At 44.9% G+C, this 144,179-nt stretch overlaps 1 protein-coding gene across 1 annotated transcript; it reads right to left on the minus strand.

The window, feature by feature from the left end:
• Positions 1-45,152: 45,152 nt before the first annotated feature.
• On the minus strand, positions 45,153-113,360 carry TMEM35B (transmembrane protein 35B). The gene is made up of 3 exons (XM_077295796.1): positions 113,134-113,360; positions 56,467-56,647; positions 45,153-45,581 (listed from the first exon to the last, which is right to left on the minus strand). Exons 1-3 carry the CDS (start codon positions 113,239-113,241, stop codon positions 45,451-45,453), a joined length of 420 nt encoding a protein of 139 aa, XP_077151911.1. The 5' UTR covers positions 113,242-113,360; the 3' UTR covers positions 45,153-45,450.
• Positions 113,361-144,179: the final 30,819 nt, after the last annotated feature.

A 144,179-nucleotide genomic window follows, 5' to 3' on the forward strand; every position in this document is an offset into this window, starting at 1 on the left:
TGACTTAGGATAAAAGCCAAATCAGTATCTCAATTCGCAGACACGGTGTTTCGGGCTGTTGGCCCTCGTCAGTGCGAAGCATGAGAACTGATTTGGCTAGGTGAGAGGCTCTGGACTGGGGTCTAAGGGGTAACGTTTCTCCTTATGGAGAGTGACATACCAGCTGGCTTGTCAAGGTAAGGAGGCTTATTCGCCGTGCAATGCTCCTCTGGGAATTTAAATATGCAAATTGCCTCTGCTGAAAAAAAGAGGACTTAACTCTATAGCACCACCAACAGCCCAAAACACCGTGTCTGCGAATTGAGATACTGATTTGGCTTTTATCCTAAGTCATATTGCACGACTCGTTAAAGGGTTGATTGTGACTTGTAGGATCACTACTTCCAATAGGTGGTGCTATAGAGTTAAGTCCTCTTTTTTTCAGCAGTGGCAATTTGCATATGTGGTCTGTGAACATTTTTGTGATCTGTAAAATTGCATAAAAGCTTTTAAAAATTTGTAGGCCTCCATTACTCAGACATACAGTGATACATGGTCTGTAAACATTTCTGTGATCTCTAAAACTGAGAAAAAGCATTGAAACATTTTTCTCGACTGAATTTGATTGTCATCCATACATTTTTGCGTTCTTTATGTTAAATTATGGTGGAGTAAACTCACAAAAACTGCTTTGATTGCTGCAGGTGACTAATTTTTTACTCTTATTAAAAATGAATTTGGTTTCAAGAGACCTAGCAATAACAAAATGCATAAGACGTGCAAGTAGAAGTGCTGATGATTCTGCACGCAGTGTTAGGCTTCTTTTACACTTGCCATGTTTTTTGCAGCCCATTTCTGCGGGTCGTATTGCCGCAATTTTCAATGTCTGCCGCAATAACGGACCACAGAACACTTGCAGATCGCCGTTTTTCGAGTTCCCAATACTATAGCAAAAGTATTGGAAAAAAACAGTGGTCCGCAAAATCAGAAGTCATTGTGCACAGCAAAAACAACCTTCCATTGTTTTTGCAGTCCCATTGAGCAGGCTCGATCTTTTTTCACAGCCGTAAATACGGCCCTCATGGCCATACGGCGCACCGTGAAATTATTGCGTCCCATTTTTGTAGCCCCATAGAAATCTATTGCGGCCGCAAAAATGGGACGCAAAATCACGGCAAGTGTAAAAGAGGCTAATGGCCGCATAATCAATGGGAGGTATGTATCACAAGAGATGGCTGCTGTCTGTGATATAACTCAGAGTATTTTCTTTAGTGCATATGTAAGGAGGAGAGCCAGACTCGGCGTGCTTTATCCGGGTCAGCGGGATGGATTTGGAACCACAGGTGCTGTCACCCGAGTTGCAGGGGGAAGAGTTTGGTTCCCCAGACCGACCCTTGAACCCAGAACGAGGGGAGTGAATAGGATAAAAGGGCGGCAGTGCGCAGGAACACAGGCTGTTATGGTGGGAAGGTACAGAGCGCAGAAGCTAAGTGTTAGGCTCCCTGCACTGCAGTGTCAGGAGAAAGTAGGCCCAAGCCATAGGGGCCCGCAGGTGGCTGCCAGAGACTACCACCGGAGATGCATCCAGATACCGCTGTCCCTGCCTACTTCTGTGACATTGCTTAGCGTGAGTGACTTTTTCCTACGCCTGGGCCCTCATTTGCACATTCCCAAAAGGGGAAACCAGGCCGCTTGCAAAGTGTGGCTGTCTGATCTACCTGCTCACAGACAGGCACGGGCAGTGCCGGCCGTGAACAAGAAGGACTGCTCCCATCCCGGGTTTTCTTCTTCTGAACGCAAGGACTGTGACTGTACATCAGAGGATCACTGATGACACCGGAACCTTGGACTCCTTCCTCAGCGGGATGACATCACATTCTTCAAGCGTCCAGGCCAGGACGCCACCGCCATCATCTCAGCCTATGCAGATTCCTCCCTACCATTTATTCTTCACACCGATGGAAGTCTGCATGGGCTTGGAGCTGTCTTATCACAAATTCAAGGCGGAAAAGAATGAGTGATTGCCTACGTCCCTCCATGACACTGAGCAAAATCCCAACAACTACAGTTCATTCAAGCTGGAGCTGCTGGCGTGGGCCATGACTGAGAAGTTTGCGGAGTACTTGTCGGGGTCCAAAGTCCTGGTACGCACCGACAATCCTTTGGCTCACTTGAAAAACGTGAGGCTAGGGGCCCTGAAGCAGCACTAGGTGGCTTGGATGGCGAAGTTTCGATATATAATGGCCTAAAAGAGGGGGGCTGAGAATACTCACACAGCCGCCTTGTCCCGAGTAACTCACGAGAGACCTGGACCCAATCGGGATGAAGAACTGGAGGCTGAAGACATCCCTGTCCCCGGGGACTCTACGGATCCTTCGACAGTGGGAAAGGCTCCACCTCAAAGATGGACTGTTATACCGGGAGATTCAGCTGCAATGGGAACTGGGTGTTACCTGGCAAGTGGTGATTCCTGAGATGTTGCTTCATAAGGTAGCCACGGAGGCACACAAAAGAGGAGCTCATTTCGGACAAGAGAAGACCTTTCAGTGGCTACAGAAGCTAGTCTACCATCCTCAACTAAAGGCTGTGGTAGAAGAAGCATGTCGACAATTCAGAAGCTGTGAGTTAACTAAACCTCCTAAAGATTGAGCTCCCACGCAGACCATCATGACTACTGCTCCCCTGGAAGTGTTAATGATAGATTATCTGATGATATGTCAGGCCTCCTTTGGATATGAACACTGCCTGCTGATGACTGACCACTTCACCAAATTTGCTATTGTGACTCGGGATCAAACTGCTGAATCAGCGGCAAAAGCCATTTGCAGTAATTTCATTCAAGTGTATGGCTGCCCAAAGAGGATTCACTCTGATCAAGGCGCCTGTTTCCATGGGCGAGTAATGGAAGGATTACAATGCATTTATCAGCAAGTCCCTGGCGACGCCCTACCATCCACAAGGAAATGGAGCCTGTGAACGGTTCAACCGTACTTTGATTCAAATGTTGAGGATGCTAGAGGAAGACAGAAAGGCCCGTTGGCCTGAATTCAGAACTGAATTAGTTTGGGTGTACAATAACCGAATACATCGCATCACCGGGTACACGCCATATACCCTGCTATTCGGCCGACCGGGAAGAGAGATTACTGAGCTGGAATTGGATCCCGAGGAGGACTACCCGCGGAAGGGGGTGTCCACCTGGGTTCGAGAACATCATCACCGGCTGCAAACATCACCTTGTGCAGACTAAGTTTTGGGAACTTGAGCATACAGAAACAGCTCCCCTGCGAGGGACAGCTCTTTAAGCCGGAGACCATGTGTTGGTCCTAGACAAGCGCCCTTGGGACAAGCTAGAGTACCGATGAGAGAAGACTCCGTATAGAGTGAAATGAGGAATGAGCACCGAAGGTCCCATCTACGAAGTCCAATCTGATGGGGAGAAAGACGCCCCTACTTGAGTGGTTCATTGGAACATGCTACGTCCTTGCTTATCAAGAAATCCTGATCAAGTGGAGGAGGTGCACAATGCTCCCAATGTACACTACCTCCTCCCACAGCTGTTGATTGTGAAGATGAAAAATTCCCTGATCTACTACATGAAGTCCCAGAAGAGGGGCAGGCACCTGATGTTCCCGAAGAAGATGCTCCATTGGGTTCGGGCATGTCCCCGCCCTTGCCTATTCAACCTGACTCAACCACTTAGCCTGATTCGACTACCCCATCTGACTTACGGCACACTGAACGAACAATGGCCGAAATACCTCCCAACAGATACAATCAAGACCAATTTATTTGGCAATGGATCATCCAAAAAATAGGGAAATGTCAATGCTTGCTACAAGAAATCTTACCCTTGGAATGGTGAGAGAAAGGAGAGGGGGAGTGTAAAAAGAAAGACCGGACCGGGGGTACCTATCTTGTACCGGCTGCAGAACTGTCGGGTCTGTCACCTCTGTTGTCCGGGGGAAAGAATAGAGACCCGGACTGACTTTTGCACGACAGTGCAGGGGGTGAGGCGAATAATAAAAAGCCTGAGAGTGCAAGTAAGCAGACAGACTAGGTGGGAAGTGGCAGCGCGCGGCAGGGACAAGAGAGTGCTCCAACTACTGAGCACCGAAATAGCGCGGGCCCACACTCGTGCTTCCCTGTGGTAACTCACAAGACTGTGACCAGCATCTTGCTGTGTGCCCGCTGGCCCCTGCGACACGAGGTGCTAGACGCTACGGGCCCTTGAGTAACGCGCATGCACCGCTTGGTAAAGACTGGGTGACTCACTGACAACTGTGCTTTCATCCCCCGGTATACATCTGTTGAGCCACGTTAGGCTCTGTTAGTGATGTGGACTGTACTGCACCCTGCGCAGCAAACTCTGGACCAAGGAACTCATTAAAGATGCTGAGGAGAAGCCGCTGCCGTCGGGATTCGACTCAAGTACACCTACAGGATGACACCGGATCCATCCTGCGCTGACCGTGTTGGCACCACCGTACCTATTGTACCTATTGTGCCTATTGACTCTCCAGTCAGGAAGCCGTCAGACTGATAAGTCAGGCACTTCCAAATCCTTATCCCAGCCCATCATTCAGCTGTCCCTACCCCAGGCCTTAGAATGAAAAAGAAAGTTCCCGGCCACCCACCCACAGGCCCAAATGCTAAACGGGCACATTTCTCACACACTGGGTGAACATTGTGAGTCACAATCTGGCATGGCACATGTGCCCCCAATGCGGAGAATTGCTGGCCCTACTTCTATCAGGGTTACCTCCACCTCCTACAGCAGTTCCTGCACCCCCTCCTGCTCCTCCTCATCCTCCATCTCCAATGTGCTATCTCTGAGCACATCGTCCACTTGAAGCTCTATAGCAAAGCACTCAACAGGCTCTGCTAAAGCTAATTTTTCTAGAAGACAAACCACACACTGCAGCAGAGTTACTTAAAGCAATAACAAACCAGATAGATATGTGGTTTTTGCCGCTGAACCTCCAACCAGATATGGTCATATGTGATAAGAGGTGTAATCTGGTGGCTGTTGTGATGCTTGGCAAACTCACACACGTACCATGCTTGGCACATGTACTCAACTTTGTAGTTCAGCAGTTTCTGAAAACATACCCAGTTTTACAAGAGCTTTCTGGTCAAGGCACGCCACGTCAGCACCCTTACCGGCATGTCAGCTACAGGTGCCGCAGCTTTGGCGGTGCTGCAGCAGCGCATGCAAGTAGAAGCTCACAGACTGATGTGCAACATCACCACATGCTGCAACTCTACACTGCACATGCTAGCAAGGCTTTTTGAGCAGAAGAGGCCAGTGGTTAAGTAATGGCTCCAACACGCCCGTCAGTATTCTGGTCAGCCTCCACAGATAACAACTGAAAAGTGGGCATGGATGTCTGACATTTGTTTGGTTCTCCAAGACCTTGATGGCTCCATAAAGATGGTGAGCGGTGATGACACCATTGTCAGTGCAACTATCACACTTCTTTGAGATCCAATAAGCACCAAAAGCGGAAGTCAATGTCATATTTTTCATAAACCGGTAAATTTTATTAAATATTTTTAAAAACAACAAAAAAATTAAATATATCAAGCAATTAAAATAAATAATTCTAACAGTGGAGACAACATATGCAAGTACACCGCATAATACCTGTTCATGTAGCACATACAGTACAAGGAGTATGCACCAAACTAATGAGGTACATGAGTAATATGTATAGCTAGATTTTATATTGCTGAGGTTCTAAGTATAGGGATAAGTTGTAAGTACATATATAACTGTCCCAACAGTGGACCATACTAAATAACCCTATAGGGAATATATGTGGTGGTATATATAACCTAATAAAGTGCATAGTGCATTGTGCTCAACTATTGCCACCACATAGCCTCCATACCAACAGCATAGCTGCCCTCAATGAACAAACTTCCTATTCATCAAAAATCCTACAGATCCCATAAGTCAGTATAATCAAACATAAGGATAATAGTGCTACATAACTTGTATATGCGGTCCTGAGCCCCAATGCACGTTTCACGTTTAGCTTCGTCCGGGGGAATGTATGTTAATGTGCCCAAAGTAGATCTTTTTATAGTGGCTGGCTAATTGAACAATTGGTGTACTTTCTCTTTGCTGGGGCCGGCCATTGCACACGCACAAGTCGGCGTCTGATATCACTTTCACATTCCCCCGTTCAAGGCATCAATACAGGGGGTGGAGCCAACATCGCCATGGACGTGTTGCCATAGTAGCGCAATAGTCCATGCGAAAATGAATAAAAATGCCTGCTGATGTAAATTAATGGAAGCGAAAATAAAGCGAGGTGTAAATGAGGGATATTTATGTCCCTTTTATGGTTCCAAAACGGCAGCGGCACTCAGCCGCCAGATACGGCCACCACGCATGCACCGGCAAGCATCCCCCGTCACCGCCACACACCCCAGTCTGACGCGTCAGGACCGGGGGCGGGGTCAGAGGCGGCACGGATGCGTTGCCATGGCAGCGCGGCGATCCGATCAGCGGCAGAGAGATCCCCGCCGGTAAGGACACCACAAGGAGACAAATACTATCGTGAGTATAACTACACATCGAAAGGGAACCACCGTATTTAATTGGATGTCAAATGTATCATACGTTTTAATGGTTCCATTACGTGGCTTAAACCCAGAAGTGGATATCTAATAAATAATTAGGTGAATGGATAGGAAATAATAATCCTATTCAAATAAATAAGGTGAATCTATAATAAGTCTATTAATAAAGATCTACATTGGATCATAGCCTATATGAAATATGGGAACTTGGTGTGTGCCGATATAAATAAATTAAGGACAATCTCAATTGCATAAAAGGGTCCATATAGGACCATTGCTCATAAATTAGTAGACCAATGAGTGATAAGGTAAAACTGCAAAAGTCAAAGTCCAACGTGGCCTATGACTTTTGAGTGAATAAATAACAAATACTACTTAAGTGAAAGCCAATAACAAAAAATCCGTGAAGTATAAATTTAGTGCAAAATACATCCACTTCAGGGATATGTTGTATTATAATTACATATCCTCGCTCACTGTATAAATCCCATAGTGGGTATGGCTCACATTCCAAAGAAATGTTCATTAGTGTCCATAGTTAGTCCATGTCCTTTTTTCAATATATTGTATATAGTCTTCAGTTCTTTCCCTTCTGATGTTGTTCCCTCTTTTATTTTCTTCTTCTGTCTGTAGGTTTTAGAGGAGTCCCCCATCCACCTACACGAGGTCTCAGATGAAGACAATCTCCCACGACGGTGCACAGCCCTCCAGCCAGTCCAAGTCCACATACGCAGCCAAATCACCACCAAATGGTAAGTATATCTAAATAAAAACTAAACAGAAGCAGAATTAATAAAATATAATAAGACAAAAACATACATAGACAATTAAAATTAAAGAAAAGGGGCAAAACTCAATTTCTCATTTTATCCTTTTGGATGGATACAATCAATCTTTTTGATCCATCTGGTTTCCAACTGAGCCAGTGTTTTTCTCCAATTCCCACCCCTCTGATCAATAAATACTCTATCAATCCCTGATACTTTTAGATGTCTTGCATTGCAATCATGGACACGCTTAAAGTGCCTAGGTATTGGTTTAAGCTCTGACATATCCGTTACTCCTTGTGCATTCACAATGTCTCTGTGATGTTCTCTTACTCGAATTTTTAATGGTCTAGACGTAAGGCCGACATAAATCTTACCACATGGGCAGGTGGCATAATATATGACACCTACCGTGTTGCATGTTATATTCTGTGTGATGGTGAAAGTTCTAGTTCCATCACTTGATTTAAATGACTCCAGTATCTGGTCAAATGGAAGGGATACGGTCAGGAGGATAATTCTTGGGTCACTGCCTCTGATGTTCATGCCTCCGATCTTGTCCGTGCCTTTCATAGGGCTCATCCTGATCGCCCTGGTGGTTCTGGTGAGGGTTCGGTGCCCCCTCCTTGAGGGGGGGGTACTGTTGTGAAATTGGATTCTGGGCTCCCCCGGTGGCCACTTGTGGAATTGAACTTGTGTGCATCATCCCCTCTGTTCACCTGCTCCTATCAGGATGTGGGAGTCGCTATATAACCTTGCTCCTCTGTCAGTTTCTTGCCGGTCAACAATGTAATCAGAAGCCTTCTGTGCTTGTTCCTGCTACTAGACAACTCCCAGCTAAGTTGGACTTTTGTCCTTGTGTGTTTTTGCATTTTGTTCCTGTTCACAGCTGCTGTCTCGTTACTGTGTCTGGAAAGCTCTTGTGATCGGAAATTGCCACTCTGGTGTTATGAGTTAATGCTAGAGTCTTAAAGGAATTTCTGGATGGTGTTTTGATAGGGTTTTCTGCTGACCATGAAAGTGTCCTTTCTGTCTTCCTGCTATCTAGAAAGCGGACCTCGATTTTGCTAAACCTATTTTCATACTACGTTTGTCATTTCATCTAAAATCACCGCCAATATATGTGGGGGCCTCTGTCTGCCTTTTGGGAAAATTTCTCTAGAGGTGAGCCAGGACTGTCTTTTCCTCTGCTAGGATTAGGTAGTTCTCCGGCTGGCGCTGGGCATCTAGGGTTAAAAAACGTAGGCATGCTACCCGGCCACTTCTAGTTGTGCGGCAGGTTTAGTTCATGGTCAGTATAGTTTCCATCTTCCAAGAGCTAGTTCTCATATATGCTGGGCTATGTTCTCTCGCCATTGAGAACCATGACAGGTTTATTACCACCGCCGGGACTCCAGTGAAGAATGCTGAAGCTGTTAAAACCCTCATGGACTCAATCAAATTACCCACTGATGGTCCATACCCCACACGATGTATATAGTATCCCTAACCAAGTATAATCTAGCCACATGTCCATGACCAGACAGCTGCGACTTCGGTGTGCTATTCTCATGCCTACTAATGTGACTTTGAAAAGGTGCACTGTCCTAAACCCCGCTACTCTTCTCCTAGTTCCTATGGATCCAAAGGGGGGAGGAGTAGGTGACATGAAAAAGGACACTCTTTTTCTTTCTAAAATGGATCCAGAGGAACAAGATTAGGTTTCCAAACCATATGATGTCTAGAATTGATGTCTCAGGAAACGGCTGGTCTCTAGTGTGCCCATTCTAATGCTGATTTTGAGCTTTTTGTAGATGGATCCTGTCACCAAGATGACCAAGGACGCTACTGTACCAGATATGCTGTGGTCTCAGAACATGAGGTAATCAAGGCAGAGTCAATGCCAGCTCATATGTCTGCACAAGAAGCAGAGCAAACTAGCAGAAGGTAAGACTGTAAATATCTACACTGATTCCAGGTATGCTTTTGGCATTGCACACGATTATGGGCCTATCTGGAGAGCCAGGGCTTTCCTGACAGCAAATGGCCACCCCATTAAACGTGCTGAGGCAGTCCAGCAACTTATGAATGCACTACAGCTTCCCACCCAAGCAGGCATCATAAAGGTAAAGGCACATACCAAAGGCACTGATGGACGGACAAAAGGGTAACGCACTGGCAGACCAGGCTGCCAAGAAAGAAGCAAGCACTCCTGTAGCCTCTCAAGTACATCACCTAGACACCCCACCATCTCCATTTGTGTTGAAAGACATCTTAGCCCAGTTACAAGAACAGGCAAGTAAGGAGGAGAAAAATAGGTGGCAAAGGATAGGGGCTTGCTCTGATACCGTCACTGGGCTATGGGGGAGGGGTGAAAAGGTCTGCCTACCACAGGTACTGTACCCAATGATGGCACAGGTTCTGCACGGGAATGTGCACCACTCGAAGACGGCCATGTGTGACACCCTACAGAAACAATGGATTGCCCCCGGGTTTTCCACCTGCGCAGAAAGGCAGGTACAGAGCTGCATGATATGTGCCACACATAATCAGGGTAGGACAGTGAAAACCCCATCCAAACACACTCCCCGGCCCTTTAACCAATTCCAGAGACTGCAGAATGATTATATTCAGTTACCCAGGGTAGGGACGTATGAGTATGTGTTGGTCTGCATTGATTTATTTTCAGGTTGGCCAGAAGCCTACCCAGTTGCCAAAGCTACGGCTAAGACAACGGCGAAGAAACTGATGGCTGAGATCATATGCAGGTATGGAATTCCTGAAGTCATTGAAAGCGATCAGGGTTCCCATTTTACTGGAGAGATCATGTCAGAGGTAATGGCAGCACTGGGGGTAAGTCAAGCATTGCATACTCCATCCGCAGAGTAGTGGAAGAGTGGAGAGACTAAATGGAATTTTTAAGCTTAAAATCCAGAAGGCAATGACAGAGACTGGTAAACCACGGACAGAATGCCTTCCTCTAGCTTTGTTTCCAGTAAGATATACCCCAAACAGGAAGACAGGACTGTCACCGTATAAGATTCTGTTTGGCAGGAGCCCCAATCTTGAATGTTTCTTTCCACAACAGTTGCAGCTCAAGTACCAGGACTGACTAGCTATGTGCAGGCCTTACATGGACACCTTGCCAAAGTGCATTTAACTGTCTTCAGTTCTCTTCCAGACCCAGACAAGGTTCCTGGACACCATCCCTTTGTGCCAGGAGACCTGGTGTATGTGAAAAAGTTTGTGTGCAGAGATTGTCTCCAGCCGAGATTTGAAGGACTTCACACGGTGATCCTGGTTACCCCCACTGCAGTAAAATTTGAAGGAAAGAGCACCTGGATCCATGCCTCACACTGTAAAAGAGACCGAACCAGTGTTTAGTCACAGTAGTGACTGAAGGGAAATGTTGCTGTTGTTTTTGATCCTGGAACTGAGGGCCATCCTTGCCCCTACCTCTTCGGCCCCTATTGTAAATAAGAATGCTGGCCCCACTATTCTCTGGGTAAACCTGACAGCCCCGGTGAATATCTGGCGATTTGATTTCTGTGATGTAGTCAAGTGCCTCGAGACTGAACGGGTGGTAGAGGGGATCATCCAGTTTTATATATGTGTTACCAGAAATGACAACAATAATTGTTATTATTGGACAGATGCTGCCTGGAATACGGGAGATGATTGGGGATATAAATCTATTGAAGCCATGTTCCCAAGGATGGGACGGGTAGCAGTCTTTGTGAGAGAATGCATCTAACAGCCCTTCTGCAACCACTTAGGGGCTGTAAATGGGGTAGAAGCTGTCACCCCCTCCTCCTAAATCTTGAAAGCCCCCAATCTGCTGACCTGCAGACATTTGTACTGGGAAGGCATTATAATTATGTATTTAGTAGTGGATACCATGGGAATTTAGGCCATATACAGCTCCGGGATATTAGCTTCAGACCAACCATGACCCCTGTTGCCAGTACAGCTAAAACAGGCCCAGGTGAGCGTTTGCAAAATGTAGTTAATGAAGTGATACCCATTCCAGGTCTCAGTTGGCAAGAAGTTTTCTCCATAGAAACACAAACAGCCCCAAGGAAAAACCTATGGTTAGAATGGGTGAGATACAATGTAAGAGTCCAGAATATCTCTGTAGGATGTATTGCTTGTGCTGCTGCGAATACACACCTATACACACATGCATTGCTTTTCCCTGATGACAACACCACTGCCTGTGTCATGAATCGTTTGAAAGGTCTGAAGTCCACTGATTGTCCAGATTATGTCCTACTAATTCATGAGAAACCCAAACTAAAGGTTCCAGGAGGAGTAACCGTATTAGCTGACAATTACACCTGCTATAATTCCCACACCACAGGTACACCAGTAGGGATCTTCGAGACAAGTTTCTGCAAAGAGAACAGTTCTCTAGATACTGATTTGCTAATTAAATATACACAATATATGTACACCAAAGATACCTGATGAACCTACCAGAAAAGAGGAGAAGTTTTGATCAGCTCCACATGAGTTATGAAGAAGATCCACTAGTATATATTGATGCCATTGGAGTGCCAAGGGGGGTGCCTGACCAGTTTAAAGCCCAGAACCAGATTTATGCCGGCATTGCTTCTATAATCCCATAGGTGCAGATTAATAAAAATGTTGAATGGATCAAATATATATATATTACAGTGAACAAAGATTTGTCAATTATAGCTGTGATGCCTTCCAGGGTATAGTTGAGGATTTGGGCCCTAACACTTGTATGACCCGTGCTGCAACCCGACCTAAGAGAATTACACTGAATCCTGTCCAGACAAGATCACATGCAGTGATATAAGAAGCTGACACAGGATTGTGGTTGGTGGATAGTGGGGACATTAACTTTTGGGAGTAGGCTGACAGTAATCCTTTTGGGAAGGAGCTGTAGACCAGTATGTCATGTCGCTCCCACCACCAGGGAACCAACCACATCAGGTAGGGTAAGACAGATACAGGAATATTATCCCTGGAGGCCCTCTGACTAGCTAGCTATGCAAAAACAATTGGCTGACCCTGAGAACCAACCTTTCTCATTTTACAAACAAATAATGACAATATGATAGATGTATAAGTACACCTGGGCAGGCCTAGGTAGTTAGTGAAAGCAATCTCGACTGGCACCTTCCTCAATCAAGAAGTAGACCCACCAGAGTACGATGGTACTGATCCAAGGGAGATCCCTAAGTATGTCCCCCTCAAGAGAGTAGACAAAACCCCCCATTCTCAAATGATGCTAAGAGATTTAGTTTAGGGACAGTGGGAGAACTCCATGTGAGGTTAGTGAAGGGTTCAGCTGCCTGGAGGCCTCTCGCTAGGGGAGAGTTTCTGAGGTGTCTGGATGAAGAAATCCACCTCCCCTTTTCCCATCACATGGACAGTCTCGAAGGATCTTTCTTTAAGGGAAAAAAAAAAACTTAGTGTTTAGGGGGATTGTCAAGGTGAAAATATATTTTCTTATATACTTTTTGTACTGCTATATCTTAGACTGTGAAATAATAAGATTTTTCCCTCGCTTGTAGATATTAATGAAACTGTATTTAAAATGGCTGGTAACATGGCACCAGTCATGTGAAGACCAGTACCCCTCGAGCTTAGAGCTTGGGATAGTATCTCTGATGCTGGATATTGATTAACAAAATTTATCTAGGGGGGAATGTGAAGGAACAAATTATGAAAGGTTCTCCATTTTGTGCTAGATTCTCCATTTTGTGTTTTTGACTCCATTTTCTTGTTGCTTAAAGATAAATTCTGTTATTTAATTAGGTAAAAGGTTACAGCTGCCATGAAGTAACTTTATCTTGTTGTTCACAAGCCTGGTATGCAACTAGGCTATTGTTCATAATTGGTATAAAGACCTCGAGTCTTCTGTCTCGAGCCAGATAAGAGATTCGGGGGTGTATCACTATACAAGACTGAGGCATCTGTTAGAAAAACACATACTGTGCCAAAAAGATATGACCATATCTGTAGTTTCCATTTTTCCTGTATCCTCATGGGTTAAGTTTTTCCTGCATTCTTATAGGTTAAGAACTGTGAGCGTGTTCTTATGCTGATTGGTTGAAGTATAATTTCTGTGACAATGAAAACTGATATACAAAATAAACGGGGGCCAGAGATCAGCTCGATCCCCCATACAGAGACACACGTCTCCGTCTGGTCATTTTCAGTTGCCGGCAACACCTTGTATATTAATTTGGAAATCACTGGGTTAACCGTGAAGGATAAATTTAAATCCTCCCTCTACAGGTGGAGACAGGGAAGTGTTGGCTGTATGGAGCTTGGCACATATCGCCTACTTTATGTACCGCTGCCTCTCCTGTGACCCTCGCATTACATTCATCTTGGCCAAAAAAGAGTACTGGTTGTTCACCCTGCTAGATCCATTCTACAATGAGAACTTTGCATCTCTTCTTCCTGAGAAGTAGTAGTCTTCAAAAATGATGCTATACCAGAAGGCCATTGTTGAAAATATGTTGAAAAAATTCCCATTAGCATACAATGCTAGTGGCAGGGGGCAAGCCTTCCTGCCCAACCAAGAAGGAGAGGCATGGGAGACACACAGCAGAGGCAGTGGTACACTGTTAAAGGCATGGGCCAATCTTAAGACACCAGCCCAGTAACCAGATCCTGATGACTGAATATTTTTGTCAAGGAGGAAATAGTTTTTAAAGATTGTCAAGCAATACCTAGCTGACCAAACCAGCGTACTCCATAATTCCGCTGCGACTTTGAACTATTGGGTTTCAAAGCTGGACACTTGACACTAACTGTCCCTCAAAATATTGGAGGTGTTGTGCTGCTTTGCTGCTAGCATCTTATCTGAGAAGGTTTTTAGTGGGGTCATAACAGACAAATGCATTCACCTACAACCGGAATTGCAGACAGGCTCACTCTCAAAACAATGAACAAAGCCTGGATTAGCCCACACCACTAGATGACTGCAGCTCATAAAGTGTTAGTAATATTCAATATTTTAATGAGGCCAGCCAGTTGTTGCTTTTCAGGGGTCTATGGATGACCCTAATTACTTTCTGCAAAGCTTTCTGAACTCTATAAGTACATCAACTACACTTTCAAAATATTTTCATTCAAAATATTGTTATGGATTCAATGACTAATCCATACAGTTTGACACGGTTGTTGTTGCATTACGGTGGTATGTAAAACATACAAAAAGTGTTGAAAAATAGTTCAGGATTAGATTACTCATCCATACAGTATTACTTGCTTTATGTCACATTTTTGTGGTATATAGCAGTAGAAAAAAGTGTTTGAAAATTGTACTTATTTCTTCATATTTCTTACCCATACACTGTTCCATGTTCTGGGGCACATTGTTGAGATATACAAGATTAAAAAACAATGTTTACAAATTTTGCTGGGTTACATTTCTCAGCCATACAGTATTACGTGTTCTTGGGTACATTTCGTTGGTATATAACCCTCCAAATAATTGTTCAAAATGTTATTGTTATTATATTGATCACTCATAAATTATTCCTTGGTCTGGAGTAAATTTTGTTGCTATATAAGCCTCAAATAAACTTGTTCAAAATGTGTCAGTATCATTTTGCTCACCCATGTTGTATTACATCTTCTTGGATACATTTAGTTGCTATATAAGCCTCCAAAAACTTGTTTCAGATTTATTGGTATCATATTGCTCACAAATAGGGCATTACATGTTTTTGGGTACATTTAGTTGCTATATAAGCCTCCCAAAACTTGTTCAAAATTTATTAGTATCATATTGCCCACCCATAGGGTATTACATCTTCTTGGGAACATTTTGTTGCTGTAAAAGCATCAAAAACATGTTAAAAATACATTGGTATTATAATTCTCACCTATAGGCTATTCCGTGGTCTGGAATACATTTTATTTTATTGCTATATAAGCCTCATAAAAATTGTTCAAAATTGTATCTTTATTATATTGCTCATGGAGCGCCCCCAGACGCAGGGCCGCGGGGTACTCGGTACCGGGTCTCTTCTCTCAGTTCTGGGGATGTCACGGTGGCTAGACCCGGTCCGTGACCCTGCTAAGGGGCGTCCAATTAAAGGTGATGGTAGGTGGTGCAAGGCGCAATGAATAACGAGGACACAGGGTTGCAGTCTCTTTACCTCTTTACTGAAGGCTTCGGGATCCGGAATCCAGAGCACAGCTAACCGGGCTGGCTGAGACCGGCCGGTCCGAAGGCACATCCAGAGTTCCCTTTGCAGGTGGAAATCAGTGCCTACCTACTAGCGCCTGGGTGTTGTAGTACTTCCCTGCTGAGCACCACGGGATAGTCCTCACAACTGTCATGTATGTTTCTGATGTTCTCTCTCTCTGTCCCCCAGATGATATGGATAGGACGCACCCGTATGACGGGGTAGGCCTGGAGTTATTCTGGGACCCTAGAGACGCCCCTCTCCCACAATTGCCTCCGTTGTCTGCTTAGATGATTTAGGTGAGACAGCCAACCTAAAATTAACTGCCCTGCCGTTGATTTGAAGTAATGCGTAGAGCCCAATACTTCCTCGGCGTTCCGGCCACCGGCTACGTGCCTCAGTAGGATGTTGCCGATCTCGGGGCACGACTCCTACTGGTTCTATCGCCTTTGTGCTGTGATCTCGTTTCTCACTTCTCCACAATATACTTCGCTTCGTGTCCTTTCTTAAGATGCCGCCGCAATGAAGTGCAGGCGCGGCTCCGTAACGATCTGTCCTGTTCGCTAGGCCCCGGTCAGGATCCCACCCCTGAATCTTCCCAAGTAACGCTCTCCTCTCACTAGGTGTTACCTGGGCAAAACCCAGTCAGCTTCTCCCTAACTTCCTATCCAACCCCCAGTTTTACCAGAGTGTGAGGAGTGGCCTAATACATAGAACCCTTTGCTCCCCCTGGTGGCCGGAGAGTGAATTGTAATGTGTGACTGTGATACCTGGTCAGGTGAACTCCTTTAGTGCAATCAGACGTAACATCACTCCCCTTAGTGGCAGAGCGACATTACTGCAACGACCAGAACTCTGGGGCGCTGCACTCACCCAGAGGGTATTCCGGGGTCTGGATGACATTTTGATGGTATATAACCCTCAAAATACTTGTTCAAAATTTATCGATTTCATATTGCTTACCCATAGGGTATTACGTGTTCTTGGGTACATTTAATTGCTGTAAAACCCTCAAAAAATGTGTTCAAAATTTATTGGTATTATATTTCTCACCCATAGGGTATTACATCTTCTTAGGTACAAAAAATTATTCAAAATGTATCAGTATCATAGTGCTTACCCATAGGATATTACATCTTCTTGAGTACATTTTGTTGCTATAAAATCCTCAAAAAACTTGTTCAAAATTTATCGGTATTAAATTTCTCACCCATAGACTATTCTGTAGTCTTTAGTCTCTTTTGTTGGTATATTACCCTCAAAAAACTTGATTAAAATGTATTGGTTTTTGTATTGCTCATCCATAGGGTATTACATATTCTTGGGTACATTTTATTGCTATATAACCCTCAAAAAACTTGTTCAAAATTTATTGGTATAAAATTGCTCACCCATAGGGGATTACATCTTCTTGGGTTACATTTCGTTGGTATATAACCTGCAAAAAACATGTTACATTTTTTTTCGGTATTATATTGCTCACCTATAGACTAATCCGTGGTCTGGAGTCCATTTTGTTGGACATAACTCTCAAAAAATTGTTTCAAAATGACAATTTGAACAGAATGTGTATGAGGCCCTCCTTTATGTGTAATACAGGGTGTATCTGAGTTCCTCAGAGTCCCTAATTTTAGCAGTTCTTGCTTCCTTTATAAATGCAACTGAAATTTCCTATTTTTTAAAAAAACTAATCAATTTTGGTTTACTAAAATTATAAATATAATTTTTTAAAATTTTTGTTTCATTGCAGCCATTTGGTAAATTCAAAAAATATTTTTTTTCTCATTAATATACACTCTGCACCCCATCTTCACTGAAAAAAACAAATGTAGAAATTTTTGCAAATTTATTAAAAAAGAAAAACTAAAATATCACATGGTCATAAGTATTCAGACCCTTTGCCCAGTGTTGAGTAGAAGCACCCTTTTGAGCTAGTACAGCCATGAGTCTTCTTGGGATTGATGCAACAAGTTTTTCACACCTGGATTTGGGGATCCTCTGCTATTCTTCCTTGGAGAGCTTCTCCAGTTTTGTCAGGTTGGATGGTGAACGTTGGTGGACAGCCATTTTCAAATCTCTCCAGAGATGCTCAGTTGGATTTAGGTCAGGGTTCTGGCTGGGCCAGTCAAGAATGGTCCCAGAGTTGTTCTGAAGCCACTCCTTTGTTATTTTAGCTATGTGCTTAGGATCATTGTCTTGTTGAAAGGTGAATCTTCGGCCAAGTCCGAGATCCAGAGAACTCTGGAAGAGGTTTTCATCCAGGATATCTCTGTACTTGGCCACATTCATGTTTCCTTCAATGGAAGCCAATCATCCTGTCCCTGCAGCTGAAAACACCTACGTAGCATGATGCTGCCACCACCATGTTTCACTGTTGGGATTGTGTTGCTCAGGTGATGAGCAGTGCCTGGTTTTCTCCACACATAGCGCTTAGAATTATCACCAAAAAGGTCTATCTTTGACTCATTAGACCAGAGAATCTTATTTCTCATAGTCTGGGAGTCCTTCATGTGTTGTTTGGCAAACACTATGGGGGCTTTCATATGTCTTGCACTTAGGAGAGGCTTCCATTGGGTCACTCTGCCATAAAGGCCCGACTGTTGGCGGTCTGCAATGATAGTTGACTTTGTGGAACTTTCACCCATCTCCTTACTGCATCTCTGGAGCTCAGCCACAGTGATCTTTGGGTTCTTCTTTACCTCTCTCACCAAGGCTCTTCTCCCATTATTGCTCAGTGTGGCTGGATGGCTAGGTCTAGAAAGAATTCTGGTGGTCCCAAACGTCTTCCATTTAAGGACTATGGAGGCCACTGTGCTTTTAGTAACCTTGAGTACTGCAGAAATTTTGTTGTAAGCTTGGCCAGATCTGTGCCTTGCCACAATTCTGTCTCTGAGGTTCTTGGCCAGTTCCTTTGCTCTCATGATTCTCATTTGGTCTGACATGCACTGTGAGCTCTTATATAGACAGGGATGTGCCTTTCCAAAACAAGTCCTATCAGTTTAATCAAACACAGCTGGACTCCAATGAAGGAGTAGAACTATCTCAAGGAAATAGACAGCATGTGACTTAAATGAGTGTCTGAGCAAAGGGTCTGAATACTTATGACCATGTGATATTTTAGTTTTTCTTTTTTAATAAATATGCAAAAAGTTCTACATTTCTGATTTTTTTTTTCAGTCAAGATGAGGTGCAGAGTGTACTTTTTGGAATTTACCAAATGGCTGCAATGAAACAAAGAGTGAAAAAGTTAAAGGGGTCTGAATACTTTCTGTACCCACTGTATAACCATTGTGTATATAGTGTATTGTCTAGAGTGCCCTTAAAGTGATTAAATTAATTTAAACTTGCACTGCTCTTTGAGCTCCATCCACAAATCCACATGTTCATGTTCTTGGTTTTGACTTTCCATGCTATTGGGGCTGCTTTCTGGCCTGTTATAATCCCGTTAACAGACTATTCTTATATCTAACAAGGAACTGGCGGCAGACCTACCAAGCTAATAAGGTTCTCTTTCACTTGTGTTAGTGAAAGCGGCCTCTCAGCCTGTCAGGGTTGTGAGAGAGTATGGTGTTTTGAAGTGGCCTTCTCAAAGCCCATACCTTATTCCAATTGAGAATCTGTGGTCAAATTTGAAGATAGATGGTTTCCTCTGGTGAATAGAAAACTTAAAGGAGCTGGAGCAATTTTGCCTTGAGGAATGGTTGTAAGGTGTGGAAAGCTCACTGAGACTTATCCAAAGTGACTTGCAGCTGTAAATGCTGCAAAAGGAGGCTCTACAAAGTACTGACTTTGGGAGGGTACTGTTTTCAGTTATTTTGTCTTATTTGTTGTTTGCTTCATAATAAAAAGAAAAACAAATGTTCACAGTCGTTGGAATGTTCTTAACATGAACTGATGCAAAATCTCAAAAAAAGCAAAAAAAAGAAACAGATAAAATCTATGTTGTGAGGTAGCAAGACATGAAAAATGCCAAAGCGATGAACACTTTCACAAGCCACTGAAGATAAATAGGTAGATAAACAGATAGAATAGATATATATCCTGTAGATATATAATTCACAAGCCCCCTACATATTATAAACTTGCACCCTTTACTGCCTTTCATGTGGAGTTTATTCTACAGCTTTTGCGCTTGTTTAACCTAATAACTAAATAAATTAATTTAAAAAAATTACTTAGGATTCCCCCCATTTTATGAAACAAGCAAAGGTAAAGCACACAGCTGAGAGCTGATACTATCAGGCTGGGAAAATCCTTGGTTATTGGTCCCTTCCCAGCCTAAAATACCAGCCATCAGCCATCCTAGAAGTGGCACATCACAAGACATGCCAATTCTGGCGCTTTGCTCTTTCTTTTCTCTGGTGTAGTGGCAACCGAGGTAATGGGACTTGGGGTTGATGTCAGCTGTGAATTGTCCAAAAACACAGCTGGCATCAAGCTCGTGTCAGTAATGAAGAGATAGCTGAGATCCATGTGCGAGTCTACCTTGTATATAAATCCCAGCAGACTGACACTAGCTGTCAGTTATTAGTTAAATTATATTCAGATACTGACATAGGCTCTGACCCTGCTCTGACTTGGCTCTAGTTATCTATTTTGTCTTTCCCATGTTCTTACTCCAGCTTGTAATCTGACTACCCACATGCCTCCTGATTTTGACTTGACGCAACTTCTCGGCTTGAACCTGCTTGGTGACGATTCCTGCCTCTGGACGGCAACACAGACTCCGTGGAGGTAGCATTTTGAGCCCGTGGCCTCAGATAGACGTAACACGTAATAAACAGTATACTTACAGCAATCCTTTATATTCATTGCCTGCTGATTAACTCCAATTCTTAATCACACAAAGGATCAATTCTAGAACTGGTGCTTCCATTGCTCAATCACCGCCGACAAGTGGCATGAAGCCCACCCTTCCACTATGCAAAGGAGTAATTTATACAATATTAAAGGGATATTCCTATCTCCGACAGACATCCACAGCGACTTTAATACAAAGTCTAAAGCAGATTTGCTGCAATCAAAACTGACGCATATGCAGGGACCTTTAAGGGTGTATATTTTAGATTTTTGCTTTTTTATTGACGACATTTTTTATAGGATATGTAGCAGGTTTTTTTTATTTCTCCTAAAACTGAATAACATTTTAGGGTTCAAAATACGGCTCCATATGTGATGAATTGTTGCATAGTATAAGCATATTGTATTGAACAAACAGAGACCTTGACTTCTAGCTTCATGTCACTTATATGTTGCTATGACAACAAACCAAAAGAAACAATGAGGGTCAATACCAGCTTAATGGTATAAAAAGTCTTATTTCAGTTTGTACTGTATATGCAAATATCTCTTCCCAATGAACAAATTCACAAACTTGTGTAAGCGACATTACCAATAACAGTGGTGTCTCACATGGTTACGTGAATGAGGAGACACACTTTTTTTTTTTCAAAGTTTAATGCAACATAACATTTAAAATGTTCATAAAAATACAATGCATTCTTGTTTTTTGAAAAAATGACAAAACCCTCTTAAAAAAATAAAAATGTTCTATAAACCTTAAAGGAGTTGTCTTATATTCTTGTGTGACCGCAGACTTTTTAATCCTCCCAGAGCACGCACACTGTGCGCTGTGAGGACTCGCTGATTTCTGAGCCGGGAATGGCAGTGGTGCAAGAGTTATACATACTCCTGGGCAAAAGCCCATCTAATGGGCATGGTCTTGCTCCATACACTGTTATTGTGCAAGGCCACTCCCACTAGACGGGCTTTGGCCAGGAGTATGTAAATGCATCCATCACTGCTGTTCCAGGCCCAGAAATCAGCGAAACCTCGCAGCGCACGGTGCATACGCTGGGGGGACTCAAAAGTCTGCAGTCACACAGTGACTGCAGATTTTTCATTTTAGACCAGAGAACCCCTTTAACCTCTTAAAAGTGATATAACAAAGGCAACTGCCGGCCTGTTCTACCTGGTGCTGGTCCAGAGCGGTCACCGATCACTCCTGGCGGTAATTCAGCTGCTACATGTAAACAGAACAGCTCTTCTTCTGGACTGTTCTGTAGACGGGGTGTGACTGACGATATCAGACGTAACATCAGCAGAAGCAGCTGAATCACCGGCAGGAGCTGTCTATGACCACTCTGTGCCGGCAGAGATCCATGCTGGGCACAACAGGCAGATAGGAAGTAACTACCTGCTTTTTAGTTCTTAGGCCCATAGTAATAAAATTATATAGTCCTTAATAACCATTAAGGAACAGGCAATTTTCAGTTTTTGCACTTTAGTTTTTATCTCCACTCCTTCCAAGAGCCATAACTTTTTTTTTTCTTTATAGTTAACATAGCTGTATGTTCATTGTACAGCTAAAAATGACCTGGCAATATGATTATTCAGGTCAGTATGATTATGGCAATACCACACGTGTTTTTTATCTATATTTTAGTGGTTAAAAAATTCTTAGTAAAAAAAAAAAATCTTGTGTTGTCATTTTCTGAAACCCGTAACTATTGTTGATGGTCCAGTAAGAGTGCCTGTTATTTTATGCACCAAGCTGTAGTTCTTTCTTGTGACCATTTGGGGGAGCATGATGTATCAATCACTTTTTATTGAAGTGTGGCATACGTGACAACAGAAAACAAGTTTTAGCATTTGAATGATTTTTTTTGTTTCACCGCTCACCTTATGTGATAAATATCTTTATATTTTATTGTTTTCAGTAATTATGCACGCAGCCATGCCAAATAGGTCAAGTTTCTTTTCTTTTTTACAGTTTGCATTTTACGTTTGGAGACAAGAGGGGTAGGAGTACTGAGCAAAAGTTTTAGGCACGTGTGCAAAAAAATCCTGAGAAGTAAGAATGCTTTGAAAAATAGAATTGTTAATAGTGTTACTTTCATCATTTAACAGAATGTAATTTGAATGAATAAATGAAAAATCTAAATAAATTCACTATTTGGTGCGATCACCCTTTTTCTTTGCAGCAACATCAATTCTTCTAGGTACACTTGCCCACAGTCTTTGAAGGAACTCTGCAGGGACATTGTCCTAAACATTTTGGAGAACTAACCACAGATCTTCTGTGAATGTAGGCTTAGACAAATCCTTCGGTCTCTTCATGTAATCCCAAACAGACTTTATGTTGAGAACAGAGATCTGTGGGGCCTTAGAATCACTTCCAGGATTCCTTGTTCTTTAAACCGAAGATAGTTGATAATGACATTATTAGTATGTTTCGGGTCATTGTCATGTTGCAGAATAATTTTGAAGCTAATCAGATACTTCCCTGATGGTATTGCATAAAGGATAAATATCTGTTTGAATTTCACTGCATTGAAGATACCATAAAATGGGTAATGTTAAAGATCATCAATGCAATTGTTGGTCAAGGAAACTAAGTGCAGCAGATAGAAGACACATAGCAAATCCCTTGGATTAGAACTGACAGCAACCAGTGGAACTCAACTATACCCATCTACTGACCAGAGAAGACTGTCCAGAGATGGTCTTCATGGAGAAATTATGGCCAAACATTATGCTTTTGAAAGGGAAACAAGGTCAAGTTGCTCAACTATACAAGAAAACACGAAAACTGGACTACAGAAAAATGACAGCAAATGCTTTTAATGTTTTAAAATTTGAATCATTTGGCTGTAACAGAAGGGTTAATTTGCCGAAAGACTGGAGAGCTATGTGCAACCTGTGAGATCACACAAGATGCTTGCTGTGAAACTACAGTGAGGGGCACTATTTCATGGAGAAGATGCGCCACGATTCAGTTCTCTTTAATATTCAGTTAAGCGACTGCTTAGTTTCTGTATAATGTCTCCTCACTGAATGCTTTAGGTAGAATGATGCTGACCGTGCAGCATATTACAGGGGAGAAGCAAAGTACAGAGCTGTCAGAGCAAGGATGTAGCAATGTAATGCCTCTATGTATATAAAGCCAAGGGTATGTGTTTTGGCCCTATTCCAGTGGCCTCATCAGCGGAATATATGGTACTTGGGGTGGGTATAGGCAGGGCCGTATTTGCCACTAGGCACTTGAGGGCACGTGCCTAGGGCACCAGGATACGGGGGACGCACTTGAGCAAGGTTTTTTTTTTTTTTTATATATAAAGTCTGGGGTCAACCGCCCGCCCCCAACACCCCCCTCCCCCACCTACCCGCTCTCCTCCCCTTCCCATCCCACCCTACCTCCTTGAAGACGTCATACTCACCCTCCTCCAGCGGTGCCTGCAACACCGTCTCAGCGCCGGCAGCTCATCCTGTCCTCAGCGGTCACGTAGTACCGCTCATTAAGGTGATGAATATAGATGCATATTCATCACCTTAATGAGCGGTACCACGTGACCGCTCATAGAGGAAGAAGCTGCGGCGGGACAGAGATGCCGGGAAGTTCAGCGCCGCGCGATGAGAGAAAGGTGAGTATGACAGGGGAGGACAAGGGATGGAGGAGGATGGGGGAGCCATGCATACAGGATGGGAGAATGGGGGAGCCATGCATACAGGATGGGAGAGCCATGCATACAGGGTGGGAGGATGGGGGAGGGGAGCCATGCATACAGGGTGGGAGGATGGGAGAGCCATGCATACAGGATGGGACGATGGGGGAGCCATGCATACAGGATGGGTGGATGGGGGAGCCATGCATACAGGATGGGGGAGCCATGCATACAGGGTGGGAGGATGGGGGAACTGAGCCATGCATACAGGGTGGGAGGATGGGGGAGGGGAGCCATGCATACAGGATGGGAGGATGGGGGAGCCATGCATACAGGATGGGAGAGCCATGCATACAGGATGGGAGGATGGGGGAGCCATGCATACAGGATGGGAGGATGGGGGAGCCATGCATACAGGATGGGGGAGCCATGCATACAGGGTGGGAGGATGGGGGAGGGGAGCCATGCATACAGGGTGGGAGGATGGGGGAGCCATGCATACAGGGTGGGAGGATGGGAGAGCCATGCATACAGGATGGGACGATGGGGGAGCCATGCATACAGGATGGGAGAATGGGGGAATCATGCATACAGGATGGGAGGATGGGGGAGCCATGCATACAGGATGGGAGGATGGGGGAGCCATGCATACAGGATGGGTGGATGGGGGAGCCGAGCCATGCATACAGGGTGGGAGAGCCATGCATACAGTGTGGGAGGATGGGGGAGCCATGCATACAGGGTGGGAGGATGGGGGAGCCATGCATACAGGGTGGGTGGATGGGGGAGCCATGCATACAGGGTGGATGGGGGAGCCATGCATACAGGGTGGGAGGATGGGGGAGGGGAGCCATGCATACAGGGTGGGAGGATGGGGGAGCCATGCATACAGGATGGGAGAATGGGGGAACCATGCATACAGGATGGGAGGATGGGGGAGCCATGCATACAGGATGGGAGGATGGGGGAGCCATGCATACAGGATGGGAGGATGGGGGAGTCGAGCCATGCATATAGGATGGGAGAGCCATGCATACAGGGTGGGAGGATGGGGGAGCCATGCATACAGGGTGGGATGATGGGGGAGCCATGCATACAGGGTAGGAGCCATGCATACAGGGTGGGAGGATGAGAGAGCCATGCATACAGGGTGGGAGGATGAGAGAGCCATGCATACAGGATGGGGGAGCCATGCATACAGGATGGGGGAGCCATGCATACAGGATGGGGGAGCCATGCATACAGGATGGGAGGATGAGGGATCCATGCATACAGGGTGGGAGGATGGGGGAGCCATGCATACAGGGTGGGAGGATGGGGGAGCCATGCATACAGGGTGGGAGGATGGGGGAGCCATGCATACAGGGTGGGAGGATGGGGGAGCCATGCATACAGGGTGGGAGGATGGGGGAGCCGTGAATACAGGATGGGAGGATGGGGGAGCCGAGCCATGCATACAGGATGGGAGGATGGAGGAGCCGAGCCATGCATACAGGATGGGAGGATGGAGGAGCCGAGCCATGCATACAGGATGGGAGGATGGAGGAGCCGAGCCATGCATACAGGATGGGAGGATGGGGGAGCCATGCATACAGGATGGGAGGATGGGGGAGCCATGCATACAGGATGGGAGGATGGGGGAGTCGAGCCATGCATATAGGATGGGAGAGCCATGCATACAGGGTGGGAGGATGGGGGAGCCATGCATACAGGGTGGGATGATGGGGGAGCCATGCATACAGGGTAGGAGCCATGCATACAGGGTGGGAGGATGAGAGAGCCATGCATACAGGGTGGGAGGATGAGAGAGCCATGCATACAGGATGGGGGAGCCATGCATACAGGATGGGGGAGCCATGCATACAGGATGGGGGAGCCATGCATACAGGATGGGAGGATGAGGGATCCATGCATACAGGGTGGGAGGATGGGGGAGCCATGCATACAGGGTGGGAGGATGGGGGAGCCATGCATACAGGGTGGGAGGATGGGGGAGCCATGCATACAGGGTGGGAGGATGGGGGAGCCATGCATACAGGGTGGGAGGATGGGGGAGCCGTGAATACAGGATGGGAGGATGGGGGAGCCGAGCCATGCATACAGGATGGGAGGATGGAGGAGCCGAGCCATGCATACAGGATGGGAGGATGGAGGAGCCGAGCAATGCATACAGGATGGGAGGATGGAGGAGCCGAGCCATGCATACAGGATGGGAGGATGGGGGAGCCGAGCCATGCATACAAGATGGGAGGGGGGAGCCGAGCCATGCATACAAGATGGGAAGATGGGGGAGCCGAGCCATGCATACAGGATGGAAGGATGGGGGAGCAATGCATACAGGATGGTAGGATGGGGGAGCCATGCATACAAGATGAGAGGGGGGAGCCGAGCCATGCATACAGGATGGGGGAGCCATGCATATAAGATGGGACTGGGGGAGCCATGCATACAACAGGGGGAGCCACACAGAGCAGGACAGGATAGGGGAACCACACATACTGGGATAGGGATGAGGGGACAATACATACCCGGCTTATACTCTAGTTGATAAGCTTAGTTTTCTGTGGCAAAATTAGGTGCCTCAGCTTATACTCGGGTCGGCTTATACTCGAGCATAAACGGTATGTAATATATACACATGTATGGGTGTGGCTATATATATATATATATATATACACTCACCGGCCACTTTATTAGGTACACCATGCCAGTAACAGGTTGGACCCCTTTTGCCTTCAGAACTGCCTCAATTCTTCGTGGCATAGATTCAACAAGGTGCTGGAAGCATTCCTCAGAGATTTTGGTCCATATTGACATGATGGCATCACACAGTTGCCGCAGATTTGTCGGCTGCACATCCCAAAGATGCTCCATACAAGGCAGGATGGATCCATGCTTTCATGTTGTTTACGCCAAATTCTGACCCTACCATCCGAATGTCGCAGCAGAAATCGAGACATCAGACCAAGCAACGTTTTTCCAATCTTCTACTGTCCAATTTCGATGAGCTTGTGCAAATTGTAGCCTCAGTTTCCTGTTCTTAGCTGAAAGGAGTGGTACCCGGTGTGGTCTTCTGCTGCTGTAGCCCATCTGCCTCAAAGTTCGACGCACTGTGCGTTCAGAGATGCTCTTAGGCCTACCTTGGTTGTAACGGGTGGCGATTTGAGTCACTGTTGCCTTTCTATCAGCTCGAACCAGTCTGCCCATTCTCCTCTGACCTCTGGCATCAACAAGGCATTTCCGCCCACAGAACTGCCGCTCAATGGATTTTTTTTCTTTTTCGGGCCATTCTCTGTAAACCCTAGAGATGGTTGTGCGTGAAAATCCCAGTAGATCAGCAGTTTCTGAAATACTCAGACCAGCCCTTCTGGCACCAACAACCATGCCACGTTCAAAGGCACTCAAATCACCTTTCTTCCCCATACTGATGCTCGGTTTGAACTGCAGGAGATTGTCTTGACCATGTCTACATGCCTAAATGCACTGAGTTGCCGCCATGTGATTGGCTGATTAGAAATTAAGTGTTAACAAGAAGTTGGACAGGTGTACCTAATAAAGTGGCCAGTGAGTGTATATATATATATATATATATATATATATATATATATATATATATATATATATATATATATATATATATATATACAGTATATATAGCTTTGTTGCCATAAAAGGAGCCAGACACATTTCTTGCACAGGGGCCCCAAGCTGTCAGTGTCCGCCTCTAGCCAGAAATCCACGAGTGTCCCACGACGATCTCCCGTGGAGAACGGCAGCATCAGCTAATGCGACCGCTTTCCAGGGGCTCCAGGAACACAATGATGGGAGGAAGGTATCCTTCTGCACTGTATTCCTCCGCCGCTGTAAAAAAAAATAGTTCCTAGTCTCACTTTTGGCATTGCTGTGTGAGAAATGTTCCCACGCAGCAATTGCCATAAAGTGAGACTCTGAGAGGTTACTATAGTTCAGTGATGCACTGCAGGAGCCATTGTCTCCTGTCAGTGTGTCACTGAAGGTCCTATAGAGCAGTGACATCACCCGATGTCAATGTTCTATAGGGGAGATTGTCGTGGGACACTCGTTATTAATTGGACTACAGCGGACAGGTAGTATGCGGTTTATTATTTTATGTTTTTTGCAGGCGCTGAAGTATGGTAAGTATGGTTAAATGAACAATATTAAAATACTTTTTTCCTAATGTGTGTGTTTTATTAACCCTTTACTAGTATTGGATGAATAATGGATAGGCGTCTTATTGACGCCTCTCCGTTATTAACCCAGCTTAATGTCTCCTTACAATAGCAGGGTGACATTAACCCCTTATTACCCCATATCCCACCGCTACACGGGAGTTGGAAGAGAGTGGCCAAGTGCCAGAATAGGCGCACCTTACAGATGTGCCTTTTCTGGGGTGGCTGGGGGCAGATGTTTTTAGCCAGGGGGGGCCAATAACCATGGTACCTCCCTAGGCTATTAATATCTGCCCTCAGTCACTGGCTTTCCCACTCTGGCGGAGAGAATTGCGCGGGAGCCCACGCCAGTTTTTTCCGCTATTTAACCCTTTATTTTACCAGCTAGAGCCCCAAAATTTTGCACACACACTACTAACATTAGTAATGAGGAATATGCAAAAAAAAAGGGATATGAAATGGTGTACTGTATGTAAACCATGTCTCATATCATGTCGGGTTTGGGAAGGAGATAGCAAAAGCCGGCTTTTCTGCTATCAAACGCTGAATTAAATATATATATATATATATATATATATATATATATATATATATATATATATATATATATATATATATATACACACACTCACCGGCCACTTTATTAGGTACACCATGCTAGTAACGGGTTGGACCCCCTTTTGCCTTCAGAACTGTCTCAATTCTTCGTGGCATAGATTCAACAAGGTGCTGGAAGCATTCCTCAGAGATTTTGGTCCATATTGACATGATGGCATCACACAGTTGCCGCAGATTTGTCGGCTGCACATCCCAAAGATGCTCCATACAAGGCAGGATGGATCCATGCTTTCATGTTGTTTACGCCAAATTCTGACCCTACCATCCGAATGTCGCAGCAGAAATCGAGACTCATCAGACCAAGCAACGTTTTTCCAATCTTCTACTGTCCAATTTCGATGAGCTTGTACAAATTGTAGCCTCAGTTTCCTGTTCTTAGCTGAAAGGAGTGGTACCCGGTGTGGTCTTCTGCTGCTGTAGCCCATCTGCCTCAAAGTTCAACGCACTGTGCGTTCAGAGATGCTCTTAGGCCTACCTTGGTTGTAACGGGTGGCGATTTGAGTCACTGTTGCCTTTCTATCAGCTCGAACCAGTCTGCCCATTCTCCTCTGACCTCTGGCATCAACAAGGCATTTCCGCCCACAGAACTGCCGCTCACTGGATTTTTTTTCTTTTTCGGGCCATTCTCTGTAAACCCTAGAGATGGTTGTGCGTGAAAATCCCAGTAGATCAGCAGTTTCTGAAATACTCAGACCAGCCCTTCTGGCACCAACAACCATGCCACGTTCAAAGGCACTCAAATCACCTTTCTTCCCCATACTGATGCTCGGTTTGAACTGCAGGAGATTGTCTTGACCATGTCTACATGCCTAAATGCACTGAGTTGCCGCCATGTGATTGGCTGATTAGAAATTAAGTGTTAACAAGAAGTTGGACAGGTGTACCTAATAAAGTGGCCGGTGAGTGTATATGTGTGTCTCACTGACATATATATTATATATATATAATATCTAATATATAAAGCTGAATGTGTGTGTATGTATGTGTGTGTATGTCCAGGATTGGCATCTGCACCGTCGCAGCTACAGCCACAAAATTTTGCACAGTCACACGTCTGGACCCCGAGAGCGTCATAGGCTATGTTGTGAGGCGAAATTTTAACCCCGCGCGTTCCAATTCACCAAACAATTTTGCCCCTATCTACATAATTGGGAAAAAGTGAAAGGAAAAGTGTTGGAGGCGAATTGACAGCTGCCAGATGTGAACAAGGGGGACTTAAAGAGTGAGAGCGATGGCGCCAAAGAGTATATACTGTACAGTTGCTAAGGTGGGGCCCCGACATGGGATACTCACCACACACGGGGATATGAACACACACACAAAATGCGCCACACACTACCACGTGCTTAAACACATATACCACCCTCAGCACACATTTCACCACACATCCACCAACCTCGCCACATAAAAGTCGAAACACAAAAGTCACCGCTCAAAACTCGCCACGCGCAAAACTCGCCACATGCAAAACTAGGCTCACGCAAAACTCGCCACACGTGCAAAACTCACCTCATGGAAAACTCGCCACACGCACACGCGGAAAAATTGCCACATGCACAAAAGTTGCAACACATGCAAAAGTTGCCTCACACAAAACTTGCATACTCAAAACGCACCACACATAAAACTCGCCACGCGCAAAACTTGCCATGCGCAAAACTTGCTGCACACAACTTGCTACACTAACCTGTCACATGCAACTCGACACACAAAAAGTTGCTACACGCATGTCGCCACACGCAACTCAACACACAACTTGACACATGAAACTCGCCCTAAAACACACACAAGTCTTGTATTATCCTCCAAAAATAAAAATCTTATTAATAAGCAGACAAACTACAAGAGCAACAACTGTACCATATAGGAAATACGGCAGCTGTCAGTCAAATGACCTGTCTATTATGTGTATGTGTGAGCTAATATATACTGCCAGGGGGGAGGACTTCCTGTTGGCTGGGGATTTATCAGGCTGCCAATTTAGCTTACAAATACTGAGGTAAAAATACTGAGTAAATAACGTGTGAACGCGGTCTAATACAGGAGGAGATGACATACAGATATATACTATATACAGGAGATGACACACAGGTATATACTATATACAGGGGAGATGACACACAGGTATATACTATATACAGGGGAGATGACACACATATATACTATATACAGGAGGAGATGACACGTATATACTATATACAGGGGAGATGACACACAGATATATACTATATACAGGAGATGACATACAAGTATATACTATATACAGGAGGAGATGAAACACACATACAGTTATATGAAAAAGTTTGGGCACCCCTATTAATCTTAAGCTTAATGTTTTATAAAAATTGTTTTTTTTGCAACAGCTATTTCAGTTTCATATATCTAATAACTGTGGGACACAGTACAATAAACCTCATTTCAAGGCAGAAACATTACTAACAGAAAATGTGCAATCTGCATTCAATCAAAATTTGACAGGTGCATAAGTATGGGCACCCTTATTTTCTTGTTTTAAATACTCCTACCTACTTTTTACTTACTTACTAAAGCACTTTTTTTGGTTTTGTAACCTCATTGAGCTTTGAACTTCATAGCCAGGTGTATGCAATCATGAGAAAAGCTACTTAAGGGTATGTGTCCACGATCAGGATGGCCGGCGGTATCGTCGGAGCGGCAAACCCGCTCGGCGCTAAGCCCCGCCCCCTTCTGGGACGCGATGATGCCGGATGTGTTCATTGCACACATCCGCCGGCATCATCGCACCCCTCGCATAGGGCCCTGTTATTCCTTGCGGTGGCGCGGCGTCGCCGCAAGGAACACGGACATGCTGCGATCTTAAAAGACGCGCAGCATGTCCGGAGTCGCAGGGCCGACGGATGCGTGTTTCCACGCATAGTGGACACGGGATTTCATAAAATCCCCTCCACTATGACAATTCAGAAGGGGAGGAGGGGGGAAGAGGAAGGGTTGAAGCTTGACACGCCGAGACAGGCATCTAAGAACCGTTGCAAATGAATATAACCGGTGGGTGCCGTACCTGCTGGTGATTAACAGCTGATGTAGACGAGAGGAGAAATGGGGATTTCCAGCACATCCATCCAGTATAAGTAAAATAACCAAAATTTATTAGGACATTTTAAAAAACAATATTAAAAAAAGAGAGAAGAACTCTCAAAGAGAGTCAAAGAGGCAAAGAGAGTTCTTCTCTCTTTTTTTAATATTGTTTTTTAAAATGTCCTAATAAATTTTGGTTATTTTACTTATACTGGATGGATGTGCTGGAAATCCCCATTTCTCCTCTCGTCCCCTCCACTATGCTGGAACATCTGGACGCTGCGTGTTTGAAGCTGCGGCCCCACGCAGCGTCAAACACGCGTTTCCTGAACGTGGACACGTACCCTAAAGTGGCCACTTGCAAGTTGTTCTCCTGTTTGAATCACCTCTGAAGAGTGGCATCATGGGCTCCTCAAAACAACTGTCAAATGATCTGAAAACAAAGATTATTCAACATAGTTGTTCAGGGGAAGGATACAAAAAGCTGTCTCAGAGATTTAACCTGTCAATTTCCACTGTGAGGAACATAGTAAGGAAATGGAAGAACACAGGTACAGTTCTTGTTAAGGCCAGAAGTGGCAGGCCAAGAAAAACATCAGAAAGGCAGAGAAGAAGAATGGTGAGATCAGTCAAGGACAATCCTCAGACCACCTCCAGAGAGCTGCAGCATCAACTTGCTGCAAATGGTGTCACTGTGCATCGGTCAACTATACAACGCACTTTGCACAAGGAGAAGCTGTATGGGAGAGTGATGCGAAAGAAGCCGTTACTGCAAGCACGCCACAAACAGAGTCGGCTGAGGTATGCAAAAGCACATTTGGAGAAGCCAATTTCTTTTTGGAAGAAGGTCCTGTGGTTATGCATGGCGGCAAAAAAACACAGCATTCCAAGAAAAACACTTGCTACTCACAGTAAAATTTGGTGGAGGTTCCATCATGCTTTGGGGCTGTGTGGCCAATGCCGGCACCGGGAATCTTGTTAAGGTTGAGGGACGCATGGATTCCTCTCAGTATCAGCAGATTCTTGACAATAATGTTCATGATTCAGTGACAAAGTTGAAGTTACGCAGGGGATGGATCTTTCAGCAAGACAATGATCCAAAACACCGCTCCAAATCTACTCAGGCATTCATGCAGAGGAACAATTACACTGTTCTGGAATGGCCATACCAGTCCCCAGACCTGAATATCATTGAACATCTGTGGGATCATTTGAAGAGGGCTGTCCATGCTCGGCGACCATCAAGCTTAACTGAACTGGAATTGTTTTGTAAAGAGGAATGGTCAAAAATACCTTCATCCAGGATCTCATTAAAAGCTACAGGAAGCGACTAGAGGCTGTTATTTTTGCAAAAGGAGGATCTACTAAATATTAATGTCACTTTTCTGGTGAGGTGCCCATACTTGTGCACCTGTCAAATTTTGTTTGAATGCAGATTTCACATTTTCTGTTAGTACAATAAACCTCATTTCAAGGCAGAAACATTACTGTGTCCAACAGTTATTAGACATATGAAACTGAAATAGCTGTTGCAAAAAAAACAATTTTTATAAAACATTAAGCTTAAGATTAATAGGGGTGCCCAAACTTTTTCATATAACTGTATATACTATATACAGGGGAGATGACACACAGGTATATGCTATATACAGGAGATGACACACAGGTATATACTATATACAGGAGGAGATGACACACACATATATACTATATACAGGGGAGATGACACACAGGTATATACTATATACAGGAGGAGATGACACACTGGTATATATTATATACAGGGGAGAGGACACACGTATATACTATATACAGGAGGAGATGACACAGGTATATACTACATACAGGAGATGACACACAGCTATATACTATATACAGGGGAGATGACACACATACTATATACAGGGGAGATGACACACAGGTATATCCTATATACAGGGGAGATGACGCACAGGTATATCCTATATACAGGGGAGATGACGCACAGGTATATCCTATATACAGGGGAGATGACGCACAGGTATATCCTATATACAGGGGAGATGACACACAGGTATATACTATATACAGGGGAGATGACACAGGTATATACTATATACAGGGGAGATGACACACAGGTATATACTATATACAGGAGAAGACATACAGGTATATACTATATATAGGAGGAGATGACATACAGGTATATACTATATATAGGAGGAGATGACATACAGGTATATACTATATATAGGAGGAGATGACATACAGGTATACACTATATACAGGAGGAGATGACATACAGCAGGTATATACTATTTACAGGGGAGATGACATAAAGGTATATACTATATACAGGAGATGACATACAGGTGTATACTCTATATAAGGGAGATGACAAATATGTATATACTGAGGGGAAAATGAGAGGTGTGAGGTGAAAATGAGGGGTGTGAGGTGAAAATGAAAAGGTGTGAGTGCAAATTGAGAGGAGTGAGGGAAAATAGTGGATTGATCGGAAAATGACAGATGTGAGGTCAAAATGACAAGAGTTAGGGGGGAATGAGAAGAGTGAGGGGGAAAATAAGAGGAGTGAGGGGGAAAATAAGAGGAGTGAGGGGGAAAATGAGAGGTGTAAGGGAGAAAATGAGAGATGTGAGGGGGAAAATGAGAGGCGTGATGGGAAAATAAGAGAAGTGAGGTGCTATAACTAACCACAGATATTTGCTATGCCCAGGCAATGCCGGGCTCTTCAGCTAGTATATATATATTCAGCCCATGGATCCATTGTATGTCCGTTTTGCAAGCCGGCGAGAAAATCTCGCTGTACGGATGCCATACGAATTACATACGGAGGTTTACATGCGCAAAATACGCTGCCACACCCTGCCTACGGATGACATATGGATCACTATTTTGGGAAAATTTCTGCGTACACATGTAAAATACGGACCGTATTTCCCTACGCTGAGTGTGACACTGGCCTCACTGATTTGCTGCCGCAATTTCGAAGTGGCATCAATGCTGCAGTCAATAACAGCACAGGACACGGGGATGGTGAGTAAAGGTGTTTTTTTTTCCATTAAATTAATAATTAGGGATGGGCAGATCGGTGGAAGTTGGGTTCTGGCAACTGACATGAACTTTTTAGAAAGTTTGTGCCTGAACGCCGAACATGGACTTAGGCTGGTTTCACATTAGCATGTCTGTGCGCAGCGTAGGACATACTTCTTTCCTAGGCTTCTTTCACACTTCTGTCGGCCATCAGAATGCGTCACTGCGACGTATCTACGGATATCTTTAAAATAGTGTAAAACGGCTGTAATGCATCCAGTTTTTTGACGGATGCTTGAATTAGGCGCCGCCTTAATTTGAATGTAGAAAATGAGAGAGAGAAAAACGGGATACGTCACTGGATTCCTGATTTTGACGGTCAGCGACGGATCCTGCGCCCACAGGCTTCCATTATAGCCGCCGACGGGCAGCGCAGGACCGGTCGCTGAGCGATTTTCCGACGTGCAGAAAAAAATATTCCTCTAAACGTTTTCTCCGCCCGACGGACAGTTATTTTCCAACGGATGAAATGGATGGCCATCCGTCACAATCCGTCGCTAAGGCTACTTTCACACTTGCGTCGTAATGCGACGTTTTGGAGAAAAAACACATCCTGCGAAGTTGCCCGCAGGATGCGTTTTTTCTCCATAGACTTGCATTAGCGACGCATTGCGACGGATGCGTCGTGTTTTGGTGGACCGTCGGCACAAAAAACGTTCCATGTAACGTTTTTTTTGTGCGGCGTGTCCGCCATTTTCGACCGCGCATGCGCGGCCGAAACTCCGCCCCCTCCTCCCCGGACTGCAGAATGGGCAGCGGATGCATTGTAAAACTGCATCCGCTGCCCACGTCTTGCAGTAAATTTCACAGATTCCGTCGTTACGTCGGCCCGACGCATTGCGACGGGCCCGTACCGACGCAAGTGTGAAAGTAGCCTTATACAAGGCTATGGAAAAAAACAGGATCCTGCAGAAAAATTTGCAGGATCCTGTTTTTTCAAATATCGACGGATTATGACGGGAGCTAAAAGAAGTGTGAAAGAGGCCTAAGAGCCGCATCCGTTGTGTTCAGTGGGCACATCAAAACGACGCATGGAGACGCATCCGTATACAACGCATGTCCCTGCATACACAATGTTAAATATATTTACGCAAGAGGATCTTAAGGAAAGTACGCAGGCCTACGCTGCGCACAGAAACCCCAATGTGAAAACAGCCTAAATGCTGAAGTCCGATGCTGTGTTCAAGTAAGCCCGTGGTGGTGCAAGAGGAGTGAGATATACACTCACCGGCCACTTTATTAGGTACACCATGCTAGTAACGGGTTGGACCCCCTTTTGCCTTCAGAACTGCCTCAATTCTTCGTGGCATAGATTCAACAAGGTGCTGGAAGCATTCCTCAGAGATTTTGGTCCATATTGACATGATGGCATCACACAGTTGCCGCAGATTTGTCGGCTGCACATCCCAAAGATGCTCCATACAAGGCAGGATGGATCCATGCTTTCATGTTGTTTACGCCAAATTCTGACCCTACCATCCGAATGTCGCAGCAGAAATCGAGACTCATCAGACCAAGCAACGTTTTTCCAATCTTCTACTGTCCAATTTCGATGAGCTTGTGCAAATTGTAGCCTCAGTTTCCTGTTCTTAGCTGAAAGGAGTGGTACCCGGTGTGGTCTTCTGCTGCTGTAGCCCATCTGCCTCAAAGTTCGACGCACTGTGCATTCAGAGATGCTCTTAGGCCTACCTTGGTTGTAACGGGTGGCGATTTGAGTCACTGTTGCCTTTCTATCAGCTCGAACCAGTCTGCCCATTCTCCTCTGACCTCTGGCATCAACAAGGCATTTCCGCCCACAGTACTGCCGCTCACTGGATTTTTTTTCTGTTTCGGACCATTCTCTGTAAACCCTAGAGATGGTTGTGCGTGAAAATCCCAGTAGATCAGCAGTTTCTGAAATACTCAGACCAGCCCTTCTGGCACCAACAACCATGCCACGTTCAAAGGCACTCAAATCACCTTTCTTCCCCATACTGATGCTCGGTTTGAACTGCAGGAGATTGTCTTGACCATGTCTACATGCCTAAATGCACTGAGTTGCCGCCATGTGATTGGCTGATTAGAAATTAAGTGTTAACAAGAAGTTGGACAGGTGTACCTAATAAAGTGGCCAGTGAGTGTATATACATATCTCACTTCTACCGCACTACCATGGACTTACCCGAACACTGCACTGGACTTCAGCATTAAGTCCGCATTCAGGCTTAACAGTCACTGTCTGTTACGAAGACTGAATATTTCTGTTTGGGTTCGCACACCTCTCTAATAATAATATAATAAACTGCACCCAGAACAGAGGTTTTCTGAAAGTCGACAATGCCTTTAAAAGGGTTCATCCAGTACTTAGCTATTCATGCGCTTACTTATCCTTTGAATAAGTCATCAATATTATATTGATTTCTGGATCTAACACCTGTCACCCCAATGTTGTTCTCAAGTCCCACAAAAATCAAAAGTGAAGCAAGGCACAGCTCCATATGGAAAACAAACAATGGGGTCGGGCTCCAAAGGGCCGATTTGCAAAGGGCACAATTCTGTTTAAGGGCGGTCCTGACACTATCACTTCCATAAAGACTTTTGCTAGCTGAATGTGTAGATTTATAGACCTATTAACCCCTTCACCCCGAAGCCTGTTTTCACCTAAGCGACAGGGCCAATTTTTACAATTCTGACCACTGTCACTTTATGAGGTCATAACTCTGAAACGCTTCAACGGATCCTGCTGATTCTGACACTGTTTTCTCGTGACATATTGTACTTCATGATAGTGGTAAAACTTCTTCGATATGACTTGCATTTATTTGTGAAAAAAACAAAAATTTGTCGAAAATTATGAAAATTTAGCAATTTTCAAACTTTGTTTTTATGCCCTTAAATTAGAGAGTTATATCACATAATATAGTTATTAAGCAACATTTCACACATGTCTGCTTTACATCAGCACAATTTTGGAAACATAATTTTTTTTTGTTAGGGAGTTATAAGGGTTAAAAGTTGACCAGCGATTTCTCATTTTTGCAACAAAATTTGCAAAACCATTTTTTTAACGGACCACCTCACACTTGAAGTGACTTTGAGGGGTCTATATGACAGAAAATGCCCAAAAGTGACACCATTCTAAAAACTGCACCCCTCAAGGTACTCAAAACCACATTAAAAAAGTTTATTAACCCTTCAGGTGCTTCACAGGAATTTTTGGAATGTTTAAAAAAAATTGAACATTTAACTTTTTTTTCACAAAATTTTTACTTCAGATCCAATTTGTTTTATTTTACCAAGGGTAACAGGAGAAATTGGACCACAAAAGTCGTTGTACAATTTCTCCTGAGTACACCGATACCTCACATGTTGGGGTAAACCAATGTTTGGGCACATGGCAGAGCTCGGAAGGGAAGGAGCGCCATTTGACTTTTCAATGCAAGATTTGATGGAATTGAGATCAGAACCCATGTCGCGATTGGAGAGCCCCTGACATGCCTAAACAGTGGAAACCCCAACAAGTGACACCATTTTGGAAAGTAGACCCTCTATGGAACTAATCTAGATGTGTGGTGAGCACTTTGAACCTCCAAGTACTTCACAAAAGTTTATAATGTAGAGCCGTAAAAAAAAAAATTCATATTAATTTTCACAAAAAATGATCTTTTTGCCCCAAATTTTTTATTTTCCCAAGGGTAACAGGATAAATTGGACCCCAAAAGTTGTTGTGCAATTTGTCCTGAGTACGCTGATATTTCATATATGGGGATAAACCACTGTTTGAGCGCATGGCAGAGCTCGGAAGGGAAGGAGCGCGGTTTGACTTTTCAATGCAAAATTGGCTGGAATTGAGATCGGAACCCATGTCGCGTTTGGAGAGCCCCTGACGTGCCTAAACAGTGGAAACCCCCACAAGTGACCCCATTTTGGAAAGAAGACCCCCTAAGGAACTTATCTAGATGTGTGGTGAGCACTTTTAACCCCCAATTGTTTCACTAAAGTTTAGAATGTAGTGCTGTGAAAATTAAAAAATCATTTTTTCTTTCCACAAAATGATGTTTTAGCCTGCAATTTTTTTTTCTCCCAAGGGTAACAGGAGAAATTCGACCACAAAAGTTATTGTCCAATTTGTCCTGAGTACGCTGATACCCCATATATGGGGGGGAACCACTGTTTGGGCACACGGCAGAGCTCGGAAGGGAAGGAGCGCCGTTTGAAATGCAGACTTAGATGGATTGGTCTGCAGGCGTCATGTTGCATTTGCAGAGCCCCTGATGTACCTAAACAGTAGAAACCCCCCACAAGTGACCCCATATTGGAAACTAGACCCCCCAAGGAACTTATCTAGATGTGTTGTGAGAACTTTGAACCAACAAGTGTTTCACTACAGTTTATAACGCAGAGCCATGAAAATAAAAAATATTTTTTTTTCCACGAAAATGATATTTTAGCCCCTACGTTTTTATTTTCCCAAGGGTATCAGGAGAAATTGGACCACAAAAGTTGTTGTCCAATTTGTCCTGAGTACGCTGATACCCCATATATGGGGGGGAACCACTGATTGGGCGTACGGCAGAGCTCGGAAGGGAAGGAGCGCCGTTTGAAATGCAGACTTAGATGGATTGGTCTGCAGGCGTCATGTTGCATTTGCAGAGCCCCTGATGTACCTAAACAGTAGAAACCCCCCACAAGTGACCCCACATTGGAAACTAGACCCCTCAAGGAACTTATCTAGATGTGTTGTGAGAACTTTGAACCAACAAGTGTTTCACTACAGTTTATAACGCAGAGCCGTGAAAATAAAAAAAAAAAATTTTTCCACGAAAATGATATTTTAGCCCCCATGTTTTTATTTTCCCAAGGGTATCGGGAGAAATTGGACCACAAAAGTTGTTGTCCAATTTGTCCTGAGTACGCTGATACCCCATATATGGGGGGGAACCACTGTTTGGGCACACGGCAGAGCTCGGAAGGGAAGGAGCGCCTTTTGAAATGCAGACTTAGATGGATTGGTCTGCAGGCGTCATGTTGCATTTGCAGAGCCCCTGATGTACCTAAACAGTAGAAACCCCCCACAAGTGACCCCATATTGGAAACTAGACCCCCCAAGGAACTTATCTAGATGTGTTGTGAGAACTTTGAACCAACAAGTGTTTCACTACAGTTTATAACGCAGAGCCGTGAAAATAAAAAATATTTTTTTTTCCACGAAAATGATACTTTAGCCCCCACGTTTCTATTTTCCCAAGGGTAACAGGACAAATTGGACCCCAAAAGTTGTTGTCCAACTTGTCCTGAGAACGCTGATACCCCATATGTTGGGGTAAACCCCTGTTTGGGCGCACGGTAAAGCTCGGAAGGGAAGGAGCACTGTTTTAATTTTTCAAAGCAGAATTGGCTGGAATTGAGATCGGATGCCATGTCGCGTTTGGAGAGCCCCTGATGTGCCTAAACAGTGGAAACTCCCCAATTCTAACTGAAATCCTAACCCCAACCTTAACCCCAGTCCTAACCCTAGCCCTAACCCTAGCCCTAACTCTAGCCCTAACCCTAGCCCTAACCCTAATGGGAAAATGGAAATACATACATTTTTTTAAATTTTATTATTTTTCCCTAACTAAGGGGGTGATGAAGGGGGGTTTGATTTACTTTTATAGCGTTTTTTGGCGGATTTTTATGGTTGGCAGCCATCACACACTAAAAGACGCTTTTTATTGCACAAAATAGTTTTTGCATCACCACATTTTGAGAGCTATAATTTATCCATATTTTGGCCCACAGAGTCATGTGAGATCTTGTTTTTTGCGGGACGAGTTGACATTTTTATTGGTACCATTTTCGGGCACATGACATTTTTTGATCGCTTTTTATTCCGATTTTTGGGAGGCAGAATGAACAAAAACCAGCAATTCCTGAAATTCTTTTAGGGGGGGCGTTTATACCATTCCACGTGTGGTAAAATTGATAAAGCAGCTTTATTCATCAGGTCAGTACGATTACAGCGATACCTCATTTATATAATTTTTTTATGTTTTGGCGTTTTTACACAATAAAAACTATTTTATATAAAAAAATAATTGTTTTTGCATTGCTTTATTCTGAGAGCTATAACTTTTTTATTTTTCTGCTGATGATGCTGTATGGTGGCTTTTTTTTTTGCGGGACAAGATGACGTTTTCAGCGGTACCATGGTCATTTATATCCGTCTTTTTGATCGCGTGTTATTCCACTTTTTGTTCGCCTGTATGATAATAAAGCGTTGTTTTTTCCTTGTTTTTTTTTTTTTTTTTTTGCGGTGTTCACTGAAGGGGTTAACTAGTGGGATAGTTTTATAGAGCGGGTCGTTACGGACGTGGCGATACCAAATATGTGTACTTTTATTGTTTTTTTTTTTATTTACATAAATAAATGGATTGATTGGGAAATGCTTTTTTTTTCTTTATTTGGGGATTTTTTTTATTTTATTTTTATACATCCTATTTTTTATTTTTTTTTACTTTCTACTATTGTCCCAGGGTGGGACATCACTGTTTTAGATCAGATCGTTGATCTGACAGTGTGCATAGCACTCTGTCAGATGAACGATCTGACAGGCACGTTCCAGAGGCTTGCCGGCGCCTGCTATTAGGAACTCTCAGCAGGCGCCGGCAAGTCAGGTGATTTCATGACCCGGAAGGAGTCCCGCGGCCATCTTGGATCTGGGGACTCCTTCCGGATCACCGGAGCAGCCGGAGCAGCGCGATCTCATCGTGTTGCTCCGGTGGGAGAGCGCAGGGAGCCCCCGTCCCTGCGCGATCCCCCTGTATGCCGCTGTCACTACTGACAGCGGCATCAGAGGGGTTAAATGCCCGCGATCGGCGCTAGCGCCGATCGTGGGCATTGCTGCGGGATGTCAGCTGTCATATACAGCTGACACCCGCACCCGATCACCGCGGCGCTCAGCGCGAGACCGCGGTGATTGATGCGCCGTACCAGTACTGCGGCTGGCACAAATGCAGTGCCGGCAGCGCAGTACTAGTACGGCGCATGTCGTGAAGGGGTTAAAACCTAAAGATGTAAGTGAATAGACACACATCATTCTGGGTCTCTTCCTTCACAATGGGCTGCATGATAGATTAGATTTTTTTTTAAATTAAGTTTCATCTTAAGGCCCTAGTAGATAAATACATTATTATGAATACAGTAAATATAGATAGCCGGGTCATTCCATATCAAGTGATCCAAATATGAATATTTTTTTTACCTTACGTCTTTAGATTTTTTTTATTTTTTGTTTTTATGAAGTACAACTTTAGTTAATTACAAATTAAAAGTTTAGAATTTTTTTCTTCATCAGTTAATTTTTTACAGATTTTTAAAGTTTTGAAAAAGCATGGATTTTGGCCTGGTATGGCTTTACATTTTGTATCATATCTCGGGCTAGAATTAAGATATAGAGGTGGGAGAGGCATCATTTTTCTCAGAACGGTACCGGCTTTCATTTGATATGCCACAAGACTATGTTTCTTTATATTTTGTTTTGGAGAAATCAAATTAAAAATTTTGATGCGCAATTCTGAAAAAAACGTATGTTTTAAAATTGTGAAAACATGCATGTGTGTTACTTGTGTCCTTGTTTACATTTGTACAGGGATTCAACTTGGGATATATCACATTTGTATTTTTTTTTAAGCCTTGAATCATCTGATTTTATGTTTGTGTGAGTGTCTTCCTTTTTTCTTTTCAAATTACAACTTGCTGCATTCAACATTTATATGTAACAATAAAGAAACACAAAAAACAAAGTGCCAGAATAAATGCATCTTAGGCTACTTTAACACTAGCATCGTACTCGGCCCGTCGCAGTGCGTCGGGCCGACGTACCGACGCTAGCGTTGTTTGCGCTGCACAACGGGTGCAGCGGATGCAGATTTTCAGCGCATCCGCTGCCCCATTGTGAGGTGTGGGGAGGAGGGGGCGGAGTTCCGGCTGCGCATGCGTGGTCGGAAAAGACGTTCCCGACGTACCAAAAAACGTTGCAAGCAACGTTTTTTGCTGCCGACGGTCCGCCACAACACGACGCAACCGTCGCACGACGGTTGCGACGTGTCAATGCGTCGCCAATGTTAATCTATGGAGAAAAAACGCATCCTGCAAGCACTTTTGCAGGATGCGTTTTTTGACCAAAACGACGCATTGCGACGGAGGACAAAAAACGCCAGTGTGAAAGTACCCTTAATCATCATAACTACTTGCTCAGCATTTTCAACCTGAATTCATTGAACAAGCCAAAAGATAAAAGGTGATCACATCCTCAAGTGTGGTTTTCTAAATACAGTCTGATCCTAATTATATGTTAAAAACAAGATTAAAAGAGCCGATATTTCTACCACCTATTTATACATGGAACATTTTTTTTTCTACTATATCACTAAACATGTCATTTCTGATGTGTTTAAGAAGACTAGTCCAGTAGTTAAATCCTCTTTCTATAAAATATAGACTAATCAAACAATTAATAGTAGGTTTTTACACTGGCCTGTGATCATCAATGTGTCCCTTCTAGAGGATGAAATGTCATCTTGCCCATAAGCGCTTACTAGCAATGGCCGTTTCCTTCTGTGTCAGAGAATGTGCGGCTGTCATGGTGCTCGGCTCCACCTGAGTTATATCTGATTTTTGTTCACTTTTACAATGTCTGATTTTCTTGGATACACAAAGGACGGCGCTGGACCAGACGGTGCAGAAAAGTCACTTCTACGTCTTCATTTTCACAATCTTTGGAGAGTCCAGTAGCCGTCAGCGCTAATCATATTCACAGGTCACATAGCCAGTTGTGCCATCCATTGCTGATCTTGTGCCGCCTTCTACCACGTCATGGACGTCACTGTCTTTATTTCCACTACATGGGATGACAGTCCGGTATTGCTGAGTCCCTGTGATGGGTTCTGCTTCCTGTAACCGATATAACAATCTCTCCTCCTCCTCTTCGTAGTCCTGGTTTGTACAATACATGAACTTGATGTTAAGAATATTTTTCTCCCTCCATTTGAGGAGTTGCCTGGGTGTTCAGATTTGGTGTGAATACGGCCCGAGCTGCCGGCCTGTCATCTGCTCTGCAGTCACCGTCTACCCCTGGTCATTCTCAGCCCTAACAAAGCTTCTCCTCTGTCCTCTCCTGCTTCTAATACTCTGTAACATAATAAATAATACCGTAATATCTAGCAATCATGGATTATTTGGTAAATATAGACCTCACACTGTTAGACCATAAGCTGAGCAGATCTGAAATCAAGATTTTTGAACTGACACTAATAGTTTTATTTTTAAAAATATGATCCCATCACGATCCCAGCTTGTATTTTGGTACAGATGTGAATAGGAGCATAGCAGGCACATGTGCAGTTCTTGAAATTTTTAAATTAAACGTTTTTTTCGGAAATGCGTTTTAAAGTTTTGCGCTTGCATTCGCATAGGTAAAATATTATCAAAGATACTCGTGACATATCTGGTGAAAGCCTGTACAATTCTGAGTAGAATGGTGTTTATTTTGTTTCTCTATCTCTTTTCTAGCCTGAGTTATGGGGAGAAATGTAAAGGCAGGCAACACCGAAATTCGCACTTTTTCCGAACTTTGAAAATCAATAAAAAATAAAAAAAAAAATCTAGAATTTTTTTCTTCTTTACATTTTGCATTCTCTGACACACTATTACCAAATAACAAAATCTCAAAAGAATTAAAAATATAGTGGTAAAAATCATTGGTTCACTTGACATGGAATGACCCAGCCATTACTGTTATGATGCCACTAGATGGTGGCCCGATTCTAACGCATCGGGTATTCTAGAATATGCATGTATGTATATAGCAGCCACATAGTATATAGCACAGGCCACGTAGTATATAGGAGCCATGTAGTATATAGCAGACAAATACGATGTGGCCTGTGCTATATACTATGTGGCTGCTATATACAAACATACATACATATTGTAGAATACCGATGCGTTAATACAGGCCACGCAATATGTAACACAGCCATTACTGTTATGATGCCATGAGGACACCTTTTACCATCTTCAGAATAAAGCCGAGGCCTGTCTTCAGCTGGGAGTGCTCCAAAAGGTTGCAATTTGGGCAAATGTCATACATCTAAATTGCATTATTTTCTATGAAGCAGTGTACTAACGTACAGTTTTAACTGGCTAAAATCACGAATCAACTGAATTCCAAAGAAAAACGTTTTTCGGAATGGTTTTCCTTTTGCCCCCCAAAATACTCTAATAATAAAAGAAATATATATTGGAAAATTATATTTAATAATGAAAAAAGATTATTCTTTCTAGCCAGATAGCTAGTCACTGCCATGGGCACTACAGCGTATGGCAGAGCTTTTCTTATACATTAAAGTAAAACCTGAGAAATATTTGTTTTAATTACAGAATAGCTTGATATTATACCGAACAGCTGAATAAAAACAGTCAGTGTAGACAGTTACAAGAGTCTTCACTTTCTAAAAGTTCCCACAAAGCAACACAGATTTAGGTTTTGGAAGGCGATTGGTCCAATGCTGATCAATGTGACGCTTAGTTCTTCTCACTCAGGCTTCGATTTGGATTTTTTGCCATGGCCACGAATATTAAGCAGCAAGAGAAGCCCTAAACAAACAGTGGCTGGAGCACACATGGCAATTGGTTCCTTCAGAACTATCAGCGTATAAATTGCACCTAAAAGAAAACAAAAACTGCAATTATCAGAACTCACATACTAAATATTAAACAAATATACAGATACATATACATTATATATCTATATATTACTTTTTCACACAGGGCCCTGTAGGTTTGGATTTCTTTTTCTTTTAACAATAAAGACCTTCAGTTAAAAACTGCTTGTGTTATATTTGTCTAATATTTTAATTTGTTTGGTGATCTGAAACATTTAAAAGTGTGACAAACATGCAAAAGATTAGGAAATCAGGAGCAAACAATTTTTCACGTGTGTTTATATACAGTTAGGTCCATATATATTTGGACAGAGACATCATTATTCTAATTTTGGTTATAGACATTACCACAATGAATTTTAAAGAAAACAATTCAGATGCAGTTGAAGTTCAGACTTTCAGCTTTCATTTGAGGGTATCCACATTAAAATTGGATGAAGGGTTTAGGAGTTTCAGCTCCTTAACATGTGCCACCCTGTTTTTAAAGAGACCAAAAGTAATTGACCATTTTATTTAAAATTATTGAATCTGTCCATTTTTAGTACTTGGTTGAAAACCCTTTGTTGGCAATGACTGCCTGAAGTCTTGGACATCACCAGACGCTGTGTTTCCCCCTTTTTGACGCTCTGCCAGGACTTCACTGCGGTGGTTTTCAGTTGCTGTTTGTTTGTGGGCCTTTCTGTCTGAAGATTAGTCTTTAACAAGTGAAATGCATGCTCAATTATAGTATGTCTCTGAATACCTCAGAATTCATTCCGCTGCTTCTGTCCTGTGTCACATCATCAATAAACACTAGTGACCCAGTGCCACTGGCAGCCATGCATGCCCAAGCCATCACACTGCCTCCGCCGTGTTTTACAGATGATGTGGTATGCTTTGGATCATGAGCTGTACCACGCCTTCGTCATACTTTTTCCTTTCCATCAGTCTGGTAGAGGTTGATCTTGGTTTCATCTGTCCAAAGAATGTTCTTCCAGAACTGTGCTGGCTTTTTTAGATGTTTTTTTAGCAAAGTCCAGTCTAGCCTTTTTATTCTTGATGCTCATGAGTGGCTTGCACCATGCAGTGAACCCTCTGTATTTACTTTCATGCAGTCTTCTCTTTATGGTAGATTTGGATATTGATACGCCGACCTCCTGGAGAGTGTTGTTCACTTGGTTGGCTGTTGTGAAGAGGTTTCTCTTCACCATGGAGATTATTCTGCGATCATCCTCCACTGTTGTCTTCCGTGGGAGCCCAGGTCTTTTTGCATTGATGAGTTCACCAGTGCTTTCTTTCTTTCTCAGGATGTACCAAACTGTAGATTTTGCCACTCCTAATATTGTAGCAATTTCTCGGATGGATTTTTTTCAGTTTTCGCAGCTTAAGAATGGCTTCTTTCACCTGCATGGAGAGCTCCTTTGACCGCATGTTTACTTCACAGCAAAACCTTCCAAATGCAAGCACCACACCTCAAATCAACCCCAGGCCTTTTATCTGCTTAATTTAGAATGACACAGTGAAGGGATTGCCCACACCTGTCCATGAAATAGCCTTGGAGTCAATTGTCCAATTACTTTTGGTCCCTTTAAAAACAGGGTGGCACATGTTAAGGAGCTGAAACTCCTAAACTCTTCATCCAATTTTAATGTGGATACCCTCAAATGAAAGCTGAAAGTCTGAACTTCAACTGCATCTGAATTGTTTTGTTTAAAATTCATTGTGGTAATGTCTACAGCCAAAATTAGAAAAATGTTGTCTCTGTCCAAATATATATGGACCTAACTGTATGTGTGCATGTGTATGTGTATGTGTATATATATATATATATATATATATATATATATATATATATATATATATATATATATATATATATATATACACACACACACACACAAATTCATTTTGCAACATCTTTCAATGCTAGTGCATTGTTGTATAAGAGATATCAATAAGTAATGTTTTCAGATGAACAATATTATAGTATACATATTAGCTAGCTCTAAAACCACTAACAACCCTTGCACTATAATTTAAATTTTTCTAAGGCACTTTGGATTCCGATATCCAATTTCATGGATCAAGGACTATTATTATTATTATTATTATTATTTATTGTTATAGCGCCATTTATTCCATGGCGCTTTACAAGTGAGGAGGGGTATACATAATAAAAACAAGTACAATAATCTTGAACAATACAAGTCATAACTGGTACAGTAGGAGAGAGGACCCTGCCCGTGAAGGCTCACAATCTACAAGTATTATGGACTACTACTAACTAACTGGTTCTAAGGCTCCCTTAACACATCCGTATAAAACCGGTATTATAAAAAGGGTACTGATATCAGTGTTTTCTATCAGTGTGCCATCTTTTATGGATAAAGAAAAAAAATGAAATTACAAAGCTTCTCCTACACTTTGCAATGTTAAATATGTTCAGCCCACGGACGGCACATAGATGCCATCCATGTGCTGTACGTGTTTTTAGCGGACTCATAGACTTTTAATGGCCCTTGTGATAAGTGCTGCTGGAAAAAATCGACATGTCTCAGTGTGGATCACATGGTCTGTATGAAAAATCAAAGACACATGAAGATCACCATCTACATATATAATAGCCAGTTGGGACTTCCAGCCACTGTCCCCGAATCCCATAAGGCACCACGGCAGTGTCACTTGCGCAGGCGCAGTTCGTGGCCACGAACTGCACCTGCGCAAGTGACATTCACATCACCGCTACTCCCACGCATGCGTAGTAACAGCCACAACTGCGCGCTCTACACGCATGTGCGATAACGAGGCATGGGGAATAGCGGTGACCAATTTCACCGCACTCCCGATGCGATAGCATCGGGCCTATTTCTAGTAGGTTATAATGGGTACATTTGGTATCCGTGAAAAAAGCAGATGCCACACATATCAGCCATGCAGATAAACTATTCTAAATCACACGCCATAAACATATCTCTTCCTGCCACCATTATCCCGCAGCTCAAACTAGATTTCCCCTTTCAATGGACCACCAATCACCTTGAATATCAAGGTGTAAACTTAACAGCTAACTTAGTCCCTTTCCTCTGCCAACTACCCTTCCGGCTGCTGCGCGGGTCTCTGTGATGCAGGAGGAGAGCTACAAGTGACAGCAGCACTGCACACACACATCCAGCAGAGAAGAGTGAGCAGAGCAGGGGAGCAGCAGGGTGACCTGAACATGACATGATATGGGGTATCCTCTGAATGTACCCATCTTTCCACGGCTCCACTGGATATAATCTTTTTCTGGTATGCTTTCTTACCTATCATCCTGTTTCCATGATCTGTTTCATGTCTCTCAATAGGTTATCCTGGCATATCTTTGAGTCATCACTCCAACCCCTGCCTCTTTATGACCTTTGCTTAACTCTCAACATCTGGCCTCTCCATACCCACCTTCTCATTCACACCTGATTGCCCTTAGCTGAGGATATATTTAGACCCAGGAGTCTGATCCAGATTTCAGTCTGATCCATGTATCTTTCAAATTACAGATTTCTAATTACAATACTTTGAATTAGAATTTAATTTGACTGGAATTGACTGTAAGATAATGGAAAAGAAAACCACTGCAATGATTCTGTTTCTATTCACTTTCACCCCTATACTACTGTCCTTTTTACAATCTTCTTCAATGCCTCCACCTAGTAAAGAACTACCATATATACTCGAGTATAACAAGATTTTCAGCCCTTTTTTTAATGCTGAAAGTGCCCCTCTCGGCTTATACTCGAGTCATTGTCGGCAGGGGAGGGGGGAGCGGCGGCTGTCACATACTCACCTGCTCCTGGCGCGGTCCCTGCATCTCCGATGGTCTCCGGCACTGACAGCTTCTTCCTGTGTTGAGCGGTCACATGGTACCACTCATTACAGTTATGAATATGGATGCATAGGGGTGAAGCCGCATATTCATTACTGTAATGAGCGGTACCAGTGACCGCTCAATGCTGGAAGAAGCTGTCAGCGCCCGGAGACCATCTGTAAGAAAGAAGCAGGGACCGCGCCGGGAGCAGGTGAGTATAATGGGGAGGGTGAGCACTGCGCAATAGTGTCCCCATTCCACCGCCGGGCGCTGCTCCTTCTTCCCGTCCTCTGGCTGTGACATTCAGGTCAGAGGACGCGATGACGTGTATAGTGCGCGCCCTCTGCCTGAACAGTCACTGCAGAGGACGCGGAAGACAGAGCGGTGCCCGGCGGTGGAACGGGGACAGGTGAATATTGCAAGTGCTGGGTGCCTGAGCGACAAGAGGAGAGTATGTCATGTTTTTTTTTTCTTTTTTAAAATTGCAGTAACAGCATATGAGGCAAATGTTTCTATGGAGCATCTTATGGGGCCATAATCAGTATTTGTGCAGCATTGTATGGGGCAAATGTATGTATGAAGCATATTATGGGGCCCTTATTAATCTTTATGCAGCATTATATGGGGCAAATGTCTCAATGGAGCATCTTATGGGGCCATAATCAGCATTTGTGCAGCATTATATTGGGCAAATGTCTGTATGGAGCATCTTATTAACCTTTATGCAGCATTGTATGGGGCAAATGTCTCAATGGAGCATCTTATGGGGCCATAATCAACATTTGTGCAGCATTGTATGGGGCAAATGTCTCTATGGAGCATCTTATGGGGCAATAATCAACCTTTATGCAGCATTATATAGGGCACATTTTATATGGAGCATCTTATGGGGCCCATCATAAACTTTATGGAGCATTATATGGGGCCCATCATGAACTGTATGGAGCATTATATGGGGCTCCTGATTCAATATGGATATTCAAAAACACAACCTACTGATGTCTCAATTAATTTTACTTTTATTGGTACCTATTTTTATTTTTGACATTTACCGGTAGCTGCTGCATTTCACACCCTAGGCTTATACTCGAGTCAATAAGTTTTCCCAGTTTTTTGTGGCAAAATTAGGGGTCTCGGCTTATACTCGGGTTGGCTTATACTCGAGTATATACGGAACTCATTTCTCCCACCATACTCCCCAGCCATCTCACCTTCTCCTCACAACTATTCCTCCACATACAATCCTTTTTCTCCAGACACACACGGCCACATCATGTCCTATCCAGCTCCCACCTTCTAACGCTCTATCTGCTACTCCTCATTGCTGGCGACGTATCCCCAAATCCTGGCCCTCCTCAACACATCCCCACACTCATTTCTAACACCCTGCCACGATCCTCTACAAGCTTTCGCAATGATGATAACCTCATACCATTCATCCAGCCCCACTCCTCCCGTCCCCATACCTGGAGCACTATGGAACGCACGCTCTGTCTGCAACAAACTGTCGTATATCCATGACCTCTTTATCACCAGCAAACTCTCCTTCCTTGGCATCACTGAAATATGGCTCACCCCCCTGTGACTCAACCTCTCCAGCTGCACTTTTCTATGGCGGATTCCATCTCTCTCACACCCCTCGCAACAGCAACAAACGTGGTGGAGGAGTTGGCTTGCTCCTGTCTGATACCTGCTCCTTTGCCCCAATTCCGCTACCACCTTCTGCTACTCTTCCCTCGTTTGAGGTGCACTCCGTCCGCATCTACTCCCCCTCCAACCTCCAGCTGGCTGTCATCTACCGCCCCCCAGAACTAGCCATCTCCACCTTTCTCGACCACTTCACTACCTGGCTACTTCATTTCCTTTCTGCTGACATCCCCACTATCATCATGGGTGACTTCAATATCCCCATTGACACTTAAACCGCAGCTGCCTCTAAACTTTTACCACAAACTGGCCCTCCTTTGGCCTCATTCAGGGGTCCTCTGCGGCCACTCACAAAGATGGCCACACGCTGGAACTTATCTTCACCCGCCTCTGTTCCCTTACTAATCTCACTAACTCACCCCTCCCCCTGTCAGACCACAACCTACTGACATTTTCTTCCCTGTCCTCGTGTGCAACCCCCCACTCCATAAACTCACCCACTCTCGCAGAAATCTGAAACACCTCAATATACACTCACTATCTGAGTCCCTTTTCTCTCTTACAGACATGGCTTCCTTACATGACACAGATGCTGCTGCCACTTTATACACCACCACAATAACAGCAGCACTTGATTCGGCCACCCCCTCCCGCACAGCAAAACTCGTACAATCAACAGGCAGCCCTGGCTGACCAGCCTGACCAAAGAACTGAGACGGGCTTTCAGGGTTGCTGAGCGGAGATGGAAGAGATCCCGCTCTGCCGAGCACTTTATCCCATACAAGCAGTCCCTCGCCAGATTCAAGTCCACACTCACTGCCGCAAAACAAACTTACTTCTCATCTCTCATATCCTCCCTGTCTCACAACCATAAACAGCTTTTCAACACTTTCAATTCTCTACTCCGTTCCCCAGCACCACCTCCCTCTCCTCTCATTTCTGCTGAAGACTTTGCATCTTTAAGCAGAAGATCGATACAATCAGAGAAAGCTTTGGCCTGCATCCCACAATGCCCCTCTTAGCTGCGCAACCCTGATCCTCCAAAACTAACTTCACCATGATCAGCTCTCCACCCTCCTGTCAAGATCACATCTTACCACTTGCACGCTTGACCCGCTCCCGTCCCACCTCATCCCTAACCTCGCCAATGTCTTCATCCCAACCCTAACACACCTCTTTAACCTCTCACTCACAACTGGTGTCTTCCCCTCATCTTTCAAGAATGCCTCGATCACACCCATTCTCAAAAAGCCCTCCCTCGACCCATCCTATGTCCATCGCCCAATATCTCTTCTCCCTTATGCCTCAAAACTACTGGAACAGCATGTCCATCTTGAACGGTCCTCCTACCTCTCCTCCAGCTCCTTCTTTGACCGGTTACAATCTGGCTTCCGATCGCATCACTCAACTGAAACGGCTCTAAAGTCAATGACCTACTAATCGCCAAGAGCAAGCGGCACTACTCTGTCCTCCTTCTCCTGGACCTGTCTTCTGCCTTTGACACTGTGGACCACTCCCTCCTGCTCCAGATTCACTCATCTCTTGGCATCACAGACTTGGCCCTATCCTGGATCTCATCATATCTAACAGACCGGACATTCAGTGCCTACCTCTCCTACACCGCCTCCTCACCTCGCCCCCTGTCTGTCGGTGTTCCCCAAAGCTCAGTCCTAGGGCTCCTGCTCTTCTCCATCTAAACCTTCAACCTGGGACAGCTCATAGAATCCCACGGTTTGCAGTATCATCTCTACGCCGATGACACACAGATCTACCTATCTGGACCCGACCTCACCTCCTTACTCACCAAAATCCCACAATGTCTGTCTGCTATTTCAGCTTTCTTTTCTGCTCGCTTTCTAAAACTGAACATGGACAACAGAATTCATAATCTTTCCCTCTTCTCACTCTAACCCTCCGCCAAACCTATCCATCAAAATGTCTGCTCACTTTCCCCAGTCCCGCATGCTCGGTGTCTCGGGGTGATCCTCGACTGTGCCCTCTCTTTCAAGCCTCATATCCAAGCCCTTGCCTCCTCCTGACTCAAAATCAAAAAAATTTCCCGGATCCGTGCATTCCTTGACCATGAAACCACAAAAACGCTAGTGCACGCCCTTATCTCCCGCCTTGATTACTGCAACCTCCTACTCTCTGGCCTCCCCTCCAGCACTCTGACACCACTCCAATCAATCCTACACTCTGCTGCCCGACTAATCCACCTGTCTCCCCGTTATTGCCCAGCGTCTCCTCTCTGCCAAGCCCTTCACTGGCTTCCTATTGTCCAGAGGCTCCAGTTCAAAACCCTTACTATGACATACAAAGTCATCCACAACCTGTCTCCTCCATACATCTGCAACATGGTCTCCCGCTACTTACCCACACGCAACCTTCGATCCTCTCAAGATCTCCTTCTCTACTCCCTTCTTATCTCTTCTTCCCACAACCGCATACAAGACTTCTCCCGTGCTTCCCCTATACTCTGCAACTCTCTACCCCAACACATCAGACTCTTGCCTACCACGGAAACCTTCAAAATGAACCTGAAGACCCACCTCTTCCAACAAGCCTACAATCTGCAGTGATCCTTAGTCTGCTGAACTGCCGTACGATCAGCTCTACCCTCTCCTCGTGTATCCTTACCCATCCCCTGTAGACAGTGAGCCCTCGCGGGCAGGGTCCTCTCTCCTTCTGTACTTGTGTGTGCCTTGTATTGCTCATGTTTATTGTGCTCGTCTATATTTGCCCCTTTTCACATGTAAAGCGCCATGGAATAAATGGCACTATATACATGTATAATAATAATAATAATAATAAAAATGCTTTGCAAACTTCGTGTACAACTTCAGAACTGGGAGAAGCTGCATCTCTCTTGGCTGGGTCAGATACGGGCAATTAAGATGACTTTTCTCCCCAGAATACGCTATTTATTCAGTATATTTCCTATCCCTGTTCCATCACGCTACCTCAAATTAGCACAACGTCTAGTTAACACTTTTGTTGGGAGCGGTGGTCTGCCCAGAGTTAATAGAGCAACTCTTTACAGACACCGCCTAAAAGGAGGTCTGCGAGTCCCTAATCTTTCCAAATATTACCAGGCAGCCTAGTTAACTCTATACCGCGCTCATTCAGAACCCCCACAATGGCTTTCCTTATAAGCCCGAGTGTCACCCAATGACCCTTGACACTTTATTATGGATCCTCCCAGCACAATGCAAACAAATTATAAATCCAATTCTATCACATTCACCCAAAATATGGGATTCCCTAAAATATTAATTGAACATAATTTCCCACTTCCTGCCTCTCGCCCCACTATGGGGCAATTCACAGTTCCCCCCAGGAAATTAGTCTCTCTGGAGTTTTCGTCTTTGGATCACTGCAGGGATTACGAAAGTCCACCACCTATTTAATGTTGATGGCATTATTCCATTTCCAGCCCTCCAAGAAAAGTACAAACTCCTTCCTAGAGAAATATTCCGCCATTTACAACTGAAGAACTTTATTACCACACGGCTGAGAAACCCCACTCTGCCTTACACATTTACTCCTTCTGAACAAAGGTGCCGCCAGAATCCACAAGCCCCAGGTACCATCTCACTCCTCTACTCACATATCAACTGCACCTCACACAGGTGTAATTTAACTTATACCTCTTGCTAGGAGTCTGATATCAGCTCTACCCTTACTGACCCAGAATGGTCTCAGATTTGGTCCTCTTCAACCGGCAGAATTCTAAATACCTTAATGCTAGAGACAAACTATAAGGTGTTAACTAGAAGGTACCTAACCCCAGCTAGAGTTGCCAAGACAGTTCCCGGCTACTCTCCCAATGGTTTTAGAAGTTGTGATTCTGATGGGGATATATACCATATTTGGTGGTTGTCCCCCGTGGTACACAGATTTTGGACTAGGGAATATCACCTTACTCTCCCAATAACAAACACTAACGCCAACCACACTCCCTTTGCCACACCTTTATAATGTATAGATGCTCCTGACTCCCCAGACTCATCTCCTAATTCAATATATTAAATTTAGTCGCAACTAACCCCCCCCCCCCCCCCCCGGGCTCATTTTCCCCTTCCTTTACCCCTTGCCATCAGTTACGTTAGCCCCTCACCTTGTACTCCACCCATCTAAATGTTGGTTTTCTTTTTTATCACTGCAAAGTATCTGCTTGTTAATTGAATAATTCAAGAAAAATGTAATGTTGAAAAAAAAAAGAATATCAAAAATGCGGATGCCACACATACTGTATCAGGAGAACCACCACCACCTGTCATCTTCTGTATTAGGAGAACCACCACCACCAGTCATCTTCTGTATCCGCAGAACCACCACCACCAGTCATCTTCTGTATCAGGAGAACCACCACCAGTCATCTCCTGTGTCAGGAGAACCACCACCACCAGTCATCTCCTGTATCAGGATAACCACGAGTCATCTTCTATATCAGCAGAACCACCACCACCAGTCATCTTCTATATCAGCAGAACCACCACCAACAGTCATCTTCTATATCAGGAGAACCACCACCACCAGTCATCTTCTGTATCAGGAGAACCACCACCACTAGTCATCCCCTGTATCAGGAGAACCACCACCACCAGCCATCTCCTGTACCAGGAGAACCACCACCACTACCACCACCAGTCATCTCCTGTATCAGGAGAACCACCACAAAAGTGTATGGAGCGAGGCCACTCACAATGGCCGCGAGCATGTAGAACTCACATACCCACCGGTCTCCGCAGAGAAACCGGCGAATCCCCGCAGCGTACAGTGCGTGTGCTGGGCGATTTATAAGTCTGCAATCACACACTAATCTCACTAAAGACTTATCAATTTGGACCGGACAACCCCTTTATTGAAGAAGATGGAGTCTCTTTATGAGATAACCACAAGTGTGGCTGACTTCACTTTTGTGTTCGCCTCAAAGAGGTAGACCTATTTTAAAAGGAGGTTAGACAAAGCGAAATGACTCCATCTGCTTCATCAACTCCTTCCCGTTATGACTGTTTTTTCCGTTTTTTACTCTCCTTCTTCCAAGCTATAACATCTATTTTTCCATTGACTTAGGCATATGAGGGTTTGTTTTTTGACAAGACAAGTTCGCACTTTTGAATGACATCATTCATATTATAATGTAATGTACTGGAAAGAAGGGGAAAAAATAATTTGAGTGCAGCAAAATTGCAAAAAAAAAACAAAAAAAACACTTCTACAATTGTTTTCATTTGCAATGTTCCCTATATGAAGATTTCAGGTTTCTGTTTAATCATTATTAATACATATGTGCTATAAAATAATTTCTATAATACCAACATTATAGAAGAGTGAACTGCAAAAGGCACTTTGGATTTTAGTAAAGGGTTAAAGAAAAAAACTTTTAACTGGTCCCGTAAAAATAAATCAGTCTTACCAATCATAATAATACAAAGCACAAGGTTGCTAATCTCTTGAAGAATCCGAGGACCAAAAGCCAGCAGTATTCCAGCCACCAGTTCTATCCATCCCACTGCCTGCAAGTATTGGTACGGATCAGGCTTGAAACCAAAGTCTTTGATTGGGAACACATCAGCAAACTGAACAAACTGAGACTTCTGTATACAAAAAAAGAGAAGTAAAATAAATTACACTTTTGTATAGTGTCATAGAAAAATTAAAATAGATAAGGCCCTCTTCAGGGAGGAGGTACCCACACACACAAAATCTCCAGAAGGAGAAAGATGACAATTTAAGACCATTTTGGTAATAAGATGACAAAATGGGTGGGTGGATTGCAATTCCACCCACGGCTATTCCGGGCACATGTCAGCTGTTCAAAACAGTGTTGGTGCTTGTTAGGACATAACCAGTGCACATACATATAAAGGTCATTGATGGAACCCTCCACCATCCCTCTATGAATCCTAAGGGTATGTGCACACGGCTCAGTCTAAAGGAGACAGACCATATAAGAGCTGCTCCTGTTCTAGAAAGCAGTCTATCCATGAATTTATAGAGTACTTGTCATTCAAATGTCAGCGGCAATGCAGAGGCAATTGCAGATCTCAACTACCGTATATACTCGAGTATAAGCCGAGATTTTAAGCCCAAAGTTTTGGGCTGAAAGTGCCCCTCTCGGCTTATACTCGAGTCATGGTCGGCGGCAGGGTCGGCGGGTGAGGGGGAGAGAGGTCTGTCGCATACTCACCTGCTTCCGCGGCTCCTGGCGCTCCCCCTGCCTGTCCCATGGTCTTCGGGTGCTGCAGCTCTTCCCCTGTTCAGCGGTCACGTGGGACCGCTCATTAAAGTTATGAATATGGACTCCACTCCCATAGGGGTGGAGCCGCATATTCATTCCTCTAATGAGCGGTAACGGTGACCGCTGACAGAGGAAGAGGCTGCGGCACCCGGAGACCATCTGTCCGGGATAAGGAGCCAGGGACGCCGGGAGCAGGTGAGTATTACATATTTACCTGTCCACGTTCCACACGCCGGGCGCCGCTCCGTCTTCCCGTCCTCTTGCTCTGACTGTTCAGGTCAGAGGGTGCGATGACGTACTAATCTGCGCGCTGCCCTCTGCCTGAACAGTCAGTGCGGAGAGACGCCGAGACGGGACGCTGAGGAGCTGCGGGCAGCAAGAGAGGTGAGTATGTCATTTTTTTTTTTTTTATTGCAGCAGCAGTAGCATTATATATTGCACAGCTTTATATGGAGCATCTATGGGGCAATAATGAACGGTGCAGAGCATTCTATATGGCACAGCTTTATAAGGAGCATCTATGGGGCCATAATAAACGGTGCAGAGCATTCTATATGGCACAGCTTTATAAGGAGCATCTATGGGGCCATAATGAACAGTGCAGAGCATTCTATATGGCACAGCTTTATATGGAGCATCTATGGGGCAATAATCAACGGTATGGAGCATTATACATGGCACAGCTTTATATGGAGCATCTATGGGGCCATAATGAACGGTGCAGAGCATTCTATATGACACAGCTTTATATGGAGCATCTATGGGGCAATAATCAACGGTATGGAGCATTATACATGGCACAGCTTTATATGGAGCATCTATGGGGCCATAATCAACAGTGCAGAGCATTCTATATGGCACAGCTTTATATGGAGCATCTATGGGGCCATAATGAACGGTGCAGAGCATTATATATGGCACAGCTTTATATGGAGCATCTTATGGGGCAATAATGAACAGTATGGAGCATTATATGTGGCATAGCTTTATATGGAGCATCTTATGGGGCAATAATGAACAGTATGGAGCATTATATGTGGCACAGTTTTATGTGGAGCATCTATGGGGCCATAATGAAATGTATGGAGCATTCTATATGGCAGTTTTATATGGAGCATCTATGGGGCCATAATGAAATGTATGGAGCATTCTATATGGCACAGTTTTATATGGAGCATCTATAGGGCCATAATGAAATGTATGGAGCATTATATGTGGCACAGCTTTATATGGAGCATCTTATGGGGCAATATGAACGGTATGGAGCATCTATTTTTATTTTTGAAATTCACCGGTAGCTGCTGCATTTCCTACCCTAGGCTTATACTCGAGTCAATAAGTTTTCCCAGTTTTTTGTGGCAAAATTAGGGGGATCGGCTTATACTCGGGTCGGCTTATACTCGGGTATATACGGTAGATTTATTGCAGCCAGGAATTTTGTTCTTCACCACTGAAAAACTAATTGGGAAGGTAAAACATACACATTACATTGCAGAAAAAAAAACTTGCGATACACTAAAAAATTACAACTTTTAAAAGCTATTTACGCCAGAATTACTCAGACTACTACTCTGACAACCTCTTCTAAATAACAATCGTTCCGTCATGTAAAATAATAACACCTATTCTCACCTCAGGTGCAGGAACCATTCCAGAAATGTCACTGCCTCTCCCGGGCTTGGGCGAGTTAGTCATAACTTCCCTCTCACTTCCTTCGGACAAAACCGACATACGGAAGTAGTGAGAACGAGCTGCTGCTCTCTTAGGGTATGCTTCCACGTGGCGTATTTGCTGCGGATTGGACGCTGCGTTGAGCCGCAGCGCCCAATCCGCAGCCTCCAGATGTTACAGCACAGTGGAGGGGATTTTATGAAATCCCATATCCACTAAGCGTACAAAGACGCAGGTGGCAGACCTCTGTATACGCACACGCGGCACTTCTTTATAGACCGCAGCATGTCTATTTATCTTGCGGAGATGCTCCGTCTTCATTGAACACATGCGGAATCACCATGCATACAAAAGCCGGGAGCTCTTTGGACGGGGCGGGTGTCCACTGCGTCCAAAGCACTGCCATTCCGGACCGTGGAAACATAACCTAACTTCCTCTAGATGTAGGTCAGGTCCAACAAAGTGAGAGGGAAACTGCCGCAGACTGGCTGCAGGCATCAACATTGCTGGAACAGCGACCGCTTTAATGTTCTCCTTGTCAGAACCTACCAGATAAGTCTTATAATTAATGTATCAAGTTGTTAGGGTGCATTTGTTCTAAAAAGAAATGTATCTTAAACTAAAGACAAAACTAAAAAAGTCAAATATGCATATTATGATGATCTTTTATGTGTAATATGATTTTGTGTTTGTGATAGTATAAGAATACAATGTTACAATTTTCCATATATGATTATGGGTCAGCCATCTTGCCTGGGCAGTTAAAGCGAATCTGTCAGCAGGTGTTTGCTATGCAATCTGAGAGCTGCAGATGTAGGGGGCTGAGAGCCTGATTTCAGTGATGTCACTTACAAGTCAATGTTTTATCAGCAGTAAATTATCAATAAAGGACTAGATGTCTCATGCCTCCTAGTTAACTGCTCTGTATAATCACGTTCCACCACCAATTAATAGCTTTATATCAATCTACGGTGTACACAGAAGGCTGTCAATCAGTGGTGTGGGTGGGATTATGCAGGGCTAAGCAACCAAGCACTGCTATATTTGCAGCAGAGAAAACATCAAAATAACAGTGGGCAGACCAGCAAGTGACACATAGCCGGAATCAGGCACTCAGCCCCTACATCATGCTGCTCTCAGGCTACATAGCAAATACCTGCTGACAGATTCCCTTTAACAAAATTTAGAAATATGTTATACAGCAGCCATATGGACAAAGGAAATAAGTCAAAAGATGTTCTTTGACTTTTATGGTCTAGTGTTTTAAAGGAAAGGTGCCACATTTTATTTTTTGTATTAAAAATGATTGTTTATATAAACAATTATTTTTAATACAAATTTACATTTTTTAACTTTAACATTTTTTTTATTATTAATTTTTTTTTCAGCCACTGGGCGCCGCCATTTTGCTTTGCAGGAGTGTAAGTGTAGTTGCACGACACTTACACTCTGCAAATACGGCAGCCCTGGGCATAGAGATCTGCGGTCGGCTCCTGACCCCATACCTAGCATTATAAGCTGCTCCCTGCTGTGTCTGGCCACGCCCCCTGAGCCGTCCACATCACAGCAGAGGCAGGAGATCAGCGCCATCTTCCTGGAGCTCACAGTGCATCTGTGAGCTCCAGCTTCCCAGGATAATCGCAGGAGCCCTGCGGTTATAGGAGGAGGAGGAGGAGACCAAGGACGGGTGGGAGCAAGGACTCAGCAGGGAGCCGTGAAGTAAGTATCAGTGGGGAGGGGGAGAGGCACTCTAATCCTATCCTTTGTGGTGCCGACTCTGAGCAGTTATCTCCTCCCATGTGTGTTACTGTGCTGACTGTGTATCTAATCCTCTCCTGTGTGATACTGTCTGCTGAGCCATGCATCTAATCCTATCCTGTGTGATACTAACTGAGCTGTGTATCTAATCCTCTCCTGTGTGACTTTGCTGAGCTGTGTATCTAATCCTCTCCTGTGTGATACTTTGCTGAGCTGTGTATCTACTCTTCTACTGTGTGATAAGTCTGCTGAGCCCTGCATCTAATCCTCTCCTGTGTGATACTGTCTGCTGAGCCGTGTATCTAATCCTATCCTGTGTGATACTGTCTGCTGAGCCATGTATCTAATCCTACCCTGTGTGATACTGTGCTGAGACATGTATCTAATCCTCTCCTGTGTGATGCTGTCTGCTGAGCCATGTATCTAATCCTACCCTGTGTGATACTGTGCTGAGATGTGTATCTAATCCTCTCCTGTGGGATACTGTGTGCTGAGTCGTGTATCTAATCCTATTCTGTGTGTTACTGTGCTGAGATGTGTATCTAATCCTCCCCTGTGTGATATTGACTGCTGAGCTGTGTATCTAATGCTATGCTTTGTGATATTGACGGCTGAGCCATGTATCTAATCCTATCCTGTATGATACTGACTGAGCTGTGTACCTAATACTGTCCTGTGTGATACTGACTGCTGAGCTGTGTATCTAATCCTCTCCTATGCACTCCTCTCCCCCGTTATGTGTGATCTATATGGCGGTATTATGTGAGATCTATATGGCGTCGTTATGTGAGAAGCATATGGCGGTATTATGTGTGATCTATATGGCGGTATTATGTGAGATCTACACTCACCGGCCACTTTATTAGGTACACCATGCTAGTAACGGGTTGGACCGCCTTTTGCCTTCAGAACTGCCTCAATTCTTCGTGGCATAGATTCAACAAGGTGCTGGAAGCATTCCTCAGAGATTTTGGTCCATATTGACATGATGGCATCACACAGTTGCCGCAGATTTGTCGGCTGCACATCCCAAAGATGCTCCATACAAGGCAGGATGGATCCATGCTTTCATGTTGTTTACGCCAAATTCTGACCCTACCATCCGAATGTCGCAGCAGAAATCGAGATTCATCAGACCAAGCAACGTTTTTCCAATCTTCTACTGTCCAATTTCGATGAGCTTGTACAAATTGTAGCCTCAGTTTCCTGTTCTTAGCTGAAAGGAGTGATACCTGGTGTGGTCTTCTGCTGCTGTAGCCCATCTGCCTCAAAGTTCGACGCACTGTGCGTTCAGAGATGCTCTTAGGCCTACCTTGGTTGTAACGGGTGGCGATTTGAGTCACTGTTGCCTTTCTATCAGCTCGAACCAGTCTGCCCATTCTCCTCTGACCTCTGGCATCAACAAGGCATTTCCGCCCACAGAACTGCCGCTCACTGGATTTTTTTTCTTTTTCGGACCATTCTCTGTAAACCCTAGAGATGGTTGTGCGTGAAAATCCCAGTAGATCAGCAGTTTCTGAAATACTCAGACCAGCCCTTCTGGCACCAACAACCATGCCACGTTCAAAGGCACTCAAATCACCTTCCTTCCCCATACTGATGCTCGGTTTGAACTGCAGGAGATTGTCTTGACCATGTCTACATGCCTAAATGCACTGAGTTGCCGCCATGTGATTGGCTGATTAGAAATTAAGTGTTAACAAGAAGTTGGACAGGTGTACCTAATAAAGTGGCCGGTGAGTGTATATGGCGGTATTATGTGTGAAGTATATGGCGGCATAATGTGTGCTATATATGGCGGTATTATGTGTGCTCTGTATGGCGGTATGTGTGATCTATATGGCGGTATTATGTGTGCTCTATATGGCGGTATTATGTGAGATCTATATATTGGTTTTATGTGAGAACACTATGGCGTCGTTATTTGCGATCTATATGATGGTATTATGTGAGAACTATAGGACAGTATTATATGTGCTCTATATGGCGGTATTGTGTGCTCTATATGGCGGTATTATGAGTGATCTATATGGCGGTATTATGTGAGATCTATATGTCGGTATTATGTGAGAACACTATGGCGTCGTTATTTGCAATCTATATGATGGTATTATGTGAGAACTATAGGACAGTATTATGTTTGATATATATGGCGGTATTATGTGAGAACACTATGGCAGTATTATCTTCATAAAGTGGACCCATTCTAGGGTTGTTCTGGTTGAACAGCTGCACACGGGTCTGGGGTAATAGAGGGGGCAGCATGACCTCCAGTTAGGTGCAGTCAGGGGAGGGCTGGTGAGGCAGCTGAAGAGAGGGGTCTCATTTTTATCGTTACTATATGGCTACATTTCCTTCCCAGCGCCACCCCGTACTTCGCCTGTCGCCTCACTTTCACACATCGCCAGGACAGGATGGAGAAGACCGGAGCTGAGGAGGGGAATGGGGTCTTTGCATGCAAAGTCTGGATCAGAACAGGCCATTAATCCGCAGAAATGTTTCCTGGATTTCTGTGGAGCAGACGGTCTATCCATGTGTATAAAAGACAGCGCTCTATGTAAATCCCTGGCTGCTCCGCGCACTGAACATGGTGCTTCCATACACCAGCACACTGCTCTCCCGAAATACTCTGTGCTGCTGTCACCCTGCTCCCTCCACCACATATCTCCCAGAATCCTTGCTGCCTGCCATCCTCGGTGACTGTCTACTTGTCAGTATAACTCTGCAGTCGCCAATAAAATGACTGCTCACTGGGTTCCTGAATATCATCCTCTCTTATCCCTTAGCAAACACCCAGAAGGGAAGGAGAGGAGACATCACACACGTCAGCAGACTCCGCCCATAATTACTGCAGTGCAGTAATGTGAGTTAGTTGTACACTAGGTTTTTGTCAAATTTCATTAGCTGCTCCCCCTAGTGTTTAAAAGTGGAAATGCCAAACCTTTTAAAATTATTTTTCATATTTTACTAAATTATAGACAAATGATAATATTTTTTAAGGAAATGTAAACATTAATTCTTTACATTTTTTCAATCGCTGTAAAAAAAATTTTTTTGGATGGCACCTTCCCTTTAAGCATGCTTTGTGATATGTACAAAACTCATATAGAGAGGGGGAGAAGACGAGTTGTGGCCATTGTGAATGGTGTTGTCTTGTTTTATTTATATATAGGAAGTTATTATAAATATGCCTGTGACAAGAATGAAATGACTACTGAATAGTGATCTTTACAGAAAACGAAGTGTATATTATGACACATAGTGGTCAAACTGAAACATAACCAAAATGTGTTTAAACAAAAATGTGGGTCATTTTCTAATTACACCTTCAAAATCTCAGGTTCAAGGAGAAATATTGAAGAAAAAAATGTTTTATACACTAATTATAACTTGTGGCCACCAGAGGGAGCTGCAGGCCAATAGCTGTGCATAAGACCTAGGGAGACTACTGTATATAGCTATAGATGACCCACTACCAAATATGACATGGTTGAATACAATTGGGAATGAATCCCAATGTTATAAAAAATAAAAAGCAGCACAGCCATCCTTCGGAGTGCTCAGCAAATAAATTGGGAAGAATTTGGTAAATTCACAGGTGGTAATGGTGCACCAGGTGATTAGCTTTTATGTACCTACCATAAGCTTTTGAAGTAGAAGGCAGGAAAGTTTTTTTCATCCAAGTTACTGAACTTTGTGTATATAAGATTTACATGCACTCTCAAAGGAAACCAGGTTTTCTTGGCAAGTCAGAAAGGAGCCCAGAAACTAACAAATATCCAATTCATAAACAAGGAGTGAACATAGAAACTGTGTGTAAATGTTTCACTGGGGAGGATCTACAGTATACATCAAGTACAGCTAACATTAGGGTACAACTACTACTTAAAAAATACACCTACAAATTGGCCGGCCTCACACTCAGCGTATGTAAATACGGTCCGTTTATTACGGCCGTAATACGCAGAAATGTTCCCAAAATAGTGTGACAGCGTATTTTGCACATGGCATCCTCCGTATGTAATCCGAATGGCATCCGTACTGCAAGATTTTCTCGCAGGCTTGCAAAACCGACATCTAATGGATTTATGTGCTCAAATGTTTGTTAAAATATATATGCAGTATATATATATATATATATATATATATATATATATATATATATATATATATATATATATATATATATATATATATATGTCATTGAGACACACACACACACATATATATATATATATATACTGTATTTATATTTAATTCCGCGCGAGATATGTGAGAAGCCTTGGAAAAGTTCCCACGCTCGAGTTCATATGAGGACATCCAGCAGAGGGCGCCTCACCGCAACACAAGGTAACTACAGATCACCCAGCTTTCCATTCATTCCCCGGGGTTTTACAGGCACGAGCGGGTGCATTAGCACAGCTCCTGGCTGTAAAATGATTTAACCCCTTCAGATGGATTTACATCGTGGGACATAACGACGGAAGGTATGGAATATTGTTGTTTGTTTTTTTGTAACTTTGTTCCAGGTGACGAGGGTCTTCAGGTGTATTAAGAGTCTAATAAAATATTACAACAACGTGTCTTTATTTCATTAAAATACTTTGTAATCATGTGTGTGTGTTTTATTAACCATTTAGTACTATTGGATTAATAATGGATGTGTCATAATTGACGCCTCTCCATTATTAACCTGGCTTAATGTCACCTTACAATAGCAAGGTGACATTAACCCTTCATTACCCCATATCCCACCGCTACACGGGAGTGGGAAGAGAGTGGCCAAGTGCCAGAATAGGCGCATCTTCCAGATGTGCCTTTTCTGGGGTGGCTGGGGGCAGATGTTTGTAGCCAGGGGGGGCCAATAACCATGGACCTGCTCTAGGCTATTAATATCTGCCCTCAGTCACTGGCTTTACCACTCTGGCGGAGAAAATTGCGTGGGAGCCGACGCCAATTTTTTCCGCGATTTAACCCTTTATTTTACAAACTACAGCGCCCAAATTTTGCACATACACACTACTAACATTAACAGTGTGGAATATGCAAAAAAAAAAAAGGGATATGAGATGGTTTACTGTATGTAAACCATGTCTCATATCATGTCGGGTTTGGGAAGGAGAAATGAAAAGCCGGCAATTGAATTACCGGCTTTTCTCTAACACCGCTGCGTATTTCTCGCAAGTCACACTGCTGGTCCGTGTGTAATCCGTATTTTTCTCGCCCCCATAGACTTTCATTGGCGATTTTTTTGCGCAATACGGTGACAAACGCAGCATGCTGCGATTTTCTACGGCCGTACAAGACCGTATAATACGGATCAGTAAAATACGGCTGATAGGAGCTGGGCCATAGAGAATCATTGGGCCGTGTGTTATGCGTATTTTACGGGTGTATTTTCTGCGCTCATACGTCCGTAAAACTCGCTAGTGTGAGGCCGGCCATACAGTAATTATCTGACAAGCTCATGTGTATACACCCCACAACCCCAGTGCTGCAAGATAGCCAGCCCCTATTGGTTTTTCACTTTAAAGGGGTGGTCTGGCACTTAAATTATATTTTCTGAATATCTATCTTTACACCCTAACCACTTTTTTTTTTATTAGCTTTGTTTCAAAATACCCCACAATTCACTTTATCTAGCTAATCCCAAAATGTGTTTTTTTAATTCACTTCCTGAGACATTTTACAAATTGGACGTCACAGGAGGTTGGGGCTGCAGTCACTCCCGGCAGTGTCCATCGCCCCTCCTAGAACAGGACGTCATCTGAAGGCAGCACTGCTGTTAGTACAGTTTCTGGCATTACCGTCCTCTGAAGATGTCCTGGATGCATGGTGATAGACTCTGCAGGTGAGAAGAGTGCAGCGCCCGCACTCTAAGGGTATGTGCACACGCTGCGGATTTTGCTGCGGATCCGCAGCGGTTTCCCATGCATTTACAGTACCATGTAAAGCTATGGGAAATGAAATCCGCAGTGCACATGCTGCGGAAAAAAACACGCGGAAACGCAGCGGTTTATTTTCCGCAGCATGTCAATTCTTTGTGCGGAATCCGCAGAGGTTTTTCACCTGCTCCAATAGGAAACTGCAGGTGAAAACCCGCAGCGGAAACCGCAATAAAAACCGCGCTAAATCCGCAGTAAAAACCGCAGCGGTTTTGCACTGCGGATTTATCAAAACCGCTGCGGAAAATTCTGCAATGGAATCCGCAGCGTGTGCACATGGCCTTATTCTATCCCCACCGCCGCATCTTCTAAAAGGGAATCAAGACAGCGTCAGTAGGAGAGACATAGTAAGCGAAAGATACCAGCGCTGCTCCACAGCTTCTAGCACCACCCTCAAACTAATCATTATCAGAGGACAATGATAGATCAACGAGTGACATCATCACTACCCCCTGATGACGATTCATTTGATAGATATGCTAATGATATACAAACTATGAAAACAGGGGGGGGAAAAAAAAGTCAAGACGCCTCCAGTTATTCAATGTAAAATACGAGCGCCATATGCAGAAATCCATGAACTTACACACCTTGGCATACAAGCAATTAAGTTATTAAAGGGAATCTGTCACCAGGTTTTTGCTACCTCATCTGAGAGCAGCTTATGTAGAGAAAAAGACCCTTATTCTAGCGATGTATAACTTTGTATCACAACTGCTGCATCCAGTAAATTATGTTCTCTGCTGTACATGTAGCAATGCTCAGAAAGCTAACTGTAGACGCACTACTGATTAGCAGCTTTCTATGTACATTGTATAGCCACTGCTAATCAACGCTAGGGGCGGGGTTGGACCACGAGGCACATGGGCAGCTATTCTGACAGTGATAATCTACTGTTGATAAAACACGGATTGTATTGAAACAACAGCACACAGCCTCTTAAGTGACCCGCCTGAAATCAGTGCCTCAGCCCCTACTTCATGGTGTTCTCAGATTACATAGTAAAACCCGGCTGACAGATTCCCTTTAATGGCTGTCTGAGAAATGTTCTGAATGCACTTTTACAGGTAAATCAGCAAGATTTCCTGCTGTCAGCTCCCTGTGCAATTGAAGACCAATGACTTCTCCATTATGATCGGTGATAGCACGTTTAGGTCACTCAGGCTGCTCAGTTGCACAAGGAACGTATGCTCATGTTGAAAAATGGTTCCTGAGACACTTTCACATATCCTGATGAAGGAATCTTTATGACATTGCCCATGCGGTCTCCAGACCGATCTTTGGCTACCATTGTGTCCAAGTGCTGACTTCCATTGCCATCTTGCTTTGCACCATTATAGCCTTTCAACAGTGGAGTGAGATCAATGCACAGCTGTACTGGATGTCTGGTTTGTAGCCCAATGTCTTGCAAATACTTTTTGTGGTTTGACTAGACAATGGTTGACACCTCCAGGCATGGCGTGTGGTGGCCAATTTCACTTGCAGTACACAATAGATCACCATTTGCCATTCTTCAAAATTGACAAGACAACATAGGCAACAACATGAAGAGGACACAAGGTAATCTGGAATTATGGCCATGGCTGGCTTAACCCCTTAATCCCATATGACGTACTATCCCGTCGAGGTGACCTGGGACTTAATTCCCAGTGACGGGATAGTACGTCATATGCGATCGGCCGCGCTCACAGGGGGAGCGCAGCCAATCGTGGCCGGGTGTCAGCTGATATCCGGCACTATGTGCCAGGAGCGCTCACGGACCGCCCCTGGCACATTAACCACCGGAACACTGCGATCAAACATGATCGCAGCGTTCCGGCGGTACAGGGAAGCATAGTGCAGGGAGGGGGCTCCCTGCGTGCTTCCCTGAGACCCTCAGTACAAGGCGATGTGCTCACCTTGTATCGAGCGTCTCCTCCCTGCAGGCCCCGGATCCAAAATGGCCGCGGGGCTACATACGGGTCCTGCAGGGAGGTGGCTTACCAGCACCAGCTCAGAGCAAGCGCTAGTAAGCCTGCAGCCCTGCATGTCAGATCGCTGATCTGACACAGTGCTCTGCAAAGTGTCAGATCAGAGATCTGACCCTATAACATGATGCCCCCCTGGGGCAATGTTATAAAGTAAAAAAAAAAATATTCATGTGTAAAAAAAAAAAAAAATTCCTAAATAAAGAAAAAAAATATATTGTTCCCATAAATACATTTCTTTATCTAAATAATTTAAAAAAAAAACAATAAAAGTACACATATTTAGTATCACCGCGTCCGTAACGACCCCACTCAAAACTGTCCCGCTAGTTAACCCCTTCAGTGAACGCGGTAAAAAAAAAAAAAAAAAGGCAAAACACAACGCTTTATTATCATACCGCTGAACAAAAAGTGGAATATCACGCAATCAAAAAGACAGATATAAATAACCATGGTACCGCTGAAAACGTCATCTTGTCCCACAGAAAACAAGCTGCCATACAGCGTCATCAGTGAAAAAATAAAAAAGTTATAGTCCTCAGAATAAAGTGATGCAAAAATAATTATTTTTTCTATAAAATAGTTTTTATCGTATAAAAGCGCCAAAACATAAAAAAATGATATAAATGAGATATCGCTGTAATCGTACTGACCCGAAGAATAAAACTGCTTTATCAATTATACCAAACGTGGAACGGTATAAACGCCCCCCCCCCCACAAAAGAAATTCATGAATAGCTGGCTTTTGGTCATTCTGCCTCACAAAAATCGGAATAAAAAGCGATCAAAAAATGTCACGTGCCCGAAAATGTTACCAATAAAAACGTCAACTCGTCCCGCAAAATACAAGACCTCACATGACTCTGTGGACGAAAATATGGAAAAATTAGAGCTCACAAAATGTGGAGATGCAAAAACTATTTTTTGCAATAAAAAGCGTCTTTTAGTCTGTGACGGCTGTCAATCATAAAAATCTACTATGTGGTTGAATACCGCCTGGTTTAACTCCCACTCCCCCTGTTTCAGCTGTGTTCGGCTTAGAAAATCTGCGGCCTGATTTTCTGTCCCTTTGATATGAAGGGCTGACAGTGAGGACAGATTGGCCTCTGCTAACAACAGGATAGATTTTGCTACCTCCATCAGTGCTCGAGATCTCGTTCCCCCCTGGTGATTCAAGTATGCTACCACCACCCTGTTGTCCGAGAGCACCCTCACGTGGTGGGAACGGAGAAAGACTAGAAAGTGGTTGAGCGCACGTTCTACTGCCAGGAGTTCTTTCATGTTTGAGGAAGACAGTTTTTCCTCCTCTGACCAGGGCCCTTGGGCAATTTGATTGTGTAAGTGAGCCCCCCACCCCCAGGGACTTGCGTCGGTAGTCAGTGTTACAGATATCGGCCATACCCACGGAACACCCCTGGTTAGGTTGTGTGGATCCACCCACCAAGCTAGGGAACGTATTGTTTGTGAGATTTTTAAGCACTTTTCTAAATCTCCCTTTAACCCCTTTCTGACCTCAGACAGGATAGTACGTCCGAGGTCAGATACCCCGCTTTGATGCAGGGCTCCGGCGGTGAGCCCGCATCAAAGCCGGGACATGTCTGCTGTTTTGAACAGCTGACATGTGCCCGAAATAGCGGCGGGTGAAATTCACCCGCCGCTATTAACTAGTTAAATGCAGCTGTCAAACGCAGACAGCGGCATTTAACCGGCGCTTCCGGCCGAGTGGCCGGAAATGAGCGCATCGCTGACCCCCGTCACATGATCGGGGGTCAGCGATGCTTCTGCAGAGTAACCATAGAGGTCCTTGAGACCTCTATGGTTACTGATCCCCGGTAGCTGTGAGCGCCACCCTGTGGTCGGCGCTTATAGCACACCTGCATTTCTGCTGCAAAGCAGCGATCTGATGATCGCTGCTATGTAGCAGAGCCGATCGCGTTGTGCCAGCTTCTAGCCTCCCATGGAGGCTATCGAAAAAAAATTAGAAACGCCAGAATTACATTTTTTTGGTCGCCGGGACATTGCATTAAAATGCAATAACGGGCGATCAAAAGAATATATCTGCACCGAAATGGTATCATTAAAAACGCCAGCTCGGCACGCAAAAAATAAGCCCTCACCTGACCCCAGATCATGAAAAATGGAGACGCTACGGGTATCGGAAAATGGCGCAATTTTTTTAAATTTTTTTTAGCAACGTTTGGAAAAAATTTTTACCACTTAGATAAAAAATAACCTACACATGTTAGGTGTCTATGAACTCGTAATGACCTGGAGAATCATAATGGCAGGTCAGTTTTAGCATTTAGTGAACCTAGCAAAAAAGCCAAACAAAAAACAAGTGTGGGACTGCACTTTTTTTTGCAATTTCACCGCACTTGGAATTTTTTTCCCATTTTCTAGTACACCGCATGCTAAAACCAATGATGTCGTTCAAAAGTACAACTTGTTTAGCAAAAAATAATCCCTCACATGGCCATATTGACGTAAAAATAAAAAAGTTATGGCTCTGGGAAGGAGGGGAGCGAAAAATGAACACGGAAAAATGGAAAATCCCAAGGTCATGAAGGGGTTAAGCGAGATTCTGCTTCTAGTATCTCCCACTGGAGATCTCTGGTGTGACTCTGGTACATTGGACCGCTGGAATACAGGCTGTCATCGACCCCAGTATAGACATTGCCTTGCGTAAAGTGACGACCGGGGATTGGTTTAATTGTGTTACCAGTTGAATCATGTTTGAAACTTTTCCCCCCGGAAGACGGCATTCCTGCTTTATCGAGTCTACCATAATCCCTAGGTACTGTTGTACTTGGGTTGGGATAATCCTGGACTTTGCTAGGTTCAACATCCAACCTAGATTTGTCAGGGATGTCATTACTTTGTCCGACTGTTGGCTGCAATGGAGGGATGACTCGCCAACTACCAAGAGGTCGTCCAGATATGGGACTCTAAGTATGTTTTGCTCTCTTATGTGAGCCATGACCTCTGCCATCAGTTTCGCAAACACCCTCAGGGCTATGGCTAGGCCGAAAGGAAGGGCCCTGAATTGGTAATGCTTTAGTTCCCCTTGCATTAATACCGCCACTCTGAGGAATTTTTGGTGATCTGAGTGGATGGGCACATGGTAGTATGCGTCTTTTAAATCGATGACAGTCATAAAACAAGATGGATAAAGTGTTCTGACACAGGTTTTTATTGTTTCCATTTTGAAACTCTGAGTCACGAAGTACTTGTTTAGTTTGTTCAGATTTATGATCGTTCTGTAAGTTCCATCCGGTTTCGAAGAAACAAAGGGGAGTAGACTCCTGTACCCTTCTCTTGGTCTGGAACTTCCTGCAGGACGTTTTTTGTTAGAAGACTTTGTACCTCCTTTTGAAGGCCCAGTTGCTCGGTGTCTACCTTCCTTTGTGGTGTTATAACAAAATGATGATATGGCATCGTATGGAACTTCAGTTTAAGAACTGTCTTTATTATATTTAGTATCCACAACACTCCCAGATATTTTTTCCCAGGCTGGAAGAAAGTATGCCAACCTCCCTCCCAGCTGGGGCACACCTTCATTGGGACTGTTTTTTGTTATCAGGTTTGTTGAACATGAAGCCTCTTTTAAATTTTTTTATCCTCCCATCCTTCTTTTTGATTTTAGAGTGTCTTCTACGCATAAACCTTCTGCTCCGAAAGGGCCGTCTATAGGATTGGTTGGGAGAACCTGGAAGAACTTTTTTCTAGTCCCCTGCCTTCTCAAGAATGTCATCTAGGGTAGGACCAAATAAAAATTCTCCTTCGCAGGGAATGGAGCATAGTTTGTCTTTTGTCTTTAGGTCTCCCGGCCAACACTTGAGCCACAAAGCCCTTCTAGCTGCGTTTGAAAATGAGGCAGACCTTGCCGCTAGTCTCACTGAGTCAATAGAGGCATCTGCTAGATACGCCGCGGCACCCCTCATGTTTGAGACGGAGTCCAATAATGATTCTCTTGGGGATCTATCCTTTAGCTGTGAGCTTAGGTGATCTAACCACACCATTAATGCCCTGGCGGCACATGTGGCGGCTATTGCTGGTTTTAACTCCACACTGGCAGCCTCCCAAAAGCCCTTTAAGAATACTTCCGCCCTCTTGTCCATGGGGTCCTTAAGGGTCCCCATATCTTCAAAAGGCAAGGCAAATTTTTTCGAGGCTTTTGCAATGGCGACATCTAGCTTTGACGCCTTTCCCCAGAAAGAGCAAGCTGGGTCGTCAAATGGGTATTTCCTCTTTGGGGTTAGGAGAACTTTTTTGTCTGGTCTCTTCCATTCCTTTTTTATTAAAGCTTGAATTTTTTCATTAAATGGGAACGCTCTTCGTTTCCGTTGTTCTAGGCCGCTAAACATAAGATCTTGCGCCGCTTTCTTGGACCGAGTCTCTGCTAGCCCCATGGTTGTCCTAACTGCTTTAACTAAGGCATCTGTTTCTTCAATAGGGAAACAATTGCGACCCCCTTCTGAAGATGAAGAGGATGATGGAGAAGAAAGTGAACTATCTGAACTATACTGATCACTATCTTCCGCACTGGAACTGAACTCCGGGGACTTGCGTCTGGATTTATGTTTCCTTTTTAGACTTTTAACGTTTTTTTAACGCATCTTCCACTTGGGTTTTGATTTACTCCTTTAGGTCAGATGCGAATCTTGGGGACTCTTCACATATAGTATTCTCTATGCATATGGCGCAGAGCTTTTTTACCCACGTAGTGGGTAGATCTACAGAGCAGATTGGACATACTCTGTGTCTGGTTTTTGCTGCACATTTCTTCCCCTAAGAAAACATAATAAACCCCATTTAGAATATGGACATTCATGGAGGTCACTTACCCTCCTAATGTGAGGGAGATACCGGTTCTGGACTAGGAATTGCATCCTCGATTTGAACCGCTGTTGTTCTACCTGATCCATTGGAGCCTCAACTGCGCTGGGATCCTGAGCTGCGACGCTGGGAAGAGGCATTTTGCTGCTGTCGCCGCTGCTGGTGATGGTGCTGTTGCTGCTGGCGTTTTTTTGGAGGGGACTGCAGAATTTCTTCTGCCGGCTGCTCCTTTTTTTTTTTACTCATGATGAAAATAAATGAGCATCGACGTTTGGTGGGCCCGCCTTATATTTCCGGGAGGGCATCAGTTTTACCCAGAGATACCTTGCGCCGCCCCGGAAATGACCCCCGCACTCCGGATTTCCCAGAAATCATTGCGGCTGCTCGTGTGCGTGCGCATCACCTTTCGGCGCCCAGGAGGGAGCGTCGGAGACGCCGGAGCAGCCGCCTCTGCCTCCGAAGCTTGCGGCGCTTCCTATAGGTGACCGCCGCCACCACCTCCTGGGCCACGGACCGGCGGCATGTCGCCAGGCAGCCGTCGCCACCTATTACCGGCCATATGTAGGTTAGTGAGGGAGAGGCAGACTGGACCCTGCTTCACTGCCTCTCCCCCTGCACACGCACAGGGCACGCCAACCCCGGTTCGTGGCCTTCGGGGAGGGAGAATCCACCCCGTCCGAGGCAGGGCCCCCAGCTGCCTGAATCCGGAAAGATGGACCCCCGGCATCCCACGATGTCACGTAAGCTGCACGTTCCCAGTCCCCTGTCCCTGAGGGTGGATCCCTCTCTCCGTGGTGCCGTCATGGGGTAAGAGAAACCAGCCTAAGCTATATTTATCCCCTTTACCCCCAAAGGTGGTTTGCACGTTAATGACCGGGCCAATTTTTACAATTCTGACCACTGTCACTTTATGAGGTCATAACTCTGAAACGCTTCAACGGATCCTGGTGATTCTGAGATTGTTTTCTCGTGACATATTGTACTTTAGGATAGTGGTAAAATTTCTTCAATTTGACTTGCGTTTATTTGTGAAAAAAAATGGAAATTTGGCAAAAATTTTGAAAATTTTGCAATATTTAAACTTTTAGTTTATATGCCCTTTAACTTCTTCACCCCCGGAGCTTTTTCCTTTTTTTCGTTTTCGTTTTTCACTCCCCTCCTTCCCAGAACCATAACATTTTTATTTTTCCGTCAATATGGCCATGTGAGGGCTTATTTTTTGCGGGACGAGATGTACTTTTGAACGACATCATTGGTTTTACCATGCCGTGTAACAGAAGACGGGAAAAAAATTCTAAGTGTGATGAAATTGCAAAAAAAGTGCAATATCACACTTGTTTTTTGTTTGGCTTTTTAACTAGGTTCACCAAATGCTAAAACTGACCTGTCATTATGATTCTCCAGGACATTACGAGTTCATAGACACCTAACATGTCTAGGTTATTTTTTATCTAAGTGGTGAAAAAAAATTCCAAAGTTTGCTAAAAAAAAAAATAAAATTGCGCGATTTTCCGATACCCGTAGCGTCTCCAATTTTCGTGATCTGGGGTCAGGTGAGGGCTTATTCTTTGCGTGCCGAGCTGGCGTTTTTAATGATACCATTTTGGTGCAGATACGTTCTTTTCATCGCCCGTTATTGCATTTTAATGCAATGTTGCGGCGACCAAAAAAACATAATTTTGGCGTTTTGATTTTTTTTCTCACTACGCCATTTAGCGATCAGGTTAATCCTTTGTTTTTATTGATAGATCGGGCGATTCTGAACGCGGCGATACCAAATATGTGTATGTTTGATTTTTTTTTTATTGTTTTATTTTGATTGGGGCGAAAGGGGGTGATTTGAACTTTTATATATTTTTTATTTTTTTTATATTTTTAACCCCTTTACCCACAAGGGTGGTTTGCACGTTAATGACCGGGCCAATTTTTACAATTCTGACCACTGTCCCTTTATGAGGTTATAACTCTGGAACTCTTCAACGGATCCCGGTGATTCTGACAGTGTTTTCTCGTGACATATTGTACTTCATGATAGTGGTAAAATTTCTTCGATATAACTTGCGTTTATTTGTGAAAAAAAATGGAAATTTGGCGAAAATTTTCAAAATTTCACAATTTTCCAACTTTGAATTTTTATGCCCTTAAATCACAGAGATATGTCACACAAAATACTTAATAGATAACATTTCCCACATGTCTACTTTACATCAGCACAATTTAGGAACCACATTTTTTTTTTTAGTTAGGGAGTTATAAGGGTTTAAAGTTGACCAGGAATTTCTCATTTTTACAACACCATTTTTTTTTTTAGGGACCACATCTCATTTGAAGTCATTTTGAGGGGTCTATATGATAGAAAATACCCAAGTGTGACACCATTCTAAAAACTGCACCCCTCAAGGTGCTCAAAACCACATTCAAGAAATTTATTAACCCTTCAGGTGTTTCACAAGAATTTTTGGAATGTTTAAATAAAAAATAACATTTAAATTTTTACACAAAATTTATTTCAGCTCCAATTTGTTTTATTTTACCAAGAGTAACAGGAGAAAATGGACCCCAAAAGTTGTTGTACAATTTGTGCTGAGTACGCTGATACCCCATATGTGGGGTTAAACCACTGTTTGGGCGCACCGCATAGCTCGGAAGGGAAGGAGCGCCATTTGACTTTTCAATGCAAAATTGACTGGAATTCAGATGGAACGCCATGTTGCGTTTGGAGAGCCCCTGATGTGCCTAAACATTGAAACCCCCCACAAGTGACACAATTTTGGAAAGTAGACCCCCTAAGGAACTTATCTAGATGTGTGGTGAGCACTTTGACCCTCCAAGTGCTTCACAGAAGTTTATAATGCAGAGCCGTAAAAATAAAAAATCATATTTTTTCACAAAAATTATCTTTTCGCCCCCAATTTTTTATTTTCCCAAGGGTAAGAGAAGAAATTGGACCCCAAAAAATGTTGTGCAATTTGTCCTGAGTACGCCAATACCCCATATGTGGGGGTAAACGACTGTTTGGGCGCATGGCAGAGCTCGGAAGGGAAGGAGCGCCATTTGACTTTTCAATGCAAAATTGACTGGAATTAAGATGGGACGCCATGTCGCTTTTGGAGAGCCCCTGATGTGCCTAAACATTAAACCCCCCACAAGTGACACCATTTTGGAAAGTAGATCCCCTAAGGAACTTATCTAGATGTGTTTTGAGAGCTTTGATCCCCCAAGTGTTTCACTACAGTTTATAACGCAGAGCCGTGAAAATAAAAATTATTTTATTTTTTTTTTCACAAAAATGATTTTTTACCCCCAGTTTTGTATTTTCACAAGGGTAACAGGATAAATTGGACCCCAAAAGTTGTTGTCCAAACCACTGTTTGGGCACATGGCAGAGCTCGGGAGGGAAGGAGCGCCATTTGGAATGCAGACTTAGATGGATTGGTTTGCAGGCGTCACGTTGCATTTGCAGAGCCCCTGATGTACCCAAACAGTAGAAACCCCCCACAAGTGACCCCATATTGGAAACTAGACCTCCCAAGGAACTTATCTAGATGTGTTGTGAGAACTTTGAACCCCCAAGTGTTTCACTACAGTTTACGCAGAGCCGTGAAAATAAAAAAATCTTTTTTTTTCCCACAAAAATTATTTTTAGCCCCCCAAATTTATATTTTCCCAAGGGTAACAAGAGAACTTGGACCCCAAAAGTTGTTGTCCAATTTGTCCCGAGTACGCTGATGCCCCATATGTTGGGGTAAACCCCTGTTTGGGCGCACGGGAAAGCTCGGAAGGGAAGGAGCACGGTTTTACTTTTTCAATGCAGAATTGGCTGGAATTGAGATCGGACGCCATGTCGCGTTTGGAGAGCCCCTGATGTGCCTAAACAGTGGAAACTCCCCAATTCTAACTGAAACCCTAATCCAAACACACCCCTAACCCTAATCCCAACCATAACCCTAACCACACCCCTAACCCTAATCTCAGCCGTAAATGTAATCCAAACCCTAAATTTAGCCCCAACCCTAACCCTAACGGGAAAATGGAAATAAATACATTTTTAAAAATTTTATTATTTTTCCCTAACTAAGGGGGTGACGAAGGGGGGTTTGATTTACTTCTATAGCGGATTTTTTAGCAAATTTTTATGATTGGCAGCCGTCACACGCTAAAAGACGCTTTTTATTGCAAAAAATAGTTTTTGCGTCTTCACATTTTGAGAGCTATAATTTTTCCATATTTTGGCCCACAGAGTCATGTGAGGTCTTGTTTTTTGCAAGACAAGTTGACGTTTTTATTGCTACCATTTTCGGGCACGTGACATTTTTTGATCACTTTTTATTCCGATTTTTCTGAGGTTGAATGAACAAAAACCAGCTATTCATAAATGTCTTTGGGGGGGCGCTTATACCGTTCCACGTTTGGTAAAATTGATAAAGCAGTTTTATTCCTCGGGTCAGAACGATTACAGCGATACCTCATTTATATCATTTTTTTAGGTTTTGGCGCTTTTATACGATAAAAACTATTTTATAGAAAAAAAAATTATTTTTGCATTGTTTTATTCTGAGGACTATTAACTTTTTTATTTTTTCGTTAATGACGCTGTATGGCGGGACAAGATGACGTTTTCAGCGGTACCATGGTTATTTATATCAGTCTTTTTGATCGCGTGTTATTCCACTTTTTGTTTGGCGGTATGATAATAAAGCGTTGTTTTTTGCCTTTTTTTTACGGTGTTCACTGAAGGGGTTAACAAGTGGGATAGTACGTCTAATGTCAGAAAGGGGTTAAAGGGTTTTCCATTTTCCTGAATATTATGTCCCCAGGCACAGCATGATGTAAAAAAAATAAAAACAAAATATTGAATGTTCCTCTCCCTCCCTGGGTCCACTGCTGAGTCTACACCGCTGCTCCCGATGTCTGTTGTCTGCAGTGCTAGAGTCATGTTGACACTGCTGCAGCTAATCAGTGTGCCCAGTGGCACGATCCACGCAGACAGTACAATTTGCCGAGCTCACTGATTATTTGAAGACAAATTGAAATGTTTTTCTTTTGGTGGTTAACAAGGAGTTTCCCTCAGCACAACATTTCAAGGCCACTCAGTTCAAGTAGGGCTAAGGCCTCTTTCAGACTTCCGTTTTTACAATCTGCACAGGATCCGTCAAAATGTTAAAAAGATGAATCCTGTGCGGATTGTAAAAAACGGATGCACTGGAGCCTTTTTTTGATGGTTCCAGTGCATCCTAGAAGGCTATGTGCACATGTGTATGCGTCTTCGCCGCGGTTTTTTGCTGGGAAAACGCATACACAACACAACCCTTGATAAAAATTTTAAAAAAAAATGTTGATATTCTTACCTTCTGGTGTCCCGAGCAGCCCCTGCGGCCTTCCCGATGCTTGCGATGCTGCCGGCAGCACCAGTTCCCAGTGATGTATACCGAGACAATGACCTGTGATCACGTAGCGGTCTTTAACATTATATCATTCCAGGACGTCATCCTGACAGCACCCTGGAGGACGTCCTCCTCCCCTTGCTGGGACAGGAAACACACGAGTTTAAAAGGTCATGTCCCACCCCTAATCCTCAGTGTTTTTCCTGTCCCTGCAAGGAAAGGACGCACGAGTGAAAAGCTGCAAGCTTACCAGAGCTCAGGGGGATCGTGCGGCTTGCCAATATCCTTCCCCCTGTCAAGAGGCTCAGGGCAGACACCCTCCGGTGGGGGGTCCCTCTGCTCCAAAGACCAGGAGTGGACGAGACTCCTGGTGGCAGCCGCTCCTCCCGGTGGGAGGCTCTCGGCTGCGGACGCCATCCACACTGTGTGCGGCTTCCAGGGAGCAGCGTGGTATCCAGAACGGCGTCCCTAGGCGGAAGTGACCAGGACGGCGTCACTTCCGGTTTTCGGCATCCGTTACCGTCACTTCCGGTAACGCTGCAGTGAAGGGGGAAAGCGTGCGTTCCACTGTGGAACGCATATCGGCTGAAGCGCTCCTGTTCCGACGCTACAAGCTGCGGGGACCTGCTTCACTCAGCGCTCCTGTTCCAACGCTACAAGCTGCGGGGACCTGCTTCACTCGTCATGGATGCAAGTATGCCGGTCGAGGAGGTGGTAAGTGCGCATAGCGCAGACCCCTATCCGCAAGTAGGAGCAGGCTTACCCCAGCGCTTATCCCTATCTTATGTCATTTAAGGATAAGGGAACCCCTGCTGGCCCCTCTGGTTCCTCTGGTCAGGCTAGGAGATCCGGCAAGGCCTCGGGAAAATCTGCTAGATGCCCTATCTGTAATGCGAAGCTCCCGGCGGAAAGACTTTGTGTGCAGATTGTACGTCTAAAATCGTGAGGGACGAACAGCCGACATTACTGTCCGAGATGAGATCCCTTATACGTGAGGAGGTGCAGGCTTCTTTATCCAATATGGTGCAGAAGCCCAGTCCTATTCCCAGCCGCAAGAGGGCCAGACAGGAACGAGAACCAGAGTTTACTTCTGAGGACAAGTCTAATTCAGAGGACTTCGTCTCAGAGGAAGAGGGCGAGCTTCCGTCAGGAAGCCAGGACCACCAAAGAAAATATCTCTTCCAGGCGGAAGAGACAAATGATCTGGTGCAGGCGGTACGGTGCACCATGCAGATAGAGGAGACACCTAAACCACAATCCAGGCAGGACCTGATGTTCGGGGGACTTATGTCACGTCAGCAGACTGTATTCCCCGTTAGCGAGCACATTAAAGCCATGATAATGGAGGAGTGGAAGGAAGCGGAACGCCGGCTCGTGTTATCCAAGGAGTTTAAAGCTCGTCTACCATTTGAACCGGAGGACATAAAACTGGGAAGAAATCCCTAAGGTTGACGTTCCGGTGGCGAAGGTGGCTAAAAAAACGGCCATACCCTTTGAGGACTCCTCAAGCCTCCGCGATCCCATGGATAGAAAGACTGACATCCTTCTGAAAAGAGCCTGGGAGTCTTTGGCGGCTCTGATTAAAACCAATATAGCGGCTACCTCGGTAGCTCGCTCTATGTATCTTTGGATGGGTCAATTGGAAGAACACCTGTCCAATAAGACCCCGAGATCTGAAATCTTAAAATCCATCCCTATTATGAGGTCCGCCACGGCCTTTCTGTCCGATATGACTGCGGAATCAGTCAGATTCTCGGCTAGAAGTGGTTCTCTATCAAATGCGGCTAGGAGGGCGGTCTGGTTAAGATCCTGGTCTGGGGATAGTGCTTCCAAATCTAAGCTATGCTCAATCCCCTTCTCCGGAGCTCGAGTATTCGGGCCCCCTCTTGATACTATCCTAGAGTAAGCTTCGGATAAAAAGAAGGGGTTTCCGGAGGACAAAACTAGGAAACCTCAGTCCTTTCGGAGGGGATTCCCCTTCCGAAGACAGACTGACTCTAGAGGAGGTAGATCCCATAGATGTGCACTCTCGACCTGAAGAGTGCCTACTATCAGGTCCCAGTCCACCCCTCGTCTCAGAAGCTTCTGAGGTTTGCGGTAGTTCTGCCATCCGGGACCTGTCACTACCAGTTCCAGTGCCTTCCGTTCGGGCTTGCCTCAGCACCCCGTATCTTTACAAAGCTGGTGTCCGAGATCGTCGCTTTCATAAGAAGTCAGGGGATCATAATAGTCCCTTATCTCGACGACTTCCTCCTGGTAGCAAGAACGCCAGAGATTCTATCAGATCACAGGAACCGAACCATTTCGGTGATGGAAGAATTAGGATGGGTCATAAATTGGAGGAAATCCGACCTAACCCCAGAACACAGAAAAACCTTTCTGGGAGTGTATCTGGACTCGATGAACAGAATATCTCTCCTCCCCGAGCCCAAGCTGGAAGCAATACAGTCCCAGATCCGGATCCTTTTAAGGCAAGGAGGGTCAATAAGAGTGGCCATGAGAGTCCTCGGCCTAATGACGGCCTGTATCCCGTGTGTAAGATGGGCTCAGTTCCATTCCAGGCCGCTGCAGAAAGTAATCCTGTCCAAATGGGACAGACGACTAGCTTCTCTGGACAGAACTTTGAGACTAACTCCTCTGGTAAGAGAGTCTCTCCTTTGGTGGACAGAACCAGAAAACCTAAGGAAAGGGGTATTATGGTCTGCCGAGCCCCACGTAGTAGTCACTACAGATGCCAGCGCCTGGGGCTGGGGAGCTCACTTAGAAAACAGGTTCCTTCAAGGAAGATGGCCGGAGGAAGTCACCCAGAGCTCCTCCAACTTCAAAGAACTGTACGCTGTTTGGGAAGCTTTGAAGAGGAACCGACACATCCTGGAAAATCGCCATGTCAGGATAATGTCCGACAATGTGACAACAGTCTCTTTCCTGAAGCATCAGGGAGGCGCAAGACACCATCTGCTTCAGAAACTGGCGGATCGGATTTTTCGGTGGGCAGAAAGATCGGTTCTTTCCATCTCAGCGATTCACCTGGAAGGGTCCCAAAACATCATAGCAGATTACCTCAGCAGGAGAAGGGTGTTCCCAACAGAATGGGAACTCAACCAGGACATCTTCCAGGAGTTGTGTCTTCGCTGGGGGACTCCTTGCATAGACCTATTTGCAACCAGGAAAAATTCGAAGGTCTCAATATTCTTCTCACTGAACCCTCGAGATCTTCCGGAAGGGATAGATGCTCTGAGCCAAGTCTGGACGGAACCTCTCTCTTATGCTTTCCCTCCTCTGGCGTTAATCCCGGCTGTTCTCAGGAAGATCAAACAGGATCAAGCCCGGGTCATATTGGTCGTCCCATACTGGCCAAGAAGGAGCTGGTTCTCCCTTCTACTACAACTGGCAATAGCAGATCCACTAGAGCTTCCTCTCAGACCGGATGTCATCCACCAAGGCCCGGTTCTTCACCCAAACCCAGAGAAACTCCGTCTCTCAGCATGGATCCTGAGCGGCTCATCCTGAAAGCAAAGGGCCTATCAAGTCGAGTGATAACAACTATCAAGTCCAGTAGAAAGCCTGTTACTTCAGCAATCTACCTAAAAATCTGGAGGCGATTCTGTCTGGAAGGTGGCAGGTCTGAGGTTACGGCAGGCACTCCTGACTTACCCAGAATCCTAGATTTCCTTCAGGCTGGGTTTGACAAAGGTCTCAAACCTAGCACCTTGAAGGTGCAGATCTCGGCACTTAGCTCCTTCCTAGACTATCCCCTAGCCTCTCACCCGTGGATAGTTAAATTCATCAGAGCCACACAGAGGTTGCGCCCTACTATTAGGCATTTATCGCCTTCTTGGGACCTTAATCTGGTCCTTAGGTTCCTCTGTAAGGACCTTTACGCTTCTTCCATTGATATGCCCATTTCGGTCCTCACTCGCAAAACGGCATTTCTAGTGGCAATCACCACGGCAAAAAAGGGTGGGGGAAATTCAGGCCCTGTGTACTAGGGACCCGTACCTCCAGGTTAGAGACGATTGCCTAATTCTTAAACTGGACCCCTCCTTTATCCCAAAAGTAGGAACAATTAAAAATAGAAACCAAGAAGTCGTGTTGCCATCATTCTGCGATAACCCCACTAATGCTAAAGAAAGGGAATTACATTCTCTGGATGTCAGGCAGGCGGTCCTAGACTACCTGGCAGCTACCAGCTCTTGGCGTATTGATCCAAATTTATTTATTCTGTATGGGGGAAAAAATAAGGGTAAGAAGGCCTCTAAGGCCTCTATCGCGTGGTGGATCACTTCCGTGATCTCGGAGGCCTACCAGTCTCAAGGGGTCCCTCCTCCTGAGGGTCTCCACGTACATTCTACCCGGGGGATAGCTACTTCTTGGGCAGAGAGGGCAGGGGCCTCTTTAGAACAAATTTGTAAGGCCGCGACTTGGGCTAGTGCCAACACTTTTTGTAAACATTATAAACTTGATGTTTTGTCTGGTCAACATACTGCGTTTGGGAGAAAAGTTCTCCAAGCGGTAATCCCACCCTGAGGAGGTGCTTTGGTACTCTCCAGATTGCTGTCAGGATGACGTCCTGGAAAATAGGTATTAAGCTTACCGTTAATGATGTTTCCAGGAGTCCATCCTGACAGCACTAGTAGTTCCCTCCCTTGAATACTTATATCATGTTTGTTTAAATCTGGCATGTATGTAACATGTTTCTAACATATGATGTAATATGTCTGGATTCAATGTATTATGTTTTAAGTCTTCATTAAACTTTTTTCTGCATATCCTTGTAGCGGTTCTTGTTACAACACTGAGGATTAGGGGTGGGACATGACCTTTTAAACTCGTGTTTCCTGTCCCAGCAAGGGGAGGAGGACGTCCTCCAGGGTGCTGTCAGGATGGACTCCTGGAAACATCATTAACGGTAAGCTTAATACCTATTTTTACTATTGATGCTGCATAGGCAGCATCAATAGTAAAAAGAGAGAGAGCGAGAGAGAATTTCCCTGACGGGAAATTCTTGCGCGCATGCTCAGTTTGAAAAGATGGTATCCGTCGCTGGGTTCCTGCTTTTCACAGTCAGCGACAGATCCTGCGCCTATAGGCTTCCATTATAGCCAACGACGGGCAGCGCAGGATAAGTCGCTGAGCGATTTTGCAAGATGGAGAAAAAAACGTACCTCTGTACGTTTTCTCTGCCCGACGGACAGCAATTTTACGACGGATCCAGCGCACGTCGGATGAAACATGAGGCCATCCGTCACAATCCATCGCTAATACAAGTCTATGACAAAAAAACAGATCCAGCAGCACCATTTGCTGGATCCGTTTTTTCACAAAACGACGGATTGTGACAGAAATAGACAGAAGTGTGAAAGAGGCCTAAGGCTCTTATACGGAATTTCTTCTACAAGTACTAAATAATACAATGCTTCTAAATAAGATGATTAATGCAATGAAGAATGTTGCGATTTGTCATGTAGACTGTCATATAAGCATGCAGAGACAGAGCGGCCCGGTGGGGCACTGCAAGATTAACCGTGCTGGCTTCAACTGAATCTGCGTCCTCAGACATTCAGGCAAAATGTCTTGCCACCGATGCAGAAGTCCACCAGCTTCCTGCACTACAATAGTTAACATTATTAAATAAAGGGGGCCAGGACCGCGGACATTATTACAGGAAGGCACCAGCATGGGTGACAATTACTGTATGAGGGCCAGAATGAGGAACATACAATACTGGATTACGAGAAGACGTTTCTGGCACAACTATCCAGGTAAAATTAGACTTTTATTAACACGACTAAAACATGGTTAAAAGAAACTTCAGAGCCTGACTCGTTTCTACCAATACGCCCTTAGTCATAGGATTATGGTAACATGTGGGGACACAATTACTGTAGAGGCCAATTAGAAGACATTATTACTGCTGTAATATATTTTACTTTTAAAGGGAACCTGTCACCCCGTTTTTTCAGTATGAGATAAAAATACCGTTAAATAGGGCCTGAGCTATGCGTTACAATAGTGTATTTTGTGTACCCGAAATTCCCCACCTGTGCTGCCGAAATACCTTACCAAAGTCGCCGTTTTTGCCTGTCAATCCAGGTGGTCAGGTCAAATGGGCGTGATGACATCGCTGTTTCTTCCCCCAGATCTTGCTTATTTTTCCGTTGGTGGCGTAGTGGTTTGCGCATGCCCAACTGACGAATCCACAGCGCAGGTGAAGAAAAAGAGCGCGATCTGCGCTATTCCCCTGGTGATCGGTGGGGGGCGGCCATCTTCCTGAGGCCGCGCGTGCGCAGATGGAGCGCTCTGCTGCCTGGGGCTTCAGGAAAATGGCCGCGGGATGCCGCGCGTGCGCAGATGGAGATCGCGGCGGCCATTTTTCTGAAGCCGAGATGCGAACGTACTATCCCGTCGAGGTGGGGTGGGCCCGTATGCCCACCGACGGGATAGTACGTCATAGCGATTAGCCGTGCTCTCGGGGGGAGCGCGGCCAGGTGTCAGCTAACTATCGCAGCTGACATCCGGCACTATGTGCCAGGAGCGGTCACGGACCGCCCCCGGCATATTAACCCCTGGCACACTGCGATCAAACATGATCGCAGTGTTCCGGCGGTATAGGGAAGCATCGTGCAGGGAGGGGGCTCCCTACGTGCTTCCCTGAGACCCTCGGAGTAACGCGATGTGCATGCTCGGATCCAAAATGGCCGTGGGGCTGCATCCGGGTCCTGCATGGAGGTGGCTTACCAGCACCTGCTCAGAGCAGGCGCTGGGAAGCCTACAGGAGTGCACGTCAGATCGCTGACCTGACACAGTACACAGCAAAGTGTCAGATCAGCGATCTTACACTATAACATGATGCCCCCCGGGGCAATGTTATAGTGTAACAAAAAAAATATTCAGATGTGTAAAAAAAAAAATAAAAAAAAAATTCCTAAAAAAAATATAAAAATAAATATTGTTCCCATAAATACATTTCCTTAAATAAAAACGACCCGACCTATAAAACTGTCCCACTAGCTAACCCCTTCACTGAACACCGTAAAAAAAAAAAGGCAAAAAACAACGCTTTATTATCATACCGCCGAACAAAAAGTGGAATAACACGCGATCAAAAAGACGGATATAAATAACCATGGTACCCTGAAAACGTCATCTTGTCCCGCAAAAATGAGCCGCCATACAGCATCATCAGCGAAAAAAAAAAAAAAAAGTTAGTCCTCAGAATAGAGCAATGCAAAAATAATTATTTTTTCTATAAAATAGTTTTTATCGTATAAAAGCGCCAAAACATAAAAAAAAATGATAGAAATGAGGTATCGCTGTAATCGTACTGACCCGAAGAATAAAACTGCTTTATCCATTTCACCAAACGCGGAACAGTATAAACGCCTCCCCCACCCAAAAGAAATTCATGAATAGCTGGTTTTTGGTCATTCTGCCTCACAAAAATCGGAATCAAAAGCGATCAAAAAAGGTCACGTGCCCGAAAATGTTACCAAAAAAACGTCAACTCGTACCGCAAAAAACAAGACCTCACATGACTCTGTGGACCAAAATATGGAAAAATTATAGCTCTCAAAATGTGGTAATGCAAAAAATATTTTTTGCAATAAAAAGCGTCTTTTAGTGTGTGACGGCTGCCAATCATAAAAATCTGCTAGAAAACCCGCTATAAATAGTAAATCAAACCCCCCTTCATCACCCCCTTAGTTAGGGAAAACATTTTAAAAAAGTATTTATTTCCATTTTCCCATTAGGGTTAGGGTTACGGTTGGGGCTACAGTTAGGGTTTGGATTACATTTACGATTGGGAATAGGGTTGGGATTAGGAGTGTGTCGGGGTTAGGGGTGTGGTTAGGGTTACCGTTGGGATTAGGGTTAGGGGTGTGTTTGGATTAGGTTTCAGTTTTAATTGGGGGGGTTTCCACTGTTTAGGCACATCAGGGGCTCTCCAAAAGCGACATGTCGTCCGATCTCAATTCCAGCCAATTCTGCGTTGAAAAACTAAAACAGTGCTCCTTCCCTTCCGAGCTCTCCCGTGCGCCCAAACAGGGGTTTACCCCCACATATGGGGTATCAGCGTACTCAGGACACATTGGACAACAACTTTTGGGGTCCAATTTCTCCTGTTACCCTTGGAAAAATACAAAACTGGGGGCTAAAAAATAATTTTTGTGGGAAAAAAAAGAATTTTTATCTTCACGGCTCTGCGTTATAAACTGTAGTGAAACACTTGGGGTTCAAAGCTCTCACAACACATCTAGATGAGTTCCTTAGGGGGTCTTCTTTCCAAAATGGTGTCACTTGTGGGGGGTTTCAATGTTTAGGCACATCAGTGGCTCTCCAAACGCAACATGGCGTCCCATCTCAATTCCAGTCAATTTTGCAATGTCAAATGCCGCTCCTTCCCTTCCGAGCTCTGCCATGAGCCCAAACAGTGGTTTACCCCCACATATGGGGTATCAGCGTACTAAGGACAAATTGTACAACAACTTTTGGCATCCAATTTCTTCTCTTACCCTTGGGAAAATAAAAAATTGGGGGCGAAAATATATTTTTTCACAAAAATTATGATTTGTTATTTTTACAGCTCTGCATTATAAACTTCTGTGAAGCACTTGGTGGGTCAAAGTGCTCACCACACATCTAGATAAGTTCCTTAGGGGGTCTACTTTCCAAAATGGTGTCACTTGTGGGGGGTTTCAATGTTTAGGCACATCAGTGGCTCTCCAAACGCAACATGGCGTCCCATCTCAATTCCTGTCAATTTTGCATTGAAAAGTCAAACGGCGCTCATTTGCTTCCGAGCTAAGCCATGTGCCCAAACAGTGGTTTACCCCACATATGGGGTATCGGCGTACTCAGGACAAATTGTACAACAACTTTTGGGGTCCATTTTCTCCTGTTACCCTTGGTAAAATAAAACAAATTGGAGCTGAAGTAAATTTTTTGTGAAAAAAGTTAAATGTTCATTTTTAAACATTTCAAAAATTCCTGTGAAACACCTGAAGGGTTAATAAACTTCTTGAATGTGGTTTTGAGCACCTTGAGGGGTGCAGTTTTTAGAATGGTGTCACACTTGGTTATTTTCTATCATATAGACCCCTCAAAATGACTTCAAATGAGATGTGGTCCCTAAAAAAAAATGGTGTTGTAAAAATGAGAAATTGCTGGTCAACTTTTAATCCTTATAACTCCCTAACAAAAAAAAATGTTGTTTCCAAAATTGTGCTGATGTAAAGTAGACATGTGGGAAAGGTTACTTATTAAATATTGTGTGTGACATATCTCTGTGATTTAATTGCATAACAATTCAAAGTTGGAAAATTCACTAACATGAAGTACAATATGTCACGAGAAAACAATGTCAGAATCACCAGGATCCGTTGAAGCGTTCCAGAGTTATAACCTCATAAAGGGACAGTGGTCAGAATTGTAAAAATTGGCCCGGTCATTAACGTGCAAACCACCCATGGGGGTAAAGGGGTTAAACACTTAGAAGTTTAACCTTAACCTGATGGTGACTATTACACATCAGAAAAGATGCACTTACAGGAGTTCTCAGGTGAACACAAGTAATCACCTATCCTACGGCCATGTTCACTATTTTACATCAATATAAGCCAAAACCAGAATTGGACAATAAATGCAGAAGTGGTGATGTGTTTCTAATACACTTTTCCTCTGATTTTTGCACTCCCGATTTTGGATTACAAATACTGATTTATGTTACTGAACTTGTGAACGTGACCAAAGAATAAGTGATAAGGTATTGATTGGTAAGGGTTGCCTGGAACCCGCACCAATCGGCAGAATGTGGAACTTTTATCCCCATGAGAATGGAGAGGCATGTTCCAACACTGATCCAGTTGTCATTAACTAAATGGCTGCAGAGCGCTGCACTTGGCTTTTTCTGAAAGCCCAATGAGTATGAATGCAACGGTAATAAGACATTCAACAAGCCACTCCATTTAAAACTGGGGATAAAAGTGCCCTGTCAGGGATAAAAGTTCCCCTTTCTTCTGATTGGTGCGGTTTCCGATGGTTGAATTCCAGCAATCAATAAGCCATCACCAAACAACCTTTTTAATGCAAACTAAAGTAACTGTACATCACAGTTATGGTGTGCGCTCAGTAGACGTGCAGGAGCCATCTGGATTTTACAGTCAATGCTCCATTATAAAAGTGAATAGTGGCTAACATGTATTTTCATATAGTTGTAGTATGGGCCCTATTCTGTCCCCGGGGCCTGTGGCTGCAAATATGGCTCTGTGAGATGCTGGATCTCTTCACCCTACTTACAATTGGTGACGGTTGCAGATAGCTTAACTCAGCTGCAGGCACACGTTATGAAGAATCCAGAAGAGACTTTGATTTCTTTAAGAATTCTTTTTGAATGCATACAAACAGCAGCAGGTAAAAAAGACTTTCTTCAGACAAGCTGAAAGCACATGTGCCTCTAATGAAGCCAAGATGGAAACTGAGACACAGGGAGAAGAAGGAAGTGACATGACACCCAGCAGAGAGAGACAGAAGGAACAAACTTCATGGAAAGGGAGGATTTCAGCTATGCAAACACAGGAGCACATAGCAACAATAAACAATGAGAGACTGCAATATAGCATGTAAAATGTACAGGACAGTCTGTAAAATGTCTCATTCATGAGACCTAACACTCCCCGTCTGAAATCTTTAGATTTCATAATTCTTATGATGTCCTCTGGGGAGGTCACTGTAGACCTGAAAAACAAAAGGAAAACAAGCTTACAAGTAACAACAACAGTTGTAGTCTAATTGGCATGGTCCAATCTTCAGTTGGAGGCATGAAGTCCTCAACAGCGGGATAGTCCGGGTCCAAACGTAAACCCATCTTCAGATTGGGGAAGCTGCAACGTGCAAACACTTCCACCAACCCAACAATCCCCTAGAGAAAGTTCAAATGTTCGAATGTTCCAACACAGCTGGAGGAATATAGTGGTAGTCCCCGCAGTGAGCTGTGTCCATAAACAATTACTTTCACGTGAGTTCCTCCTCTGGTAAAAGTAACACAAGCTCCGTGACTGGATGGAAGAAAATACGAGTTGAACCACCTTTCGTAACCTTGACTTCTACCTTACGGATCTTCCCGTCATTGCTTGGTATAACCTTGGTGATAAGACCCATTGGCCAGTCGTTGCGATGAGCTTCTTTATCTATAAGGAGGATGAGGTCTCCCTCTTGGAGATTAGGTTTTGCAGTCTGCTATTTGTGACGGCTTTGGAGCAAGTGCAAGTATTCAGTTTTCCAGCGGTGCCAAAAGACATTGGACAAGTGTTGTACCTGTTTCCACTGACGTCTGTAAATGTCCCTGTCCACAAACTTCCCTGGAGGGATTGCAACAGCTCCAACCTTCTGAGTAAGAAGTGTAGCAGGAGTAAGGATCATTGGTGCATCAGGGTCCGATGTTACTGGTACCACTTTACTGTCTGTGTAGAAGGTAAATGAATCAATAGCAATGTCCATTTCATCCTTTATAGCTTCAGCTTACGCTACTGCCAGAATGGCGGCACAAAGTTTGAGTCTTGGAACAGAGTGAGCAGGTGTCAGGGTTAGTTTTGAATTACCGAGGATGAATCCACAATGCACCTTGTTATCTTCTTCCAAGGTCTCCAGGTAGGCTACGGCAGCATTAGCCTCTGTAGAAGCGTCGGAGAAAATGTGGACTTCTCTTCTGATGGTGGCTGAAAGGGTGCCTGGAGAATAACGTGGGACTTGGAAATGCTCTAAGACCTTCAGAGACTTCTTCCACGCCTTCCACCTTTGTTGTTTCTGGGATGGGAGCGGAGTGTCCCAATCCGTACTCTCAGCGGTCAACTGTCTCAACAGTATCTTGCCTTGAAAGGTGATGGGTGCGATAAACCCGAGAGGATCATAGATGCTGTTCACAACAGATAGGACTCCTCGTTTAGTGAAAGGTTTATCACAAGCTGACACCTGGAAAGTGAACATGTCCTGCTTAATATCCCAAAGCAGACCGAGGCTGCCTTGCATGGGAGGAACGTCAGAACCCAGAACAAGATCCCTTACACCAGCAGCGTGATCCTCAGATGGAAATGCTTTCATTACCTTTTTACTGTTGGAGATGATCTTATCGAGTCTAAGGTTTGCTGTTGACAGCATTTCCGGAGTCCTAGAGAGCAGATCAATAGTCTCTTCACTTGTGGGAAGAGACTTAAGTCCATCATCTACCTAGAAGTTTCTTTCCACAAATAGACGAGCATCAGACCCACACTCTCTCTCACCTTCCTGTGCTGTCCGTCTTAGTCCATAGATGGCCACTGCAGGCAAGGGGCTGTTCCCGAAGACGTGCACCTTTGTCACGGATCCCTACTCCGTGGTGCAACTAGTTCGTCATGTGCCCGCTCTCAGCACGTGACTTGGGTTGTGCCTGCAAGAGTTAATCTATCTCCCCACTCTCAGTCTAGCATTCAACCTCTGTCCTATGCTGTAATGGAAGCATAAATCACACACCGACCCAGGCCCCACACCCGCTCATACACGCTGCCACCACTCACCAAACACACAGGCGAGGAGTCCCGGAAATATTAGTACTAATAATGTCTACCACTCATAAGGCTCACACACCTTAGGCTATGGATTCTTTTAGAACAGTCAAGGTTGAACTTGTTAAAGTTTTATACTTTAATACAAAAAGGTTCAGTGCTTACAGTAAGAAAAGTTATAAAAATATGATAATAAAAAGACATACAACTTATGCAAAACAGTATAAAAATAAACAGGAGAAGCTTACAGAAATCATCTGTTAGTTTGCTTTCTGTTCCCTGAAGGGGGGTGGAGTTGGTGGAACACATCAATGTCTCAGGCTGCCCTCACATGTGAACACGGTTTTAGGCATACAGGTCTAATTTATAGCTTTGGTCTGGAGGTCAGGTTTCTAGACCAGCCCCTCAGGTTAATATCATAATTGCTTGTTTTTTGATTGGACGACGGACGCGCTTGCCAATGAATATATTATTTTCTCTTGAGATCCTTTGTGTAAAAGTTCTCACAGAGATACTTTCAGGCCGTAATTAACATCTCTCTTCCAAGAGCTAGAAGGTGTCAAATATTACCTTTCATCTTGGCTTCCAGCATGACCCCCTGGTGAGATTGGAGACAGAAGTCTACTCGTCTCAGGAAAATACATATTAACACCTGGGTGCGACCTGCAGCTTTTCAAGACAGATGTTACATTATCACTAGTGACCCAATAAATCTATACATAGTCCACTGTGTATATAATTTATAATATATATATATATATATATATATATATATATATATATATATATATATATATATATATATATATATATATATATATATACACATACATACATACATACATACACACAGGTCATGGCCAAAAGTTTTGAGAATGAGACCAAAATTATATTTTCACATGATCTGCTGCCCTCTGGTTTTTATTAGTGTTTGTCTGATGTTTATATCACATACAGAAATATAATTGCAATCATATTATGAGTACCAATAGGTTATATTGACAGTTAGAATGAGTTAATGCAGCAAGTCAATATTTGCAGTGTTGACCCTTCTTCTTCAAGACCTCTGCAATTCTCCCTGGCATGCTCTCAATCAACTTCTGGACCAAAATTCTTGCATAATCAATGCTTGCACTTTGCCAGAATTTGTTTGTCTTTGTTTGTCCACCCGTCTCTTGATGATTGACCACAAGTTCTCAATGAGATTAAGATCTGGGGAGTTTCCAGGCCATGGACCCACAATCTCTATGTTTTGTTCCATGAGCCATTTAGTTATCACCATTGCTTTATGGCAAAGTGCTCCATCATGCTGGAAAAGGCATTGTTGGGCGCCAAACTGCTCTTGGACGGTTGGGAGAAGTTGCTCTTGGAGGACATTCTGGTACCATTCTTTATTCATGGCTGTGTTTTTAGGCAAGACTGTGAGTGAGTCGATTCCCTTGGCTGAGAATCAACCCCACACATGAATGGTTTCAGGATGCTTTACAGTTGGCATGAGACAAGACTGGTGGTAGCGCTCACCTCTTCTTCTCCGAATAAGCTGTTTTCCAGATGTCCCAAACAATCGAAAAGGGGATTCATCAGAGAAAATGACTTTGCCCCAGTCCTCAGCAGTCCACTCCCTGTACCTTTTGCAGAATATCAGTCGGTCCCTGATGGTTTTTCTGGAGAGAAGTGGCTTCTTTGCTGCCCTCCTTGAAACCAGGCCTTGCTCAAAGTGTCTCCGCCTCACAGTGCGTGCAGAAGCACTCACACCAGCCTGCTGCCATTCCCGAGCTAGCTCGGCACTGCTGGTCGTCCGATCCGGCAGCTGAAACAGTTTTAAGATACGGTCCTGGCGCTTGCTGGTCTTTCTTGGGCGCCCTGGAGCCTTTTTGACAACAATGGAAGCTCTCTCCTTGAAGTTCTTGATGATGCGATAGATTGTTGACTGAGGTGCAATCTTTGTAGCTGCGATACTCTTCCCTGTTAGGCCATTTTTGTGCAGTGCAATAATGGCTGCACGTGTTTCTTTAGAGATAACCATGGTTAACTGAAGAGAAACAATGATACCAAGCACCAGCCTCCTTTTAAAGTGTCCAGTGATGTCATTCTTACTTAATCATGACTGATTGATCGCCAGCCCTGTCCTCAACACCCACACCTGTGTTAATGGATCAATCACTAAAACGATGTTAGCTGCTCCTTTTAAGGCAGGACTGCAATGATGTTGAAATGTGTTTTGGGGGTTAAAGTTCATTTTCTGGGCAAATATTGACTTTGCAAGTACAGTAATTGCTGTTAAGCTGATCACTCTGACATTCAGGAGTATATGCAAATTGCCATTAGAAAAAATGAAGCAGTAGACTTTGGAAAAATTAATATTTGTCTCATTCTCAAAATTTATTTTTGTCCATGACTGTGTGTGTATATATATATATATATATATATATATATATATATATATATATATATATATATATATATATATATATATATATATATATATTATATTATATTATATATTCAACAAAAGAAAAGCAGCACAGAATAATGGAAAAAAGTGGACTTTGTTGCCTGAACGGCGTGGCAACGTTTCGGATACAAAATCCTTTTTCGTGCTTGCTTGCCGTTCAGGCAAAAGTCCACCTTTTTCTACTGTACTGCTGGTTGGGAAAGCTCTGCACATTATTGAGGTAGTACTGGATGCTGTTCCAATTTTTTCTATAAATATATATATATATATATATATATATATATATATATATATATATATATATATATATATATATATATATATATATATATATATATATATATATATATATATACATACATATACACACACACACACACGGTACAGGCCAAAAGTTTGGACACACACTCATTTAAACATTTTTCTGTATTTTCATGACTATGAAAATTGTACATTCACACTGAAGGCATCAAAACTATGAATTAACACATGTGGAATTATATACTTAACAAAAAAAGTGTGAACAAACTGAAATTATGTCTTATATTCTAGGTTCTTCAAAGTAGCCACATTTTGCTTTGATGACTGTTTTGCACACCCTTGGCATTCTCTTGATGAGCTTCAAGAGGTAGTCACCGGGAACGGTTTTCACTTCACAGGTGTGCCCTGTCAGGATTAATAAGTGGGATTTCTTGCCTTATAAATGGGGTTGGGACCATCAGTTGTGTTGTGCAGAAGTCTCGTGGATACACAGCTGATAGTCATACTGAATAGACTGTCAGAATTTGTATTATGGCAAGAAAAAAGCAAAAAACGAGTGGCCATCATTACTTTAAGAAATGAAGGTCAGTCAGTCCGAAAAATTGGGAAAATTTTGAAAGTGTCCCCAAGTGCAGTGGCAAAAACCATCAAGCGCTACAAAGAAACTGGCTTACATGAGGACCGCCCCAGGAAAGGAAGACCAAGAGTCACCTCTGCTTCTGAGGATAAGTTTATCCGAGTCACGAGCCTCAGAAATCGCAGGTTAACAGCAGCTCAGATTATAGACCAGATCAATGCCAGAGTTCTAGCAGCAGACACATCTCTACAACTGTTAAGAGGAGACTTTGTGCAGCAGGCCTTCGTGGTAAAATAGCTGCTAGGAAACCACTACTAAGGACAGGCAACAAGCAGAAGAGACCTGTTCTGGCTAAAGAACACAAGGAATGGACATTAGACCAGTGGAAATCTGTGCTTTGGTCTGATGAGTCCAAATTTGAGATCTTTGGCTCCAACCACCATGTCTTTGTGTGATGCAGAAAAGGTGAACGGATGGACTCTACATGCCTGGTTCCCACCGTGAAGCATGGAGGAGGTGGTGTGATGGTGTGGGGGTGCTTTGCTGATGACAATGTTGGGGATTTATTCAAAATTGAAGGCATACTGAACCAGCATGGCTACCACAGCATCTTGCAGCGGCATGCTATTCCATCCGGTTTGCGTTTAGTTGGACCATCATTTATTTTTCAACAGGACAATGACCCCAAACACATCTCCAGGCTGTGTAAGGGCTACTTGACCAAGAAGGAGAGTGATAGGGTGCTTTGCCAGATGACCTGGCCTCCACAGTCACCAGACCTGAACCCAATCGAGATGGTTTGGGGTGGGCTGGACCGCAGAGTGAAGGCAAAAGGGCCAACAAGTGCTAAGTATCTCTGGGAACTCCTTCAAGATAGTTGGAAGACCATTCCCAGTGACTACCTCTTGAAGCTCATCAAGAGAATGCCAAGAGTGTGCAAAACAGTCAAAGAAAAAGGCGGCTACTTTGAAGAACCTAGAATAAAAGACATAATTTCAGTTGTTTCACACTTTTTTGTTAAGTATGTAATTCCACATGTGTTAATTCATAGTTTTGATGCTTTCAGAGTGAATGTACAATTTTCATAGTCATGAAAACACAAAAAAATCTTTAAATGGTGTGTACAAACTTTTGATCTGTAGTGTGTGTGTGTGTGTGTGTGTGTGTGTGTGTGTGTGTGTGTGTGTGTGTGTGTGTGTGTGTATGTGTATATATATATATATATATATATATATATATATATATATATATATATATATATATATATATATATATATATATATATATATATATATATATATATATATATATATACACACACACACACATACACACATCACAACCAATCCTGTAGTCTATGACCTTGTTGCGGATGTCGTTGTCTTTGTGCCATAGGAATCTAAGGTAGTTTCTGCTGTTTACTCTGGCGATAAAACAATGAAACATTTGTTGAATGTCGGCCATTACTGCGACAGGTTCTTGTCTGAAGCGAATCAGTACTCCTGTAAGTCTGTTGTTTAGATTAGGCCCAGTGAGGAGCAGGCTATTTAGGGAGATGCCTTCATACTGAGCATTGGAATCCAACACCACTCTAATTTGGTCGGGTTTGCCAGGATGGTAGACACCAAAGGATGGGAGATACCAGCATTCTTCACCTTCTTTTAGCGGGGGTGCGGGTTCTGCGTGACCTCTGTCGAAGATATTCTGCATGAAGTCAACAAAATGTTTCTCCAGCTCTGGCCTTCTCTTTAAGGTGAGTTTTAGGGATGAAAACCTAGCCGTTGCTTGTTGCAGATTATCAGATAGCCTTGTTCTAGGAGAGGTTAAGGTGCTACCCAGCTATTTGAATCGTCTTGGACGAATTCCTTTTCCATAATCTTTATGAACTCTTTATCCTTCCTTGTAGGTGCTAGCTGGATGTCTTTTCTTGTAGAGTTGAACACTTGACTCGAGGTCATCATTGCGAGACGGGAATATGGTCGTGTCGTCAGAAGTTTCTTTCTTCCACTTGTTATCTTCTCTTTCACCCAGTAATGATGTGGGCATGGTTGAAAGCAAGTGCTGCGACCATTTGATAGGACGTAAGTCTTAAATGAGGAATTCCTCGTGGGTCTCTTCAACTTTCCTATACAGACATCTCCTATGATAACCCAGCCTAGGTCAAAGTGTTGAGCAAATGGAGCGTTGTGTGGCCCGTTGATTTGCGGAAGTACCTTGTGTAGTCGCAGAATGTCTCTGCCAAACAAGATCAGAATGTTTGCACTGTTGTCGAGAGCTGGTATCTTGCCTGCCAAAGTCCTTAGATGAGGGTGATGCAATGCAGCCTTTGGAGTTGGGATTTCCTCTCTGTTGGATGGTATCTGGTTGCATTCGACCAGAGTGGGTAAGGGTATCTCCACATTGTTTTCAAGAGAAGACACCATGAGTCCATTGGCTCTTCTCCCAGAGACCGCCGTAACACAGCTGCAGGTGCCCGGGGTGAGAGTTTCCCTTTAAGTCAAACATATCAAAGAGTTCTGACCTTGCAAGTGACAGGTTGCACTGATCGTCCAGGATAACATACACCCTTGCAGTTTTCTCTGGTCGACCGTTGGGATACACATTCACCAGGCATATCTTCGCACATGACTTGTCCCAGAGGCCTTCTCCGCAGACTTCTGTGCATGAAGAAGGTATTGTGATAGAACTCACTGTTTAAACAGCATCTTCCCTGCCTTGCCTTGAGGTGGGGGAAGGTATAAGCTGTGCAGTGTTAGATTGGGATGGATGGAGCGCTTGCACATGCTCCTCACTGTCGCACTCCAAACAATTAATAAATATTTTACAGTCCTTAGCAAAGTGTTCAGTAGAAGCTCAGCACCTGTAACATATCCCAGAGTTCTTCAGAAGCTCTTTGCGTTCCTGGAGTGGTTTCTTTCTGAAGCCGATGCACTTCTTTAAGGGGTGAGGTTTCTTGTGAATGGGACACATACGATTAGGATTCTCAACCTTCTCACCTTTGTTGCTCTTATCTTGTGATACTGTAGGTGTGGGAAGAACATCAGTCTTCTTGAGGACATTGGAGCTCGGTGGTTTCTGTAGTTAAGACATGGACTCTCGTGTTTAGGAGATGAAACAGGGTCACTGTGTTCTTCATAGGAAAAACTTGGATCAGTCTTACACTCTGCAATATTTTCGATGAACTCGCAGTAGTAGGAAAATGGAGGGAAGGAGACTTGGTTTTCCCTTTTGTATTTTGATCCAAGCATGGCCCACTTATTTTGGATATTGGACGGCAGCTTGGAAACTATTCGGGTAACCCCATGAGCAGTGTCCAGGTAGCTGAGGCGAGGCAGGTACGGGTCTGCTTTGGCCAGCTGAAGCTCTAACAGAAGGTCGCTGAGCTCTTGGAACCTTGTACTGTCCTTACTAGATACCTTTGGAAAATCCTCTAGTCGCTTGAACAGGGCCTTTTCTATGGCCTCAGGACTGCCATAGATTCTTTGTAGCCTCTTCCATGCAGCGGTGAGACCCGCGATAAGATTGCTGATGTGGACGGATTTAAGTCTCTTGACCCGATCCGTGGATTGTGGCCCAAGCCACATGACTAGCAGGTCTAGCTCTTCAGCAGCGGTGATGCCGAGGTCACTGATTGTGGTTTTAAAAGTACACTTCCAACCCCTTTAGTTCTCAGGTTTATCGTCAAACTTTGTAAGACCGGTCTTAGTTAGATCACGCCGAATCATGTACCTTGCAAAGCCAGTCATATCGGCATTCTCCGATTTTGGAAGGACCGTTGCTGGCTAGGTAGCATTTTTCATATAGTCTGTGCTTTGACCTGGGAATGCAGGAACATATGGGGCAGCGTAGGCGTTCAGTCCATTAACTGGCTTAATGAGCTTAGTTTCTGCCACACATGGGACTGGAATTGTGTGACTGACCGGAGTGTGGTGACTTGCCTGCATATTGGCCTGCACGTATGTTTCTGTGTATAAGGTTTAGTGAGGTGCAGGTTTCCGGTACATTCCGGAGCACAGAGGAGGAGGAGGATCAGGATGCAGGGTTGGCAGCGTATTGTACTGACCTTGGGCGCAGGATGCGGGTAAACACTCTGTGTCCTGTTGTCTCAGGGGAGCATCTGTGCAGTCAGGAAGGATTGCAGGAGCAGGGGGAGCGCTGTATTGGCTTTGTACATAGTCTCTAGTACGCTTAAGAGGGTCTTCAGTATCAAAATCACTTAAACTGACACTCTCTTTGGCTCCCACTGACTCCCATTGTTCCAGGACCTTTAACATTGCCATGGCTGCGGCGTGTTCGCATTCCTTCTCTAGGGCCTCCATTTCTGCCTTTTTTTCCCCTTCTCTAGGGCCTGTATTTCTGCCTTTTTTTTCCGCCTTTCTGCGCCCTGCTTTGGCTGCTTCTATTTCCATCTCAGTTTTCTTTTGAAGGCAGCTTGTATTTTAGTGGCCTCAGCTTCTGCACGTGCTCTTAAGGAGATGTTCGCTGAGGGTTGAGGATTTTGAAGAACATGACTTAGATGATCGCTTTGACTGTCTGGCTGAGCCGGAAATACAAGATGACATCTCGGCTATTAGGTCGATTCTTGCCTCTGTCTTGGCTTTTAGATCGCGCACCATGCTTTCTCTGTCAGAGTTAAGTTGTTGGAAAGCTTGCAGCTCTTTACAGGGAACTGACGGGTTAAGTCTCTGTAACACGGAGATGTACTGATCTGCTGTTTCTGCATACAGTTGATAATCTGAACACAGTTGTGCAAGGGTTCCCTCTGGTGGTCGCTCGAGAGAAGCAGGCTGAGACAGGCTGTCTATGTGACTGAGCAGTTTTTGCCATAACTCTGCTATAGCACAGGGATCACGTTTACTGGATTCTAGATTCTCCCTTACTTTCCATGTGGGCTTTGTGGGACATCTAGCCTTCTCACTAGATGGTGGATCAAGTTCTATGCACTCTTCCTCTAACAATGGGTCTGGCAGAGACCGTGTAGTCACTCCTTCAGCCATCCTGATTCACAGGGAGAAGGGGAGCTGTATAGTCTTATATGCTGAGAGCGGATGCTCTACAGGACGTGCTGTAGCTTTATAGAAGCTGTGGGTGGCTTTACAGATGAATCTGGTAAGTCTTTTTTTACTATTCGGTCCCCGGGGCATGTGACTGCAAATATGGCTCTGTGAGATGCTGGATCTCTTCACCTTACTTACAATTGGCGACGGTTGCAGATAGCTTAACTCAGCTGCAGGCACACATGTTATGAATAATCCAGAAGAGACTTTGATTAACCTCTTTATGACCCAGCCTATTTTGACCTTAATGACCTGGCCATTTTTTGCAATTCTGACCAGTGTCCATTTATGAGGTAATAACTCAAGAACGCTTCAACGGATACTAGCGATTCTGAGATTGTTTTTTCGTGACATATTGAGCTTCATGTTATTGGTAAATTTTGGTCGATAATGTATGCGTTTATTTGTGAAAAAAATGGAAATTTGGTGAAAATTTTGACAATGTCGCAATTTTCAAATTTTGAATTTTTATTCTGTTAAACCAGAGAGTTATGTGACACAAAATAGTTAATAAATAACATTACCCACATGTCTACTTTACATCAGCACAATTTTGGAAACAATTTTTTTTTGCTAGGACGTTATAAGGGTTAAAATTTGACCAGCGATTTCTCATTTTTACAACAAAATTTACGAAACCATTTTTTTAGGGACCACCTCACATTTGAAGTCAGTTTGAGGGGTCTATATGGCTGAAAATACCCCAAAGTGACACCATTCTAAAAACTGCACCCCTCAAGGTGCTCAAAACCACATTCAAGAAGTTTATCAACCCTTCAGGTGTTAAACAGCAGCAGAAGCAACACGAAAGGAAAAAATGAACATTTAACTTTTTAGTCACAAAAATGAACTTTTAGCAACTATTTTTTTATTTTCCCAAGGGTAAAAGGAGAAACTGGACACTGACAGTGGTTGTACAATTTGTCCTGAGTACGCCAATACCACATATGTGTGTGGGGGGGGGGGAATCACTGTTTGGGCGCACGACAGGGCTCAGAAGGGAAGGAGCGCCATTTGACTTTTGAATGAAAAATTGGCTCCAATTTTTAGCGGATACCATGTCGAGTTTGGAGAGCCCCTGTGTGCCTAAAGCTTGGAGCCACCCCCAAAAGTGACCCTATCTTGGAAACTAGACCCCCCAAGGAACTTATCTAGATGCATAGTGAGCACTTTGAACCCCCAGGTGCTTCACAAATTGATCCGTAAAAATGAAAAAGTACTTTTTTTTTCACAAAAAATGTATTTTAGCCTCAATTATTTCATTTTCACATGGCCTACAGGATAAAATGTATCTTAAAATTTGTTGGGCAATTTCTCCTGAGTACACCGATACCTCACATGTGGGGGTAAACCACCGTTTGGGCACACGGCAAGGCTCGGAAGGGAAGGAGCGCCATTTGACTTTTTCAATGAAAAATTAGCTCCAATCGTTAGCGGACACCATGACGCATTTGGAGAGCCCCTGTGTGCCTAAACATTGGAGCTCCCCCACAAGTGACACCATTTTCGAAACTAGACCCCCCAAGGAACGTATCTAGATGTGTGGTAAGCACTTTGAACCCCCAAGTGCTTCACAGAAGTTTATAACGCAGAGCCATGAAAATAAAAAATCATTTTTCTTTCCTCAAAAATTATTTTTTAGCCCACAATTTTTTATTTTCACAAGGGTAACAGCAGAAATTGGACCCCAAAAGTTCTTGTCCAGTTTCTCCTGAGTACGCTGATACCCCATATGTGGGGGTAAACCACTGTTTGGGAGTATGGAACAGCTCGGAAGGGAAGTAGTGATGTTTTGGAATGCAGACTTTGATGGAATGGTCTGCGGGCGTCATGTTACGTTTGCAGAACCCCTGATGTGCCTAAACAGTAGAAACCCCCCACAAGTGACCCCATTTTGGAAACTAGAGCCCCCAAGGAACTTATCTACAGGAATGGTGAGCACTTTGAACCCCCAAGTGCTTCACAAAATTTTATAATGCAGAGCCGTGAAAATAATCATTTTTTTCCCGACAAAAATAATTTTTTAGCCCCCATTTTTTTATTTTTCCAAGGGTCACAGGAGAAATTAGACCCCCAAAGTTGTTGTACAATTTTTCCTGAGTACGCTTATGCCCCATGTTTTTGTAAACCACTGTTTGGGTGCACGTCAGGGCTCAGAAGGGAGGGAGCACCATTTGACTTTTTAAATGCAAGATTGGCTGGAATCAATGGTGGCGCCATGTCGCAATTGGAGACCCCCTGATGTGCCTAAACAGTGGAAACCCCTCAATTCTAACTCCAACACTAACCCCAACACACCCCTAATCCTAATCCCAACTCTAACCATAACCGAAAATCACAACCCTAACCCTAATTCCAACCCTAACCACAACCTAACCTCAACACACAACCAACCCTAATCCCAACCCTAACTATAACCCTAAGCACAAGCCTAACCCTAACCCCAACACACCCCTAACCCTAATCTTAACCCTAACTCCAACGCTAACTCTAGTTTCAACCCTAACCCTAAGGCTATGTGCCCACGTTGCGGATTCGTCTGCGGATTTTTCCGCACCGCTTTTGAAAAATCCGCAGGTAAAACGCACTGCGTTTTACTTGCGGATTTACAGCGGATTTCCATTGTTTTTTGTGCGGATTTCACCTGCAGATTCCTATTATTCCTATTCGGGGCACTGGTCCTAATAGCCAGCTTCCTACTCCACAGTGATGAGGGGCAAATACCCCGAAACAGCTGTCTGTGGATGGATACCATGTTTTGGCATAGGTGGTTTTCCTTTCTTGGATGCTGCCCTTCCCGTGGTTGTTCCTTCCCGGTGAAAGACCTGACTATTCATTGCTTGCGTTGAGAAACACGTGATGGTGTCTCCGCGGCTTTTCTACAACCATTTTGTAAGATGGCGGCGCCCATCGCTGAAGACAGACGGACACCGGGAGGGACACCGGGACTCGGTAAGTATAGGGGGTGGGATCGGACAGCGGGGGACGGAGGGGAGGCCGGGGCAGGCGGAGGGGAGAGGAGGGCAGTGGAGGACAGAACGGAGGGGAGGTGGAGGGGGCAGACCGTGGTCTCCAGCCATGGCTGATGATATTGCAGCATCGGCCATGGCTGGATTGTAATATTTCACCAAGTTTCATAGGTGAAATATTACAAATTGCTCTGATTGGTTGTTTCACTTTCAACAGCCAATCAAAGCGATCGTAGCCACGTGGGGGCAAAGCCATCCCCCTGGGCTGAAGTACAACTCTCTCTGTCCCTGCAGGTCGGGTGAAATTTTAGTTAACCCTTTCACCCGATCTGCAGGAACGCGATCCTACCATGATGCCAGATAGGCGTCACAGGTCGGATTGGCACCGACTTTCATGACGCCTACGTGGTGTCACAGGTCGGGAAGGGGTTAAGAATTCTTGTTGAATGCATACAAACAGCAGCAGGTAAAAAAGACTTTCTTCAGACAAGCTGAAAGCACATGTGCCTCTAATGAAGCCAAGATCGAGACTGAGACACAGGGAGAATAAGGAAGTCACATGACACCCAGCAGAGGGAGACAGAAGGGACAAACTTCATGGAAAGTGAGGATTTCAGCTATACAAAACACAGGAACACATAGCAACAATAAACAATATGAAAGACTGCAATACAGCATGTAAAATGTACAGGACAGTCTGTAACATGTCTCATTCATGGGACATAACTAGTGTCAATTCCTCCTATGGGCCCCAGTTACCCATGATCGACCCGGCACTTACTACTGGTTTTTAAAACTGTGGTATGCACGAACATGCTGAAATGCAGCAACACCAAATTCATAATCTGTTTTGTGTATCCCAAATACGTTCATGTGCATGAGGCTGAGGATTGTAATGACAGGATAAACCCCTACATGAGTTAACATGTGGCTAATACAATTCTGAATATAGGAAATGCCTGTAACATAACAGCAGCTACTACTGCCAAAGAAAAGAAAAAAAAATATGTGTTTAGCACAGTGAACAAGTCTGGCCAAGCTAAGGTTACAAAATCCAAGCACATAACAGGGAAAAGTTCATCAGTGATCCACAACTGGAGATCTCATATACTGGTCTTACTGCTGGAGTACAGGATTGTGTAGATTAACACAACAATCGTTCAGTACCTTCAGTCTACAAGTAGATGGTAAGCTACAAAAGGTTATGTTCACATGTGAGAGAAAAAAAAAAAAGTATGCACAATAAAAGGTGTATTAAAGTGGTATAATCTTGACAAATGCGTAGAGGTTTTTGTGCTAGTTTCTGGTGCCAAAAAGTCCCAAAGTCATCGTCTTCTGGCAGCATAACATCCTCTGTAAACAAGTGATGCACTGCAAAAAAAATGATATTCCATGCGCACAGAAAGTTTTTACTAAAACGGCGAGAGTGACCGCAGTGTTTTCCCCCTGCTCTGATGACACGGAGTATCCCCAGCATGCACAGATTTTCAAAGTGTCATCACACAGTAAGTAGAAGAAAAGACACAATAATAAGTTATTTTTTTAAATTTAAGTATATTAGAAATTAGTTTAGATTACAACATCAGATAGATTTAGATTTTAATTTATTTGGCCTCCGGACTACCCTTTTAAGGCCGGGATCAGACATGCGAGCAATATGGCCGAATCTCGCATGTTAATACCCGGCCTTGCCGCTGGCACTCAGGAGCGGAGCATCCAGCTCCATGTATTGCTATGCAGCCGCACGCTCCGCTCCGGCGTGCAGGCAGTAGTGCCGGGTATTAACATGCGAGACTCGGCCGTGTTTCTCGCATGTGTGATTCCGGCCTGAGACTAACCCCTTTCATGACAGAGCCCTTTTTCATTTTTGTGTTTCTGTTTTTTGCTCCCCTTCTTCCCAGAGCCATAATTTTTTTATTTTTCCATCAATATGGCCATGTAAGGGCTTGTTTTTTTTGCGGGACAAGTACTTTTGAAAGACACCATTGGTTTTACCATATCGTGTACTCAAAAACCGGAAAAAAATTCCAAGTGTAGTGGAATTGCAGGCACGTTTGCCAGAAACGCGCGTTAAATGCCGCTGTCAGAGTTTGACCACTCCAGCAGGGTCTGAGCAGCACATGCAAGGCTTCCTCACCTTGCAAAATACACAGACACAGTGAGACAGCCCCAGCTGCCTTAAATCAGACCTCCCAAGACCTGGACTGGAAGTGAGCAGCCAATCCCACCCAACACTGACAGCTGCTCGTATAACCCAGACCCATAATCCGGGCTCATTAAAACAACTCTCAGCAGTATGTGCTGGCGCCTGCTTCTCCGAGTCCTACATCACCTAGGCTTGACACCTGAGGACACACACCTCGCCTCAGAGTGACCAACGCCCACACATTATTTTTCCACTATGGAGTAGTTCTCACATGTGGACAGCATCCAACTGAAGTACATTACAGGGTGTTCCTCTCAGTTAATCTCCTGGGACAAAACTGCTCCCAGCCCGACATCCGATACATCCGTCTGAAACACAAACTCTTTGGAAAAGTTGGGCGCCACCAAAACTGGCTGTTTTAGAGGACCAGTTTCAGTTCCTGAGAGGCCGCCTCAGCTTCCGGGGACCATTTAGCCATAGCCGACATCTTCCCTTTCAGAAGATCAGGGAAACATTAGGAACAAATCTTTGATAGTAGCCCGAAATACATAGAAATGCCCTGACCTGCTTTTTTGAGAAGGGCTGTGGCCATCTTTGGATCGCTTCCACCTTATTTATTTGAGGTTTTACTTCCCCCTCTACCTACCACTTAGCCAAGATATTTAGCTTCCTCCATCCCCAAAGTTTATTTTTGGGTTAATGGTAAAGCCTGCCTTCCTTATGGCATCAAGTATGGCCTTGGCTTTGCCAAGATGACTTCCCCAGTCCTGGCTGAATATGACCATGTCATCTAGGTATGCTGTTGCATACTTTTTGTGGCGTGTTAAGATCCGGTCTATGGCTCTCTGGAAAGTGGCTGGAGGTCCCTGCAACCGAAACAGCATCCTGACGTACTGGTAACATCCGTCTAGCGTCGAGAAGGCCATCTTCTACTTGGCCTTTTTGGACAGGGGAGCTTTCCAGTATCCTTTAGAGAGGTCCAGGGTGGTGATGTATCGGGGTGGTCCAAGCCTCTCATCTATCCTAGGCATTGGGTAGTTGTTGAACTTCGAGACCTCATTGAGCTTCCTGTAGTCATTACAGAAGCACCACTTCCCATTTGGTTTTGGCACCAACAGTATGGAACTGGAACAGCCACTCTTGGACTCTTCAATGATTCCTAGATTCAGCAGCTGCTTTGTCTCTCTTTCGAGATCACCGCTCTGCGGGCCTCTGGAATCAGATATGGCTTCAGATTGACACGAAGATAAGGCTCTGTGAGTACCTCATGACCTATCACCTGAGTCAGGCCTGGCAACTCAGAAAACAGGTCTTTATTCCCCTGCAACAGATCCCGACATTGCCGTTTCTGCGAGCGGGACAAGGTGTCCGCCACCTTGACATCTTCCACGCTGCTATTCGACATGGCCACCAGACATGAGCTTCCATGGGTTCTATGTCTTGCCACGGTTTAAAGGGAACCTGTCACCACGTTTTTGGAAGATGGGATAAAAATAGCGTTAAATAGGGGCAGAGGTGGGCGTTACATTAGTGTGTGTGTTATGCGTTTATTACCCACCTAAGTTGCCGAAATAACTTTGCAAAGTCTCCGTTTTCGCCTGTCAATCAGGCTGGTCAGGTCACATGGGCGTGGTGTCTTCCCCCAGATTTGGCGTAGTTTTCCGTTGGTGGCGTAGTGGTGTGCGCATGCCCAAAGTCCGGAATCCTCTTCCAGGGGATTTAAAATAGCGCGGTGTTCGTTATTGCATTGGTGATCGGTGGGCGCGGCCATCTTCCTTTGGCCGCGCGTGCGCAGAAGCGGCGCTCTGCTGGCCGCGGCTTCAGGAAAATGGCCGCGGGATGCTGCGCGTGCGCAGATGGATATCGCGGCGGCCATTTTCCTGAAGCCGCGGCCAGCAGAGCGCCGCTTCTGCGCACGCGCGGCCAAAGGAAGATGGCCGCGCCCACCGATCACCAATGCAATAACGAACACCGCGCTATTTTAAATCCCCTGGAAGAGGATTCCGGACTTTGGGCATGCGCACACCACTACGCCACCAACGGAAAACTACGCCAAATCTGGGGGAAGACAACGCCCATGCGACCTGACCAGCCTGATTGACAGGCGAAAACGGAGACTTTGCAAAGTTATTTCGGCAACTTAGGTGGGTAATAAACGCATAACACACACACTAATGTAACGCCCACCTCTGCCACTATTTAACGCTATTTTTATCCCATCTTCCAAAAACGTGGTGACAGGTTCCCTTTAATCAGGTCCTCCCTGGTTGGTGGATTTTATAGTTGAGTTCACCAACTTTTCCTACCACCTCATAGGGGCTCTGCCACTTGGCCAGGAACTTGCTCTCCACCGTGGGCACCGACACAAGTACTCAATCCCCTGGGTTGAACTGTCTCACCCTGGCTGACCTACACACCCTGGACTGTGCTTCCTGTGCCTTGAGGTGCTCATTCACAATGGGCATCACAATGCCCATCCTCTCTTGCATCTGAGCGACATGCTCTACCATACTTCTATAGGGGGTGGTTTCAGCTTTCTAGAATTCTTTTGTCACATCCAGGACTCCTCGAGGGTGTCGGCCATAGAGTAGTTCAAATGGGGAGAAGCCTGTGGAACTTGGGGAACTTCCCTGATGGAGAACAGGTAGGGAAGCAGACAGTCCCATTCTCGGCTGTCCTTCTCCACTTTCTTTAGCGTAGCCTTCAAGGCTTTCTTAAACCTCTCCATTAGTCCATCAGTCTGGGAATGGTATACTAAGGTTCGGAGTTGTGAAACCAGCAGTGTCTTGCACAACTCTCTCAAGAACTTCGACATGAATGGGGTCCCTTGGTCCGTTAATATCCCCTTCGGCAGAAGGTTCGAGAGAAGATATGGATCAGCTCCCCAGAGACACTCTTTGCCGAGGAATCTTACGGTACTGCCTCTGGTTACCGGGTAGCATAATCCAGGACCACCAATAAATATTGATGTCCTCTTGTGGACTTTACCAGGATTCCCACTAAATCCATTGCTATGCGCTGGAATGGCACCTCGATGATGGACAACGGTACCAGAAGAATGCAGAAGTGGGCCACCGGGGAGGTCAGCTGGCACGTGGGGCAGTAATGACAATAGCTCAAAATTTGTCTGCAACATCCAGGTCAGGAGAAACTCTGAAGGATGCGCTGCTGGGTCTTATCTACCCCAGGAGACCACCCAACACATGGGAGTGAGCCATGTCTAACACCCTGCATCTATAGGGCCCTGGTACCAATAGCTGCTCTATCACCTCACCTCTTGGTTACTCTATAAAGGAGATCCCCATTCATAGCAAAATGAGGGAACCGATTGTAGGCTTCCGGCTCCTGAGGCACACCATTTATCACTGTTACATTTTCAAACACCCCTTTAAGAGTTAAGTTCCTGAGTTGGGCAGTTCCAAAGTTTCCCTTGGACACCTCCAGCTCAGGGATGCTACCCCATTCTTATGGTCAATAAGCACACGCATGGGAAACTCGTGGGAAACTCTTCCGCTACGGCCTGCAGTGAGGTTTCTTTAGGGGCAATTTGGCTTTTGTCTGAACACCCATGTGGCCCGCTTTCCCTCACATGTCCCAGAACAATGCAAAGTCCCGTCCTATTATTATGGGGTGCAACAAGTCCTTCTCAACACCCACTTTATGAGACGCGGTGCCACAATTCTTGCTTACATCAACCTGGGCCACAGAATAGTTCTTAGTGTCTGTAAAGATACACCGGACTCAAACCACCTTCCCTGAAACCAGGCAATGAGGTAGTGTGGCCCTTATCAGAGTCACCAAACTTCTTGAGTCCAAACAGTCCAGTTACTCACACCCCATTTACAGACACTGACCATGCCTGAGGGCCTTCGCCACATTGAGGAACCGTAATGCAGGTGGGTAGGCAAAATAGGAGCAAAGCCGGCCTATGCTGCAGTCCATTGGCTCAGCGTTCATTGGACATCGGGAAGCTATATGGCCAGGGGCATGACATCTCCAACAAAGAATGGCAGAGGACTTGTTACTCGGCTGCGACTCAGATCTCTTGGGACTTTGGGTGCCGCACCAGTGCGGATTTAGTCCCCTTCTTTTGGGAGCCATCCCTCTTTGGGAACCCCAGAAAAGTGACCTTACCCCTGCTTGACTACCCAGGGAACCCTCCACCACCTACCAGGTTGTAGGCATTTCGGAGATCTCCCTGGGCAACCCAGGACCGAATTGGCTTCGGCAGAGTGGATAAACCGATCCATGACCACTCTATCGACCATCTTGGCTGGGCTTCCTGCTGATGTAGATTGGCCTGTAACAGTTGTTTAATTAGCTCTTCCATGATTGCAGGCTGCACTTGCACTGCTACAACTGCCTTGATCTAGGACATGTAGTTTCCAGAATGCAATCACCTGTCCTTTGGGAATCCTGCCCGCATTCTCCACCAGTTGTGAGGGATTGCCTTTGCAGTAGATACTGGTTCACACACGTGACTGGGTTCGCTGGCTCCAACAACGTGCGGTTTATTAAAAGAAGTTCATAAACCGTCAGGGTTACAAAGTAAAATAGCTTATTTCAGGTAAACAGAGGTATCACAGAACAAAGTAGAAAATAACAAATCCATATAGCACATCAGATGATGTATAACAGGGGTGTCAAACTGCATTCCTCGAGGGCCGCAAACAGGTCATGTTTTCAGGATTTCCTTAGCATTCCACAAGGTGCTGGAATCATTCTGTGCAGGTGATTAAATTATTACCTGTGCAATACAAGGAAATCCTGAAAACATGACCTGTTTGCGGCCCTCGAGGAATGCAGTTTGACACCTCTGATGTATAACGTTGGTGAATAAACATCACTGCATACACTGCCTTTTTCTGCCAAGGGCCATTAGGATATTTATACCATCCTTCGTGGGCCGTACAAATTGCACGCAAACTCTGGCCAAAAAATATATCCTGATGCTGGCACTACTGTCAGGACGTAATCCTTCATTGCACGCTCCTCGACATTCAGTGGTGAACACTGCATGCGCGTGCTCACAGAGCAAGAAGAAATTAATGGGCCGGCGACCATCAAGTACAACCATAGTCAATCATAGAGGTGTGTCACTGTCGACCAAAGGTTGATGGGGCGACCTCCACAGAGAATAATGGGCTCTCACATAGTCCTCCATTGAGAATAATGGGCCCCCACTTAAAAAAAATAAATACCTCTGCTCGTTCCACTCCTGCACTGGTCTCGGCAGCAAGCTCTCTGAAGCGCTTCAGTGCTTGGCCAAAATAGTGACATCATCGCGCCCAATGAGCTGAGACGTCAGACGCAGCGGGAGAATGAAGGGGGAGGGAGCGGATGGCTTTCCAGGCATCCAAGATGCCGAAACAATTGAAAGCATGACATCGGGCAGTGCCATTGTTGCGAGCAATAATCACCACGCAGGCCATATTTGAGGAATTTACTGAGTACTAGTAGCAGTTCTATTGCAAAAAGACATAACAGGAGTTTAGCTCTGAAGCTCAGCAATAGAAGGAAATAGGGAAGAGGCTAGTACTAATAAGGCTGCCTTATGCGGGTATATGGGGTTATATGACTTTGGCTGGCAGCAGTCTACAGAGAAGGTCTGATGTAGCTGGGCTCTGTCACCAAGGGACTTTGGACTGTATCACTGACCTGTCACCCATCTCTTTAAACTTTAGCTCTGGATACAGTAACATATCACCACTACCACTGGGCCTTGCCAACCATACCCCCGGGCACTATGTAACAGAGAGTTGGCAGCGGCAGATACAAAGCTGTCAGAACTTCCTCCAATAAATTGGCGGGCTGGCTAGTGCTGGGCTGTGTAGTGCTGGACATTGTAGTGCTAGGCGAGCTAGTGCTGGGCAGTGTAGTGCTAGGCTGGCTAGTGCTGGGAGAGCTAGTGCTGGGCTGTGTAGTGCTGGGAGAGCTAGTGCTGGGCTGTGTAGTGCTGGGAGAGCTAGTGCTGGGCTGTGTAGTGCTGGGAGAGCTAGTGCTGGGCTGTGTAGTGCTGGGAGAGCTAGTGCTGGGCTGTGTAGTGCTGGGAGAGCTAGTGCTGGGCTGTGTAGTGCTGGGAGAGCTAATGCTGGGCTGTGTAGTGCTGGGAGAGCTAGTGCTGGGCTAGGTAGTACTGGGCTAGGTAGTACTGGGCTAGGTAGTACTGGGCTAGGTAGTACTGGGCTAGGTAGTACTGGGCTAGGTAGTACTGGGCTGTGTAGTACTGGGCTAGGTAGTACTGGGCTGTGTAGTGCTGGGCTAGGTAGTGCTGGGCTCGCTAGTGCTGGGCTCGCTAGTGCTGGGCTGTGTAGTGCTAGGCTGGCTAGTGCTAGGCTGGCTAGTGCTGGGCTGTGTAGTGCTGGGAGAGCTAGTGCTGGGCTGTGTAGTGCTGGGCTAGGTAGTACTGGGCTAGGTAGTGCTGGGCTAGGTAGTGCTGGGCTAGGTAGTACTGGGCTGTGTAGTACTGGGCTGTGTAGTACTGGGCTAGGTAGTACTGGGCTGTGTAGTGCTGGGCTGTGTAGTGCTAGGCTGGCTAGTGCTGGGCTGTGTAGTGCTAGGCTGGCTAGTGTTGGGCTGTGTAGTGCTGGGAGAGCTAGTGCTGGGCTGTGTAGTGCTGGGAGAGCTAGTGCTGGGCTGTGTAGTGCTGGGAGAGCTAGTGCTGGGAGAGCTAGTGCTGGGAGAGCTAGTGCTGGGAGAGCTAGTGCTGGGAGAGCTAGTGCTGGGAGAGCTAGTGCTGGGAGAGCTAGTGCTGGGAGAGCTAGTGCTGGGAGAGCTAGTGCTGGGAGAGCTAGTGCTGGGAGAGCTAGTGCTGGGCTGTTTAGTGCTGGGAGAGCTAGTGCTGGGCTGTGTAGTGCTGGGCTGTGTAGTGCTGGGCTAGGTAGTACTGGGCTAGGTAGTACTGGGCTAGGTAGTACTGGGCTAGGTAGTACTGGGCTAGGTAGTACTGGGCTAGGTAGTACTGGGCTAGGTAGTACTGGGCTAGGTAGTACTGGGCTAGGTAGTACTGGGCTAGGTAGTACTGGGCTAGGTAGTACTGGGCTAGGTAGTACTGGGCTAGGTAGTACTGGGCTAGGTAGTACTGGGCTAGGTAGTACTGGGAGAGCTAGTGCTGGGCTGTGTAGTGCTGGGAGAGCTAGTGCTGGGCTGTGTAGTGCTGGGAGAGCTAGTGCTGGGCTGTGTAGTGCTGGGAGAGCTAGTGCTGGGCTGTGTAGTGCTGGGCTAGGTAGTACTGGGCTGTGTAGTGCTGGGCTGTGTAGTGCTGGGAGAGCTAGTGCTGGGCTGTGTAGTGCTGGGCTAGGTAGTACTGGGCTGTGTAGTGCTGGGCTGTGTAGTGCTGGGAGAGCTAGTGCTGGGCTGTGTAGTGCTGGGCTAGGTAGTACTGGGCTGTGTAGTGCTGGGCTCGCTAGTGCTGGGCTGTGTAGTGCTAGGCTGGCTAGTGCTGGGCTGTGTAGTGCTAGGCTGGCTAGTGCTGGGCTGTGTAGTGCTGGGAGAGCTAGTGCTGGGCTGTGTAGTGCTGGGCTAGGTAGTACTGGGCTGTGTAGTGCTGGGCTGTGTAGTGCTGGGAGAGCTAGTGCTGGGCTGTGTAGTGCTGGGCTAGGTAGTACTGGGCTGTGTAGTGCTGGGCTCGCTAGTGCTGGGCTGTGTAGTGCTAGGCTGGCTAGTGCTGGGCTGTGTAGTGCTAGGCTGGCTAGTGCTGGGCTGTGTAGTGCTGGGAGAGCTAGTGCTGGGCTGTGTAGTGCTGGGCTAGGTAGTACTGGGCTGTGTAGTGCTGGGAGAGCTAGTGCTGGGCTGTGTAGTGCTGGGAGAGCTAGTGCTGGGCTGTGTAGTGCTAGGCTGGCTAGTGCTGGGCTGTGTAGTGCTGGGAGAGCTAGTGCTGGGCTGTGTAGTGCTGGGAGAGCTAGTGCTGGGCTGTGTAGTGCTGGGCTAGGTAGTACTGGGCTGTGTAGTGCTGGGCTAGGTAGTACTGGGCTGTGTAGTGCTGGGCTGTGTAGTGCTGGGCTAGGTAGTACTGGGCTGTGTAGTGCTGGGCTGTGTAGTGCTAGGCTGGCTAGTGCTGGGCTCGCTAGTGCTGGGCCATTGCACCCCAAGGTAAAGTCCCACCCGCTCACGCCCTGCCTGACTCTCCTGCCAGGATCAGGAGCCCGTTCTTGCCACACACTGGCTCCCTCTCCGGGGTTCAGCAGGTGCCAACACTTGAGGCTACTGCTGTACTGGCCGTGTAGGTGCAGGAGGGGCACGCGTTACGTACCCTGGGCATAGCTCAGGACTGGCACTTACCATGTGCTGGTACACCTCAGCTGACACTTGATCTGTTAGTTTAACTACTCCGGCAATGGCAAAGAACAGCCCCAACAGGACCCTAATGGCAGTGAAAACAATGGCCATGGCTGCTGCTGCGTCCTGCCCTCCAGCGCTGTGCTACGCCTGATCAGGGGAGCGATGCACCAGAGGAGGCGGTGTCCGGGCCCTGGCGCCTCTCCCACCCGAGTCCTCCCCGCTCTCCATTGGCGGGATGCTGGTTGCGCTCTCCACCCTTGTGTTGTCCGGGTGGGAATGGGACTCGCGCCCACTCCGCCGTGTGTCTGCCGGCGGGGAGGGGTGAGGAGACTCAGGGCCTGTACTTACCGTATACAGTATGCGGTTACCTCACCGACATCTTTGCGTGGGGGATACATAAACCACAAGGCTATTAAAAATGGCGCGAATTTACTGTCACGCCAGTTGTAGAGATGCGCTATAACACGCACATTGCTCCGGGTTTCTAGTACATTAGCATGACTGAACTTCAGCAAGAGAGATTTGGGCCGTACTTACCTCAGAGTACGCTGCTTCTCTTGCCACCAAGGCGTGCCTGGGATATTGTGCCCAATTTTAAGTGGTATTCTTGGGTTTGCTGGATTTTATTCTCGCCTGCCTCATCGGTTCATTTGTCTGTAAAGGTACCTTCACACGAAACGACATTATAACGATATCGCTAGCAATCCGTGACGTTGCAGCGTCCTGGCTAGCGATATCGTTTCGTTTGACACGCAGCAGCGATCAGGATCCTGCTGTGATGTCGCTGGTCGCTGAATAAAGTCCAGAACTTTATTTGGTCGTCCGATCGCTGTGTATCGTTGTGTTTGACACCAAAAGCAACGATACCAGCGATATTTTACACTGGTAACCAGGGTAAACATCGGGTTACTAAGCGCAGGGCCGCGCTTAGTTACCCGATGTTTACCCTGGTTACTAGCGTAAAATGTAAAAAAAACAAACAGCACATACTCACATTGCGTCCCCTGCAGTCTGCTTCCTCCTCTGACTCAGCGCCGCAAAGTGAAAGTGAAAGCAGCACAGCAGTGACGTCACCGCTCTGCTCTCACTGTACGGCGCTCAGTCAGTCAGGAAGTGGACGCAGGGGGACGTGAATGTAAGTATGTGCTGTTTGTTTTTTTTAGATTTTACGCTGGTAACCAGGGTAAACATCGGGTTACTAAGCGCGGCCCTGCGCTTAGTTACCCGATGTTTACCCTGGTTACCAGGGGACCTCGGCATAGTTGATCGCTGGAGAGCGGTCTGTGTGACAGCTCTCCAGCGACCAAACAGCGACGCTGCAGCGATCGACATCGTTGTCGCTATCGCTGCAGCGTCGCTTCGTGTGAAGGTACCTTTAAGGTACCTTCACAAAGCGACTTTGCAACGATAGCGATCCGTGACGTTGCAGCGTCCTGGATAGCGATATCGTTGTGTTTGACACGCAGCAGCGATCTGGATCCTGCTGTGATATCGCTGGTCGTTGCTGAAAGTCCAGAACTTTATTTGGTCGTCAGATCGGCGTGTATCGTCGTGTTTGACAGCAAAAGCAACGATGCCAGCGATGTTTTACAATGGTAACCAGGGTAAATATCGGGTTACTAAGCGCAGGGCCGCGCTTAGTAACCCGATGTTTACCCTGGTTACCATTGTAAATGTAAAAAAAAAAAAACAGTACATACTCACATTCCGGTGTCTGTCACACGTCCCCCGCCGTCCGCTTCCCGCACTGACTGTGAGTGCCGGCCGTAAAGTAAAAGCAGAGCACAGCGGTGACGTCACCGCTGTGCTGTGCCTTACGGCCGGCACTCACAGTCAGTGCAGGAAGCAGATGCCGGAGGACGTTACGGACACCGGAATGTGAGTATGTACTGTTTTTTTTTTTTATTTACATTTACACTGGTAACCAGGGTAAACATCGGGTTACTAAGCGCGGCCCTGCGCTCTCCAGCGACCACACAGCGACGCTGCAGCGATCGGCATCGTCGATATCGCAGCGTCGCTTAATGTGAAGGTACCTTAAGGCTTTGTTCACACATTGGTCTTGTTGCTGCTTTAATCTGCAGTCAAATCTGATCTCTTGTCAGCAGAGGCGTAGCTAGGGCTTTGGTTCCGGGGAGGGCGGGTACAAACTGAGTGAGCCACTAACCAAGTAAGGCTAGTTTCACATTAGCGTTTAAATCCGCAGCGTTTAAAACGCATCCGCAAGTGGTGAAAAAAACGCATATAAACGCGTTGCATGCGGTTAAAAAAACGCCGCGTTTGTACGCGTTTATATGCGTTTTTTCCTGCGTTTGCGTTTTTGGTGCGCATAATGAGAAATTTCACAAGAGAAAAATCAAGATAACCAGACACCGCCAATGGGACTACAGAGGGCGTGTATTATGGGATCTCTATATATAGACCCTAGGGCTACAGAAATCTTAACAGTTTGCTACTGTATCCTGTGTCATGATGGATCTTCGCATGGAGAGCTTTTATTTCAACCTGGATTTAAGCATCAAGCTGTTTCTTGCCTGTGCTTTTGCTTGGGAGCAAGACAGAAATCGCGAAAGATGGAGAAGGAGACAACATAGGCGTTTTTGGAGACACCCCATTATCGAACTACGTGAGAGCCGTGGAGCCTATCACACGCTCTATGCCGAGCTTAATGCCTACCCGGAGAAATTCCAGGAATACACAAGGATGTCGCAAGACTCGTTCCGGGATTTGCTTGCTCGTGTCCAAGGAGCCATACGGAGACAGGACACCCAGCTCCGTAGAGCGATTCCACCGGAGGAACGTCTGCTGGTTACATTAAGGTACGTTCCAAATATAAACCACTGACAGTCCAAATTTTGTGTTTTCTGACATGTATTTTTGGGGTATTTTCCTTTAGCGTAACCACACCATAAAAAGAATAGATTGTAATGTTTTTTGTGTTTGTTTTTCTTACAGATTTCTGGCAACCGGAGAGAGTTTATCATCCCTCCACTTCCAATACCGGCTTGGAATATCCACCCTGTCCGGAATAGTTGCGGACACCTGCCGGGCTTTGTGGAATGTACTCCGGGATGAGTTTATACCCCTACCCACCGTCGACATGTGGCTTGAAAATTGCGGAGAAATTCTGGAGTGTGTGTGATTTCCCCAACTGTTTAGGAGCGGTGGATGGAAAGCACATTCGCATTATCAAACCAGCCAGAACAGGATCGGAGTACTTCAATTACAAAAAATATTTTTCTGTTGTGCTCATGGCAATAGCTGATGCGAACTGTCGCTTCATCGCCATGGACATTGGAGCTTTTGGCCGTGGCAACGATTCCCAGACTTTCAAGAACTCGGATATGGGCCGCCGTGTGTATGGCAACAATTTCAATTTTCCCCCGCCACAACCTCTCCCCAACACTCAAGGCCCACCGATGCCATTTGTTATGGTTGGGGATGAGGCCTTGCAGATGTGTGAAAACCTACTGAAGCCCTATTCCAGTCGGGACTTGAACCACACTAGAAGGATCTTTAACTACAGACTGACCAGGGCCCGAAGAACAGTAGAGTGTACCTTTGGCATTCTGGTCGCTAAATGGCGCATTCTTGCATCAGCCATAAATCTAAAAGTGGAAACAGTCGACGAGGTGGTCAAAGCCTGTGTGGTTCTGCATAATTATATAATGGTTAAGGAGCAACCCAACATTGAACTGGATGAACCAGTTGCACACCCACTGCCCGAATACCAGCATCACTCGCTGCGGTCAACTGCAGCCGTTGGTCTCATGCGGGACCAATTTGCTGCCTTTTTTGATTCAGATATTGGACGTATGTCATGGCAGGACAATGTGTAAATGTCCTGTTGTAATTCGATCTGTACCAGTAATTTTCTACAATGATAATAATATTTCTCATTAATAAACTTTACTTTTGGTTGTGTTGACCGTGTCTCCTATCTTTTTCCTCTCCAAACCAAGGCTGTCCTAAAACTGGCAGTATTTGATCTGTATTTAATATCAGTTTTTGTAATCCAAAACCAGGAGTGGGTGATAAAGGCAGAGGTGCTAGTTATTATGTTAATATCATAATTTAACTCTAATTGTTCCACTCCTTGTTTTGGCTTACAAATACTGATATAAAACACTGGCCACATACTGCTAGTGTGACGGCAGCCATGTTGCTTTATTGGTAAGTTTGTTGACGTCATTGCGTCCTGATTCTGTTCTGCTGTATCCATTGGACACAAACTGAAGAGACAATGACTGTCACACTATCTATACTCATCAAGTCAGGTGTCAGAAATAATGAATTCATGATGCACATATTACAGCCTCATGAATTCACTATTTCTGACACCTGTGCAGGTGAGCATAGATATGCAGTGTGTGACCACCATTGTCCCCTCAATTTGTGTGTAATAGATTATGTATAAAGAAGAGAAAATGGTGGTTATACAAGGCAGTTCTCTACTCAACAGGTCAGGTGTCATAACTAATGAGTTTTTTGACACCTGACCTGTTCAGTAGAGGTCTGCATTGTATTTCCACCATTTTCTCTTCAGACTGCCACACTAGGCACAGACAAAAAGAGATTATGGAGATACATGTAATATTTTTTGACCCACCTCATATCTGTATACTAAAGACACAGCTGCATTTTTTTTTTAAACTACTGGAGATATGATGTGGCCCAAAATGTAAGTGTGGGCAAAGTTTGTTGGCTCACGGTGTGTGTTGCCGGCTGCGGAAGACACAATAAACCAAACATAATTGTGGCAAATCAAACTTTTTTTATTTTGTAACAACCAAAAAATCTATTTACTGCGCCGGCTTGGGGTAGAGTGATGTAAATGGGGGGTGTGAAGCACATGTAAGCACACTCCTTACATGCTGGTGAGAACCACCCACGATAGTGGGTTATATATTGCAGGCGCACATTTTGCATATTAGTGCCTTATCGTTGTAGAGCACCTTTAATATGTATTCATTTTAAACCCTATATATTAACCATAGCTGGAACGCTCATAAATAAATGAGGAAGCAGGGGTTCCTTTATGCATGTGAATTGGGATATTATGCGCTATTATCTATTCTGAAGCTGCAGTGAAGCGCTGCTCACATTCATTGACTGTCACTATTGGGTTATATTAAAAAAAACCTATAGGGGATATGATTGCACTGGTATATTTAAGAACAGTGATTTATGCTAACATACTTTGGTACCTAATACACTAGAGGAATAACGGACCCCAAGAAATTTAGGGGGCTTATATCCTTTTCAAAAATCAAGGGTTTGAGATGTATGTATATATAGCATAACCCCGCCCCTCAGGGTTCTTTTTCTTGGACCACGGTTGGATACATTATATTTAAAAACCAAAGGTGCAGTCAATTTTTAAATATTTGTGTGTTATGTATACTAGTCCTCCTGTCCTGTGTGGTTTTTAGGGCACAGTCCGTTCACTTGGTGTGTTTTTGTAGCCATTTTTTTATGGTTTTTTATGGTAATTGATTAAAGGTTATGTTTTAAATATATCCAATCGCTATAGCTACTGTTTATCTTTGTTTGGATTATTACCCAGATGATTTCTTTTCTATACGTGGCATGGCAGGCTTCCTTACCACTGGTATCGACACGAATGTATGGTTTTCAGAGGCCAAGGATGTGTTTTCGGATAAGGCATATACACAAAAGAAATATGTCCCTTCATTTAATGCAGCTTTCAAAGAGCTCACTAAGACATATAAAGACCAAATAGCGTCTTGGTGGGAAGTGCAGACCTTGGATAATTACATTAAATCAGGAATTGTTCCCAGACACCTAAGGATCACTCTAGCACCAGGGTACCGGTACAAAAATCCAGGGTTGCTGACTAAATGGGAAAAAGAGGCCACTGATAGTTCCCTAAGACTAATGAGACTTCTGCTGGAGGAGGAAAGACAAAACTTGAATGCCTTGAATGATTCTTTAAAGGAACAAGTAGAGATCACAAAAAAATTTTCATCAGAACCTGACTTTTCAAAAAAGGAGACACAACTACAGAATTCTGTCGAGAGATTTCAGTATCACTTGAAGGACAAAAAACATAAATTCTTTATAAGAGATCTCCAAGAATTTAAAGAAAACAAGGCATATTCCTTCTCCACCAGTAGGTTTCCACGTAGAACAGAAACGGACATTTCATCTTCCGAAGCAGAAGTATCAGACAGTGAGACTAGACCGAGTGGGCAAAGAGGCAGGGGTAAAGGCAGAGGAAGAGGTAACAACTGGGGACGAGGTAATAGCAGAAGATCCCCTCCTAAGAGTAGTTTTTTAGACATAAGTTACCCCCTCCGAAGCCGATTCAACCCGCCTACTTAAGTACACAGGTTATTAATTTGTCCTCTAGACCACTAAGTGAGGAGGAACATAATCTCCTCAGTAGGGGCCTGTCCTTTGTACCAACTTCTGACATGGATACCTTTGAGGTAATAAAAGATTTAAACCTGTTTGTCAGACGCTTGAAATGGAAAAAATTCTTTCTCAGAGAAGACCAAAAACAGTGTGCCGATTTAGGCATCTCTGATGATTTACTCAGAGATGTCCATCTCCTATTTCATCTTGGGGATCCAGACCCTAATTCTGAGGGGCTGGGCCCATTTACGGGACTTAAAAATAAGAGCTCTAGAATGTCCCCCCCCCCCCCCTTACAGGGGATTTATGTGCTATAGATATCTTTTTGAATCTGGTAACTGAGGATATAATGAAAATTTCTAATAGACAATCTAAGAATCCACACAATCTGACCAGGGTTGAAATGGCCTGTCTATGTAATCTGGAAAAAGATCACAGTATCACCATAAAGCCCTCTTATAAAGGGGGCAATGTGGTCATTATGAATACAACTGATTACCATGACTTATGCCTTTCCTTGCTGGACAAAAAAGAAGAGTACAGGATTTTGCCTAGTAATCCCTCGGTAGCATTTGGGGAGGAATTGAAAACCCTCATTAAGAGAGGCTATGATGAGGGCATCTTAGGCAGGGAGGAAAGGGATTTTCTTCTTCCAAAAAATCCGGTCATGTCGACTTTCTATTGTTTACCGAAAGTCCATAAGGGCATAAACCCCTTGAAAGGAAGACCCATAGTCTCCGGTAACAACAGTCTCACTGAAAGACTTGGAGTATATCTAGACAGTATGTTGAAACCTTTTGTTGGCTCCCTGAATTCTTTTGTACGCGACACCACCGACCTATTAAGTAAATTGGATGGTATCTATTTAGATTCAGATATGATTTTAGGCAGCATTGACATAGAGGCACTATATTCATCCATCCCACATGATAAAGGTCTGCTGGCTGTGAACCACTATCTGAGTACAAGAGGGATACAATATGAAAAACATAACAAATTTATTCTAGAGGCCCTGGAATTTTGTTTAACAAAGAATGTATTCCTATTTGACCGTAAGTACTTCCACCAGCTCAGGGACACTGCGATGGGCAGCCCTTGTGCGCCCTCGTATGCCAACTTGCTCCTGGGCTGGTGGGAGGAAACGGTGGTTTTTGATAATTTCACTACGGACCCGGATGAAAGGATAGTACTTTAGTTAAGGTATCTGGATGATGTTCTGGTCATCTGGAAAGGTAGTACCATGGAATTTGGCAATTTTGTCGAGAGCCTCAATGCTAATGATCTTGGTCTTCGGTTCACCCATGAAGCCAATTCGACTAGTTTGGCATTTCTAGACATCTGCATTGAGAGAAAACAGGATGGTGAGATCAGTACCAAAACACACCGGAAAAAAACAGCTACCAATTCCCTCCTTAGATGGGAAAGCAATCATCCTACCCCACTCAAAAGAGGCATCCCCAAGGGCCAGTACTTGAGAATTCGCAGGAATTGCTCGAGTATTGACACCTTTCACGAACAAGCGGATGACCTCAAAAACAGGTTTTTAGAGAGGGGCTACCCAGAAGGTGTCCTTAATAGGGCCTATAAGGATTCTTTGGACAAAGAAAGAAAATATCTGTTGACTCCAAAACCCAAAACTGATGAGGAGAATGTCATTCGCTTTATCACCAGGTTCTCAAATGGAGCAAGGGACATTAAGAATGTGCTGGTAAAGCACTGGTCCATACGCCAGATGGATAATGACATACGGGGATACATTCCAAAGGGGCCCCAGATTACCTACAAAAAAGGTAGATCCTTATCAGATAGGTTGGTTCACAGCCATTATCAACCAGCAAACAGACCTACATGGATGAACGTAACAATAGGCTGTCATAGATGTGGTTCGTGTAAGGCATGTGCCTCAATTACGTCCACAAAAACCTTCCAGAGTAATGTAACTGGTACCCCCTACTCCATTCGACACTTTATTAATTGTCGTACAAAAGGGGTGGTGTATAAAGCCACCTGTGAATGTGGTTTGGAGTATGTGGGGAAGACAAAGAGGGAATTTCGGAAAAGGGTTGGCGAACATGTTCGGGATATTGTCAACAAGAGGGAAACTCCTGTAGCAACCCATATGAATCTTTTCCATCAAGGCAATCCCAGGAAAATTATGTTTGTCGGTATTGATAAAATATCCCCACCAGTAAGAGGAGGTGATTGGGATAAATTGATCCTCCAAAAAGAGAGTAGGTGGATATTTACTCTCCAAACTGTGCAGCCAAAAGGCATGAATGAGGTACAATCTTATAGTTGTTTTCTATAAATTTCCATCTTTGTCCAGTGAGGGACATTCTATAAGGGATAGCCACCGTGGAGTAGGGGCGCCAATGCGCAGGAGTTTAGGGCGCCAACCCCCACGTTAGGTAGGCTCACAGCTCTCAGGGAGAGTGTGTCAATTTTTGTCAACATTTAAAACTGCCTGCCAGATTAAACTCTACTTTCCTATCTCCCGTGCACTGTATAGGGATAGAACAGGGATATGTAGTTTGGGACAGCCGTCGTTGAGTGGGGGCGCCTCTTTCTTTGCGTGCTTTTCTCTTTTTAGGGTGCCAACCTCCACTGATAGGCAGGGTACAGTTCAGTAACAGGGCCAGACCCCAACAGGGTTCATTAGGTCCCCCCTGCACCTGTTCCCTTATTTTTCATTTTCTAATATGGGTCTTAGTGGTGTCGCATCCAAGTAAATGAATTCATAGCCAATTTTTTCTTTTCTCTTTTTTTTATTGATTGGGACATAGTACAGTTTTGATATTTTTCCTTCCTGGTTACATCCCTGGCGCTCTTTGTGCCTCTTTTTCGTGGTTTGCAAGAATGGTAGAGGTTAACTCTGAATCATGCCACTTTGGGTATAGGACGATATATATATATATATAAAAAAATATTGATTATATTCGCCCTATTCTCTAGCCTCATTCACAATTAGGGTTTATTAATATATTGTTCTACCCACATTGGATTTGGCTATTAAGGGGTCTGTTGCACATATGGTTGTGAATAACATTCCCCAATCTGTACGTATTGTGGTTGGCGCTGCATGTATCTGGAGTAGAGCCGCATGCACACTCCGGGGGAATTTGCGTTCCACTGGTTTGCATGGTTTGCGGTTCACCAAGTCAGATGAGCGTCTTAACGCACACCGGAAGTACTGCATACGACCTTAGACGCGTCACACGCTGGGGGCGGAGTTTCCTCGCGCCAAGGGTCTGAATCGTTATATATCACAGGAACGGGGGAGACCGGTAAGGCAGCTTACTTAGACACTGTTACTCCCCTGATGATTCCGGTAGGATGAAACGCGTCGGGAGACGCTGTCCATCGCCACGGCTTCACTAAATATCTCATCATACGGAGTGTCTTGATAATGACAGAATACACTCCTTACATGCTGGTGAGATCCACCCACGATAGTGGGTTATATATTGCAGGCGCACATTTTTCATATTAGTGCCTTATCGTTGCAGAGCACCTTTAATATGTATTCATTTTAAACCCTATATATTAACCATAGCTGGAACGCTCATAAATAAATGAGGAAGCAGGGGTTCCTTTATGCATGTGATTTGGGATATTATGCGCTATTATCTATTCTGAAGCTGCAGTGAAGCGCTGCTCACATTCATTGACTGTCACTATTGGGTTATATTAAAAAACCGTATAGGGGATATGATTGCACTGGTATATTTAAGAACAGTGATTTATGCTAACATACTTTGGTACCTAATACACTAGAGGAATAACGGACCCCAAGAAATTTAGGGGGCTTATATCCTTTTCAAAAATCAAGGGTTTGAGATGTATGTATATATAGCATAACCCCGCCCCTCAGGGTTCTTTTTCTTGGACCACGGTTGGATACATTATATTTAAAAACCAAAGGTGCAGTCAATTTTTAAATATTTGTGTGTTATGTATACTAGTCCTCCTGTCCTGTGTGGTTTTTAGGGCACAGTCCGTTCACTTGGTGTGTTTTTGTAGCCATTTTTTTATGGTTTTTTATGGTAATTGATTAAAGGTTATGTTTTAAATATATCCAATCGCTATAGCTACTGTGAAGCACTGAGGCCTGGCTAACCGTGGACGACGCAGAGGTGGCAGGAGAAGGGGCAATGAAACTAGAAGGGTCTGGAAGTTCGGGGATGGGGCTTGACACATGAGAGGCTTGAGACGCACTGGAAGGGTGAGACAAACCTGACATTGCAGACATATTGGGAGGTGAAGGTGGAGGAATGCTAAGAGTCCTCTGTTTTTGTTTTTTTTTGTGTTGTTTTTTTTTTAGTTTGCCTGGTTGTGGGAGGTCTTGGTGGGCTCATATGGCGTGGCGTGGTGGCGGGTGACCTGTCAGGGTCCGGCTGCACTGTGCCAGAGTCCATAGTGCTCGTAGAGCGTGCAGCCATGCCAGAGTCCATAGTGCTCGTAGAGCGTGCAGCCATGCCAGAGTCCATAGTGCTCGTAGAGCGTGCAGCCATGCCAGAGTCCATAGTGCTCGTAGAGCGTGCAGCCATGCCAGAGTCCATAGTGCTCGTAGAGCGGAAGGCCATGCCAGAGTCCATAGCGCTTGTAGAGTGGAAGGCCATGCCAGGGTCCTGCTGCATCGTGGTGGTGACGGTACGGAAGGCCATGCCAGGGTCCTGCTGCATCGTGGCGGTACGGAAGGCCATGCCGGGGTCCTGCTGCATCGTGGTGGTGGTGGTACGGGAGGCCATGCCAGGGTCCTGCTGCATCGTGGTGTCAGTGGAGGAGGTCCAAACAGGAGCAGCGGATGTCATGGTGGTGGCGGTGGGATGTCCAACTGCACTCGGCATGGTGGTGGTGCTGTAGTGGTGCCCGGCTGTGGAAGGAATTGAGATGGCCGTGCAGTGGGATGCAGCAGAGGTCGGCATTGAGGTCAATCGTGACAGTGACGGCACAGGTGGATATGCCGCCACTGTCTGCTGGAAATGCCGACTCTGCTGCATAGCCTGCACGTAAGCAGCATTGCAGACCTGCATGACACTCAGCTGGAGATCAGGAGTAAGGTGTTCCGACATGCCCTGCTCAATTTGGTTAAAAAAATGATGTGCTGGCCTCTGGAGGTCGGCTTTCACTTGATCAAGGCTTTTGCTGACCTCCTGGATACGTGCATTCAAGAGGTTATGTGAAACATCCATTCGGTCACCCAAAGCCTTGATTGCTTCGTGTAAAACCGAGCTCAAGTGCAAAAACTCGGGCATGAGTGACCTGTCCGAAGCCCTTTGCCGCTGCCGGGAGGAGCCCAAAAAAAAAGGGGCAGTGGAAGAGGACTGCGAAAGGGGAAGACCTGATGGACCAGCTCCCTGGTCTCCAGTTAGTGTGCAGGCCCACTTGCTACAGCGCTGCTGGATGGCTGGGACGGGTCCGTGGCTGTCGGATGAAGGACCGCTCCAGAACCTGGGCCAACAGTAGTGCTGTATGTGCTGTGAAAAAAGGGAAAAGAAAATTAATATCAAAAATTTACCAGACGCAAAATCCTGTGGAATGTAAAAATACATATTATGGCAATACAATACAACCTAATGCACGTGATAAATACTTACGTTCTCTGGGCAAGGACCGGTCTTAAAAATGCCAGAACTCGATGGTATTTGTATCGTCTGATCCTTGCTCCTGAACCACTGGGAACACGGCTCTTGACGCAGGTCCTTGTTGAAGCGGTCCTTCATCGAACGCCAATGTGTTTTGACTTTGGACACTGTTAAAAAAAATTGTGGTCAGAAAAAGGACTTTTGGCTGTGCTCACACAACTGTGTGTGATGACAGAAACTCCTGAGAGTTTCTTTCATCACACACATTCGAGTGAGCACGGCCAAGGTCTCTGCTGCTTCACACTGCAGTGCAATACTTACCAAATGCATTTCGGACCCATGTCGGGGCGTTGTCCCAGCCATCCCACATCGCTTGGGCCACCTCATTCCATAAGCGCCGGATCGTGACGTTTGAGTGCAGTGGATCCCGGGTGTCCCACAACGGGACTCGCTCCTGGACCAGGGAGATGAGTAGGTCATTCTCGATAAGATCATCCTCCCGTTGTGAAACCTAAAAATTAAAGAAAGTCATTACAGTTTGCTCAATTAACATAAGGAAAAGAAAGAAAAAAAAAGCTGGGAAATGGCATGAATAGGAAAGTCAACATACAAAAGGATTCCAGAAGAAAAAAGTAAAGTGGAAAGAAAGGAAGATTCAAGAATATTACACTGAGGACAGTCAGCCTTGTATACGTACCCGCTGCCGTCTTTCCACCGGACCTTGACTCCGCTGCTCCTGCCCTGTCTCTGCCGCAGTAGAAGAGATCTAAAAAAAAAGAAAAAATCAAATTGTCACATGTGTCGATGTGACAGTGAATACTTACCAATCTGACGAGGCAAGTACTCACCTCACTGACATGCTCCACTTCCGACTGTCGTGGACGAAACTCCTCACCAGAAGAAGAATCCGAAGAAGACATTCTGATGCATGTAGAAAGAAAGAAATGCAAGAAATTAGGACATGTAGAGACAGAAAATAGAAAATAAAGGCATTGGCTAGGATATACTCACATTGTTCTGAGGCTTGTTTGCTCCAAGGTGCTGTGGTCTGTCTGCTCTGCTTGGCTGTCCACTGTGGGCCGTCTGCTCTGCTTGGCTGTCCACTGTGGTCCGTCTGCTCTGCTTGGCTGTCTGCTGAGAAGTGACCTGCAACTGTCCACACCCTCCCTTTATCACCTTGATGGTGGGGGATGGCTTATCAGTGTCTAGACATGTTTTTCTCAATTGAAACGCATGCGTTTAAGAACGCAACCAAACGCATGTGCTTGTAAACGCATGCGTTCATATAGAGAGCAATGCGTTTATTTGTCGCAATACTTGCGCAATCGACCGCATGCGTTTCCAGGCGGCAAATAGACGCCTCTAAAAATTACTACATGTTGCATTTCCGTGCCAAGCCGCAAACGACAAGATGACGCATGCGTCGTCAAACGCGGCAAAACGCGAACAAACAAAAACGCATGCGTCGATAATGTTAAATATAGGAATACACAACACATGCGGTTATATGCGGTACAAACGCTGCGGCCACAACCGCAAATGTGAAACCAGCCTTACCCTGATTACATTTATGGTGGAGCACCCCAATAGTGGATGAACCTCAGCAGATGACCACACTGTTACTAAAAAAAATATCTATACAAAGACCAACATTGATAATACCGCCACATGGTGACATATAGTGGTAGATACCAGTCCTGCCAAATATGTAAGAGATAGTGACTAAGGCTAGTAGTTTCACACTAGTGTTCGGCAGGGCTGTGGACGAAAGTCTTCTTCCTCTGCTAAGCCCTGCCCACTGCCGCACCTCTTCTTTCAGCTCCGCCTACGTTCTGCATACCCTTCCCTCTCTGCAGACAGTTTTAAAGGGAACCTGTCACCCCCAAAATCGAAGGTGAGCTAAGCCCACCAGCATCAGGGGCTTATTCAGGAATGCTGTAGATAAGCCCCCGATGTATCCTAAAAGATGAGAAAAAGAGGTTAGGTCATACTCACCCAGAGGCGGTCCCGCTGCGGTCCAATGGGTGTCGCGGTCCCGTCCGGCGCCTCCCATCTTCATCAGATGACATCCTCTTCTTCACGCTGCGGTGCAGGCGTACTTTATCTGCTCTGTTGAGGGCAGAGCAAAGTACTGCAGTGCGCAGGCGCCGGGCCTCTCTGACCTTTCCCGACACCCGCGCACTGCAGTACTTTGCTCTGCCCTCAACAGGGCAGACATAGCAGCCTGCGCTGGAGCCGCAGCGTGAAGATCAGAAGAGGATGTCATCCTATGAAGATGGGAGGCCCCGGACCGCCGCCCCCCCCGCCCCCAGGTGAGTATAATCTAACCTCTTTTCTCATCTTTCAGGATACATCGGGGGCTTATCTACAGCATTCCGGAATGCTGTAGATAAGCCCCTGATGCCAGTGGGCTTAGCTCACCCTCCATTTTGGGGGTGACAGGTTCCCTTTAAGTTAAACATATTTTTCTGAATAAAGACATTGGATTTCACAGGAGCCGTGAGTGCCACTATTTTTTTCTTCTCGTATACATGTTTTCATTTATATACTATTTTAAAAAAAGTACATAAAACTTTTTTATAGCTTTTTATTCAAATTTTTGTGTATCAATATGATGGAAAAAAAATCAACATTTTTGGCATATTTTTATTATTTTTAACTGTGTAATTAGTGTGCTAGTTTTAGACTGTGGCCCACTATCAGTATTTGGCCAGTATTTTTCCTCTGTATTTGTAAGCCAAAACCAGGAGTGGGTAAAAATCCAGAATTGATGCATGTGTTTCTATTGAGCCGGAGTCACAGTACCGTAGAATACGGCCAAGTGCTATGTGAGAAAAGATCGCATAGCACTCGTTCCAGTGTTAATTTATGGGGCAGATCACATCAGCGTTTATTTTCTCAGCCGTATTCGGCGTGCGTGTAAAATCGCCAATGCAAGTCTATGGGTGCGAGAGAAACAAAACTCGCACAACACTCGGACAATGAGTGTGCTGTCCGATTTTACCACAGGGGTGTCCCTTGAAAAGCCGGCAATTCATGTGCCGCATACTGTAAAAACAGAGTGAAAGGTTAGAATAGAATATACACTGCTCAAAAAAATAAAGGGAACACTAAAATCCCACATCCTAGATATCACTGAATTAAATATTCCAATTGCCAATCTTTATTCATTACATAGTGGAATGTGTTGAGAAAAAGAAAACATAAAAATGATCAATGTAAATCAAAATTAATATCCCACGGAGGTCTGGATTTGGAATGATAATCAAAATCAAAGTGGAAAATCAAATTACAGGCTGATCCAACTTCAGTGGAAATGCCTCAAGACAAGGAAATGATGTTTTATTGTGTGTGTGTGGCCTCTACGTGCCTGAATGACCTCCCTACAATGCTTGGGCATGCTCTTGATGAGGCGGCAGATGGTCTCCTGAGGGATCTCCTCCTAGACCTGGACTAAAGCATCCGCCAACTCCTGGACAGTCTGTGGTGCAACGTGAAGTTGATGGATGATGCGAGACATGATGTCTTAGATGTGTTCAGTCGGATTCAGGTCTGGGGAACGGGGGGGCCAGTCCATAGCTTCAATGCCTTCATCTTGCACGAACTGCTAACACACTCCAGCCACATGAGCTCTGGCATTGTCCTGCATTAGGAGGAACTCAGGGCCAACCGCACCAGCATATGGTCTAACAAGGGGTCTGAGGATCTTATCTCGGTACCTAATGGCAGTCAGTCTACCTCTGGCGAGCACATGGAGGGCTGTGCGGCCTTTCAAAGAAATGCCACCCCACACCATTACTGACCCACTGCCAAACTGGTCATGCTTAAGGATGTTGCAGGCAGCAGATCACTCTCCATGGCGTCTCCAGACTCTGTCATGTGTGAACCTTTTATCTGTGAAGAGCACTGGGCGCCAGTGGTGACTTTGCCAATCCTGGTGTTCTATGGCAAATGCCAAGCGTCCTGCAGGGTGTTGGGCTGTGAGCACAACCCCCATCTGTGGACGTCGGCCACTCATACCATCCTCATGGAGTCGGTTTCTAACCATTTGTGCAGACACATGCACATTTGTGGCCTACTGGAGGTCATTTTGCAGGGCTCTGGCAGTGGTCCTCCTGTTCCTCCTTGCACAAAAGCTGAGGTAGCGGTCCTGCTGCTGGGTTGTTGCCCTCCTACGGCCCCCTCCTCGTCTTCTGGTGTACTGGCCTGTCTCCTGGTCGCCCCTCCAGCCTCTGGACACTATGCTGGCAGACACAGAAAACCTTCTTGCAACACTTCGCAATGATGTGCCATCCTGGATGAGCTGCACTACCTGATCCACTTGTGTGGGTTGTAGAGTCCGTCTCATGCTACCACTGTGAGGGTGATCTCTTAAAGTGAGATCTATATGATTGCTTGTACCTGACCAAATATAAGCTGAGTGCTAGCTTAGAGGCTAAAGGTACCTTCACACGAAACGACTCTACAACGAGAACGACAACGATCTGATCGCTGCAGCGTCGCTGTTTACATCGCTGTAGAGATGTCAAACACAGCAGCTCCAGAACGACGCAGGAGCGATCCTGTGACGTAGCGGTGACGCACTTATCGTTCTCACAGGTCGTTAGCTCCATGTTTAACATTGCTGGCATCGTTGCTTTTGCTGTCAAACACGACGATACACGCCGATCTGACGACCAAATAAAGTTCTGGACTTCTAGCTCCGACCAGCGATATCACAGCAGGATCCAGATCGCTGCTGCGTGTCAAACACAACGATATCGCTATCCAGGACGCTGCAACGTCACGGATCGTTGTCGTTCTCGTTGTAAAGTCGTTTCGTGTGAAGGTACCTTAAGAATGTATCAGATACACAGAGACAGATACACACTTTCTCTCTCAGTCAAAGATGGTGCACAACTGCTTTACTCTGAACAAAGGAAGATACTAGAAACAGGAAATGGGGGAGGTCGCACAACTTCTGAATAGTTAATGTCACTCTGATTGGTTCATTCCAACTTCATTTCCAACTTCACTTCCATATATGGTATTCAGTCTAGTGTCCAATGCTCAGTGACGTCTTCACATTCCAAAAGTTCCTTCCCGTGTGCTGCTGATCAGGAAATAGACTCCATCTTGCTACACCATATCTGAACTGTCTTATATAAGGTTTAATAATTGATTTCATTAGCCATTTTCTCCTTCACACCACGAGTGTGAAAGCACAACCAACATTCAAAAGTGACCAAAACATCAGCCAGAAAGCATTGGTACTGAGATGTGATCTGTGGTCCCCACCTGCAGAACCACTCCTTTATTGAGTGTGTCTTGATAATTGCCAATAATTTCCACCTGTTGTCCATTCCATTTGCACAACAGTATGTGAAATTGATTGTCAAACAGTGTTGCTTCCTAAGTGGACAGTTTGATTTTATAGAAGTTTGATTTACTTGGAGTTATGTTCTGTTGTTTAAGTGTTCCCTTTATTTTTTTGAGCAGTGTATATATATACACATAAAATACATAGGTATATACACGTCAAGGACACCCACATACATATGTGAACACACGTGGTCAATGACAGAAAAACCCACAATGGTCACAGAAATACCATATATATTCGAGTATAAGCCGACCGGAGTATAAGCCGAGGCACCTACTTTTGCCACAGAAAACTAGGTAAGCTTATTGACTCTCGAGTATAAGCCAGGAATGCATTGTCCCCTCATCCCTGTCCTGCTACTGTATGTGTGGCTCCCCTGTCCTGGTATGAATGCCTCACCATCAGATGCGTAGCTAGGGGATCAGCTCAGGGGGGGGCGAAACATATGAGTGGGCCCCTAACAGGTGGACATATCATTAGTGCAACCTATGCAACAGCACATGGGCCCAAGAGATAAGGGGGCCCATCTGTACCTCTTAGGCCGGCGTTACACCTAACGTGTCAAAATACGGTTAGTTTTTTACGGCCGAGATACACAGAAAAGTTCCTGAACAGTGATCCGTATTCAATGCGAGGATGCGATTTTTTTCTCCAAAAATTATCTGTGTGTCATCCGTATGGCATCCATACAGCGAGATTTTCTCGCCGACTTGCAAAATGGACAATGAATGGATCCATGGGCTCAAATATTCGAGAAAACATATATACAGTCTATATATACAGTATATATATATACAGTGCTGACCAAAAGTTTGGACACACCTCATTTAAAGATTTTTCTGTATTTTCATGACTATGAAAATTGTACATTCACACTGAAGGCATCAAAACTATGAATTAACACATGTGGAATTGTATACTTAACAAAAAAGTGTGAAACAACTGAAATTATGTCATATTCTAGGTTCTTCAAAGTAGCCACCTTTTGCTTTGATGACTGCTTTCCACACTCTTGGCATTCTCTTGATGAACTTCAAGAGGTAGTCACCGGGAATGGTCTTCCAACAATCTTGCAGGAGTTCCCAGAGATGCTTAGCACTTGTTGGCCCTTTTGCCTTCACTCTGCGGACCAGCTTACCCCAACCCATCTCGATTGGGTTCAGGTCTGGTGACTGTGGAGGCCAGGTCATCTGGCGTAGCACCCCATCACTCTCCTTCTTGGTCAAATAGCCCTTACACAGCCTGGAGGTGTGTTTGGGGTCACTGTCCTGTTGAAAAATAAATGATGGTCCAACTAAACGCAAACCGGATGGAATAGCATGCCGCTGCAAGATGCTGTAGTAGCCATGCTGGTTCAGTATGGATGCCGCATCACTGCCAGACACGTCGGCCCATCTCCCTAGGCCTCCCACTGTTATTGGACACATCTTCTTGGACTCTAAATTTACCTGCAGCCACTACTGCACTTGTGCCGCTGACTGTTCACTGCGTACATCTGCGTCCTCTTCTTGAAGGAATTGTTACTGAAGAAGGCCATATTCAGGCCGAAACGTTTATTTGATGACTACAATAAACTGCAAAAAAATCTCCACAAAAGCTGAGTGCCTAAGTCTATCTTTTACTATATGGTTTTGGACCCTACTAAGGCACCATGTCTGGTAGTGCATACGGTTTTCTCCTTCAGCTGTCATGCTTATGTCAGGAGAGGGGTCGGGCAAGTCCGAGGATTGCATTGCGATCCTTGTATGAGTTATCCGTCCATCTGTCTGCCTCTTATACTAATACTTATCCATGTTATACTAATACTGAAATATTAACCCCTTTCTGACCTCGGACGGGATAGTACGTCCGAGGTCAGATCCCCCGCTTTGATGCAGGGCTCCGCGGTGAGCCCGCATCAAAGCCGGGACATGTCAGCTGTTTTGAACAGCTGACATGTGCCCGCAATAGCGGCGGGTGAAATCGCGATTCACCCGCCGCTATTAACTAGTTAAATGCCGCTGTCAAACACAGACAGCGGCATTTAACCGGCGCTTCCGGCCGGGCGGCCGGAAATGAGCGCATCGCTGACCCCCGTCACATGATTGGAGGTCGGTGATGCTTCTAAATAGTAACCATAGAGGTCCTTGAGACCTCTATGGTTACTGATCGCCGGCAGCTGTGAGCGCCACCCTGTGGTCGGTGCTCATAGCACACCTGCATTTCTGCTACATAGCAGCGAACATCAGATCGCTGCTATGTAGCAGAGCCGATCGTGTTGTACCAGCTTCTAGCCTCCCATGGAGGCTATTGAAGCATGGCAAAAGTAAAAAAAAATGTGAAAAAAATAAAAAAAAATATAAAAGTTTAAATCACCCCCCTTTTGCCCCATTCAAAATAAATCAATAAAACAATAATCAAACCTACACATATTTGGTATCGCCGCGTTCAGAATCGCCCGATCTATCAATAAAAAAAGCATTAACCTGATCGATAAACGGCGTAACGAGAAAAAAATTTGAAACGCCAGAATCAAAAGAACATATCTGCACCGAAATGGTATCCTTAAAAACGCCAGCTCGGCACGCAAAAAATAAGCCCTCAACCGACCCCAGATCATGAAAAATGGAGACGCTACGGGTATCGGAAAATGGCGCAATTTTTTTTTTTTTTTTTAGCAAAGTTTGGAATTTTTTGTCACCACTTAGATAAAAAATAACCTAGTCATGTTAGGTGTCTATGAACTCGTAATGACCTGGAGAATCATAATGGCAGGTCAGTTTTAGCATTTAGTGAACCTAGCAAAAAAGCCAAACAAAAAACAAGTGTGGGACTGCACTTTTTTTTGCAATTTCACCGCACTTGGAATTTTTTTCCCGTTTTCTAGTAAACGACATGGTAAAACCAATGATGTCGTTCAAAAGTACAACTCGTCCCGCAAAAAATAAGCCCTCACATGGCCATATTGATGGAAAAATAAAAAAGTTATGGCTCTGGGAAGGAGGGGAGCAAAAAACGAACACGGAAAAATGGAAAATCCCAAGGTCATGAAGGGGTTAAACCTATTAGTAACGTATTAACCTACATTGCTATGCTTGTTTTACTAATACTTATAACAGACCCAGCTCGCAAGTATAAAAAGCCCCCGACCTCCCCATCTCCAGCCCCCAAGGCAGCAACTATTACATATGATGGAGTGCATATAATCTCCATCAAACAGTATAACAATAGCCCCCCAGTTCCCTGTGCCCCCTCACCCACCTCACCGCTCACAATACCCTCAAACTCTCGCATTCACCCCCCAGTACCGTCCCCCTACCACAATACCACCATCCTCTCACATTTACCCCACAGTGCCCTGTCCCCTTTGCACACCCCAACACCCACAATAACCCCATCCTCTCACATTTAGCCCACAGTGCCCTGTCCCCCTCCCCCACTTAAGCCCCCACAATACTACAATCCTCTCACATTCATCCCACAGTGACCATGATATGCCTAAATCGAATTAATCTAATAAATTCCATCCCCACTTACTGACTGATGAAGTTTTCAGGCAGTGAGGGGGGCCAGGAAGTGTCCAGATAGATGCAAGGATGGCACTAGTACCCAGCGTGCCTCAGCCAATCCAAGCGTGCACAGCCAGAAAGTAACCATTGCTGCGGCCAGCCCAGCCAGGAAGAGACTCCTTGGGTGAGATCTCATTGCTTACTGCAGGGACAGAGGCTCTGCAGCCTTCCACTGTGCAGAGTCTGTCAGACAGGGGAGCCGGCATTGTGCTGCTGTGAAGGAGAAAATGTCTAATGAAATCAATTATTAAACCTTATATAAGTCAGTTCAGATATGTGAAGCAAGATGGCGATTGTGTCTTTGAAGCTGTCTTGGAGATCCTTGAAACGGTCCTGAAAGGAATCTTTGGAATGCAGGAGTGAAGGCACTGGAATACACCGTATTTGGAAATGAAGCTTGGAATGAACCAATCAGAGTGACACTAACTATTCAGAAGTTGTGCGACCTCCCCATTTCCTGTATTTAGTATCTTCCTTTGTTCAGAATAAAGCAGTTGTGAGTGAGCCATCACTGAGAGAGGAGTGTGTGTATCGTCTCTGTGAATCTGATACATTCTGGGCCTCTAAGCTAGCACTCAGCTTATATTTGGTCAGGTACAAGCAATCATATTGATCTCCCTTTAAGAGATCACCCTCACACTGCTCTCTCCCTGACACCTCAGACGCGGCAGTGGATCTCCCGGTGGGCCCCTTCAGGTGATGTGGCCCGGGGCAATGGCCCCCTTTTCCTCCCTCTGCCCCCCCAGTAGCTATGCTACTGCTCCCCATCCCTGTCTGCATGCCTCCCCTGTCCCTGTCATTGTATGCATGCCTCCTTCTTCCCTGTCCTGGTATGAATACCTCCCCCGTTCTGTCCCTGTATGCATGCCTCCCTCTTCCCTGTCCTGGAATGAATGCCTCCCCATCCCTGCCCCTGTCTGCATGCCTCCCCCGTTCAGTCCCTTTATGCATACCTCCCCCGTTCAGTTCCTGTATGCATGCCTCCCCCGTTCAGTCCCTATATGCATGTGGATCGCCCCCCAAGGGCAGTGGGGTACTCGGTACCGGGTCCCTCGGTTCACAGGGGGATGTCACAGTGGCTGACCCGGTCCGTGGCCCTGGGACATCCGAGTAAAAAGGAAAGGTTTTAAGGGGAATGTTCGTGACGCCACCTGTGGTATTCGGTCAGGGTGACCGACGCTGCTTTAAGGGGTCCGCTGAGGTGATGTTATGGCAGCTAGATGGTATACCTTCCCACAGGTGAAGTGTATCCCCAGGGCTTCCCGGTGTGTAGATGGTGAATGATGAATGGCGCAGTGAAGAACGAGGACACAGTGTTGCAGTCTCTTTACCTTTACTGAAGACTTCAGCATCCACACTCCAGGGCACCAGATCACAGAGCAGACAGAGTCCGGCCGGTTTGGAGGCAAGTCCAGAGTTCCCTTATCCAGGTGGAAATCAGTAGCCTTCCTTTGCGCTGCGGTGGTATAGTCCCTTACTGCCTATGGCTTCACATAAGGGTCTCACAGATGCGATGTTTCGCTCTCTCTGTCCCCCATATAGGATAGGACAATACCTGTATGACTGGAGGCTTGAGCCTGTTTATAGGGTCTCTTAGATAACCTGGCTCTGTAGGTGTCACCGTGCCTCCTGGGTGTAAGTGCGGACAGGTAACCTGCATTTAGCTGTCCTGCCGGTCTCTGAAATAAAGCGTAGAGGTCCTTACTCCCTCAGTGTTCCGGCTACCGAGATTTTGCGCCTCAGAAGGAGACAGCTTGAGCGGGGCTGGTCCCCTTCTGGTATCCTCTCCTTTGCTTCGACTTCCTTCATGCTCGCTGCAATACAGTTCTGCCTTTCAATGTCTTTCTGGGAGCTGCAGCTCTGAGGGCACGCACAGCTCCTTTGACCCTCTGTCCTCCTCAGACTCTGGTCTGGAACTGACTGAACTCCTGTCTGGAGCTCCGCCAGGAACTGACTAACTTTCCCTACAGACTACCAGTTATATATATATGTGGAGTGAACTAATAAATAGGTGCAGAAGCTCCCCCTGGTGGCTTGGAGTATGAATGTGTTGCATGTTTGTGATACCTGGATGCAGTTATCCTTCCTTGCCTCCAAACGTAGCATCACTCTCCCCAAGAGGAAAGCAATACCACTGCAACGACCAGGACCCTGGGGCGCCGCACATGCCTCCCCCATTCAGTTCCTGTATGCATGTGAGTCGCCCGCCAGGGCAGTGGGGATACTCGGTACCGGGTCCGGTCGCACTTAAAGGGGATGTCACGGTGGCTGCGACCCGGTCCGTGGCCCTGGGCACTCAAAAGAGGAAAGGTCTTTAAAGGGAATAAAGTTTGTATTCGTGACACCAGCTGTGGTTCTCGGTCAGAGGGGACCGACGCTGCTTAACCCCTTCCCGACATCGGACGTACTATACCGTCCGATGTCGGGTCCCCTGCTTTGATGTGCGCTCCGGCGGTGAGCGCACATCAAAGTCGCGACATGTCAGCTGTTTTTTACAGCTGACATGTGCGCGCAATAGCGGCGGGTGAAATCGCCGATCGGGCTGTGCCTGCTTCTAGCCTCCCATGGAGGCTATAGAAACATGGCAAAAGTTAAAAAAAAAAGTAAAAAAAATGTGAAAAAAATAAAAAAAATATAAAAGTTTAAATCACCCCCCTTTCGCCCCAAACAAAATAAATCAATAAAAAAAATATCAAATCTACACATATTTGGTATCGCCGCGTTCAGAATCGCCCGATCTATCAATAAAAAAAAAGCATTAACCTGATCGCAAAACGGCGTAACGAGAAAAAAAATCGAAACGCCAGAATTACGTTTTTTTGGTCGCTGCGACATTGCATTAAAATGCAATAACGGGCGATCAAAAGAACGTATCTGCACAGAAATGCTATTATTAAAAACGCCAGCTCGGCACGCAAAAAATAAGCCCTCAACCGACCCCAGATCACGAAAAATGGAGACGCTACGGGTATCGGAAAATGGCGCAATTTTATTTATTTATTTTTTTGCAAAGTTTGGAATTTTTTTTCACCACTTAGGTAAAACATAACCTAGACATGTGAGGTGTCTATGAACTCGTACTGACCTGGAGAATCATAATGGCAGGTCAGTTTTATCATTTAGTGAACCTAGCAAAAAAAAAAAAAAAAAAACAAGTGTGGGATTGCACTTTTTTTGCAATTTCACCGCACTTGGAATTTTTTTCCCGTTTTCTAGTACACGCCATGGTAAAACCAATGGTGTCATTCAAAAGTACAACTCGTCCCGCAAAAAATAAGCCCTCACATGGCCAAATTGACGGAAAAATAAAAAAGTTATGGCTCTGGGAAGGAGGGGAGTGAAAAACGAAAATGGAAAAATGAAAAATCCCACGGTCATGAAGGGGTTAAAGGGGTCCTCTGGGGTGATGTTATTGCAGCAAAGTTGGTGGCGCTTCCCTCAGGTGGAGCTGGGTCCCCAGGGTTCCCGGTGTGTTTGGCAGGGATGGTGAATGCCGGCAAATAAATGGAGGACATATGGTTGCAGTCTTTACCTGGTTTACTGAAGTTGTAGTCAGCCTCAGTCCAGGGTACCGGCAACAGGTGTTGATGGAGTCCAGGCAGCCCGGAAACAAGTGGGAATCCTTTTGACAAGCCAGTTTGGGAACCTTCCACTATGCGCTGGTTTCTGGTCCCTTGCTACCTGTGGTTGCCTGACAAGATACACTTCTCGCCTGTCCTGGGACAGTACCTGTTTCTCTGGGGTCTCTTTATATGGTGACTCCAGGCTCTGGAATTCTGCTGTACCCCAGTATTAATGTGGGAAAATCGCTGTTAGCTTCTTGCCCTCCGGTTCTGCCGTGGGGCATATAGTTCCCCACAACCTCGGGCTCCCGGTGCCCTGTTTCTACGCTCTAGCTTTAAGGAGGCCCAATTGACGCCCTCCTTTTGCTCTTAGATTCCTACGTCCTTCCTCACTCTCTGCTTGTCAAGACTGTCTGACTCCTTCTCCAGACCAGGATGTAAATCAGGGAAGCTCCCCTAAAACCGGGTTTAGAGCTCCACTTCTGGCCTGGATTCAGAATGTGTTGTGTGTACAGCTTTCCTGCCAAAGGGATCCCCCCTGTCTCCAGGCATGGCATTACCCTCCCCGAGAAGAAGGCAGCACCACTGTGGTACCCAAACTCCTGGGGTGCCACTTTCCCCCTATTAAATACAGTACTCCCGGACTGGGAAAAGAAACATAAACAAACAGGTTAAATAATGCAAAACATTTTTGGAAAACATCAAAACAGGGTTTAAACAGGTGAAAACTTTTTCTTCCCTTACGGGAGGCACTTTTGGCTTTAAACGTTGCAAACATATTTACAAACGTACAACTGGTGTTATACCGGGGTGTCCTTGTTCATAAATAATAGCACTAATGTGAGGGATCCATCATAAACCCCAACGTATTGAGTTGGGTGGGCTACAAGGCGTGTATCCAGACCCGGGGTTCAGCCACGCCGGACGGTTTTTGCTTCAGGTCTGTGAACAAGCAAGGCCCTACCCACGCTGGCAATGTGGGTAGAACCAGGGTGCACTTTGGAGGTGCCAACTATTTACAGTGACAGTTTTTGGGTAATTCACCGTCCATTACCCTATTGTCCATTTTAGACCTGTAATAAGCATAAGCAAACAATTTAAAACAGGTAACAGCAATTATTGACATTTTACTAGTCCCTATAATGGGCAGGGATTTGGCCTCTGGTACTACGGTTAGCCCTGCGCAATTCAAGTACTTCTGATGACCTAGCCTGGTCTAACATGTCTGCTGCGGTTGTGAACCCACTAGTGTCTGCGCTACTTGTGAGCCTGGATTGTTTTGGCAAACTGGGTAACCGTCTGCAACTTCTTAGACTCACCATGGGTCTGACAGATTCACCGATAGCAGAGAGTGGATTCTTTGGTTCCACTGCTGGTGTGACGTCTGTTGGTTGAACCTGCTGGTCTAGAGTCTCTTCTGCTTCAGGATGGTTTTGAGTCACATTTTGTTCTGGTATTTCCAACTGGGGAAAAGTCAAAACAGGCACCACTATAGCTTAATGTACTTGAGTCCAAGACTGGGGAAAATCTCCAAGAACAGTATGGATTCTCTTTTCCTCTTCTTCTGTAGGTTGAGAAGTACCTGGGTCTTTTTCCTTGTCTCTCAGTTTGTCAGGGCATACTTTAAGATTATCCCTTGATACCGCAGTCGAGGTTTCTCCTCCATCTTTGCTTATAAAACACACTTTAGTATTGCCAAAGTTTGATGGTAAGATGGTATATGGTTCTGCTTCCCACTGGTCATCGAATTTATGCATTCTTCTTTCTCGCTTTAGCACTTGTTCACCTGGTGACAAGAGAATTGCAGGGGCATGTTGATTGTAGTTTCTCTCTTGTCTTTGTCTTGCCCGGGACAAGCTTCTTTCTACACACTCTTGTACTTGGTGGTATTTCTGTTGTCGCTCAGTATCCCAATCTGCATCTGGTGATGTTGCTTCTGCTGTGAGGACTCCCATTTCAAGATCAACAGGTAATTTGCGGGATGTGATTGTACAGATCTATCACTTCTGGCAACTTCTGTGGCCATAAGATTCTTTCTTCCAAAGGCAATGTTTTCAGTAAGTCAATTACCACTTGGTTCATCTTTTCACACATACCATTTGTTTGTGGGTGGTACGGTGTTGTTCTTATCTTCTTGCATCCATACAGGTTGCAGAACTCGTGGAATACTTCCGCTTCAAAGGCTGGGCCTTGGTCGGTAAGTACCTTCTCAGGGTAACCATGTGGTCGACAAAAGTGTTTTTGGAATGCCTTGGCTGCCGTCTTCGCTGTCTGGTCCTTGACAGGCACGACTACCAGGAATCTGGAGTAATGGTCCACAATGGTCAGAGCATACACATAGCCTGACCGACTTGGAGTTAGCTTCACATGGTCTAAGGCCACCAGTTCAAGTGGCTGTTTGATGACTATGGGTTGTAGGGGAGCCCTCTGGCTGTCACCGTCCTTTCTGCACCGGTTGCATGGGCCACACTCTTGGCACCACTTTTCAATAGCTTTTCTAATGCCAATCCAGTAAAACCTTCCATGTAACAGGATCTCTAACTTCTTCGATCCGAAGTGTCCTGCTCCATCGTGGTACGCTTCTAAAACCATTGGCGCATCTTGTCTCGAGACCACCACCTGCCAGATCAACTCGTGAGTGCGTGGATCGACATTCCTCCAGCACAGCTTACTGTCGTAGATAAACATTTTGCCCTTCTCCTTCCACAGTTGTTCAGTCTCTTGTGGAGCATCTGGACCAGGGTGTGAATCTGCTTGCATTAGCAGCTCTTTTACCAGATGGACTGCGGGGTCACTATCCTGCGTCTCTGTCCATCCATGGTGGGGCAATGGGTTCAGCGTGGCTTCTTGCTTGTTATTGTGCTTGTTCCTCACATAATGATAATACTGACACGCCCCGGGGTGATGGAAAGCTGGTAACTCAATCTCTTCGAGTGCTTCCGGATCTTCTTCCACCTCTGGTAGGTTGGGCATCCTGGACAGCGCATCGACATTTGCGTTCTTGTGCCCTGCACGGTACTTGATGGTGAATTCATAGTTGGACAACTGGGCTATCCATCACTGCTCCAATGCACCTAGTTTTGAAGTTTCCAGGTGGGTCAGCGGGTTGTTGTCCGTGAAAACGGTGAATCTTGCCTAGGCCAGGTAGTGTTTAAACCACTCGGTTACCGCCCAGACTATGGCGAGGAACTGCAGCTTGAAGGAACTGTAGTTTTCAGGTTTCCTTTCAGTGGGACGAAGCTTCCGGCTGGCGTAGGCAATTACTCTTTCTTTGCCTTTCTGGACCTGGGACAGCACTGCTCCCAATCTCACGTTGCTGGCGTCCGTGTACAGCACAAATGGTTGGTCATAGTCAGGGTAGACCAGTACCTCATCTCCTGTGAGTGAAGAATCCTTCCAGCCTGTCATTCCACTTAAACAGAGAGCCCTTGCTCTTGATCTTCTTGGATTGGCCCACTAACAGGTCTTTCAGGGGTGCGGCTATCTTAGTGAAATCTTTAATGAACCTTCGGTAGTAGCCTGCCAACGCTAAGAACTGCCGGTCTTCGTGGATGTTGCTTGGTTTCAGCCAGTCCCTGATCACGTTGACCTTGTCAGGGTCTGGTGCCACTTCTTCGGCGCTTACCACATGGCCCAGGTACTGTACTTTGGGCTTTAACAGGTGACACTTAGATGGCTTAACCTTCAGGCCAAAGTTAGACACAGCTTCAAACACCTCGGCCAGGTGTTTCAGGTGGTCTTCATATGTCTTGAAGAAGACGATGACATCATCCAGGTACAACAGGACAGTCTCACAATTCTTTTGTCCAAGACAGCACTCCATCATCCATTGGAATGTTCCTGGTGCGTTGCACAGTCCGAACAGCATGTAGTTGAATTCAGAGAGACCCATCTGTGTCATGAAGGCGGTCTTTTCTTTATCCGCCTCTGCCACTGGAACCTGCCAATACCCACTAGTGAGATCTAAGGTGGAGAAATAGTTAGCAGATTTTAAAGCAGCTAATGACTCTTTGTTTCTGGGCAACGGGTAGGCATGCTTGTGTGTAATGCGGTTTATCTGCCTGTAATCAACACACATCCTCATTGTACCATCCTTTTTCCTGACGAGGTCTAATGGAGCTACCCAGGGGCTACAACTATCTCTAGTAAACAAATACAGAGTCACAGGAACCAATATCATACTAGTAGTCATCGAGATCAACTCATAAAACTACTATAAGTAATGACATATAATGCTTCTTCCTAATCACCAAAACACAAAATTAAAGCATACGATCATGTCAAAGAAGTAGAGGTAAAAATACACTTTGTTTAACATTTGTAAAAAATACACAAGGACTGTGCAAAAGCTTGTATATGACAATCAAAATATAGTTAACACAACCAGAGCAATTTGAATCAGGAGCAAAGGTGCACCCACAAAATTGTGTAGCACCACAGGATCATAATGGGTATACAGATGGAAAGTCTAGGCTCAATAGCAACCAGAAAATATAAAACAAAAGTGACAGTGCAATAAAAGTTATAATAACCATAACCTATTCCCTAGTCCAATATATATGGGTATTTGACAACATCAGTATAGTCGGTCAAAACCAGTCAGCAGAGAGCCACAACATGTCCATGAAACAGTGTTCCCATCAAGTAGTCTTACCCATATTCCTGTCCACGTGCATACACACGTGCCCCAACGCGCGTTTCGCCCTCGACTTCCTCGGGGGGCTGCATAGTCTAAGTGTCTCTGTCCCAGGTTTATATATCCGTCGCCACCTTGTTAAATGCTGGCGCATGCGCGTGATCGTCACGGCGCCGCTGATACATCACATCCGGCATCAGCATAGATACGCGGGTCAGGGCAAATCCCCTATTGACGTCATTGACCCACGATCCCTGCTATAAGACACCGGATATGATGCCGCGGTAATGCCCGAATCGCGGACATGCGCACTAAAGGGGCTGGAGAATGTCACGGTCGCCATCATAGATTAGGGAAAAATGCCCACTCATAGTCTCTGGTGCCTGCAATAATCACAAAGCATCCCAAATGACTAACTCCGTGGCAAAAGGATGTACCGGAATAAAGCCCAAACTTGCATCATGAAATATTGAATACTAACTCCGACCATTATATAGAAACAACAGTAACTATTTCATAGCCTACACTACTTTCCATGTACCGTAACCATAACAATAATTCTAATACGAACACATATATGTAGCATTAAAGGGTGGAAAAAATATAGCAACAAAAACAATGTTTTTATGCATAGTGTTTAAGAAAAATATACATAATAAGTGAAAAATACACAAATATACTAAATATATATATGTGACCAATATAATACAGTACATAAAGTACAAGTGAAATAAAGTCCATATCATTGAAGGATATATAAATATATATATAAATAAGGTTATGCTGTGAATATATAGTGACAAAGTATAAAAATTCTAAAAGATTAAAAAGTCGATATACATAGCAAATAGCGGCAACATAGTATATAAAACTTAACTCATATTATGAAGTGATGTCCATAGCAGCATATAATTCTTTATAGATCGGACCAAAATATGAGTTGTTGGGCATTTATCCAGATTAATTTTTCAATAGGAATGTCACTTATAGTTGCTTGAGAGTCATATCACTACATTCAAAGAAAAAGACAGACAATTAAAATCACATTAAACAACAATGATCCAAAATCCAGAGACAACAAAGATTTAAAGGAAAGAGGAGAAGCTAAGTTGTTCATTGAGGCCACGGGGGGACATTGTGTCCACATTAACTATCCATCTGCACTCTTTCTGCGTTAAAATCCGCAAATAATCACCACCACGAGTGCCCATATGGACACAATCTATTCCCCACACACGCAGTTCTTTAGAGTTACAGTCATGATTTAATCAGAAGTGTCTGGGTAGGGTTTTAAGAGAGTCCACTTCCTCTATGTCACGGGTGGCCTCAATTTCCCTAACGTGCTCACGAGTTCTCACTGGTAACTCACGGGATGTAAGTCCGATGTAGATCAGGTTACAACTACATACAGCATAATACACACAGTGAGTAGTAGTGCATGTGATGTACTCCCTAATATCAAATGTTTTGAGGCTTAAAAGTCGTGGATCTCACATGATTTTTACAGGCGAAACATTTTTTACATGGAAAGAATCCTTTATTACTCCCTCTGTTATTGAACAGACGGGGCACTTTAGGAATATAGTGACTAGATACTAATGTATCTCGTAAATTTCTTCCTCTATGTGCCATCATTAATGGACACACAGGTAAATGCTTGCTTAGAACAGAATCCGTCATTAAAATGGGCCGATGCTTTTTCAGTATGGTCCGCATTGTATTCCATTGTTGGTTGTATGTAGATATAAATCTTGTCCCAGATTCACTATTCTTTCTCTTTTTTGCAGTATGCGGAGCCAACAAATCACTTTGCTTTACATTTTTAGCCCTCAGAGTATTTGATGGGGGCGTGGGTGCCTCAAATGATCCGAAGTCCAGAGATGATGTTGAACTGATAAGGAGATACAAAGAGTTGCTTAAAAAACGCACCAGACTTTGGTGGAATAAAGCGTTTTTAGAAAAATATATTGATTG

Source organism: Ranitomeya variabilis, chromosome 3 (genome assembly GCF_051348905.1).
Source record: "Ranitomeya variabilis isolate aRanVar5 chromosome 3, aRanVar5.hap1, whole genome shotgun sequence".
NCBI classification, from domain to species: domain Eukaryota; kingdom Metazoa; phylum Chordata; class Amphibia; order Anura; family Dendrobatidae; genus Ranitomeya; species Ranitomeya variabilis.

Bases quoted from the DNA above. Each gene is read 5' to 3' on its own strand.
- TMEM35B (XM_077295796.1), bottom strand. From the start codon at position 113,241: ATGGCCATTGTTTTCACTGCCATTAGGGTCCTGTTGGGGCTGTTCTTT. The intron at 56,648-113,133 runs GTAAGTGCCAGT...TTTTGTATACAG, and splicing joins CTGAGGTGTACCAGCACATG to AAGTCTCAGTTTGTTCAGTT. The intron at 45,582-56,466 runs GTAAGACTGATT...GTTTTCTTTTAG, and splicing joins GCTTTGTATTATTATGATTG to GTGCAATTTATACGCTGATA.